At 47.1% G+C, this 143,364-nt stretch overlaps 2 protein-coding genes across 4 annotated transcripts in view; one reads left to right on the top strand and one right to left on the bottom strand.

Annotated features, from left to right (window-relative positions):
* The window catches only part of KDM4B (lysine (K)-specific demethylase 4B), an 80,019-nt gene extending 73,032 nt beyond the window's left edge, over positions 1-6,987 (top strand). For all 3 annotated transcript variants that reach the window (XM_010562235.1, XM_010562234.1, XM_010562232.1), the window contains 3 exons: positions 598-717; positions 3,544-3,636; positions 5,520-6,987. In XM_010562235.1, coding sequence (XP_010560537.1) covers positions 598-717; positions 3,544-3,636; positions 5,520-5,705 — 399 coding nt within the window. In that variant the 3' untranslated portion in view covers positions 5,706-6,987. The remainder of the gene's footprint in view (positions 1-597; positions 718-3,543; positions 3,637-5,519) is intronic.
* A 22,954-nt stretch (positions 6,988-29,941) lies between these two features.
* PTPRS (protein tyrosine phosphatase, receptor type, S) lies at positions 29,942-128,484 on the bottom strand. Its single transcript, XM_010562231.1, has 28 exons — positions 128,314-128,484; positions 109,105-109,250; positions 108,005-108,146; positions 99,755-99,943; positions 89,921-90,031; positions 76,795-77,064; positions 74,034-74,615; positions 72,968-73,101; positions 72,653-72,797; positions 57,334-57,431; positions 56,618-56,871; positions 56,107-56,200; positions 55,661-55,876; positions 53,711-53,868; positions 52,650-52,661; positions 50,751-50,863; positions 43,999-44,096; positions 41,111-41,234; positions 38,139-38,314; positions 37,443-37,562; positions 37,158-37,312; positions 34,851-35,136; positions 34,181-34,359; positions 33,125-33,251; positions 32,920-33,045; positions 31,724-31,878; positions 30,879-31,014; positions 29,942-30,310 (listed from the first exon to the last, which is right to left on the bottom strand). Exons 1-28 carry the CDS (start codon positions 128,399-128,401, stop codon positions 30,242-30,244), a joined length of 4,503 nt encoding a protein of 1,500 aa, XP_010560533.1. The 5' UTR covers positions 128,402-128,484; the 3' UTR covers positions 29,942-30,241.
* Between the last annotated feature and the right edge of the window lie 14,880 nt (positions 128,485-143,364).

The following is a 143,364-nucleotide window of genomic DNA, read 5'->3' as shown; positions in this document are numbered from 1 at the left end:
TGTTTATGATATTATCTCATTTCAATTTTTTTGTTCCTTTACAAAGATGTGATTTTGCTATGCAGATGACTTAACAGAAAGCAATGTTTGTTTTAAGTTGCATCCTATTTGTTTTGTGGTTGAATAATCTCTTATTTTTCAACTGACAAGTGTGATTCATGGGGGAAGCAGATTGTCTGTAAGCACTTCTGGTTCAAAATAGGGAATTCACTTAATAGAAGGAATGTCTAGAAGTGGCTGACTTGTCAGCTCATGCATTCTCTTCCTGATTGTGCCATTGGTTCACTGTGTGAAACAGACCAGGTCACCCAGCTTGTTTTTGTTGATACAGGAGATCTGATGTTTTGGGATTTATAATGAGAAATTTCTTAGAACTGCATACTGTCACCAGAAGGAGGTGGAAGTGTTTATTTCTGGTCTCTCAATGGTTAATGGTTTTGTTTGAGATGACTGCAATTAATCACAAGTGCAGAAGCTTTCTTAACTATAGTGTTATGTAGCCACTTCCTTGAGCAGTGATTTTAACAGACCTCTTTACCTAGTTCTTGAGCTTTGTTGCTGTTGGGTTGTCTGACCTCTTTCGCTCTATGTCTTCAGAGCAGAGACTGCATCCAAATGGGACCCCCTCCAGAGGGTGAGTTGGTTCAACTGCAGTGGACAGATGGAATCATCTATAAGGCCAAGTTTATTGCAGCCCAGATCAGTCAAATTTACCAGGTGAGTATGGAAGAGTACCCACGTACTTCATGTCAACGTGTCTTGATTGTTGCTCAAATTGTATAGCTCACTAGCATTGAATGCTTGCTCTGGTCACGAAAGGAGAATTTGCCTTCTGAAATTAATATCGCTGGTAGTCTAAAGAGAAATAGAGTGTTAAAATAGGATTAGGGTAAAGGTTTTCTGTGGCAGAATGTGGATGTATGGATACACATACGTCTAGACTGTATCTGCTTTTAAAATATAAAATGAATTTGCCCTTTTCCTTATAGCTCAGATCTGACTCAGGTCAAAAGTGACCTACTCAAACTACTCTCTGATGGCTGTCCTATGGCTGGAGCTGAGCTCATCGTCCGTAGTTCCCCATGAGTTGATATCTACATAATTACAACTTTCCCTGGTGCTTTGAGAGGAAGTAAGGGACACGATGGGTCAGGAGACTATTTCAAGGGGGGTGGAATAATCCTCTTGTCATGGGAAGGTACTTTGTGGAGCGGCAGCCGCATGTGGGAATAATGTCATGCTGCTGTTGTGTGAGGAATTGAAAGCCTTCAATCTCTAGTCTTGTACGCTCTCAGCATCTCTATTTTTAAGGTGAGAAAAACAGCAGACAGGTTTTTTTGTCTTTGAGTCTGTTCCACGTATGGGATTTCTGTTCATGGAAGGTTGTAGTAGTCAGTAAAGGAGGATTTAACCTGGTACACACTATTGGTATTTCAGCACAGAAGGTTTTATAAAATGCAATGCAGTCCATTCATTTGATTAAATCCTTTTTAAATGGTACCAAGAAGTTAAAAATTATACTGATTTGGAAAGTATACTTTGTGCACATCCTTTTGAAAAATACATGCTGAAATTTGCAAATAATTGTTATTTTTAAGAGATTAATGCTTCTGGAAAAAAGGCAAAGGAAGTCCCATATCTTATATTTGTTTGAAATGGGGTTCTGGTTTCTATCCTTTCTACGCAGAGTTTCATATCTCTGTGCGAAGAGCACAATAATCCACCTTGTCAGTTAACAGTCTTTTTTCGTGTGTATAATGGATGTTAACTGCTTCAGAGAAGATGTGATCAGAGGTGACCCTGGTTATGAATAAGTACAATATATAGTTTCATAAAGATCTATTGTTATGCATGCTTTCCAGTTTAATCACGGTATAGGAAATTGTCATTGATTTCTTGAAGGTACAATAATTTGAAATAGGCTATTCCACTGATAGTGCCAGATGACAAAAATATGCATGAGGAGTCTGTGTTTTTCAAATCATGCAGTTACTGTAAGTAAAGCTCTTCTCTGTGGGGAAAATAGCCTGACTAGCTTTCCACATTGCTTCCCTATGTAGAAACTTTTTCAGTACTTATGGTGCATCTCTTTTATCTGTTTCGGAATAGGATTATATTTAAAAACAGAGAAACAGTTTTGTTATGAAATAAGTGTGTTTATAGGAAGACAGCATGGATTAGCTTTTGCATTTTAAACTTGTCTTATTTTGCAGTAGCTTCCCAGTTCTCATTTCTAGGGTGTATTTTGTGTGCTAAGATTGGATGTGTATATTTTTAAAAAAATTGAGCCCAAATCACTGTCTTGTAACTTGCTCTAATGTGTGTTCGTAACAGGGCTCTAACCCATATCAGTAATTTGGAACTTAAAACAACAAGGTCCAGCCACTCTGTGGTAGTTTAAGATGGCACTGCCCTCACTTGCAAATCCTGCCTTTCTACTCGAAGTTGAGCTCATGTAGTGGAAATGGCAGACAGCAATCTGCTTGTGCCTCGGCTGTTAAACTTCCTAATTCGTGTTCCCTTCTGACTCTGTTACGGTAGTGGTGCTCTGTAAAACCAGAGAGTAAATGGGACCAGTAGCATCTTAAACCACCTCAGCAGGGCTCAGCAGAGCTCATCTTTCAAAGCCTGTTCTCCCACCTGCATAGTTATTCCGGCTGATGTATGCTGCTCAGTTAAGGGACCTCAGCAGGCATCACTGAGCTTGCATAACTGATGAGCTGCAAGACCTGGGCAGCGCAGGAGGAGTTGTTCAGAGCACAGATGCTTTCTTCCTTCTGTGGTGTGTGTCCTTCTGCATTATCCGGAAAAGCATAATAAGTCTTGAGCAAAGGAAATCAGAGTCTCTTAAAAACTTTTAATAGTTTTAACATTTTTATATGCACGTTTCCGTGAATAAACATTCCTGTAACATCTGATGCATAATTCATTATATAATCAGCGCTTAGCAAAAAAGGTTTGATGTGAGGAGTTACCGTTTTTGTACCTGGCTGACTATTTCTGCTTGTTAAAATACAAATGTATTTTAGTAGCTGGAGCTGTTTCCTTATGATGTGTGAAAGTGCTTTGTTTAAGATGAAAGAAATTCTTATTACCATATTGGCCTGAATACAGGGCTGCCTTTTATTATAAGTGAAAAAGCTTCTTTTTTTAGGATTTGAATCCAAAATCAGTAGAAATCTTTAGTGCTCTGACTGGGAGGGGGGAGCAGAGGAGCTGGTCCAGCTGTAGTATAGACATTTTAGGATCCACAGGAGCACTGAGTGAAACCACCTGGGCTGAATAAGACAACGGTGCCTGAGCAGCATTGAAACCAGCACTTTTGGGGTTCAGCATCCTTAACACAGCTTAAGGATGCTCATTCTACAGCAATCATAGAGACATGCAGTGCCACAAACAGGGCATCATCCGTGGGAGCTGGCCCCTGACGCTTCCTTGGTATTCCCATGAAGGGACCATATGTGGCATAGTCTGGGAATGGACTGTTCAAGTACTGTAAATGCAGGGGCCAAGTTCTTATTTCATCTTCTGCCTACTCTGCAGGTCGAGTTTGAAGATGGTTCTCAACTAATGGTAAAGCGTGGTGATATTTATACCTTGGAGGAAGAGCTTCCCAAGAGAGTGAAGTCTCGCCTGGTGGGTGTCAAAAGTAACAAACAGTAAAATGGCTGTGGCTTGCAGTACTCATTCACATTTTCTTAGCATATTGTTTAGACATTAGGTGAATTCAGCCTCGAATTTCTGTGGCTGTAAAACCACTTGTCATGCGCAAAATACGTAGAGTAGAAGAAATCCATGATAAAAATGCTTGAGAAGCTTTTAAATCATTTTCCCTTTCACATGTTCAGATCTGATTTTTGTTTTCTCTGGTTAAAAGATTATGTTCATATTATTTTACACCATATGAATTTAGTTATACAGAATGCCTTTCTGTCTCAATACTGGCTTTCATCAGAAGTGAGGTGAATTGGTCTACAGCTAAGTGGTTTCTGGAGAACTGATTAGCAACATGGGACCAAACCCCCCGTTTCTCACCAAAGAGGAGATTTAGAATGTAGCTCTTACCTATAAAGCTCTTAATCTAAAAGATCAGGCTGTCTTTAACTGCATACAATGGAATTATTGAGCCTAGAAAATGAGGGATTTATTTCATGGCTTTTTTGGTTCCAGACTTACTGGATGTTTTCAAACCTGGTGCTTTAACCTTTAAGGCCATCTCATTAAAACAAATGATGAGACTGGTTTCTCTGCAAATGGGGAATATACAGTTTTCTTCTTCATTCTAAATGTCTGTTAGGTCAGCCGCTGCAGGACAGGGATGGATCCACAAAGTTAACCTGTGATAAGGTTCTGGGCTTCTGTCTCTTTTACAAGTCAAAAAGGATGGTCCAACCTTCCCTTAAGAATATATGAATTGCTGTGCCAAGTTAAACCAGCGGTTCACTGACCCTGTGAATCTGTGGCCACTAGCAGAAGCGAGAGATGCCTATCGTCAAAAATGGCCTGTTGACAGGCAATTCTGTGGAAGAACTGATGACAATTGTTTGCTTATGTATGAAATCTTCAAGGGTTTTACCCAAAAAACACTTGTAAAATTATTTCTGTAATGTAGCTCTGGATGGCTTCTCTATCTTGTTTGAGGTTGTTTATCCCAATAAGACGTCATGGCATAAATTTTAGGGGTTAATAATAATTTACCTTACTATCCTTGAAAGATTTCTGGTGGCAAAGAAGCACCTTAGAATTAATTTCTAAGATGTGCACAATAATCCACTCGTCTTTATTATTAGATAAGCTTAAGTAAACATATTGGAGCCCTGAAATACAGGATTTGGAAAGAAATTTCTCTGCAGTGGAGACATCAGGCTTTATAGCAGTTCCAGAGAAAGGAATGCAACCTGGAAAGTTTCAAGTCTGGTTGAAAGCTAAGGCTTTTCTTATGCACTTTCTGCTGTCAGAAGTGTTAGACTGTGCTCTGTGGAAGTGATGCTTACAGTGCTTTAATGTAGTACAGCAGAACAAAGGAACAAAGCGATAGGAGATGATAATTTCCTTGTTTGTACAGTGATCCCCAAATGCTTTCTTTGGGTTTTTGGGGTTTTTTGGGGGTTTTTTTTGGTTTTTTTTTGGTGTTTTTGGTTTTTTTTTAGGACATTAGAGAAGCTCTAATGTCCTCTGTGCCGCCTTCTAGGAATGAATAACCTGAAGAGGCAGAGGAGGATAGGAGTAAACAGAGAATTGGCAAGGCAGGAGCTGAAGTGAAAGATATTCTGAAACAGAAAGAAGGCAACTCGAGGATCTTTCTTTCCAGTTTGGTTTCAGAAGCCTAGAATTTTTAGTTTCAGCCATGTGCTTTGCATGTTCCGGAGTTCACTTTTTCTACAGAAATAGTCTGAACCAAATTGTTCATTTGCTCTCCCTGCTGTCTTGTTACGCAGGCATGCTCCACGGTTTGCACCCGTGTCTCTCCCTGTTTTCCTGCTGTGCCTCTAATGATTGTACTTTCGTGTCTCCTGCAGTCCCTCAGCACTGGGGCCCCTCAGGAAGATGTATTTTCGGGAGATGAAGTGAGAGCAGCCAAGCGTCCCCGGCTGGGGAATTCAAGAAATCCCGAAGAATATGGACAAAACCCAGATTACTTGGCCTTTATGGAGAGCCTGTTGCAGACACAGTACCAGCCTGGAACTCAGAGCAACATGTTTTAACTAGGATTAATAAAAAATATTAAATTAACCCTTTTCAAGCCTGCGGAAAAATAACCAGGAAGCTGTGGATAAGATGACCAGCCTTGTGCAATAGCCTGCTGTGAATTTCTTTCATCTACTCTTGGTTTGGACTGCAAGAAAATCCTGTCTGGCTGCACGCTACCTCTACTTGTCCAGACGTTGCTGACCAATAGAGTAGGGAGCTTGAAAAACCTTCAGACAGCATTTCACACGGAGACTTTGGGAGAGTTTGTACTAATGGAGCTTTGTGACTGGCTTTTTTTTTTTTTTTAAATGAGGCTTGGAAAGGGTTAAAATTAAAAAAATGACTTTTTAAAATATGTCAAACTCTTTTGTCTTTAAAGGTGCTATTACATTGACTACTGAAGCAGCCTTTGGATTTGTGTTTTCTGTACATAGACGTCACCTTTGTGAAGTTTTCTATAAATGAGCATTATTAAAAAAAAAAGCAAACAAAAATAGGAAAACAAAAGTTTCCACAAAACATTTTTCTAGATTATGGCTTTAAAACAGAAAATAAACAAAATCCTCCCCCCTCCTCCCCAAATGAAATGTGACTAATATTACAGTGGGGAGAGAGAGAGAGCAAGAGCAGATGTCCTGGAAAGTTCTGGGTTCTTTTTTGTAAAGAAACACTATCTTCTTTGTAAGCTGGGGAAGATGGGGAAAGAAATGTTTCATAGCTGGGATGTTTCTTACCGTTAATTCTCTTAAAGACATGTGATAGATGTGTGCTTTTCTGCCATGTCACCAGGAAGGGACTTAGGGAAGACATGGCCGGGTTTTGGTCATTCTTGTCATCTTCCTTCCCCATCTTTGCCATCACAGTTGCTTTCTAGTTAAAAATCAGCATGGCTTTCAGTTACAATATGCCACTCCGTTTTGGTAAGTGTTCTGTTGCTGTTTCTTGTGTTAGTTCCTTTACGAGCCATCCCCCTTCCCCACTGCAGACTAGAGCATTGAGGGAATGCTCTAGCTCTCTGGTAGGCATGTCTCCCATAGGAACCTTTTTCTTTTCTTTGTCTTTTTTTTTTTTTTTTTTTGAGTTGTGCTCCTTACAGTTGTGAGAATCATTCCATGACAGAAGCCTGGGAGGTGTTTGTATGTTTTTCTTTTATCCTATTAAAGAAGAAATTCCCCAAACGTCTTTGATTGTTGTGACATCCTTTACTTAAGTAAAGACTGAGCCTTTGAGATACTCCTGGGGAAGAGGAATGCAAGCCCTTCATTCGATTGGACTCAGTTCACTGAGAATTGAATGAGCATTAAAAGCAAAACCAAATCCTAAAGTATTGAGCGGGCAGCTCCCACTTGAACACTTGAAAATCACCTCCGGTCGAAGAGCTGTTATGGAGCAGTGTTTTGTAAAAGAGCCTGATCCAAAACCCTGCTGAAGTCACTGGAAAGTCTTCCACTCTCTTTGGAGGACCTCTGTCAATTCTGAGGGAAAGAAAAAGGCAGCCCTAGTACCAGGTTGGAAAGGGGACGTGGCTTCCACAGTGTCTGGGTGAAGGGGGGCAAGGGCACGTCTTACCACTCACCTCAATGCCTTGGCCTGGCAGAAGCCACTGTGAGATAGCAGAGCTATCCAGAACGCTGTGCAGCAATCTTTTCCCCTTAATTCCCTGAAATTACTAGACAGAAAGAGACAAATTTTTTCTCTTTTTTTTTTTAAGCCCCTTTGCAAGGTGGTCATTGTTCTGTGGAGAGGTTTTTAAGCAACGCTATAGCTGGATCTTTAAGGGAATAAGTGGGAAGGATTTGTGGGCTAGCAGATGGTAGATTAGCATCTTAAGAGACTCGATGGGTATTAAACTGTCCTAGTGAAAGAGTGGAGATAGAATAAAGCAATTTTTTTTTAAATTTTGTTTTTTGTTCTCCTTTGAGAGAATTAGAGTTCCTTTTATTTCTTACTGCCTCTGCTACGGGTTATTTTCTTTGTGTGTGTGTGTCTGCGCGTGTGCACGCGTGCGTGTTTGTAAGACGTTTGAAACAGGGTTTTTTTATTTCTGAGTTTTTGACGTTTTCAATAGATGTCTCCAAGAATAAAACCAAACTGAGACTAATAAAAGTTTTAAAAATTGGCAAGGTTCTTAGAAGCCTCGGTTGTTACTCCTACATAGCTGTCTCCTGTCGGTTAAGACAGGATTTAGTAGAAAACTTGCTTGTATAAAAAAAATAAGAATGTTGCCAGGCCACAAGAGAAATATTCAAAACAATTGAAAGAGAATTTAAACAGCAGAGGATTTTTTTTGGAGGTGGGAGGGGAAGGGTGGGATGGGATGAGTGGTTGTGAGCAATGGGGAATTTCCTCTGCATGTTCAAGTCCTGACTGAAATAGCACCATTACTGTATTCATATGTAGTACCTTTTTAAAATACTATTTATATTGTAAAAACAAAGTGTGTTTCTTCACCCCATATTCAGATGCTGAGTTATGTTTAAACGTGAACCTGGAACTGTAGAATGCCCTTCCTTGCCGCAAGGGTTTTGCCTTTTTGTTTATTTTTAAATCCTTCTTTTTGGTTTAGGAATGACTTGTGCAGATTATCTATAATGACCATATTGATGGCCTCTGTGCATCAGACTATTGAAAAGGAAATAGGAAATGCACATTCCTACCCTCCCCTTCCTCCAGTGAAATATATTTGTAAGTGTCTGATTATGTGCTATAAAAATAATGATTTTTTTTTTTCCCCCTTCCCCCTAGATTAAGGATGTGATGTATTTTTTGCATATTTTTTTCTCTGCCTCTAGGTTCATAATGAATTAAAGGCTGTTGAGCACTTCAGAATTACAATTTTTGGGGGGTTGAAGTCTCTTCATTTCTAAGTTTAAAGTCTTTTGTACTGCAGGAGAAGATGGTTCCCAGATCTGATTGGTAAAGCTGATTGATAAAACTGAGCCAAGAGAAGCTGAGACTATTGAAGAAGAACATGGTCTTTTCCTTCCTTTCTGTAAACCGTGCAGGAGAAGAGGTCTGTCGTTGCACCCTTCCCAAAATTAAGAACCAAGCTTGCAATGCATTTTTGTCCAAGGTCCAGGATTTGCTCTGGCTGGCTCGTTCACGAGAACCGTGGTTGCTAAATAGCCAGAGGTGGTTCTAAAATCCTTAATCTTTTAAATCACCAGTTTGCTACTTCCTTTTTGGAGTCTGCTTTATAGCCTTCCAGTAGCCTTTCTTTCTAGCCCTTGGAGGTCATGCTGACATTGAACCTCTTAAAATAGCATCTTCCTGAACCTTCATTTAAACACCTTCATTTCCCATCCTAAGCCCTGATACTTTTCTACAGATTCCTCTCCAGTTGTTGCAGTATGAGGCTAATGCTGCAGATTATGCGAAAGAAAAGAAATCTCCAACTTCCAGTCTTTTGCAGCTTAATAGTTTTTCTTGAGATAATCTGAGGAATCATACTAGTGGGAAGAAGCTGCTGATACGAAGTCAGTTGGAATTTACACCCACACAAAGCTTACCTTTGAATTTAAGGTCTGCTATGTTGCTGTAATAAGAACTAATATAATTTTAAAGATGTCTTAAGCAGCAGTATGTACTTCCAAGTAACTGCCTGGATCAGTGATCAAAAGGCAAGGATCAAACCTTTCTGTCACTCTGTCACAGCCTTGCAGGGTGGAATAGACATTTCCACACAACCCCCCCTAAGTCACTGTGGCTTTCTGTTACTTGCTGAGATTGCTACACTAAAACATAGATGATGTAGGGTTATAGGAAAGCATGCTGTGCCCAGGGAGTCCTCAGGGAGATAATGTGAATACTACAGCTGCAGTAGTGAAGAGCTTTGCTTCCTACACTTTCCTCTGTCTACTGTTTGGGGCTGGATGAAAGAGTGTGGATGAGCACAACTCATTAGCCTCTTCTTCTAACCTCTACATCTTTCTTATCCCTGGAGAAAGTGTATTTGTGTGTATCTTTTAAACCTATGCAGCTGAGCTGCATCCTTACTAAAGCATGTTTTGGTTTCTTCCTTTTGCTTTTTCACGTTCTCCGTTTGTGCCAGCTCCATCCTCTGGAGGTCCTGCAGGTTTGTCCTCCTCCAGCCCTGGCCAGCATGTTCATGCACTGGTACCTGCAGTGCAGCTCCCTCCTGCCAGCCGCTTGCCTCTGGTCCTGCCCTGCAGAGTGCTTTGCTTAGGACTTGGCCATTAATGGACCTGGGTTGCCGAGGTAGGGACGAGATGCCCATATGCGATGCTTTGTCTTGCACAAAAGACTGCTGTTTCTTCTCGCTGCTTTGCAGAAGTCCAGCTCACTTGGGCTGGTGATCAGCGGGGTGCCTTTACACAAGCAGATGTTTTGAAACCTGGAGCATAGAAACTGATAAAACTCCCTGAGTTAGTGTCACCAACTGTCACATGCGCAATGAAGTTGTTCCATGATAATTGCTGGCAGCAATGAGAAGATGGGGATCAACAGGCTGCTTGCTTATTCCTACTCTGAGGCCAGCAGAGACTTTTGCCTTATGCCTGGAGAGTGGAACAGTGGATGGAGATTCATTAACTCCTTGTCTGGTTGGAGAAAGTGAGAAGAAGTGGAGGAGAGAATTCTTTTTTTTTTTTTTTTTTTCCCTTTTAAAGGACAGCATTATTTAGAAAACTAAAAATAGCAGTGTTGATTGGGGTGAGGCTATTTAGTGGTGAGGCTGAATGGGCAGCCCCAACTTCCGTAAAGCTTGATTAGATGTCTACCACTTTGTCCTTTGCTGTGTCATGGTTCTCTCACTCTGGACTACTTGTGATAACATCTAATCCTATTGAAACGATTCTTGCAAATGTGTTTCTGCAAATCTTCAGTGAGCAGATCTATGTGAGCATGTTCACACAGGGTATTTTGTGGCTTTCCCATTCACGGCCTCTCCTGGTTTCCAGCTTCACTGCTTGTGCATGAGAGGACATCACGGGCTTTCAGGCACTCCCTCTTTGGCATACTTGCTCCTTGCCTTTTTGCTTTATTTTTGTGACTGTTCAGTTCAGGGAAACAGCACATGATGGAAAAACCTTGTCACATGCTGTAGACATCTGTGCTTTGACCAGTTTTGCAGAACTTCTATTTTTTTGAGGTTATTCTGGGGGGATTTTTCTCTGTTCCTCTTCCCTTGCTGTTCATATTAGTTCTTCATCAGTAGTTCTCCTTCAGCTTGAACAAATTGCACTGGTTTAATAAAACTACTCATTAAGCAGGTGCAGTTCCCTTCTGGAAGAATGCCGTTGTTTTGGTTGGAGTGGTTTACTCGGGGAGTTTTAGCTGAAGGTACTCGGGAGCCGTTTTAAACTAAACTTTGCTTTGAATCTGGGCATGCTATTTTAGTTTAATAGTAATTTGAGTTAAACTAGTGGTATTTCTTATGAGGGCATGTCTTCTGTGGTGGTGGGCATCATTCATCTGAGGCCTCGGAGGAAGATGGTGGTAGAACAGCACATTGCTTATGTCAGTTCTCTCTCTGGCTTGAATTTCTTCACTAAGTTGAAGCCTTTCCTGCAATAGGTTCCTTTGCTAGTGTCGCAGTAGGCAAGTCCTTGTTAGTTTTCTTGTTTGGGCTTCTTTTCCCTGCCCTAGGTATAGCTAAAGGTGGTCTAATAAACTTATTACACCCTTTTTGAAATAATTAAATGATTGCAAAGTCATGACCTGCAAATAGACCAAGTTGGAAAGAGTGCAGGTTTGTAGAAGAGCATTTTCAGGCATGCGATGGTATGACAGATTAAAGCAAGGAGCAACACTGCATGGAACCTGCCAAGTGCCAGAGCTGTCCCTCTCACCAGGTAGGTGTGAGAACAGCTACATACAGCTATTTCCACGCTCTCCTGTCATCTGACACGTTGCTGCTGCTTCCCGGGGCGCTCGCCTGCGTGTCTGTCCACGGGATGCATGGATGAGCCACGTGACGAGCACCTCTGTGACCCTTGTTATCTCCTGTGACATTAGTTACATGTTTCTTGGGTTAGAAGGACAATTTGTCCCTTTATCTCATTACAGGTTAATGAGGCGACCCCGTGAATGAGTTTAACCCAGTGAAATTTAAATGGTGTCTGCTTCAGAGTACCTAATACAGGTGATACCTGCCGGTGCTCCTTGAGCTTGCCAACTGAAATAAAGGTTGAACAAATTATGTGAGACTCCAGCAGAAAAACTCTGAATGAGTTCCTGTGGGTTCCTGATTTCCAGCCCCACGTTCAGGTCATCTCTCTTGCTTCTCGTCCCATGAACAACTGTACTGGCGTGCACACACACATACAAAACAAAAAAAGCAAACCAACTTTGGCAAAATACCAAGACTCAAATGAGTTGGAAATGTTGAGCTAGAATTATTTGGCAGCTTTGATAGCAGAAAAAGGCAGCTAGTTGGTTTACTTGCACACCAATAGAAAATTACTGGGAGTTAGTTATTCTGCATTAGAGGAGCAAAACAATTAAATTTTTTGTTTCCAAGAGGGGAAACGTAAAGGTCACTGTGCGAATATTGTTTGGAATTATATAGCGACCACAGCTTAACCACTTTTCCTGTGGAATAAATAAGAATTTGGCTGTGTTTCAGCACAGTTGACTTTGGCTTACCTCTGTACCCTAGCCTTGCCATTTCAGATGCCAGCTGCTAATATCCCCCAGCAAATGAGCTCGTAGCCAAGCTGTCTCTGAAACAGGAGTGATATCCTCCCCTGTGCCCCAGATCATGGTTTAAAAATAAATAAATGGACAGATCCACTGCTCATCTGCTTCATTTAATGGAGCCATCTCTCAAAAACACAGCAAATTTTCTTTGATTAGGAATGAATGGTCAGTTATCCATGATACAAGCCAAGACGTTGCTGCCGTTTAGAATAGCTGGGATTCATCTGCCTGACTAAAAAGATCAAATCCGAGTTGATTGTAGGTACAGAAGGGTCACTGGACAATTTTCTACGTGGAGAAGCAATGAGACTGGGAGAAGGACTGTTGTGCAAGTCTGATTTCCTCATGTCTCCACTTGGAGCTGAGGTTTATTTCTTTTTGTTATTTTAATAGCTCGGAGCCACTAGAGAATATCTGGGCTGAAGAAGTGGTGCATCTGATTAATCTGGGATTCAGATATAACATGGAATTAACACTGCAATCCAGCTGCAATCCAGTAGCTTTGTGTCCTGTGTTGGGTGATTAGCGTGAGATTTTTGTCAGCATGTAGTGAAAAATCTGCCTGAGTGCAACTGTTTCCGTGAGATCCCACTGCTTAGGGATGTTTCTGTTTTACAGGAACAATTTATCATAACATTTTTTTATTCCTTCAGTGTATAGACAATTGGCAGCTTATTAAACGCTATGATTTCTCTCACTTCTGTGATATTTTCAAATCAAGGACCTGGTCCATTTTGTCCAAATTAATTTCTCTGCAGTTTTTCTCAGCAGGAAGAGATGTCCTCATTTGTTTTTCTACCTGGGATTGAGATGTTCATGCTCAGACCTGAGTGGCTGAGTACCTGCAGATGACGTGGTCTTTGTGCAGCTCTGCAATGAGCAGCAGCACAACTGCCTTATTACAGTGCCCATATTGCAGCTCCTTTTTTTGAAAATTGCCCAGGGATTTCCCAACAATTATGTGATGAAGCTGGGAAGGGAACCCCAACATGGAGCCTCCCGACCGTACTGTGGTTTACGCTTGTGGGTGCTTCCCTCGACTTCAGACATCGTTTTATGTTTTTAAAAGATAGACTCTTAAAGCGCTAAGACCAAACTTCATGTCAAGTTACAGCACTGATAGAATCACTGCAATATTTCATTCTCAGCGGGTGAATGACTGCAAAGAGGGGAAACAACTTGGCACACTGGGTTTTTCCTTACCCCCTTTCCCTCACAGCCTGGGCTCTCTCGGCTGCTCCTGGTCCTAGACTGGAGTATTTTTAACTTCATGGTCCCACCTCTCCCCCTCACCAAAAGCCCAATAAAAGCGAATGTCCCTTGGGTTTCTTTTGTCAAGACCACAGTGTGATTGGGCCTTTCCAGTCCCCTGATGCAACGTGAATACAGCCTGTCAGTGTCTTGTCACCTCTCTAATGTTCTTCTATTTACTGCCAGAATCGGCACTCCTGAAAGGCCAGGCTGAACCGCCGCTATTAAGTATAATTGTCATTGTGACAGGTCCATTGTGGGGGAGAAAATTTGTGCCTTTCAGAGTTGTCTCTCCCATAAAGAGCAGCAGTAAAATTGGAAATTAATCCCCCGGCAGAAGACTGACGGGGGGGATGGGAGGGTGGGGGCTGCGCTCCCCTCGCCTTGAGCTGGGGTCTGCGGAGCCACGGCCGCTCCCCGCAGCCCCCGGGCTGCAGACAAGTTTTCTTCCCTTATCCCCTGTTCAGCTCAAGAAAGGCAAAGCATTAACTGTTCCGTTGTTTGCTCCTCTCCACAGATTTGTCCACCTTGGATGTGTTGTGTTCCCGTTGGAGGAGACCCCCATGGGGAGGGACCACTTCTGGCTGAGCCCAGGTCTGCCGGGAAGGTGAGTTAGACCCACAGAGAAGGTGAACTTGCCCAGCTCCGGTCACAGGTAAGTTAATTCTCTCCAGCCACTGAGTCCTTGGGAGGATCCCCAAGATCATATCTGATGGATGTTCCTCGCTCAAGAAGAGGAGGAACCCATCCTCCTCTGGGGACCTGGACTGAGGCTCTTCCCTCCCAGCACGGCTGTCCGATCTCAAACGAAGGCACTTAAATTAAAGGCCAATGGCCACAAGCTCTTGGTAGCGCTGGTGCTGCCAGAGCACTGATTATAGTTCCCTTACAACCCTCATTTCAAGCTGTTTATTGCTACATGAGGAAAGTCGTATTGAAGTGTCTTGTGATCTCAGGCATCAGATGTATTTTGGAGACAAAGTTCGATGAAATTCAATTTCTCTGTTGGTTTTCCTCTCCCAACTTCTGTCCGGATACAGCTGAGCACAAAAAACCCTCAGCTGAGAAGTTTTTATAGTCGTACCAAGATCTCTAAAACAGTTTCTCCTAAAATATTCAGGCTTAGTCACCAGTGTGAAGGAATAGCGAACTTTTGACGATTTGGGAGCTGCGCGCCGACACAAATGCGCAAAACTCCTCCAGCATCGCACCTGGGACCCGAAGCCGCTGTCAGCGCAGGGGTGAAAACGAGAACAAAATTAGCTCCTGGGAGGCCCAGCCGAGCTCCGGAGCAAGCCGGGCTGTCTGCCCCGAGAGCTGCCGTGTCCCGATGTAGTTTCCTGATGCCGATGTTCGTCCTGCCGTTGCCTTCTGCCTTAGGTACAGCATCTCGCTCTTCTGTGCCTCAGTTCCTAAATCTGTATGGTGATGGTTATAATCCTGCCAGCCTTTTCCTTCTTATTTTTATGTCAGTTCTCAGTAGGGGAAGTTTCTTCTTTTGAACAGCCTTGCTTTCAATTTAGCAACTTTCTGCTTTCCTGTAGAAAATTGCAAATAGGTTATTCTAGCTGCTTTATTCCTACACCAGGTTAATTTCTTTCCTTGGGACTTCACTGCACCATGTTGGGCGAGGAGGAGGAAAATGCCTGCCATGAGCAGGCTTTTGGTGCTGAGGAGCTGCTCCGAGCTCCTGGTATTTCCCTTAGGTCTTCCTCCAGTCCAGAGCAAGGAAAAAATTTAAAATCAAGGTAGTGGAACCCAACACAATATTTTACACTTGTTTTTTATTTCAGTGGTTTTGTGATTTAACAGCTCTGAAGTAGATCAGGGAAATCTATTGCATTGCGTTTTTGTACTGCAGTAGCATCCTGCATACACAATTGGGATTAAGACTATATGATACAGGAATAATAAAACACGGTTAAGACAGGCTTGTGCCCTGGAAATGGTTTGCAGACGTTGTCGGGGAGATACCACAGCTCTGTCTAGGACACAGTGAAAAAGGATGACGATGAAAATAATAGGAACGTGTGGTTTGCTGTGCGTATGACAGCGTGTGTAATTACGAGCCTTCTGGATGTTTTATTTTAGTGATGCAGTAGACAAAGAAATAATAAAGCATCAATGAAAACTTGAGGCACTTGGCCGCTGCTAATGTGGTAGTGGTTACTCTTACAGAAGGATTTGAAGTTTACAGTTTCAGGGTAAATTTGGGGTAAGAAGAAAGAGTATTACATGGTATTTCTGCCACCCTTTGCAGCTGCCTTCTCGTAGTGACATGCATCCAGCAGTAGAGTGGAATGAGATTATGAATGGATAAACTTATTCGGAATGCTTAATTTCTTTAAAGTGATTATTTGTTTCCAAATCATCTCTGCTGTGCTCTGAATGTACACTGCGCTTCCAAAGAGGTGGATAAGCTCAGAAGAAAACAAAATAAAACAGTGAGGGTTTTTGGCATCGTAAATGTTTCGCGAGTTGGATGCCGTCTCAGATGTTATGAGCCGAGGTGTAAAACCAGCTTTGGCGCAGATCCAGCCTCCCCCCCTAGGAAAGGCATGAGAATTACCCGTGAGAGAGACATCAAATGCACAGTCAAGGCTGTGGATCCTGCTGCCACCAGAATTCTCCAAGAGAGAAACCATTTTAGTTCTTTGGTTTTTTTTTTTTAAAAAAAAAGTAAAATCCCTGCAAATTATGTAAGGCTCCTTTGAAGCCTCGGAGGGAGCTGACATTCATTCTGCATCCCTTGTCAGAAAGGGACTGGGGGTGAGAGCCAGCTCCCGCCGATGGCAGCGAGAGGACAAGGACTCAGCCCGGAGCAGGGTCCTCGGCGATTTCTGCATGGCAGGAGCCTTGCGTCTGGGAGCTTCACCCGCGGACCCCCAGCCAGGGCTTGGGGGAGTCGCTGCCTTCCCCCTGCGAACAGGGGAGCAGACAAAAGCTGCCAAGATCTGATAATAAAATCTGTTTGGAACAGCTGTCTGCTGACAAGTATAATAAACTGTATTAATGGTGTCATTATTATTCCCTAATTAAAAGCTAATAACTAAGAGTTAATTGCCTTTAAAAGATGAAGCAGTGCTATGGCAGGGATTTATCTCTGTTTTTCTTTGCTTGCCTGGCTATGCTGATATTTTCAGGCTAATTAATTGAATGAAATCTTACTGAAAACTAATAATCTCTCTGTGTCGATTCAACCAATTGAATTAAAAGGTGTTCGCTGTGTGCTTGGTTTAAAAAAATATATGTGTGCTCTTTGCAACTGGTTGCCTCGGGTGATGATCATCAGCAGGGCTTAGCGTGGCACAGAGTACAGAGGCACTTGGTGGAAAAATGTTTTGGTGGGGCAAACTTTCTCCTGATGTTAAGAGGAGGGAACTGGAGCATCTTAGTTGCTGGAGGAATCCCACTGCCTCCAGCTCGGTTGTTGCTGAATGACTGTTCTAGTACAGGTGGACACAAAGCACCTGTAGCCTTAATAAAAGGATTTTATCCAGAGACAGCAAAAAAATAAAATATAGCTATCCCGAGCTTTTCTCTTCAGATGTTAATTAAGATTTTTGCGGTCAGTGCGGGATGAAGTGTTGTGTTAGGATCTGATTTTTTTTCATCTGATGGGTGAGAAGTCATTCGCAAGCCTTCGAGTCTTACAAGGGCTGGGACCATTTGCAGGCATGGGTGCTGGTTTCTGCTGTCCCCCCTTTCCCCTCCGTCGCTGCTGTCCTGCATAGGGCTGGGTTTTGGGGTGTAGGTACAGCCGCAGACATGGAGCTGTGCGTGAACCTCCCATCCCTGCCCCAAAAAGTAACACTTCAGCATCCCCCCTTATAAGCTCCTGACAATTGTGAAGGTAATTGAAAGGAACCAAATGTTCTCTTTGGAAGTTCACTTTATCAGTGTTAATCTTCTATGTGGAGTAATTTAATAAAGTTCCCCAAAGAGCAAACTGTAAATTCATTAGTGCCCATTTTGGACCGCACCCTCCCTCATTTTGGGTAAAAAAGAGATTAGAAGTCATCTGGGCTCTGTGATAATTAAAAAGAAGATGCTCAAACATAATTCTTAATTAAACAGTAATGAGATAAGAACTTGTGTAGTCTGCTTTTAGTCTGTTGGAAAGATGCAGAGGTTCCCATTGTAATTATGTGATTTATGATCTTCCACACAAAGATGTAATTAGTTTTTTTTCCCCCCTTTTTAAAATTTAAACATTATTTAGATAAAAAATTGCACAGCAATTTGAATCTGCTTTTCCTGGTGGAATAGTAATTTGTTTGGACTTATTTGTAGGTTTCAACCTAAAAAATTCCTCCATAGTTAAGAGATGATACCCTAAAATACAAGACCCCCCCTGTGTGTCTGAGAGCCCTAAGGAGAGGGAGGCAGGTTGTTGGATGTGATGGGATGGTAGTGGGAGATGGGGAGTGAGACATCTGAGGCTGAGAAATTGTGAAAGCATTTCTTCCTGCTTAAAGAGGTGAAATTTGTGTTTCCAGATGACACCTGTAGAACCCTTCCCCCTCTGATGCCAATCTGCTGTACTAATTAGACCCGCAGATGGTTTGTTTCTGCCTGCCTCATCTTCTGCAAAGAGATGGACTGAGCCCTCAGTGAGCTTTTGCAAATCATCGCCAGGGAGTTTGAACACATCTACCTTAGTGGAGTTACATAAATATTACAAACGTGTGTATAGCCGTGCATTAAATGGCATTCTGCTCTGCAGGAAAGCACGCCAAAGGTGAGTTATTTACGATTTCTTTGTTTAAACACCTGTTTGAGTCTGCTTTTGAAGCTCTGCTCTGTTGGACACACATTGCCCCGTAGCTCATCTTTTTGTCCTGAAGTCACCTAACCCCATTTCATCGCAGGATAGGCCGTGCATACTAACCACGGTGGAAAATCCACCTCACTGGCACAGGAAAAAAGGGCACCGGTGGTTTAAGATCAGACTGGTGCCTGAAGGGAGAGTCTGTGTGGAAAACAGTGATAAGAGCTTGAGGTCTCACCTGTGGAATAATGTCCAGGTTAGAGGAATATGATTCCTAGACCTTGCTGCTTCACCAGACTAATGCTAAACTGACCTCAGTAAAAATAAAATAACTAAGACTAACTCTCCAGACACTGTGCTTTGCATGGCTTTTGCAGAGCTCTAGCTCGAAAGGACAAGGATTGGGGCAGAGGTGTTTGTCATGGAAACGAAGAACGGGATTTGGTCAAAGGCCTGTTGCTGGTATAAGACTATTTTAAAGAAGGAATTTCTCATATATTGCATCATCTGATGGGTCCTGAGGTCCCACAGATTGTTTATATTGTGCCCTTCCCAGCTTAACCTGGCTGACCAGACTGCTGACCCAAAGATCCCCCCCTCCCTTCTCCTGGCACTTTATTCACTCTTCAGGGGGAACAGGGACAGAACAGATGTCCCTCCTTTCCTCATAAACAGCAGAACATCTTCACCTGCCAGACAAACAGTTTTCTAAATGTTGTTAAAGTATCTGGGAGTTTGAGCAGCATCTTCTGAATATAACAGCCTCCAAAGCTGAGAACATGAGGGTCAACAACCAGTTTTCTTTTAATTTTGGAAGTGCGGTTTTCTGGGAATTGTATTCCTACACATTTTTAATATCCTTTCTTTTGTGTGACAGGTGTAGCAGATTTGCTCTTTGCTTCCCTTTCAGATAAAGAAGCAGAGAAGAACATGAATTCTTTTGTTGGTGGCCAGGAAGGGGTCGTTAGTGCTGCCCAGCTGCTTTGCTGCCCAAATCACACACCTGATGCCACTTTGCAGGAATTGGGGGTCTGAATCATTTCTAGTCCTGCTTCTCTCCAGTTTGCTGCTTTGTTCTGCGCTTGCTTGTCCCAGGGCAGCCTGGCAGGTCCGTGAGCTCGGCATCACTGAGAGGCTTCGTTTCACTTCCCTCGTGGATGGAGGTTAGCTGGGATGGGTGAAGGTTAGTCGGGTTTGTGTTGCAAGAGGTGGTGGATCTGCAGCTACGGCTACTATCAGTTTCTTAGTAATTGTCCTCCCAACTTGTTCTGCTTTCATGTTATTCCCTTGTCCCACCTCCATCTTCTCCCGAGATGTTTTAGTCTTCCCACTGTTTGTCCCACTGGCGCAGGAGGGCTGGGGATCAAAATGCCTGTGTCTTGCCCTCCAAATCGATGTTGTTTGCTGGTATGAAGTGCCTGGGCACCAGCTGCTTCAGCAGGCTGTACAGGGGGGTTGGTGCTGGTGTGGAAAAGCTCATGTAGATCCAGCTCTGTCCCAGAGGTGCTGGTGACCACATGGCAGCTGGGGATACCCCCCCAGTACCCCCCAGGGCAAACTCAAGTCAAAGGGAGCTGCCAGGAGATGGAGAAGCACGGCACCGCTCACCCTGCCTGCTTCGGGTGGCTCAGTGAAAGCTGGCATCACTTTTCTGGAGGTAACTCTTCAGCATCCCCTCCCCAGCCCCTAAAAATATCCCGTGGGTGGTATCTGCAGGGCCCACGGCAGTTTTTTTTAATAATTTGCATTTTTTTGTCATTTGCATTGTATTTATGGCTGTGTGATTCAGCGAGGTGCCGTATGCCTCGACTGTCATCTCTAGGCCAGTCTGTAGGAAGGATTTGCACCTCACCCCCAAGGCAAATGCTCCGTGAGCTTCATTTCATTGTAGTGTTTTGGAGGAAGTGAAGATGGATGCATATTATACTGAAATCTCACCATCTCTTCCTCCCCCACATTTTAGGAGAATATGTATGAATCTCTGCTGTGTCCTCTTCTGTCTGTTAAATGTAGCAGTATGGAAAATGTTATTTCAGTTTTATCTATTTAAAAGTGATTGTATGGATTAACAAACCAAGCAGAAGGTCTCTGCTGCTGTTTAACTTGGTATCACTGTGTCCTTTTGGAAGACTTGTGGCTGCAGGTCACTGGCGAGCACTCAAGCGCTTTGCTTGTATTTCTGCTTCCCTAGATGTTGACAGTAATGCTGGAGGTGCCAGTCCTGTCCTGTTTGAAATAACAGCTTGGTGGGGTTTGGAACGTAGTGGAGATGCCTTCAAAAAAGTCTGGCCTTGTTGAAGTGTCTTGATAAGATTGTGCCGTCATGAGTTGTGTTAGAAAGCCATGGTCAAGTTTTATTAAGAAAAGCCCCTTTGGTGTCTGGCAGAAATGAATTAGGTCGCTGTAAGGGACTGAATTAAAAACAGGAACCACAGATGCACTTTTCCACAGGATTGCTTTTGTCTGTCCCTTGTTGTTGCCTGGGTTTGGCCAAGGAAAGTGAAGGAAGTTTCTCTGGTCTAGTCCTGGTGTTGCCATGAGGGTGAGGAACAAAACCAGGAGCTCGTCAGCAAAACCAGACCCAAAGCATTTGAGAGGGGTTAAATAAACTGCGCAGTAAAGGTCTCACAATTCCCCTTTACCCACCCCTGCCTTTAAAAGCTGGACATCTACTTATTTTAATGGTGAATCCTGGAAATGCAGGACCTGAAGTGGAGCCTGGGGGCTCTGTGGTCCCCAGGCTGTGCAGCTGGGAGCCGTCAGCGTTGATCCCCTTGCAGCTGCCTCCTCCGGGCACCTCTGCAGACCAGGGGAAGGCACCAGAACCCTCCACCTTCCTTCTCCTGAGGCTTAGCACGTAGGTAGACACCTCCTGAGCCTTAAGCAGGGCATTTATTGCCCTAAAAAGAAATATATATTTAATATATATAAATATATATCTATCTTTATCTATAGAATGAGGCTGGGTTGTTTGCTGTTCACAGAAATACCAGTGTGCCGTCCCCATCCGTGCCGTGGGGCTGTTGGTTATTTTGCTGGGAATTGTTTGACTCTCCCAGCTAGAAAGATGGGAGGAAGGTCCAGTGGAAGTGGAACCTGAATTAGCAATGTTTAGCAATTTCCTGAACAACACCTTACATGCAGCTCAGGCAGAATGTTATGTATTTAAAGAAGAGATTTTTTTTTTTTAATCATTTGGACACAATATTTTTTTTAGAGGGGTTTATTATCCTCAGTAAGCCTGGGATAAAACCCTTGTGTAACCTATTAATCTAGAATGGCCATCTGCATGTATGCGTGTGCTTGTATGTATGCATCGCCGTATACATACACAGATGGATGGAGCCCCACACTCTCTTAATCAGGCATCTTTCTCTTTAATGACTGGAAGGGAATTGTGCGTGTCGGTCTTTCGAGAGATAAAGGCATGATGAGATAGCAACATCAGGGGTTGATCTCTGTACAAATTGCAAAGGGATCTAGAGTTATCGCTCTAGCGTATAGATGGATGGATAGATAAGTAGACAATAGAAAAATAGGCAGATTAAAGATGGACTGGGATGAATATGTTAAATGGCTGGAGAGAGCACACTGTTAATAAACAGAAATATAGCGCTGCTGTTCAGGCTTCAGCCATCTTGGTTTGAAACAATCTAGTAATTTGATTTTATTGTAAATAGTTAATGCAAGTGCAAGAAGCAGACGCAGAGGTATGCATGGTGAGGTTTAAAGCAATCACCTTCTTGTTTGTGGCTGCATGGTTATGCCCTGCTTAGTCACCAGGACGGTGTTTTCTTCGACTTCTTCATAATTCTCTATTCTTTATCTGCTGTATCCTAAATGTGGCTTTAAAATACACACTCCCCCTTCCACCCTAGAGATGTTTCAAAGAACAGTAAAAGCAGAGGGGCTGTGCCTTACCCCTCCTCCCTGGCCTTTCTCACGTGCTGATCAGGAGGTGAAGCTGTCTCCGTTCCGAGGCTGTTTAATACCTCCTGTATCATCTTGACTGAGAAATCACAGGTCAAGCAAAAGCAACACTTGGGATTCAAACTTAGATTTGTCTTTTGGATCTCAGCTGCTGGCAGAGCTGAGTCCCAATCCTGCTGTTAGCCGAGAGGTCAGTGTGTGCAGACTGAGCCAAATGTTACCGTCTCTGCTTCCCTGGGATAGATGGATTTGGTGATGGGGACATGGGGATGTGCAGTGGCTCCATCCTTACTGAACTCAGCCCGATTCAGCCAGCACAGCACCATCGATGCCTGTCAGCCCAAGAGGGGAATGCCCAGGGCATCTCACTTCTGCACCCTTGGGGTGGCAAGCCAGGGTCCGAGGACCATCCGTGGAGTCAAAGGTGTCGGGGTCATGCTTTCAGCATGCCAATGTAAGAAGGTTTTCACCAGTGAACAAGGCTTCTCTCCAGGCTGGTGGTGTGTTTGGCTTTATAGGAGGAGCAACAGCTGCCACATGGATCTGGGATGGCTCTGGTTGTGCCGAGAGTTGGTGTTGGATGAGCTGAGGCTGGTGCCGAGAGCAGGAGGGTGGTGAGCAGTTGGCGGCAAGAAAGCGGTAGCCAGGGGTGGGCTTTTCCTTCAGCCCCTGCAGAAGTGACTGAAGCTCAGATGCGAGGAGGGAAAGCTCTGATGGTTCTTGGCCTGCAGCTTCTGTCATGCTCCAACATGGGATTTGCTCCTGAAAGGGGAGAGAGGGTTTCCGTGCAGCTGTGGGTGCAGAGAGGGAGCGCTGGCATGTCTGTTCAGGTGCCTGTTGTGACACTGCAATAGAAATGACTGAACTTGTTGTGGTTTCCTTCTTAGGAAATTTGGGAGCAGTCTCCCTGTATCCCTTTCCCAGTGGATGAACTTGTTGAGATAGTAAGACAATTTTCTCAGTGCCTGTGAGGGTATTTACTTTTTCCATTTCAGTTCTACATCTGTTCACTTACTGACTTGGAATTTGCAACCATCTTATTTAGGAGAAAGAATTGATTTCTCATTCTCTTACTGCTTCTCTTGGTATAATTAAAGCATATTGCAACATGAAGAATTTCTCCTGGCCTGGGAACTAGTTTGCCACTTGGGTAATTCTGTAAACCAAGAAAGGCTTTTCCTTTTCCTCTGGAATGTAAATTACAGTTACATCTGCTTTAAAGTCTTTGTTCTGCTGCAGGGGACTGAAGGGGCTCTTGGTTTAGGTTTCTGCAGAGGCGTAGGGGCTTTTGCAAATCAATCCCTTAGTGATTTGGCATCCAGGCCGTTGCAAATTAAGACTGATGCGCGAGCTGGTTTTGCCCAGCATATTGTAGATGAGAACTGGGACAAGCCTGCTCCCTCCGAGCCCCCGAGAAGGGCTCTCTTCTGCTGAACACCGTCTCTGCTGCTCTGAGCTGACCCGCCGGCCCGTCGCCGCGGGGAGCTCCAGCTTCTTGTGGCAGCACCAGGTTGGCTGTGGGGGTCCGGGTGCCCCTCACGGCCCCGGCAGGACGTCCCACGGCAGACGGAGGGACAGACGTGCAGGGTCTCTGCTTCCTGGGGCTGGGGATGGACCAAGCAGGTTGGGGTTGCCACGTGCCAGACCCGTGGTCTGGGGTCCGCAGGAGGCCCTGGCAAGGGGGGCTCAGGGCTTGGTGGTCTTCCAGCAGCTGCGCTTGAGGAGAGAAAGAGTAATTTGGGATTGACCTTTGGATCTAGCATAAATAGTTATGGTAGAGGGAGAGGAGGGCTTGAGGAGACATTCCTTAAACCGTGAAAAGAATCGGTTCAGGGTTTACATGTAAATGGTGTCAGAAATGCCTTGAGATCCACCTGCTGCTGGAGAGGGCAGCGCAGGGCTGGGTGCTGGCTGCAAGGTTACAGCGAGGGGCTGGCGGGGAGCGGGGGGAGCACCATCTCAGGCAAAGTGGGTGTTTGCCCTGGGGGTCCCTGGCGAGGGGACCTGCTTTGGCCAGGGCCAGGGTCGGCTCTGAATCCTGCCGGGGCTGCTCCTGGCTGAATCTCCTGCTGTGGGATACTGTTCCTCGGAGCAAACTCTGAACTATGCTCTGGACACTCTCTCCATGACGAAAATCTGTGCTGTAGCCTGTTCTGGAGGGGTGGATTAGGCTCTGTTCTCGATGTTTACCTCGCCTTTAATAAGAGAGGGCTCTGCAGCTGAGATTCCCTTGTAAAACCACCATCTGTGCTTTAACCCTGATCCTCTGTAAGGAATCGTATTGGTGTAGATCCAGAGCCCTGCTGACAGTCCTTTCCTGTAAAAATATTACCTGCAATGATTTACTCCTTCCACCATGTGCTAGCATCGCTAATAAACTTGCTGTCAAAGCTGTCTGTCGCAGCTCATGTTAAAGAAAGAGTGTGACAGATTAAAAAAAGACCCTTGGATCAATAAAAAACAAGAGCCTTCCCTATTTCCTTGCTGAAAATGGGCATTAATGGACCATCACTTAGTGTGTAATTAAAATAAAAGGAAAGTCAGCTCTGTGCCAGGTTTCAGGCTGGTGCTGTCTGGCAGAGCAAGCCCTGAAAGACTGAGCTTGTAGCAAGAACTCTGATTTAATTTGCTCTTTGCAGTGAGGACCGGCGCCGTGGCACAGGCGAGGTGTACCACGCACATCCTGGAGCCCGGAATCATTTATGCTTAATCACACCACTAGCAAATCGGTCTGTCGCATTCAGAAACCGCAAGTTAGAATGTAATTTCAGCAGTTTATGAGCATCAGTGAAAGGCTGCGTCAATGGGACTATTACGTGCAGGTTTTCTGAATGTCTTCGTGGTGCCTCTGCTGAGGCTGAGGGTGTCCTGGTCTAAAGCAGAGATGGAGAGCATAAAAACCTGCTGGTTATCTTCTGTGATAAAACAAATCTGTGAAAAGCTTTGCAGTATGAATTACACTGAGCCAAGTCAAAGTAGCAAGTGTTCCAGCTAGGAGGTTTTTGTGGAGCCGAGATCAGGTCTCTGCAGGTCCTCTGTTATCCCTCTTTGTCCTTAGGAGCTTGTACGTGGTATCTGCTCTTTGCTTATGGTCCTTTATGGCTTTTCTGCTGTGATCTTTAGGTATCTAAAAGCGCAGTTTGGCTCTGATGGTCTGAGTCAGCCCTTGCCTGGCCCTGAGCGATGTGGTGTTTTCCTCCCAGGCCACCGAGCATCTTGTTTTAGTTACCTGTGGTACATCTAAACCAGATGTCCCCGACCTGTTCTGGCTGCAGGGAACCACAGAGGTATTTATTGGCCGTGGACATCTTGGCTCTCTTCCTTGTCAGCGGGGGTTTCTCTGGATGGCCAAATCAGGATGCCTCCGATGGGTTTTTCTGTGCCAGAATCATTGTCCGGAGCATCCCGCTGCGTCCATCAGCTAAGGAGGGAGGGCTCTGCTGCCTCTTCCCCCCCATGTGTTCTTCCTGATCTTGTGCTATGAGGAGCAGGAAGGAGCCAAGTTTGTTACCGCTGCTACAGACTTGGCTTAAATATCTTCTAAGTTTTGCGTGGAGTGATGCAATGGAAATCAGAAGGCAAAGATGGTAATGGGGTTTTCCTAGCAATGATGCTTGTGTTTCTTGACCTTCCACGAGGAGCTGTTGTAGGACCATCATGACTGCTGTAGTGTGAAGGCGGACTCAGTGTCATTTTAAGTCTTTGCAGCTTTTGTAAGCTTTACTCTCGTGCTGCGAAGACTTCATTTTATGTTTGCTTCTCTAACTGGCTTCCTACTGTATTGGTTGGGGTTTTTTTTCTGAAAGATTTACTTAGTTCCCAGCTGTTGTTCCAATTCTCTTTGTCACTCACCTTCCTGTAGTCCATGTGGAATTTTTGTTCTGTAAGGGTTTTGCATCTCAACATGGGGGATGGTCACACCAGCTCAAAAAAGAATAGAACAAAAATAAGAGACTGGAGAGCGGAGATGAGAGTGATTAGCATCACAGAGACAGGAATAGCATTGCTGAGAATGCAGGAGACCAGGTAGGCACAGGGTGGAGGTAGGGAGGAGGCTGATCAACAGAGCTTAGAAGAAAAATCAGTTTTTCCTTTCTAATCTTCAATGATAAAATAAAGGGATCATCAAAATCAACACATTGATTGATGCAAGGTTGATGAAAGGTGTCTGTCCTGTGTTGTACTGCTGATCTGTAGAGTTCAGTACTACAAATTATGAATCCAGGAGATTATGAAAAGTCAAAAGTCATTACTATTCATGTAACTGCCTGGAGGTACTCACATACATAATTATAAACCAGGGGATTTTTTTTTCCTTCTCCTTTTTTCCTGTGCCATCAGGGTTGTTGCTGTTTGATGTTTGTTTGGCTCCCTACCTGCTCCATCTATCATGTGGAGTAGCAACATTTTGAAGGTGATGTAATTCCCTGGGTTTGCAGCTCACCTGATGTTCGATCACAGTTCTATGCTAACTTGCTCATTTTTTATTCCCCCTTCCCCCCGCCCCCCTTTAAGCTTAAGCCAAAAAGCTGGTGGTGGCACAGCCCATCTGTAAGTGGGAGGGAAAAAATACCTGATACAGAATATTCCCATCATCCTCCTGCTGCTGCTTCCAAAAACCTGTGTCCTCACCAGCCTTTCCCTGCTCAGCTCTTATTTGTCTTCATGTGGATGGAGTGGGAACCTCAGTCTGGTGAGCCTACATGTGAGTAGGAGCCACTGTTAGCACAGACCTGCTGAAGAAAGACTATGGTTTGGCTTATTAGGCTCTGGTTCAGGGTGGACAAAGATTTTAAAGCAGCTCATGTTGGCATTGAGAAGGCAGCTAAGTTTTCTGCTTTCAGCATTGCCACCCTGTTGCGCCGTAGGTTATGGCAGCGCGAGGCACGGGCTTTTCCAGGCAGCGGAGGAGCTGAGCTGCTCTCTCTTCCTGGACTATTCCCTTCAACGCAGACGTGGGAACCTCCGGCAGCGTAACAAGGCAGACCTCAATCTGCTGTGGCCATGAGCTTCAAATGGGACTTTTGGCTTTAGCTGCCTTCTGCTTTGAGTAAGTCTGTTTCTTCACTGAGTTTGTTGGTTTTTGTTTTGGTTTTGTTTTTTTTTTTTTTTTTTTACTGCTTGCCTGCAGGCTTGGAGCTGTCATCCTGAGCCAGGATGGCACCTGGACTCCAGACTGAGCAGGGAAGGGGATGAGATCTGCTCCTTTCAAAGCTACTGCCCCACATACAGGAAACACAGAGAAGTCAGCAGAAATGGAGGTCACCAAAGGTTTTAAACCTCAAGGTAGGCATAACCCACACACCCGTGGCCATGGTCCTGGCTACGCTCATGCCAAAGTCCACATTGCTCTAGCTGAACTAGTGGCAGCAAGTTTATGCCTGTGTCAGCTGCAGCTATTTGGCCAAAAGCTCTCCAAATGAGCTTGTTTCTTTGCAACCACATGTTTGGCTTGTAAAGGTGGCCTATTTTTAGAAGGAGCATAAGCACAGCAGAGGGAGAGCAACCTGCTACCTGGCCCTGGGCACCAGCGAAAAAGGTTTTTGCAGTCACTGTGTTACACAGAGCAACTGCTTCGTTCGTTGCCCGCTCCTACCAACAAACAGGTTTGCAGTCAGGCCTTTCAGACAATCTTCCTTTAATACAAAGTCAATATATCTACATACACAGTGGTATGAAAACCACTTACTGTTTCAGTTTGAAATAACAGTGTGAAAGCAACAGCACTTTGCTCTCATACAAAGAAAAAAACCTCCCCCCTCCCCCCAACTTGTCCAGTAAGATTTTGCTGCAACATACTTAGAAATTTGGGCAACTTTCACACAAATAAGTAAAATCTCGAAGAAGCCTTTTGTTTCTTTGTTGGTTTGTTTTTTTTTTTCAGTTAAAGACAGGAAATAGATTGTTGTGGGGTCTTCTGGGTAGCACTTGATGGCCATGATTACCCCTTCTAGAAAAATAAAAAAAGGAAAAGTCACAGGCAAGCAGTGTTCAGGGCAGTGCATCTTTTCCAAGACATGCTGTCCTCTGTGCACTTCTGCAAGAAAACTCCTTGTCACGTACACTTGCAAGAGCGTTATATCTACAACCCAGCACACGGACAGACTTGGGCCGTTACCTACAATACACCTTTGATGTTAGAATACCTGTGTGCGCGCTGATGTGTGTCATGGCTCCAAAATCCGCTATCTTTCTGTCTTCAGTCATCGTAAGACACTGGTATTGTTTAGTCTCCCAGTTCACCCCTGGCCCTGTTAAGACTGAGCAACATGGCCACAGCTGAAGGGGAGTGGGTTGGCACTGCCACCATGTCTAGGCCTGCCTGCTAATCTCACACCCTTCCAGAGACATGTGATATGTCTGCGATTTAAAACAAAAGAACCCAAAAAAAAAAAATCCAGAAAGGACATTTTGTTCTTACATGAGCAAGTTAAACCTTTTAAATGGTAGAAAAGCAATATGTAGAAGTAGCAATTTGCACTGCATTTTTATATATCACAGCCATTACACGTAACATTTCTACAGTGAAAAAATAGACTGTCTTTGAACATAATATGAACAAATAAGCAAATTTTTCTTTTAAATTCATTGACTGATATTCTTTGTCTTTTTTTTTTAAAAAAAAGGAAAAAAATACACTATTTAAAAAAAAGGTAATGTCACTTGTTACAGTTACATCGATACTTTAAAGAAAGCCACTCACAGTATATGCCATTGAATGCATCTTACTTGATCTTTCCCCGTTATTTATACAGCTAGGGCATGTTCATAGCTGTGCCAACGAGCTTGGTGGAACGTGGTACCGGGGCAGTCCTGAGAGTCTCTCTGCATCGCTCCCGGAGAGCCGCTGTGTTCAGAGGTGAGGGGTTGGCAGCAAGAAGCAGTTGGCTATTGGAAATAAATTTCTTAAGGGTGCTTCTTGGGCTCCTTTCAGAGAGATGCTCCTGGCCTTCTGCGGCAGGAACTGGTGGGGTGGCACAGCTGCTTGCAGCAGAAGTGGGGTTGTGTGAATGTGCAAAGAGAATGGGAAAGGGAGCGCTTGCTTTTTTTTTTTTAGAGGGTGTCCCACCACTGCTCAAATTAATGCCTTTGTGTTAGCTGGATGTGCTGAAAAGGGGGAACAGAACCAGCAGTCAGCAAACCCAGCCCAGGGGAGCTGCCACCTCTGCCTGTCCCACCGGTGTGCGAGGGGAGGGGGCCACATCGCACAGCCAGGTCTGGGTTTTCTATCTCTCTCTCTTTCTCTATAATTTTAAATATCCTAAAAAATAAAGTTTTGGAATTAGAAGAAATGAGGAATGTTCCAAGTATTCAAAATGTGAGCTATAAAACCTCTCGCGTGGCAGGGGCATTCAGTGAATGCTCTTTGCAAGGTGCCTGTCAGCCCAGAATCATCCCAATGTTGATACTGAGGTTATTAAGACTCCAGCTAGAAGAACTCCTGACCCTAAGTTTGCCTAAGTGTTGAGATTTAGTTCCTTTTCTTATCTTTTACAGAACACCTTCAATTCTGCAAGTGACTTCCTTTAAAGACTGCCAACTATATTAGTAAATAAACTGAACTCTAATGATGTAACCAAAGTCGGTTTCCTTCCCTTCTCCAGCAGTAACATTTCGCAAGGTGTGTTTTAGCTTTTGGATCTGTTTCATGATGTCCATACGTCCTCCACAGCGAACACCACTTGAGGTAACAAGAGCAGTTCACCACTTAAAGCAGTCCTTCAGCAATCTCCTGAGCTGCCTCTTCACGGTCCAGGTTACAACACGGAGTTCCTGAAGGGGTGTTCCTTTCAATCCTTCCCCCTGCTCCCCAATGCATTGTCCAGATGAAAAGGTACTTCTTCTGATTCAGTTTTGTAAGTTCAAGCACTCCTCCTGGGTCAAAAGAGGCCTTCCAGGACTTAAGTGGTTGGTAGAGTCTGCACAACGGATGGCTTTTTATGTTGCATAGTGATCAAAACTTCCCAGATACTCCAGAGCTGCCTGGTAACAGAACTGGTATTCATCCTGCAAACAGTAAAGAGAACCAGCTTCAGAGGTTTTAAATAGCTCTTCAGGATCCCTGCCCTGCTTTCCAGCTAGCACATACTTGGGCAGGAACCATGCGCAGACTCTTATTCTCAAAGAGCTGCAAACTACTGAGAAAGGAAATCCATTCCCTTTATTGTTTGTGCATCTCGTTGATACCAGTCATCCCACCACTAACTCTTCTGGCTCTGCAGCCAGCGTGGGCCATGTTTAGAGGCAGGTGAGTGAGTCCCCCTTACCTCAGACAACGATGAGATAAGAACTGAGGCTAGCAGACCAGGATGAAGTCTTTAAGAGACTTTATAATAATGTTTTTGTTTTTTGGGGTTTTTTTTGTTTTTTTTTAAATGACTGACTGACTGAGGTAAAATCAGCAGTGAAGCCTGGGCTTGCTGAGTAATCTTCAGGTAAGGTTTTGCTAGTGGTTAGAAAGGCAAAAAGCACGCTGTACTCAGCCAGGGCAGCTGAGGGATTGGTTGTAGCCGTGGTGCTTTGCTACTCAGCCCTCTAAACTGCGACAGAAGATGGGTTCCCCGTTCCACCTTACCTCTGTTTGCACCATAGCAGGTCGTTGTGTTCGCAGCATCTTTACTGTCTGGAAAATATCTACAACACCCTCATAACGCATTCTTTCCAGGACGATACTCAATGTGATAAACACTCCAGTCCTACCCACGCCAGCACTGCAGGAATGGGAGAAAAAAAACCAAACTGTATGTTACAATGTTCAACTGCTTCTCTAAATGCTTGAGGTTAAGGTATGGTAGAGCTATGTGTTATGAACACGTTACAACTGGAGAACCTCTGTCAGTCCTGCAGGAGGTAGGAAACAGTAAAACTGCCAGAGTGTGTGACCCAAACAAATATCTGAGAAAGTGAAATAAATAAAAAAAAAGCTTTGGGTAGTGGTAAACAGCATTCAGTGTGAAAATTATTACCAATATGTGACATTAGGTGCTTTTAAAATTAAATCATTTTAAGAATGCATTATCCTCTCCTGCCCAGGGCTAGGGAGGTACAATTCATACTACCAGCAAACACAAAGCAGCAGTGTTTGAGGTGAGGAACTGGGCTAAGGCTGGTAACAAATACTTCTAATTCTGCAGGTCAAATATTAACACTGTGGTTCCCATCTCCTTCAGAGTAGCAGCATTTCATACCTCTCCCCTAGATACAAAGGGTCAGGGGCCTTGTGGGCAGCACCCAGGGCTGAAGGGAGGTAAGTGTGGTTGGCAGAAGCAACGGTGTTTAGCACCCCCCCCTTCAGATACCCCCAAGAAATCTGCCTGCAAAAAAAGGGTGGGAAAGGAGGGAGGTAGCTGTAGGATTTTAATTCCTTCTGCTCTTTTGCATCCTCAGCTGAATTAGGTGTTTCCATTTGCACGTGCCTACCTGCAGTGGACAGAGATGGGGCCATCCTGGCCAAACTGTTCCTTGGTCTTATGTACCTGTCCAATGAAATCGATAAACCCTTCTCCTGATTTTGGCACACCTTGTTCTGGCCAGTCAGTGAACTGGAACTGACGAACAGTTCGTGACTGACCGTCCTGGGGGAGAAAATAAATAGTAATACTGAAAACAGCCTGTATTTGTGGTACTGAATACAAAAGGTAACCCCCCCCCCCCCTTATTTTGTTGCTAGTTCATTAAGGAGCACAAAAAGTTGAACCAACTTTGTTATAATCAAGTGAAAATAGGTATAATTTATATATATATAATGATGAAGCTGCTCATGTTGCAGTTGAGATTTCTGGAGTCAGCTTGTCAGTACCCATCTATACTCCTGGCAGGTGTGCTGAAAGCCCTGACCACTGCAAAGACTGCACAGATGGAGTCTTCAGCAAAGGAACATTGAAGGTGAGGTTATGGCCTCTCTATCAATCTTGAAAAAGAGTTGCTGTAGTGTCAGAATTACAGCTGACAGGAAGATAAATCTTGTTCTACCAGGACTGATGAGGCAATCCTCCTTCTCAACCTTGCAAATAGAATTATCAGGTTCTGTAATACCAGCAACCTCAAAAGCCAGAGAGACTACTTTGAGAATGAGGGTTACATTTGCTAAACAAATTTCAGAAGGTACTGAAATGTTCCTTCAGATGAGAAATCTGACACTGAATCTAGGATTATTTGAGTGAATGTGCCCCTTTGACTATGAGTAACAGTGGCTCCTCTTAAAGCCAGAGGAGAAGTGTACATTTTCTGTAGGGTGCAGAGTATCCTTTGCAAGTCCGTGTTTTTATTAGCTGTGGGGAGATACTATTTTTTCCTTTCATCTCAAATAAGCTGCAAGTAAAACCAAGAGCTGGGTACATCTCTAACAAAGGAACTCACTACTGTGATTAGTGAGCAGAGGTTAGAAAACTACTTTCAATTTGTAAGATATATTCAAGTACAATCTGTGTTTGTGTGTTCTGTTCCTCATCACAAGTAAGCTCTCCTCCAATGATGCTAATCCCAGACTTTCACAGAGAAAGTGTTTACACCTCAGTCTTTCTTAGGGAGCCAAAACACACCAAACTCCCTTGTTTTTGGTAAGCCACCCAGCTATAACCCTCGCAAGCACACACTGCACATTGTGCAGCACTTACCCTGGCATCGGTGACCTTGAATTCTCGCAGGATGTATTGAGGCATGTTGTATTCAGCCATGGGATCTACTACAAAGTACTGGTACCGGGCAGAGCGCTCTGCTGGCCAGTACTGATGGCACTTTTCCTGCCAAGGGGAAAGAAAGGTCTCTGTTAGCCCTTGTGCTGCAGGCTTCTCCTCATGCTTCTCTTTAGCACAGACTTACCCGACCCATCTCGCGAAGCTTAGTCAACATCACGACAATGGTGGAGTTGTTCTCCCATAGCATCCGCCAGAAATCTTCAGTGGTCTCTGCCAGTGGCCCTTGAGTAGCAATGTACGCCTTCTGTTGTCTGAAAGAGAACCCAAACACAAGGGGTGGGTCAAGACGGGGTGGAGAATTCCTTGGGCAGAAGCTTTGGGAAATGCACACAAAGGCTAGAGCATAGGAGAACAAATGGAAATGCTGCAGAAGAACTAGAACAGTACAAGGTCTAAAGGGGCAGGAGGTGGCTTTGGTGCTAATGACAAAAAAAAAAGCCACTGGTGAAGCTTTCTGTAAATATTGTTTCCAAGGGGTAAATCTAGATTACTCTAGCATGATGCCCTATATGGAAAGGTGTAACATGCTGCATGCTGGATTCCTGGAACTAGAATCCATCTTTTCTGGGCCTGAGTAGCACCAAGAATTCAACTGCCAGGCATGGAGATGCCCTAACCCCAGTGCCAGGACTGCTGCACACATCTGGAAGTGAGGAAATGTGCACATGGGGTTGCTTTGTTCCCTCAGTTAGGGCTCAGATTTAGCTGGTGGACTCAGAGCACACCAGTGGAGGGCTGCAACTCCTAGGGCTGGAACACATGGCATGTATTGCCTGTGGGAAGCTGTCAGAATTGCAACATCCCCAAATCACAAAAGTAATAAAAAGGCTAATCTGTTTTTAGAAACCTCCCAACAGCAAAATCCACCCCTCACTGACACCCTATGTTTAGGACCTGCAGCTGGCAAAGGGTTTGGTTTGCTTTAGGGAATAAGTAATTTTAAGACCACAGAGAATAAAGCTTATCAGAAGGGCCATATTTGAGCCTATGTGGGTTGCTGGCCGTCAGTAAGAGGGAATTTACCTCTAGCACTGCACCACTGCGTGTGGGTATACCTAGGTGTTGGGACAGAACAAGACTACTCATGTTAAGACTTAGTCCAGCCCTTAGTACTTCTGCATCCTTGGGCTTATACACAGAAAACTCCCTGACCGCAGCAGGACAGCAAGGTGCCATTTACCTGTAGCCATCAATAAAGCTGGCATTGATGTAGTCTGACCCTTCCACTCCTCTGATGGGCTGAAGGCAGACTCGCGTGGTCTCATATGGCATGATGTTGACAAGGCGATTCTTGAATTTGTTGCATGGGAGGTTGGCGCTGATGAACCTGGAGGTGTGGGCTTTGGAGTTGGCAAGTCGCTGAAGGCAAAAGCAGAGTCACAACCATTTGTTCAGCTTGTTTTTTGTTTGTTTTTTTTGTTTGAGCCCTATGCCAGCCCACTTAACTTGCCCTCCATGTGCCACTGTTCCACCACATTGTTCTGGTTGGTAAGCCCTCTTTTTTTTTTCGTTTGGGGTGGGGACAGAATCTGAGACCCTTCCCTAAGCAAAACTTTTGGGGGTGGGGGTGGGGGGAAGTGTTTAAAAACCCAATCTAAGGAGGGAGCAAATTCAATCTCTATTTGAAATGACCAGGCAAGCCTCCTGCAGTGAAGGTAGGTCTCCCCTGGGAACGGCTGCAGCCTAAGTCAGAAAAGTAATTACTTCTCTAACATGGAACCAAAAAGTTCCCATCAGCCTTATAAAGGCTCCCTGTCTGCTATGCATGAGTGCCAGCAGAACAAAGCTCCTGTGAGGAATACAGAGCCTTCCCCAGTGACTACTGTCCCCATTGAAGCATCTAGCATTACCTTGAACTCCAGCTCCATGCCTGTCACGTGCTCTCCGACTTCAATCTGTGCCAGTTTCTGGATGTAGGTGTAGAGGTTCCTAGCTGGGACCTCTGTGTTGCCACAAGCAACAGCCTCAAGCAAGGCATCGTGTATAAAGCTGTACTGGTCTTCTGTCTGTACCATGTAGTTGCGCTGTGACCTCATGAGGGTGACGTGCCCATAAATGTCCACTGTCTTCTCATGTTTTATCCTCTCTAGCATGGCGTCGATCACAATGAAGCAGCCGGTCCGTCCAACGCCCGCACTGGAAAGAAAAGGGAAAAAATGAAGCAATGGACTATTCTGCCACTGAAGAAAGACATTCCAGAAGGCCACCCACGAGTGAGGATCTTTCCACTGCCACAAACAGCAGTGAACACAAGGTAGAAACAGACGCACAAGGCAGAGAGAGAACAACAAATGCACTCAGGGAAGGAACCGTGGCCTTGTGAACACAGCTTTTGGACTGAGGCAAAGGAAACCCTGGCAAACCAGCCAAATGTGTGGGTCCAGCCGTTCCATGAATTTTGTTGTATTAAAGGAACTTGCCTAATGGAACTGGTGCTGGTGATTGCTCCTGCCCACTCACCTCAGTGTGTTGCTCTTGACATAGTTTAAAAATACTGTGTTGGAGGGTTTGGACAGTTGTACAGCATGTAGTGGAGGACAGTGGTGACACCAAAGTCACGGCTGCTCCGAGTCACTCTAGTGCACAAGCACAGTGCTGCACTGGGGCCAGTAAAGCCTGCACTGGAACCTAAAAAAAAAAGCTGTTTATCTGAACCCCACCTGGGCCAGTGCTGCCGCAAGAGCAGGGAGAGGCTGCCAGATCAGAGCCAGCAGAGGGAAAGGTCCTCTCATCTTCTGTGCTGGTCCGTACAGGGAAGTACTCAGGCTTAGCCCCAAAGAGTTTGCAACATGCAGAGGTTTGCTTTGTTCAGCTCAGTTTAACAAAAACTTCCCAAACCCAAGTTTGGTCTTATGTCGCCTGAGGACAGGATGGAAGATGAAAACTTGCCTCTGGTGACATGCCTATTGCCCCTCCATACCGATCTGCCCCATTTCTCCTGCCTCTTCATCTGTGACATCCCCAGGACGGGAGCTCTCCTGGCAGACACGCCATTATGACAATTGTAGGTAGGGGGGTCTAGGCTTGAACAAAAGGCTGGCACGATCTAAGGGCTTAAAAAGCATGTTTAATCGCTCAGATCTTTCAGCAGCTGAGAAACTACTGATGTTGTAATGAGTAACATGCGTCACCTCTTTTCCTAAATGTTTTTGTGCGTCAAGGTAACATCAAACTTGTGTGTAATGGCATTTGTGAATCAGCAGGGCTCTGTGGGTCTATGCATTTGCCACTGCTAATAAAGGTTTCCTTTTACTATTCCAGTGCAGCCCCTTTTTTCATAAAGCCCCTTGATCTCTGTTAATTAGACTGCCTAACACCTGAACCAAGCAGGTGACTCGAGCTTTGGCAAGAATTGAGCAGCTGATCTGGGAGCCAGTTCCTGCACATTGTGAGCTGACAGCTCTCTTTATTCATTTTCTGAGAGGTGCACAACAATTGCCATCTGCAAGGTTAGCGATAAGTTGCCCGCTTACAAAGACTGTTTAAATGGCATCCTCTACGAGAGGCAGGAGTAGCTTCCCCCAGCAGCCTGTAAAATTCAGATGTCTTTCCTCAGTCCCGAGTAACCTGCAGGCTCCTCCACTCCCTCCGGAGGAACACAGGGATTTATCTAAGTTGAGGCTGTGAGCGTTCCTCCTTGGGTTGTAAATTGAATTAGGGAACACTACCTGCCTATAGGGGCCTTCAGTTTGTCATTATCAGAATGGCTGCAGCACTCAAAAAAACCCTCCCCTTTCAATCACTGTCAGCTCTCCCTTTGACAGCTGAGGCAGCTCTGTCTCCCAAACACCCGATGCAGCAACACCAAGCAGCTTCCTAGGTCGCACTCGATCTTCCTCCTTTCCCACTGTGACAAGAAACAACCTCTACACACAGAACCAGACACCAGTGCAGCACGGGGCACTTCCCATCGCTAACAAGATCTGAGTGATTTGGTGCAAACTAAACCACTCGCCTCAGGAAATTCTGCGCTTAATGAAAACCCCAAGTATCCTCCTCAGATGCTGTCTGGGAATCCACTTCACAGGACAGCTTTCCCCTGCTAGGTACTCGCTAGGAGACTGTACATGTCTCCTAGGTGCAAATCAACATCCTTCTGAACTTCTGCCTCCCTTACGGATGGCCCCATGCAAGAGTTAGGTGAAGCAGACCAGTACCTGCAGTGCACCACAATCGGACCAGCATCAGGGGGGTTGCAGGTTTTCACCCGTCTCAGAAAAGCCAGGAATGGGGTGGGGTACTCGGGTACACCGTGGTCAGGCCATGCTGTGAACTGGAACTGGCGGACCTCTCGCTTCTCACTGGAGCCATTCTGCAAAGACAAAAGAGCACCAAGAGTAATGTAAGGTACCAGCACACCGCCATACCCTGCCAGTGCTGTGTACGGAGACTGTGCCGTAGCCCATCTCTGGGGGAAAAACAGGAGTGGGAAAAAAACTTACCTTATGAAGGGAGAACGTTCGAACGCAGAATGTGGCCAATTCAATTGTATCGAGTAACGTCACTTGAATCATTCCATAGGTGTCTGTACCTCGGCCCGGCCAGTACTGGTCACACTTTATCTGGAAGACAGGAGGTATTGCTCAATGCTGGAACAAACCCTACGCTGCAGGGGAAGCTCATTCCAGAACTGCCGTGATGTTACAGGTGAAACTGGCCAGGTCGCAAAGGGGAGGGAAGGTGCAAGAAACATCCTTCCAGAGCACCACAACAGGGACGGACCCGGCCTGAAAAGCTCCTACTGACTAAGCACAGGCTTTGATGCACCGCATCAATCATGTAGACAATAGACTGGAATGATACTGAAGATTAGAGTGAATGTACTGGGGCTTGTTAAACAAGAGAACTGAATGTGAAACTTGCCACGTGATTAACTCTGAGACAGACCTACAAAGCATGGAATGGGATTGAGTGTCCTCTTCTCTTGGAGCTGCAAAGGAGGCTCCACTTTCCAGGGCGAGTGGTTTGTTTTTTTAAAAGCAATGAATCACTGAACTTTCAGGGTGCTGGCAAAGCAGGCAGAAATCCCCCACTGACATAAATGTGGGCTGCAGATCAAAGGGATTTGCTGTTCCCCAACCCTACCCTCCAATCCCCCAGGATTATGACTAACTAGTCATCCTTCTCATGCATCTTACCCGTGATTTCTCCTCCAGCTTAGTCATCATAACAATAGTAGCTGAACGCTGCTCCCACACCATCCTCCAAAAGTCTCCAAAGGTCTCTGGCAGAGGCCCCTGCGTGGCAATGTAGGCATTCTGCTTCCGATAGCCATCAATGTAGTTGGCATTAATGTAATCACTGCCCACAATTCCTGTATTAAATCAGCAAAAGCAAGTTAGTGAATTGCGCAGGACTTTATATAGTTGGAAGCATGAGGACATCTTTGCAGGAATGTTGTTAGAAATAATTCCCCTGAAAAACACCAGAGCCTTCATGGCTTGGTGGGTTAGAATCACAGCTGGGAGTAACAGGCTCTTTGCAAGTTTTTCCCAGCTGAAGTTCCTGCCTCGAAGGTCTGCATTGCAGGGAGACAAATAACTTCTTGCAAAAGATATTAAAGAGACCGAATATCAAGCCTTGAAACCATGGTCTTCCTACTGGTGTTGGTACCAGGAGAAAAAGTCCTGGCCTAGGGTTCTTGCTTCGCTGGTCTCAAACAGGACAAAACCAAGTCCTTGTCTCAGAACACCCAGAGTCTGGGCAGCAAATGCACCTGGTCAATGCACTGCACAGTCCATAGTCTAATCCCAGGCAGTGAGCTACAGCTGGACAAAGTAAGGAATAAAACCAGGCTTGATTCAGCCAGTAAAGGCTTTGAAATTACAGGCTTTGACTTGCTTTAAATTGTCCACTGTCATTTTTACGAGTGGGGTTTTTTTCTGTTCGCATGAGTTACAGGCTATTGAGTTACAGCTGCTCGCCTGTATCTTTGCTTGAGGGGTTTCGTATGAGTGGCAGGACGTACTGCCAGAGTGAAGAGGGTGACTGGGACATGGCAGGAGAAAACTGCTCTGAAGTTAAAATGGACATTGGCAAGCACTGATGTTCAGGTTCAGCTTTAGAGAGCCTCAGATTGGCACGGAGGATCTGCACTGTTTGGCGATTTGGCCCATTCCTAATTACAGCAGAGCGGCTGGCAAGGTTGGCAGGTTTCTGCTAACCTATGATTAACTCTGTACAGAACGCTTAACTCCTGTCTCGAGGGGGAGCCAAGGGTGGGGAGCAGTACCAATATGAAATTGGGTTGCTAGTCCTCATCCTGCTGTAGCAATAGACATTGCTTCTTCTGTTGGCGAGGTGCAATCCACACTGAATTGCCTGCCAGTCCTCAAGGGTACTTGGTAATTTCAGCTGCTGGTAGAAATGCCTTTTGATTAAATTTCTGGAGGGTTCCCTGCCCCCATTCCTTCCCAATCTGAAATTTCAGGAGGGAAGGTGGCTGTGCAGCAGCAGCAGGAACATGATCAAGGCTGAGCTTCCGGAATTAATCTCCTCTCCAGCCCCCTCGGGTCCACTCTGTAATTTAAAATGGTGGCCATGAGCTCCTGCAATGTTTCGCTGTGTGACAGGCCCAGTTACAGAGAAGTCACGGAATTAAAGCCACTACTTCTTCCTGACCAAGCAGACGATGACAATTTGCAGCCTTGACAAATCCAGATTTAAAACAAAGAGAAAGCAACAATTAATTCCTCCAACTCCTTTCATCTTCCAGCCCTCAGCATAAAATACAGCCTGGTAAAAAGGAACACGCCAGCCAAGACATGTCAGAACCTCTCGGGTGCTTGAAAATTAAACCTCAGCCTGTCGTACTTGCACCGTCGGTCCCTCACGATGCCACCTGGGCAGAGTTAGGACTGCTGCCGGCATCCAGCCCCGTGCTTCTGTTTTCCTGAAAGCCGATACCAACCCAAAGTGTCCTTCATTTCTACACTTGTGCTCTGCTCTTTTCCCTTGAATGACAAAGCAACTTTTTAAAGACTTTGCTTTCCTTGGCTCATACAATATTAATCCCAGAAGAAAAACAAGCCAGGACACAGTCATCTTTACAATGAGAAATGTTTAAAATCCTCTAATGGCAGACAAGACCAATCCAGATTTGTGCAGCTTTTTGGCAAATCACCGTGATCTGTTGTTACCTCAGGAACAGCTCTTCCACTTCCCCATGTCCCTCAGAGTTACCTCAGCAGACGGAGATTATTCTAGCAATTGCCCTGTCATGAGGGCTTCTGAATTAACCTTTACATTCACCTGCGGGTTACCAGGACATCCCGTATCCTCTCTGTTCAGATGAGCAGCTCTTGGCAATGCAAGAACTGGCCTTAAATGCTTTATCCATACAGCACAGCCACACACAACCTGAGACAACAAAACTCGAGTATTATCTCGGCAGCAGCAACCAAAGCAGGTGCCCTGCTAAACTCCATCTCCTCTCCACTAAAAGCTTCTCTTATCCTAGCATGCACCAGAGCAACTCTGTCAAGAGCCCCGAGTTGTGAAATTTAACGTAAATTTTCTGACTGTACCATGACTCACGTAAGAAGCTCAGGGAACAATTTATGACCTACCAGGCTAACACTAACCCCTTCTCATTCTTAGCCTTTTAGGGGCCAGGACTGCAGCAGGAGCTGCATATCAAGTGATCTTTACATCTGTACAACTCAGCAGCCACATCTTTGCTATGTTGCTGACACTCACATTTGTACAATTAGCCCCACGCTTACTTCTCATTCATCCGCCGTACAGATACACTCCACATCCACTGCCACCCACTGCCCCGTTCCTGATCTCTCTAAAGCACTATGTGGTCTGAATTCTTCCTGTTAGTCAAAAACGTATCAAGTAGGGATCTCCAAGTAAAGGGAAGACAGTTTCTCAATAAACCAGCCCTTGAAATGAGAGATTGCAGCTCCAGGGAATATGTCAGTCACCAGAATTTAACAAATGCCTGGTTTACAGAGGTATCTCCTGCTTGCTAAACTCCTAGGGAGAAGCTAAGAGAAGAATGTAAATAGAGGGTGACAGGGAATGGAGAAGAGCATGTGCAACATGTTTCCCTGCAGCAACTTCAGCCTAGCACTAACGTGTAGGAGTAGAGATGCTACAGTACCTTCAATGGGCAGCAGGATGACACGCGAGTGGTCATAGGCAATCACGTTCGCGTAACGGTTTTTGGGCTTGTTCACTTCGAGGTTGGAGTGCTCCCAGGTGAACTGCTGGCCAGGGTCAATGGACTGGAGGAATTGGGAAAGAAAATGGAAGAGTCAGAGAGGAGAAAAACAGCAAATCAAGATCTAAATACCTTGTTCCGTGTGGGACAGATCACAGCTCTGAAGATCTAGCTGAGGAACGCAGCATTCACCGTTTGCTTCCCTCAAGAACCGATCTTTGCTGTGGAATAGCCCCAGCCCAGTGGCACAGCGTGCTCATGTCCCACCTCCCATGGCCCCAAGCACACCCAGAGCGATACCTGAGATAATTCCCCCTCTGGCATGATGCAGTGCAACCCGGCGGCAAAAGCATCAGTGCAATTTCAAGCTGCAATACAGAGGCCTTGGATCGTACTTCTGCCGAGGCTGCACTGGATTAGTTACAGCCCTGCGTTACCGACACTGATAAATGGCCGGCAATTGGGAGAGAACAACAGGAACAATCACATCAGGATGTATTTATGAAATGATGAAGAGGCTAAATCTGTGCATGCTTAAACTAAACAACAAATAAGAGGGCATAAATATACCAGTGTCTTGGTGAGTACTAATACCTGGGGAAGAAGATATTTAAGCTAGGACAAGGTTTATAACCACGTGTGCAAGCAGGATATGAAACATCAGGGAAAAAACTTGCTGTCGTGGGCAGCAGAAAGGGATAGAGCTGCTCCATATAGAGCAGAGACAGCATTACTTGGGACCACAAAGACTGAGTGCCGAAGGTCTCCCAGGTGCAGAGAGGGGAGAAAGCACCACGGGAGTCTGGCAAGGGCAGGTACCTGCCTGCTCAGCAGGGTGGAAGGAGTGCATCTCCCCGGACAGAGAAGGGGTAAGGACCCTGGCCCTAAGAACCTGAATCAACATGGCTTTTTCCTAGAAGGGATGAAGGAGTAAACAATGAAATGCACTGGAGAGAAAAATTCTCTCTGCCTGTCCCGGTGATTTATGCCAGGTTTGGTGGTTGTTTTTTTTTTCCTGAAGTCCAGCTGTCCCAGATATGGAAATTAGGTTAATTACGTTTACCTCTAAATCCTCAGCCAGAGAATTAAATAAAACAAGGGCTTAATTCCTTCATCATTTTGCAGAGCCCTAGGGGTTTGCCTCAATTGGAGGCTTGGCAGGAGCGTGCCGAGTCGTGTTTCCTGCTGTTCGCTCTCCCTCTCCCTGCCTGCCATTCCCAGCTGGTGGGGACAGGGTCCCGCACACACCTGCCTGGATTTGTCCCTTTGAGCTCCCAGAGGTCGGTCCTTGCCAGGCACCCGCTCCTGCTGCCGTCCCCTGCCTGTGCCAACCCCAGAGACCCCCAGGCACAGCTCCGCTCCGGTGGTTGTGGCAACGCTGGTGCAAAACCACCCAACACAAACTTCCTCTTGCACTCTCACTGCGGAGCATTTCTAACTAATGGGTATTTATACTGTTGTAATGTGTCTGTTTGCTCTCTATCCCTCTAATCTCGCCTCACATTCATTTCATTAGCGATGTTTGTTTAGCTCTGGCTCTCCCACTAGAGGAGGTTGTGCTGGAACAAAGCCAGGGCACTTGGGATATTGCATTATGCAAATCAGCCTTTGAAATCTGGATAAAGCATATTAACAGGCTGCTGCTCCCCCTGCACCCCAATGTGGGGTGAAAGACCCCAGCAGAACAAATGTGCCTTCTCCAACGCACAACCCCCTCCGCGGGTGTGGAGCTGTGAGTACAGAGCTGCTTCACGCATGCCGATGTTTGCAAGCCAGACCGGGGAGAAAGCATCCCAGAACCAGTCCTTTGTTCAGAAAATATCCCTTCGCTCTCTCCCTGCAAACAGAACTAGGCAGTCTAGACTAGTTATTAGTCTAAAAATATCGGGGCATTTTAAGTCTTTGAACAACAATAAAAAAAATTCAGTCATATGTTCAATGTGCAATGAAAGCAACCCGCATACCGACGGCCCTGGCAGCACCGGGCATTCGCACTGGGATTTAACCAGTGCTGATGCAGCCACAATACCGCGAGCAGACAGGAGCAGGTTTGTGCAAGCACACAGCCCTTCTCCGTCTGGCGACAAGGATGCCGTGCTATGTAGTGACAGTGGTAACGTGGGGGCTACGACACTCTTCGCCTTCCCCCCTCAGTCTGCCTTGGGACTGGCTTGACCCATCAGCCCCGGCAAGGTGGGAATTTTACAGTCCAGGATAGTCATTTGAAATGCAAGTCCAGCAGCAACTGCTCTGCCTGGCCGGTTGCCTGCAGGAGCCCATCTGAGTAACCAAACATTAGCAGGAAGGAGAAGAAAGAGCACAAAAACCCCAGACAAGACAAGAGAGGCACAAATCACCCTGTTTTCTCAGCTTTAGCTCTGTGACTGCTGATCATGCCAGCTACAGAGGACTCACTGTTCATTTCATCTAACTTCAGCTATCTAAAACTGGGTATCACATTCCTTGGCTTGGTCCTCTCCATGTTCAGCAGCAAGAAACAGGTACCCCCAAGGACAACTCCCCATCCCATCTGTCTGGCAGTTATCTTCCAGAAATGCGTTCCCCTTCATGAAGGGAGCTCAGACCCTGCCCAAGATGCCCACTCTTTGGACAGAAATGGCTCATGAACCAAGCCTCTATTTTATGATCTGGAACTGAACCTAGCAGAGCACTGAGCAAGTACTTAATTTTCAATACATAAATAGCTTTTTTATTTCAACTAACCAGATCCTTAAAATGAAGCTATGTTTATTTGGATGAGGGCCTGTCTGAATTTCCTAATTCCCTGGCTCTGCAAACCCATGCACAGCACTCACTCTTGCTCATACCTCATACTCTTGGGACAATTTCAGGTTATCATTAGCTTTGAGATGCTCTGTGTGTTCAGCCAGCTCGGAAACGGGGATTGGTGGGTGGCTGAGCATACCTAAAAGACAAGACAGCAGGAAAAGAATCTCATTTAATAATAACTAAAATTCACAACCATTGCAACACTTTACAGGAAAGAAGAAACAAGGAAAGAAAAAAAATTACAATGTAAGATCTGCAATGAAAGTAGGGAGGTTAGAAGAGAAGAATTCAGGGCTCGAAATTGTGTCCTTGGAAGTAAAAAATAAAAATCAAGGAAATAAAAAAAAAAAACCAAAACAGTAAAATGAGAGTGTTTCCATGATGGCCCCATTTTCAATGTATAAATCAGAGCAAAACCAAAAGGAAAATCCAAAGAGCAGATGCATGTTAGCGATTCCAATAGTGGACTTAAAATGAGCAAACGCTGCCAGAGGAACCTACGCAGCAAATGTTACAGCACCCGCAATGATCATAAACAAACTCCAACACAAAACAAGGGAAGGGGCAGGGATCCAGCCAACCATGGTGATGTGGGGCAGGGGGAGGGAATGCAGATGGGGGGAAGCAGGGGAGGCTTTTCAGGAATTGTCCTTTGCACAACACTGGCTCTGTAAGCTTCTTGGTGAGCTCATGGACGCAGCGGTCTAGCCTTCACCGCTCCAAGAGTGCGACCAGGTATGGAAACGTCAAGCACTGGCTCCTCGTCCTCTCATGGCCGGTGGATGATGTTCCTTCTACAGCACAGCCCGCACATGGCCAGCGCGGCTCGGTCCTCGCCCTCCCTTTCCCACCTATGGGGCAGGCTGTACCGACCTCGTCGCAGTCTCTGCTGGGGAGGTCATTACCTCTTGTGATGGAGAGGCAAAAGATCCTCTTGCACCCTCTCAGTCTGGGGGATGGGAAACAATTTGCTGAGGAGACCGATGCCTCACGACCCTGGTTTACCTGCTGCCCTTGCAATTCTCACCAACACTTAGTTGTGCTCATATTGAGGCAGACAGAACTGCTAGGGAACAGACTCGATCTTCTCTGAGATGTACTGGTAGTGGGAGGGCCACGCTGCATCAGACTGAAGGCACATCTCAGCCTCGAATGGGGCTGAGCAGTGAAGGCAGACTGGGTTTTCAGTCTGAAGTGCGATTTGCACATCCTGCTCCGAAAGGGGCAGCTGGAGCTCTGGAAAAAGCAGGGATCCTTCCTGTCCTATCATCTCAAATAGCTACGCTACAAATCAAGGTGGAAAAGCGCTCCGTGCTTTGCTCATCTGCATTGGATCATGTTTTTCCAAAGGCTTCCCATGCTGTCTGCCAGCCGATCCCGCTACGAATGACAGCGGAGAGGCAAGGACAGCAGCATGCTGAGAAGCCCTGGGCAGTGCCCCCAATGAGAAGGACAGGAGTGGAGAAGAAATGGAAGCCAGGGAGAATTTCGAGCCCCGTGGGTGTTGGTGTGTGACAAAGCAGCAGCGGTGGCAGCAGCATGGTCAGATACTCGGAAAACTCAGCACAGAGATGGCAAAGCAAGCATGACATCCTCAGTTTTACAGTGACTTCTGGAGAGATGCTGCCTCCCCCAGGCCTGGGGACGGGACGAGTCTGCCACAGAGTGGGGACTTGAGCCACCACTCAAACAGGTTTCTCCTAAGCTAACTAGACATCTATTTTCAGCACAAGTAAGTCTGGCTGAAAATAGAAGTGGGGGTGGGAATAGACCAGAATAGCTCACAAAAATAACCCCCAAGTATTCTGGAGGGTGTGCTGGCTCCATTCTACTCTGTGAAGTATCAGGGCAGAAAGTCTCTCCCAGCTTACAGAGGAGAAGCTCTTTTGCTGTCCTGTAGCCCACTGCACCTGAAGAAGGATTTTTCCTTTGCTTCCCATCCTGGACTGGAAGGAGGCTGCTGTCCACCCCAGTACCACAGCAACAAATGCAGACTGGGGGCATTTGGAGGAACTAGTCCCCTCTGATCGCATGGAATGGGAAGGCCACACTGGCTGAGATGCCAGAGATCAGAGACCAAACCAAGTTAATATTATAAACACCCTTCTCAGTGTCTGTCCTTCTGCCTCTGAAAGTAAGGGCTGAAGAGGGCAGCAAACATACCTTGAGCTGTAGCATTAGAGCAAAGCCAAACCCTACTCAGAACAACTTCTGGCAACTCAGTAAACCATCTCCATCCAGATCTCTGTAGGTCACCTCCTCACTGACTTCTTCCCCCCTGGGCTGGGAGGCAGCCGGGCAGCTTTCAGCCCAGCTGCCACCACCTGACTCTGCTGCAAAAAGCTAAAGATTATTTACTGAAGCGTGCTTAGAAACACAGTGCCGTAAATGAAATCCCAAATGATGAACACATAGGTTAAAAGGAAAAAAAAGCCACAATCAGAAACCCTGGTAATAATGAGCAAGCAAGAAAAAAAACCCAAAAACAACCCCCAAAAAAACAGATTCTCTTTGGCTTAGAAGTCACAGAGCAGTACGTGTCATTCCCTCGGAGCAAGTGGGCTGCATGGGAAAGGCCCACTGTGCCAATCTGGAATGAGAAGTCACATTCCCCTTGAAGGCATTTCACAAGTTTCCTTCACAAAAGCTCCGAGAAAAATCCTCAGTGTGACTGCCTCCTGAAAACCAGCTCTGTCTCTTTGCTGGGGAACATCCTGCCCCCACCTCCAACCCACTGTAAACAGACACTGGCTGAGAGCACATGGGAACTTGCCTTGTTTTGCTGCTGTTAAAGACAGGAATCTCCTTGTCGGATCGATTTCTAGGGCTCTTTATAATAAAAGAAGACCGGAAACCTCTGCAGCGATAAACACTTTCCTGGTCAAAATGCCAAGTGCATCAGGGTTCCCATTAAGATCCAGGAGGAGTTTGATATTAAACGAGCCAGGAGTGGTACTTCCTGGTGGTACCAGCCAGCACTGCTGTGTCAGCTGCAGCAGCTTCTCTTTCGTCTGCTTTAATTCAATAACTTATTTAGACATGAAGAGAAAAGGCTCGCAGGTTCCTCTGCTTAGCGGCCTCCTGGCTACCTGCGGGGCTGCCACCCAGGGAGACCTGCCGCAGCGGTGAGGGTGGCAGAGGGAGCGCTGCCGTGAGCTGAGGTTCAGCCAGGGATCAGTGTGGCTTGGAAAAATACACAAAACCCCTCTGTTACAACAAGGGGGGGGTGAGGGAAGGTGGCAGGTGGACTGGGACAGTATTGACAGGAGCGTTCAATACCAAAGAGACCAATATTTCGATTAAACTATTCAGAAAAATGTCCCAGCCCTCACATCTCTGAGCACAAGCAGCATCTGTGATTTTTCACGTCAGCTGAAACCTCACATCTACTTCCCTGCCCAGCATTTAAAAAAAAAAAAAAAAAAAAAAAAAAAAAAAAAGAAAAAAAAAAAAAAACCCACCCAGCAAAGCTGGGATCTTGGCTTCTAATGGGGATGAAGTCTTTTAGAGCCAGTCTCATCTAACATTTCAATCACTTGAATCTCTCTAATCTTATCACAAAAGACTTGATTCTCTGTGCACCAGCCAACTCGCCAGAAACGTCACCCTAACATCTGTTACATGGGCCAGAGCCCATTTATCCTTGCAAAATCACCACGGCTGGATGGCACTCCGCATGAAACGCAGGGGGTGTGGAGGACCGTGGAGAGGCCTCTGGTCTTTGTGCTCCTGGAACAAGTTGATGCCAAGGAACAGACACCTGCCACAGATGGGAAACGGCCCTTTTCCTCGTCTGACATGAAAAGGTGCCTGTGCAGCTCTTTCCAAAGAGAGGGGATCGTCAGCTGCAGCTCCGGTTTTCTCTTCCCCCACGTTACGAAGCAATGAACACAAAAACACAGGCACGCACACATACAATGCTCACACACCGGTGCACAAAAGATTGCTTTCTGCCCATGAATAAGTACGAGGGACATTGAGCCAAGCTTCAGAAATGAAACATCTTCGACAATAGGGAGAAAAGGAAGCCTTGAAACCCAGGTCTTTCTCCTGGGACAGCAAAAGAGACACAGAAGGACGGACAGTGTCCCACGCTGCTACCAGGGGCTCTATTCTTCTGCTGCTGCTACTACCCTCGTCTTGCAAAAGGCCTGTTATTTGATACTGTAAAACTGGAAGCGCAGTTCAGACAAACAGATGGCACAGAAAAGGGATGAGATGGGCAAACACCGCAGGAATACAGAGAATTCGGCAAAAAGAAATAATAATAACAGGAACGAAACAGAATTGGAAAGGAAAGCGACAGAAGAGAAAAAAATTATAATGGGGGGAAAAATGAAACCAACAGGAACAAAAACACACAGGAACTAACTTTCAAAGTCAAACTCAGGGTCACTGAGAGGGCTGCTCAGACCAGAATCTGCAGAAAACAGTAAAAAATAAATAAATAAAATATACACTTTTTTAAAAATTTCATGCTAATAAAAAAACCAAAAAACAACAAAAATCTAAAGAGGAAAAGAAAGTTATTTTTGTGCTGATTAGGCTAGGACAGGATATCTAAGATGTGCTACACTTTCCCCTCTCCGAGCTGCACAGATGCTCATGTACTCCCATTCCCACATCCTCCCTCTGTTTTGCTGCTGCGGACAGGATAGAGACTCTCTGCTTGCTGGACCCCAGGTCATCTGGCTGGAGAAGAGCCTACAGGCCCCCTTCTAAACCACAATATATTTAATTCAAATGGCTTTAATTCAGACAACACTTATGGAGTCTTCCCCTGCAAATTGCACCACAATCTCTCCATCATCACCAACGCACTCCAAGCTCTGATTTTCCATCCATTTCCATTTTCACCCAACTGTCTGCAAAATTCTATGGGAGGCAGGTGACCAACTCTCCCAAATCCTTTAAAACCTTTTACTGCTTTACAAACTACATAGAATAAAGTAGCTAGATAAATACTTTGGCTAGATAAACTTAAAAAGAAAAGGTGACAGCATTTTTCTAAAGCTAGACTGGACAAAGCCAGGCAGTCTTTTGAGATCTGCAGACCTTTGCCTAGTAGAGCCTTAACGGCAGGTTTGCATGTCTTAGCTACCTTTTACAAGCTTCTTAGACCAGAATTCAGAGGTACAGCATGACCAGAACAGCAGCGTTATCGGAAGACAGACTCACTCATCTATTGATCACATTAACTGAAGCTTGGAAGTGCCCTTAGCTGACTCTGCTGTCCTGTGGGGACAGGGAGAAATACCCAGTAAGGGAACCACATGAAACAGCACTTCCAGCTGCTTCTTAGCACCCAGGCTAAGCTGGATGGCCACAACCTTTTATCTTTATTTTTATCTCAGCATAGGTTTCACGTGGGGGAGTGCAACTCTTTCTCTTGGGTCTCACACCACCACCTGGACCACCCAGAAGCCAACCTGAACACTCCCAAAGGGAGCTCCTGTTTGCAGCCAGTATGTAACACTGAGCCCAGAAAAATGCAAAGTGCTGCTGAGCTGCAGCTGGGGACACTCAAAAGATCTCAAACACCTTCAGACTCTACTGCAAGAGCACCACTAAGTAAGAGCTGATTTAGGGACCTAACTGCTGCTGAACTGCTCTACATTCAGTCCCTGCATGCTGGATTGAACCCACTTCCACTCCTCAGCTGAGACTCTAATGTTCCTAAGCATGGGCTGATACTAACAGGTTGTTCCTAACTCTTTTTGATATGAAACCCTCAGCTGAATGCTGCCTTTATGCTTCCCCAAAGATCCCTGCCCTCTGGGTACTTACTGACTTGCCAACCTCACCCTAAGAAAACTCAGACAACGCTAAGGACAGGACTGGGATGGGAAGGGGAAACAGGAGCTACAGAAACATTACTAACAAGCACAAAACAGCAAAAAAATACAAACAAACTGAAAACAACAGCCAGCCCCCCAAAAGCACAATAAATTCCCTTCCAAATCCTCAAGCACCAGGAACTCGGAGGCAGAGGTGCCTACCAGTGCGCAGGCACTGTTCGGCATCGCCAAGTGTCTGTCTGCGTGAGGACATGCCCGAGCCGGGCCGTGTCAGTGGTGGCTTGCAGAGGGGCCATGCAGGCAGCTTAGACATGCATGTGCATGGGGACACACGTGTACAGAAAAGAGGGTGCATCGAGCCTCTCTGCCCAGGAGTTAAGTGCAGTTACGCACTAGCTCAGTGGCTGTTTGCAGCGATGGCGTCTGCACTAAGCGAGGAGACGCTGCCTCGTCTGCACGAAGCAACCAGCTGCCTTTCTCTCTCTGCACAACCCACAGGGCAGGCCTGGCTCCTAACTGGAGTGTTTTGGCATGTATGCAGAAAATGCCAGCTACAGATGTGGCTGGAGCACCACGTGCTGGGAAGCCTGCCACGCTTCATCTCCACCGCCCCTGGGGATCTCCCAGCGCGAGGCATGGTGCTGCGCAGCAGCACTGGTGGTCTGGCAAGCTCGGCACGGCCACGGCACTTGCAGCTGTGTACTTAGCCCAGAATGCACCAATTTAGCTGGGTATCCAGGAAAGACATTCTTCCTGCCTTGCTAGCGCTGGGTAGAGCCTGTGCAAGGTCCTTGAGGTTTCCCAACAAAGATTTCTTTCAGCAGTCTTGCTTAGCATAGACAAGGCTTGAGGTTCCTTGCTGCATCCTAGGTTAGCACTGGGTCTCAAAGGCAGCACTGCAGCAGCCTTCACGCAGGCAGGAAGGGGTAAGGGAAGGGCAGTTGCTCCACTGCTGCCTTCCCAGTGAGAAAGTCTGGTTAGCAGCCGGTTACCTGGAGTCTGGAAGTTGATGCGCCTCATTTCCACAGGGTCCTTAGGGTGGTGAGGGGTGATTTCAGCATTGTTCAGGAGGCATTTTGTCCGTGGCTCTGAATCTTTCCGTTTGCTTTAAAAAAAACAACAAAAAAACAAACGAAAAAAACAAAAAGACAAAGCAGCTTAGCTTATGGGCCTTTTAGTCTTTTCAGCTACTCAGGCCATGTTCAGACCTGAACATAGCTACCACCAAAATCAGGGTCAGATGCAGCCAAGGATGCAAGTTACATAAAATGTGTTGGAAAAGGGATAAGGTTTGGAAGGTTTTGTCAGTGCTATATTTGATAGGTTTACAACAGCCCAGCAGCCCCTCAGCAGCTTTCCAACAAGTCTGGAAGTTCCCCCTTCGCACGGCAGAAGTACAGACAGGCAGCAAGGAGCAGCTGAGGTGCTGTGAACTTACACCTCAGCCTCCCTGCACAGACAAGCCTCCCCTGAACTCTGCAGAGCTCTGCAAGCAGAAACCTTCCAATTCTGGCCAAGCCATTTTCAGCCTGAAAGAACCAGAGCCAACATAATCATTTGGAAAAGTACAGAATCTCTTGGCTGTGACCTTGGATGTAAAGTACTGATATTGCTCTGTTGGCTTGTTTAGGAGATCTCAGTGCCTTGCTGCAGATAGGGAAGTCAGAGCAATGGTTTTCAACCTTTTTTGATCTGCAGAACCCTAAAAATCTGGGTTCAAAAAACAGCGTAGACACATCCTCTCCCACCACAGCTGTGCCTGCTGAGATCTGTCTCACCTTCTTGCCAGAAGCTGAAGCCCACTCCAACCTGCCAGCTGAGCTGCACATGTAAGTGCTTCCTAATATACTTTGCTCAAAATGGGTTAGGTTAGCTGAGGCAGTTGAAAAGTCTTTGCTGACCTGGCTCATTCTCACTGGAAAGAATTTGGAAGCAAAGCCCAGTGCTGATCTGAAGATGTGATAACCTCTGGCGAGGGAACAGTGACAAGCTGGTGGGAGCAGAACTTCTCCAGCAGGCAGAGAATGTGTACCCACACCCTGAGGCTTGCAAATATTGCCCTAGCCCTTCTAGCAAGATGGCAGTAGAACTCCTCGCCTCTCCTGCTTGGGTTGCACAGAAGCCTCCAATAATATGCTTGCAGCAATAATGGCAATTACTTAGGCAGAGAGGAGGTTATTCAGTACATTTTTAGCTGTCTCTTAATGTCATTAATAGCTAGAAGAAGTGGCATGAGCCCTGCCAGCACTGCATGGGGCAGTATTTTGGAGTTACACCACTTTGCAATTTGGGAGTAGTTTATTTTTGCTGCAGTTCTGAAACTGCTGTTAATAGTTCATTGCCTAAACCCATCAGTTACTTCCAATGAAAGCTCTCCCAGCCTTGGAAATGGCTTGAAATAAGTCTGATTTTTGCAGTCGTAAACAAACTCTGTTAGAAGTCCCTGGCTGATGGGGCAAGAACAGCTTTTGCAATGGGGCGAGGACAGCTCAGCTGGTGAGATTCTGCTTCCAGTATGCCAGCGGCTCAGGGACAGCCTGTATGGAGCAGTCAGACATGGAGAAAACCCGCTTTTACCTCTGACTGCAACACAAATGGGTGTTTCTCTGCTCCATTAACCCAACATTTTATGAGCCGTTTACTGTCACTGCTGCTCAGCTTGAGAAAGGGCCATTATATTTAGGAATGGACAATCAGGAAAAAGCTGGGCTTTCTTTGCTTTTTCTACCCCAGCTCAAACATGGTCCCATGCTAATCTGACACAGGGTTTCTGTTAGGACAGATCTAACGGTAGGAACTGTACCAACAAAGCCCCATCACCACAGACAGTAAACACTACCTAACACACAGCAAGAAAGAACCTAAGTAAATGGCAAATCTGGTGCTCTTACCTGTCTGGCTTGCTGTCCAGGAAAGCAGTAAGTGGAGAGAAGACAAGACAAATGTCCAGGTTAGAAAGGACTTGCAGAGGAAAGGGGAAGCATTTGCTCAGCTCTAACCCTGGTAACACAGGTGGGAGGTAGGACCAGCAAAGATTACCCATTTAGATCAGTGCTAATGAACACCAACAAGGACCACCTGAGTCCCTGACCCCAGAGCACCTGTGTGTCTAGCAGCTTCACACATGCTGGGATGCAACAGACATGCCCATGTGCATAAGCAAACACACCTGTGCAGATGAAAGATGGAGCAGGGTTAAGAGAGCTCCTCCATCCTGGGTACTAGATGTCCCAGCTAAGGACACCCCTGCGCTGGCCATAGTTGCCATCCTGCCCCTTTTCTTGATCTGTTTTGCTCAGCATCTGCTTCCCCTCCTGTCCTCTTTCACTGCACAGTGTGGCCTGTGTGTGCTCAAAGGGCCCCCATTCCCATGCATGTGCCATGAGCTGCTCAGAAAGCCAAGGAAAAGGGAGAGATTTCCAGGGGTTGTTCCCTCCTCTCTCCTGCAGACTCACATTACACCCTTACTGCTGCTGCTCTTGTGCCCCAACTCCAGCTGAAAACTAGTTTGGGAACAATGGAGGTCTCTGCTGATCCACAGCACAAAGGTGCTTTCTCTGCATCACCCCTGCTGTGCACAGACACACACACAGAGAACACAGGAAGGCGAGCCCGAGGCTGCGAGCAGCTCTTCTCGGGGAGACAGGCAAGAGACCTGACAAACTCATTGCACACATGCCACAACAGACTGTCTACAGACAAGCACAGCTTTACTGAGAGTGCTATGGGGTAGACTCTGAAGCAGCAAGTCCCTGCAACCCACTGCTAATCTCTCCTGTGCCTGTCAGACCCTTCCACTTCAGCATTTGTGCCTTGGGACTCCTCTCTGTGGTGCTGGTGAAAGGATTTGCCCATAGCTGACAACTATAGGACCAAGGAGGAAATTCCCTTTAGGGGCTAGAGCTGGGGTCATTCAGAATGGTCACAGATCTGGGCAAGAAGCATCTCTTACTTTTTGTAGAGTAGAATGGCAATGACAATGCAGATGATGAACACCACGGCCAGGACGGGACCGATGACCCAGATCAGCCCTTCCTCTCCATCAATGATAGGCTGTGGATCAGGATTGTCCAGCTGGATGGGGTCGGAGAACGGGCTAGCAGCAAAAGTCTGGAAGACATGAAAGATTGTGGAACGCAGTTCAGAGATGGAACGGGGACTGAAAACAATGGGCAAGTACACAGTATTCCACAAGAGAAATTGCTAGAGAGGATGTGAGCTCTCCGCAGCACAAACCAAATAGTAACAGAGAAAATGCCGTCTTCAACCTATAGAAAAAACTCTTGTCTGTGAGCATCCACGTGACAGGTATCTTCGTCCTCCCATGCTCCAGGCAAGACAGACCATTGAAAGATCACATTCACATGAAGTTGTAGACTGCCTTGTGCCTATGGTTCACCTAATCTTGGAGCCGGCAAGGTGCTTTTAGAAAATCAATTGACTATGCCTCTGTTCCACCACATCCCTGAGCCCTCTCCACTGCCACAAACACACAAACACTTTCCAAGCTCTCATGTAAGCATCTGGATTTTGACAGTCAGATGGGATTACAGAGAAAGAGGGAAAGGATTGAAACAAGAATTAACGCTTAGAAACAGTCTGGTCTGGTGACTGGAAAAACCCAACCCTTACAATTAAATATAAATTAATAAAATGCAGTATGTCTCCTCTGCTCCCTCTGCAGTGGGCTGGGCTCTTGAGGAGAATCAGAAGCACATTCAAACCCATCAGAGTCCTAACTAATGGGCTTTGCCTGCTTGTTCTCATGAGTGCTACAATCTACCTACCCGAGGAAGGATGCATTCCCATCTTACGTAGAAACAACAGAAACTAAAATACCCAGAGGAGAACCGGCACGGCATGTTTCGAGTGAAAAGTCTGGGACAGAACAAGAACAGGAGATCTGGGCTCTGGTCCTTGAACTCTACCAGCTCTCAGCAAGACTGAAATACCACTACATACTTGGGAGCTGCTGTGAATCCAGGCTGTTGTGAGTGAGTATGCAGTACCTTGTTCTAAAGCAGAAATTACCACAAGCTGCAGTAATCCGATTGAGAAACCCATTCAGAAGCGTGTCAGCCTAATCCTTTAATATCAAATACACAACTAAATATTTATTTGGGAAAAAACCCTCTGAAAACCCTTAATTTCAAATAGCTCCCTGCTACAACTCCATAGGGGGATTTAAAAACAACAAAGTATTAGACTGCTTCCTATTGTGCATGAGGGAGGAGGCAGGTAAATATTAAAACAGTTGTTTTCATAAAGCCAAACACAGCACCACTGAAATCAGCAGAGGTGCTGAAGTGGTAGAAAGCACATGTAGTTTTCCATAAAAAAAATGCTCCCCTCTCTGCTTGGTCCTTAGTAATCACCAGGGTGTGTGACATGCTGCTCTCAAAGCAGGATGTCTAGGGTCATTGCTCTAAGGAATGAAAGGACAGCCTTTACAAGAAATTACTCTTTGTAAAGGGGTTTGACCTAAGGAACTCTGAACTCGAGTGTAGTCCTGAGCGGATAGTTCAGTACTCCCTATTCTAGACTCAAATCTGGAGCAACAAGTGTAGCAAGTCCTGCCTAGGAAGACTGGCAAAATGCAGAAGCAGTGCACAAATGCTTGCATCATTAGCCTGTCTGCTTGGAAGAGCACATTTGCTGCATGCAGACACAAGCATAAACAGCTCCAATAGCCACATGCAAAAGTTCCAGAGCTGGACTGGAAGGTCTTTACAAATTAAAAACCTCAAGCTCTGGCATCTGGTGGGAGAGAGTTACGGAGAATGCCAGGAGGGCACCAGGATTGCTGGCAGCTCACAAGGGAGCAGTTGCTGTCTCTGGTCTGTAATGGGGACAGAGGGGCACAAGCATCTGAAGAAGGCAAGAGAAAGCAGGCAGCACTTACAGCCTCGGGTTCCTGGAGCACTGCCAGGATGAAGATGACGTATTTCTGCCCTGGCTCTAGGGCTCTGTTCTCGAAGTTGTCGTAGTGCTTCATGTCCCCCAAGATGAAGTGGGAGGGGAGGGAGCGAAAACGGGCAGCAATGTAGGGCTTGGGGAAGTCCAGCTGTCGGGAGTGACGCAGACTTCGGCGTCGGAGCCTGGCAATGTCCTGAACGAGCTGGAGGAAGCAAAGGAACACTCTTCAGCCCTGATGCCTTCAGCACCATCAAGGAAGCAGGAAGGAAGGAGAGCCAAACCATCCCACTCAGACTGGCCACACCTTAGCTACTCAGAACGTGGAGCACAGATATCCCAAAACCACCCTTCCCAGGCTCTCACATCACCATCCCATCCATTACAGCTGTTTGCTCTCTCCCTACAGCTGGCTTCAGTTTCACCCACACTCACCTCCTCTAGGTCCATCTCCTCGGGGCTGCCCAAGGGGTTGAGGAACTGTCCTCCTCGGGACTTCCTTAGAGGCACCACCACAATGTAGTAAGCCCTAAGAGTTGGGAATAATCAGAATAAATAGAAGGAATTAATCTCCTTCTATAAGCCGCAGAAGAGAGTGCACAAACTGATGCAGAAGGCTAGGTTTGCCCAAACAGCCCCACTGGCCCAACCCAGCAAACCCCTTACTTTTAATTTAGCACAGTTGTTATTGCTGCTCCTGGAGCAAGCTTGGATTCAGTGGCAACCCCGTATGACATGTTTCTTTATTTACTCCCTTTGCATTTTGGCATCCCCTGTTAGCTCTGGGAAGTGGCTCCAAAAGACAACAGTCAGGCAAGGCTGAAAATGCAGGGAACACAGCCCCTGCCACTGCCCCTGCGGGTTTCTACTGTGGACTCCAGCCATCAGGGCTGACCCCTGCAACATAAACTGAGCACCCCGCATCTGCAGTTTAACAGAAACCTACTGGACAGGCACAGAGCTCTTCACATCTGGGAGAATCACCACCACGTTGCCATCAGCATCAGGCTTATGGGTCACCTCTGGCTTCTTTGATAACATGTCAGCAGCGGTCCAGGCAGCGACGTTCTGCTGCAAGCCACCCATGCTATTGCCCCGGTTCATAAGAACAAAATTGTAGAACGTGCGGGGCTTCAGGTTGGTGATGAGTTTCTTGGTGGTGCGGCCGTCCACATCGACATTCAGCCCGTTGTACTGGATCTGTGGGAGGCGAAGAGGCAGCAAAGTTGGAGAGAACATGGGGCACTCAGTTCTGCCATGCTCCGCCCAGCTCTGCCAGAGCTGGAGCAAACACAGGAATAGGAGGCATTTGAGTGGGAAGCTGTCTGTATCTCGTGCTCACTGCACAAGAGGGTCCCCAAGCATAAGGCAAATGCAAGACAAAGCCTTGAGACTTCTCTGGGAAGAGAAATTTTTATCTGGAAATGGGAAAACTGTAGTAACTTGCCTAGGGAGGCAGTGATTTGGTAACAGAGGTGGGAATGCAATCGAACAGCCCTGATTTTCAGCCCACCTCCTTGATGTAGTGATTAATCATTAGCTGCCCATATCTGAGGAAAGAATCCAGAATTCCTGCCTCTTACAACCTCTTATTCAAACCAACAGACAAGACTCCCAGGAAACCAGGAAGAAACACAGTTCTGACTCCTCCATTCCACTTGCCTTGTATGGGGTGGGAGAGTTGTAATTCTCAGGAAACTCCCAGCTCAAAAGGACAGATGTCTTTGTCACCATCTTCACCTTGAAGTTTTTGGGCAAAACTGCTGAGAGAAAAGTGAGGAGGAAGGGGAGAAAGGAGAAGAAAAGGCAGCAGAGGGAAGGAAGAGCAAGAAAGAGAAGGAAGAGAACGTCAGGCACTGGGAAAAGGGCCTGCCAGTCTGGGTCTGGCTGCCGCTGCAGGAATGTTCCCTCCTCCACACTTTGCTTGAGTTTTGCTAAGGTCCATCTCCCAGTGCTCCCTGTCCCCAAGCCTAACCCCAGGGAGGGGTGAAGGAGGGTGCGTGGCTTTGCCCACACACTCATGGGTCTGGGTGGCTGCTGCAGGAACGAGGTGCTGGCTTTCTGAGCATGCTCAGGTGAGGAAACCCATCCCAGGTCACGTTTTGAGGTTTTTTCATTTTTCTGTTTTCTTTTGGCTGTTTGCAAAAGCTGAAGAAAATGCTCTTCCCACCTGTATAGCGACTGGCCCCCCACTTCAGGTGCCAGTGAAAGAAGGGTGTCCGGACTTAACTTAGAAGAAAGTGGTAAAAGGGACTTACCTGGCACAAGGCAGAGAGGAGCTGAGGGACTGAGTGTGAAACCAGAGTGCTTTGCATTTACTCACGAGCCTGGCTGAGCCTGGCTTGACCTCTCCAGCTCTCTGCCTCCTGGCACCAGCCCCGGTTACAAGGAGAGAGAGGGAGGAGAAACCGGTAAGTCCTACCTTGATCCAGCTGGAACGTCCGATACTGGACGGTTGGGCTGTACGGCCCAGGGCCTTTACTGGTGTGAGCACGGATTTTAACATCATAGGCGGTGTTGGGTTTGAGGCCGTTGAGGGTGTAAGAGTTCTCTGGGGAGGGGGGCAGGTCTTTTTCCAGTGGGTTGCCGGGAGAACCGGCTTCCCGGTAGGCCACGGTGTATTTGACGATGGCTCCATTCCTCTCAGCCAGCACGGGGGGGAGCCAGCCAAACTGGACCGACATGGAAGTGATGTTGCTCGCCTCGAGGATTTGGGGGTAACCCTTGGGGATGTCTTCAGGGGTGGTGAGTTCCTGCACAGCTTCCTCCCCAAAGCCAGCCCGGCTTTTCACGGCCAGCTTGAAAACATACGTGGCGCCCTTGTGGATGCTGGGAGCGGTGTACTTATCCTCCAGGGCCGTGAACTCCAAGGTAGCCAGGGGGTCGACATCCTTGCGGCCAAACTGGAGCCGGTAGCCCATCACCTGGCCTTCCGCATCCAATGGAGGCTCCCATTTCACCAGAAGAGTGTTCTCCTCTGTCTGGTGCACAGACAGGATGGGCTTCCCTGGGACTGGGAGAGAAGAGAGACACCTTCAGTCAAATGTGGGACAGGGTGGCTGGTGAGGAGATGCAGAGACTCTAAAGCTGCAGCAACAGGTTCCTCAAAGCAGCGGCAAGGTTTCAGCTCGACTCTGTGTACTTTAGTGTATCCCCTTGTAAACCAAGCTGCTGCTACCCACCCGCAGTGCAAGTGGATGGTCTCTATCAAGTTTAGGAAATGAAGTGCATTGCCAGCGTGCCAGCTGCGAGGTACTGACACGTTTCTGGATTTCTTTTTTTCCCTTTCCTCAGGATGGAAAGGTGTGCACAGCTCCTCCCTTATCACTGGACCACATACCCTCCCACAGCTGGGAAGAACAAACTCAGGAGTCCTGACTCCCAGCCTCCTGTCCTAATCACCTGAGCAGATTGCTTCCCAGGGCAGGGAAGAACAAACGCTGGAGTCCCCCAAACTCCCGTCCCCTCTCTCTCTCCATTACACAGCACAACTCATGCAGAAAGAGACTGGAACAGATTGGCTCAGGCTGGGAAGTCCAGAGCAGCTGAGGGTGAAGTAATGAAGGATGGGAAAGGAAGTCTGGGCAGCCCGAGGTCCTGAGCAGCAGGCACAAGGCCAGCTAAGCGAGTCTGGCAGGCATCTGATCACCCAGTTGGGTACAGAAAGAAGGAAGCACACAGAGAGTGGAAACAGAGCCCAAAATCTGTGCGAGGCAGAGGGTAGGGAGAATTGCTGCTTACTCTGTGCAGTTTCTCTCCTCTGGAGGAAGGGAAAAGACAGCTGAATGTCGGTGTGTTTCCAGTTAGCTCCCTCCTTAACACGTCAGTTAGTTCCTCCACATTTGGGGGGATATTGCAGGAGCTCAGCAATGCTGTGCCTCTGTCTAATGAGCCCTGGCACTGCCCGACTGCTAAGCAAGCCCACAGCCACAGTTAAATGACACATGTAGGCCCAGAGGTTCCTGAAGCTGGAGAAACCAGAGCATTAATTCCAGCAGCTCACGCGTCATTTACACTCAACTCCACTATTACAGATCTAATTTCCTTCTCTCCGCCTTGGTATTTCTTCTGGTTGAACAGGAGGAGGAGAGAGAATGGAGTTTGGAGAGATCCCGGCCCACTCTCGCAGCATGAGTCTGACCGAGGGTCGGCAGGTTGGAAAGCTGTAGTGCGGCTAACGAAGCGAGCAGGAGGGAGCCTGCAAGGAAGGATGCTGCCTGTATCAGGGATCCTGGCAGAGCCAAACTGGGGAAACCACTCTGCCTGCTGCATCGACTGACAACTGAACATGGGGATGAGGGGTTGTCTCTGAAACAAATGCTTTATTCATTTCAAATTGCCAAAGAATGGCTAGGGAACAGTGTTGGGAAAGCCTCCCTTGGAAATGCCTAAGAAACACATTAAAGAGAAAAACAATGCCATTACCTTTATGTTTCGTTTTTTGTCACAAATGTTACTATAATCAGCTGAGCTTGAAAATATTACATTTGCACAACAAATATTGTTTAGAACAAAGGTGAGAAGAAAGTGTGGGGTGGGGGGAAGTGTTTTATTTTGCAATCGGTTTGGACAGTAAAGGAGAAAATTGGATGTATTACCGTATTTAAATTCAGCCCCTAGCCCTGAATGATAAAGAAAGAAATCTCTCCTCTCAGAAGGTATATTGACTCAACACTGCAAGGAAGATAAGAATGTTACAGAGCCATTTGAAAGATTTTTTTTAAAAAAATAGCTATTTCAAGTTGGGGGAAATTGAGTTTTGGGTAATAGCTGCTGTGCTGGAGAAAACATCCCTCTGTGACTGATCACCTGCACTGCAAATCCTAATGGGGAGAGATGAGGGAGGGTGACAAGAGAGAGTGACAAGGGAGGGAGGCAGAGAGAAAGGCTCCAGGAGAGAAATCAAAAGGGTAGAGAGCCTCGGGAAGAAGGAAATGAGAGGAGAGAACCAGGGAGCTAGTGAGAAGAAACATGGGCAAAGCCGGAGCGGGAAGGAGAAGAGGGCGAGTGAAGGAAAAGGCTTCTGACAGCGCACTGACACTACAAGGTGTGAGGACAGCAGCCTGGATGCTGACATCCAAATGTACCCTGCTGTAACATCTGCAAGAGTTGATGTCCTGGAAAGCAACCTTGTTCTCTTGTGTACTGTTCTCTTAACTAGGCAGGAGAAGCAAGAGAGGATAGAAAGGCTCAAATCCCATTCACTTGTCTGAACACAAGAACATAAAATGAGATGAAGATGTGAGTTAGGGCAGGGAAAAGGCAAGGGCATGGAGGTCAGCTGCAGCTCCAGCCCTATATGTTCCAGGCCAGGGCTCCTGAGCCCTCTCTGTCCTATACACTCAGTTGAGTGTCTGTGCTGCCTCCAGAGCCCGAGCAGAGGTTTCCAGGTTAATTACGCAGTGCTGACCGAAGGCCTTCAATCCCTGCAGAAGCAGAGAGCAATGTCCTTCCAGAAAGAAGGGATGATGTCAGTTTATGCAGCTGCTACAAGCAGAGTGAAGATGACTGCCTCAAAACTAGGAAGAAAATAAACAGCCAGGGTTGGGAGGTTAGTAGACAAAGAAAAGAAATGAAAAGGGGAGAAAGCCATCATCTGACAGCAGGAACAAAAGAAAGAGCATGAGCAAAATGGGGTGAGAGAAGGTAATCACAGTCCAACAAGAGACGGGCTGGATGAGGGACAACTCCAGGTCTAGGCACCGTAGTCTCCCCCCACTGCACAAACCCCTTCCCATACTGCAGAGCAGTGGTTTAGCCGTGAGAGCAGAAACCACAGGAATGCAGATGCTGAGAGGACAGGTGGAGTGTGTACCTCTCCTTTCTGCCTGCAGCACAACTGTTTGGAGGAGCAAAGGATACCCTGTTGCCCTTTGTCATCCCTCTGTTTAGGCCCTGCCATCCTAGCTTGGCACCACATCCTCTGTTCTGAGGCTGACAGATACTTTGCCATAAAGAATAGGTCAAAAGGAGGAATGAATCTGGGTGGTATGTGCAGACAGAGCCCAGGTCCCAGAAATACTAGAGAGGAAAGGTCAATACTGTCAGTACTTTTCCCTCTGCTACTCCTAAGCAAAGAGGGGTCATATATTCAGAGACGATACTGGAAGAAGAGTAGGCAGTATAAGCCACCACTGCCTTCCTGCTGCTTTTCAGAACTTTGCAAGTCAACACCATGACAGCAGACCTCTGGCTCTCCCGTTCCCAAGGGTACCTGTGTGCGCCAACCACCAGAGCTACACAGTCTCTCCAGAGTGTCAGATCAGGCAGAGATTCTCTTTACTTCTGGTGCACTGGAGTTTATAGCACAAGAGATTACAAGCAATGAACTCATCCTCTGTTGTATTTCTGGGTGTGTCTGGGCTTTCTGCAGCACTGGACAGAAAAATATGTCATTTAGTGAGAGGTACACGTGAGGAATGAAGGGGTTTCTGCCTCCCTAGAAATAATTTTGTCTTCAGGGCAGCATGGTATTTGTTGCGAGTCTGTCCTTCATGAAGGGAGTGGGATGAAAGAAGCTGCGTCTGGAGAAAACGCTTCTTGGCTTTAGGAAACTGGTGAATCCCAACAGTTCAGGAGAAGACTCTTACCTGCACCCTTTGTGGTGACCACTTTCGGTTTGCTGCGAGCGCCATCTCCCTTCATGGTGTAGGCGGCTACGGTAATGGAATATGCAGTCTCAGGCTGGAGCCCAGCAATGATCATTTCCTGTTTGTGAGATTCCAAAGGAAAATCATGTAAGTATTCAGGTACATACACACGGGTAGATCTCTCCTTGCAGGAGTCTCAGCCCTTTTCTAGCATGCAGGAACATTCACTGAATCTGAAATCACAAGACACTCTGGGGCAACTGGGTAGATGTGGCAATTGGCAGGAGGATGAGAGCCACGTTCCCTTAGCGAGACGCACGCACACTCCGGCTACAAACAGTCTCTCTGTAAACACACCATGTCTCTGCAGGGCCCTGGTTCAGTGCGTTCTCTTCCAGATCTACCTCTCACACATTCCCTATCTCAACACAAACTGCTTCAGCCATCAAAACGCTGTTGTGCTCTTCAAAGTGTTCCTCTTCACTATGCAGTCTCAGAGGAGGTCTCAGCGGTTTCAGGGAGATTACATTTTTTCACCATTACCCCCCTCCCTTCTCTCCTCAGAGATATTTTTTAATGCCTTCATAATATTAAAGGGATTGCATTAACGCAAAGTGCAAGACGACATTTTCTGCTTGCACGCTAAAGCTCTCTGCTAAATCCCCAACACCTTCCTTCCTCCATCCTCTATCAGCCTCACCACACCTGGCTCCCAAGAGCTTTTGTTAGAAGACTGGCCGCAAGGATAGCCCTTCCCCATGAAGTATTCAGCCCTTCAGAGGGCTGTGTTGTAAAAGGAATACCCGTGCTAAATCAAACAGGATGAGAGCATATGCAGCAGGGTTTTCTCCAAGGCCCTGAAAAGGAGGGAGATGTGAATGTTGTGCATGTTTTATGGCCTTTCTTTCCCCTCACCCCCACTGACCTTTTGTGCTTTCAATATTAAATCTCAGGGCAGCACTTGGGAAGAATTTGCTGGTCCTGAAAACATCTGTATTGCCCCCAGAGCTGAGCAGGGAGTGGAACAGCCGAACTTCAAGACAGTGGGATTCTGATCAATAAGTTTGGAAGCCACTAGCTACAGAGACAGGTCTGTCTTCTAGAAGTCAAGAAACCTGTTCTGCTTTCACACTTGCCACTGAGTTTTAAGATTTTAGGCAAGAGACTTTACCTTTCATGTGACTCAGTTTCTCCATCTGTAAAAGAGAGGCCCCTCACTTTTGTAGGGCACTTGGCAATCTCTAGGAGCCATGAATACATTCAATTTAGTAGTGCATTATCTTGGGACCCTGCCATTCCAAGAAGGAAATGTGTTCTCCTACTGCTTTGTAGCTGTAAGATCATGGAAAACATTTAGCATTTTAGCAGAAGTAGCAAATGTGAAATAGCCAAGCTGATTTTAAGGTCTACTTAAAAGGTAAAAGCGCCAATAGCGATTCAGTGCTTTGTATCAACGAGTATCTAAGGATCTTGGCCCTTTAAGGGCACAAAGCATTTGTTCATGTCCTGATAGCTTAGGAGTTATGGGGCTTTGATTACCCAATGCTTTTCAGCCTAACCATGTTTTTCAGACACAAGCCAGAGGTGCTTGCAGACCAGCCCATCTTTAAGCATATGTTCAAGGTAGTCCCAAATTCAACATCCCATCTGCTTCCCTATGGAGGAGCAGCAGACACATCCTTCCTTCAAAGCCGAGGGAAAAACCCTGTAGCATTGCTGCGTGCTGACAAGCTACACAATCACACAGGGTTGCAGAGCAAAGCGAACAGGGTGGGGACAGTGCATGGGAACACCAACAACAGGCTTTAAAACAGGCACACTGGCACTGCAAAAAAATAAAGGAAAAGGAAAGTATCACACCACAACAGGAAGTGGGAGAAGGGAAGGGACAGAACCAGGATGGGAGGATTTTTACTTTTTTACTTACGTATTCAGCAGTGTCATCTGTTTCCCACTGGGCAGAGAACAAGAGAGGTTTTGCACATGAGAATACAAGAGGGGAAAGAAGGGAAAGACAGAGACACAGCATGAGGAAGGAGTCCCTGAGCAAGCAGCCACACAAGATCAGAAGTTACCAGGCCAGCATGAAGGAAGAAGTAGAGTGGGAGAAATTAGTAGATTCCACTGTGGCCTTTGCCTGTCTTAAAAGACTTCCCAGACACAGGGAGGATGGATGGTATTTAGTTCAGTGCTGGGACAGCAGTTCATACTCTTCCACAATAGCTACTGTCTGGGAGTGCAAATGAACTGCAGAAAGACAACATATACCTGGTCATAGAGATACTCATCTACTTTCTCCAGCATTATGTTGCTTGGGATGAGACAAGGAGGTTGGAGCACCCACCCCCCGAAACCTTCCACGAGAGGAGATTGGAGCAGGAGGTGAGTCCTTACCTGGGCATCAGCCAGCATGATATCCTTGATCTGGGGCAGCCCCCTGGCCTCTCCGTTCTCCATGCGTACATAGTGGACCTGGTAGCCGCGAATCTGGCCATGCTGGCGGTTCTGGACTGGAGAGCGCCAGAACACTTGGATTGCAGTGGAGTTCAGGACCTCCACCTCCACTTTCCGAGGCGGAGCACTGGGCACTGCGAGGAAGGGAAAAAAGGCATTAAGAGTCACTTGGCGATTTCTATCTGGAGCCTGTCCACTTACGGGACATACTCACTTTGCCTATGGGACATACTCACTTCGCCTATGGGACATATGCACACTGAATCTACAGCCCTGAAAGGTGGCGGAGACTTAACAGTCAAACTAGACATCCCATCATCTGCCATTGCTCTTACTCAGTGAAGCAGGGAAGCAGTTCTGGGGCATCTAATCTGCACGGCTCAGAGATATGCATGGAAATAGGTCCATCTCATAGTCCAGCCAATATTCCATGGGCTCCTTTGTCCCCAGTTAGCTCAGATGGAAGAAACCATATAGTTCCCCATCACATTCTGAGGGCAATGCCAATTTCTAATGAGCCAGAAAAGCTCTGGTCCTGCCTGCGGGATGTTAGGGTGAAGAGGATATGGAGGGGGACTTTCCCTTAGAGTTCCCTTGTCTCTCAGGCAGGGCAGGTGGGTTGGTGGTTACCGCCGCTGCATAATCTCAGGGCAGGAAACAAGAGATGTCTTGGATGGAATTTGGGCTGAATTTTTGGAAATAATAATAATAATAATAATAATAATAATACAGTGCATGACAGCTTAATCTGCAAGAAAACCGTACTTTCTCTGAGCAAGGTATTCCATCCATATGGATGTGAGCAGATACTCAGGGAAACAGAACCCACACTGGGGACAAACCTGTTGCTTTTTAAAAAATGCTTTTTATTTGGGATGGAGGAAGAAAGTCTGAGAAGTTTGGAATTTACGTTTGACCTATATTATTTGTGGGTCTTACCCTCACAGTGAGGATGCTCTCCCTTCATGCACACATGCACATTTTTTCCCGGTTTTATTTTACTGTAGAGATACCAGGAAAGTTCAGGTCTCGTTATCTGTGTTTGTGCTAAAAGTCTCTGAGCTGGGCCACTGAACTGGAGTTTAAACTGCTCACCACTGAAGGTTTTTTCTTCCTTTCTACCACTAACCAAAACTTTGACTTAGAGAGGAGCTAGTAACAAGGAATGTGTGGGAAGAACTCTTAATATTTTAAAACAGTTTCTGGCAGCAATCGTCTCCTCTTCTCTGATTTCATTTCCTTGCTGCCTCGGCTGCTTCCCTGCTCAGTAAGAGCATCTCTTCAGGAAAAGCGGTGCAGTCAAGGCTCAGAGACTTGATATTAAAAAAACCCCAGAAATCCCCCCCCCCCCCCCCGATGGTAAAGCAGGGAAGGACAACCCTACAGACTCCAATTCTCAGAGGGGCTTGGGGAGATGGCAGCAAAGGACGCTGCCCGTCTCGGACCGGAGGCTGTGTTGAGGCCCCGTTCAGGCTTTGGTCTTGCACCACACAAGCCATGAGAAGGGACACGACGCGTCCTCCCCAGTGGGGGAAAAAGCCCACTCCAGGGACACGTATTCATCAGGGGACTCGGGAGAAAACCAGAAAAAGTGCAATTACCATCTTCATCTGTCCGGACGATAACCGGCGAGCTCTCCGGGCCCGGCCCCACCTCCGTATGAGCCACGACAGTGATGCGATACTCTGTCCACTTCTCCAGGGACTCCAGTAGGATCTGACTGGTGGTTGGGGGGATATCATTCACCTCCTTAAGCTCCGTGTCCTCAGAGTCCAGCGCTCGATAGTAGACGCTGTATCCAGCCAGGACGCCATTTTGGCTTTCAGCCGGAGGCGGCCGCCAACTTACCAGAATGGCGGTGGATCTGGTGCTGACGCATTTTACGTCTTGAGGGGGGGCAGACGGTTCTACGAGGGGGGAAAATTCAGGAGGGAAAGGGAAGAAGGGGGAAAAAACAAAAGATGGGAAAGATAAAAGAAAAAAAAAGGAAAATGATAACAAAAAAATCTAAAATAAAACGTACAAAAATTTGGTTTAGGAAGATAAAATTAAAAAAGAAGAGAGCTTTTTGTTGTTGTCTTTTTTTTTTTTTTAAATGAAAAGAAAAAAAAGCCAACGGAAATGAAATGGGGCATCGAAACTGAAATTTATAAAGCAAAGGACTAAAACAGCAAGCGGGCTAGCCAAGTGGGGTCCTGCTGCCTCTAGTAAGTGTGGCTGGCACAAAACTAAGCACCCAGCTTTACTCTACAGAAGTCTTTTCCTTTAGCTCCCTGTTTTACGGCAGTCTGGCAAACCCTGCCCTGGCTGGTAAAGCACTTGTTTCCAAACTGCAGTCTCTGGAATCTTGAATTTCTTTGAAGGGATCTGTGAAAAGTAAGAAAAGCAACTCTTTTGCCAGGAGGCTTAAATTTAAGAGTCTGTACCTCCAGATGGGAGTTTTTAGCTGTCCACAGACTGAAGGAGGTGAAAAACCATGGGGGTCATGTCCAGGATATTCCCAAGCAATCAGCCCACAATATATGTTTAGATAGGAGGGTTTTAGAGAAAAAAGCCTTGCAAAGGAGCGAGGCAGCGTGTTTGACAAGGTATTCAGGTACCCAGTGCGGCTTTCAGAAGTGGCAGCACATCTAAGTCCCATTGCACTCTCTGCCTAAACTACATCAAGGTATTTCTGGAAGTCCCAGGAGGAAACCTTTGGAAGTGAGGCCCTACACAGCCACATGTTCTCATGGTGGCAGCAGTCAACTGTCTCAGGGCTGATTTTCAGGAGATGAGGAAGGTGTAAACCACAGCTTTCTAGTGCAGGCCTGCTCACTTTGGTGTTTACTGAACTGCAGTAGGTAATTTTTAGCATGGTCTGCTCAGTAGGAAGCAGGACACTGACACCAGCTCTGTCAGACACTATGTGCCGCGGTGCACGCTGCTATGCCACAGCCGTGCCTTGAGATACATGGAAAACTGAAGAAATACAGGTTTGCTGAGGGAGATGCCATGGGTCTGAGACCTTGGCGAAGTCCAGACAAAGAGTCTGCCACTTCTGTATCCCAACTGTAACGTGGTCATTTTGGGAAATCTTAGACCAGACTTCTTTCAATCACTAACTACAATCAATCAGCCCAGGTAAGCAGAGAGAGTGATACATTTTCAAGGCAACTCTGCAAATCTAATCTCACCCGATACAGTCAAACTGCAATAAATAGCTCTTAAGTCTCTACAGACACTGCCAGAAACTGGGCTGTCCTTATAAGCCCCCAAAGCATCACCTGCAAGAAGCACAGGAGTAGATAAATGCTGGTCACCATTTCTCATTTCTCTGTTGCTTTTTAATCAACAAAAAGCTCTTTTACTGAGGAATGATTTTTTCAAACCTCTTACTCCCATCCCTGAGTCACAAACAGATGTTTAGGCCCAGCTTGCCTTGAGGACTCTGCTAAATCAAGTCACGCTTTGCCTAGTTTGCACTGGACAGAAAGCCACATGCTTTGCATGTGCCTCCATTAAACAGAAGTAAGTGGGTTTTGCAGAAAGGGTAAAGATAGTCCTTATGCTGCAGTGCTGAGCACTCTGTCCAGTAGGACATTTTGAGTGTTGTCCTCCTACTTTCATGCCTTACTGCTACATTTTGGCTGTATTTAAAATGGCAGAATGAAACCCTTATCCTCAGAAATCCCACTGCAGAGGGTGACGATCCCCGGCCATGGCTAGCCACGCAAAATAATACAAATATGTCAAACAAACAAAACCAAAAGGAACAAACTGGAAAATAAAACATAAATCAAGCCAGTAATTTGAAACAAAAAAACATCAGAAAGGAAATCATAATAATAAAATAATACTGATATAAAAAGTGACTCCTTCCAGAACATTCCCAGTCTGTTTACCTACCTTCCACGCTTCAACTGCTAACTTATAAGACTTTCTTACGAGAGAACAAGAGAATCTGAGCTACGAGGCCAGACCAAGCTCCTGGTGGGTTTCTGCACATGACTGGCTTTTAAAATGCCACCCTGCCCCACTGCTAGCTCCCCCGACTGAGTTACTCCCCCCCTGCCAGCAGAACCCTAGCTATGGGAGTAATGGCAATTTTGGAGCCCAAACTGTTCTCTTTTGCTAAGCTACCTGTACAGAGACCAGAGAGCAGGGCGGCAGATTCCCGCTGATGGATTTCCTTCCCCCTATAGCTCTCTCCATCTGCTGTGACTGATGCAGCACCGACATCTCCAGAATGGAGGTGCACTGCTCCTTCCCACACCCCAGAAGCAACTCAAGTCCCTTTCAGGATATGGAGAAAAAGATTCAACCCTTTTCCAGTGCCTGCCATGATGCTGTTTGCTTCTTTTTTTCTCCCTATCAGGGGCCGGTAGTATTAAAAGCCACCTTTCCTGCTTAGCAGTCCAGCCAAAGCCACCACGGCTGAGAAACCCACTGCAGAGAGGGTCTGACCTGACCTACCCTTTCCATCCTGAAACTCATTATGAAAGCCCCAGTAAGCAGAGCGGGAGCTCCAGCTGGCACTTGGGTTCACTGTTTGCACTGGCAGCTGCTGCGCGTGGTCACACTCGCTTGCTCACTCACCCTCTACGCTCCAGCACAGGGACCTACCGAGAGGCCCTGGAGCGAGGCCTCCTTTTGGGATGGTTTGCGCTTTCTCTGGTCAAAAAGGCAGGGTGGGTGGGTGGGTGATGGGGGAGAAGGCCCAGATCCCACCCAGACCCCCTCCCCGTCACTCTCATTGACTACAGCACCTGGATGAAAACAGCCACCAAGTGCTGGCTGGCCATACCGGAGATGCATCTGGGGAGTTCATGGCACTGTGAGTTTCCTTCACAATCCAGCCCAACCTGTGCGACCCTGGAGACGTGCATGCGTGCGTGGGGACAGCATCGAGAAGGCGGGAGCTGTGTGCAGGAGGCAAAGCACCCCAGCCCAAAACGGAGGCTGCGAGCTCACCTCTGCAACAAGCCCCTTTGCTGGAAAGGGAGCCACAGCACAGGCGAGAGCCCTCCAGCCAGGAGATCGTCACCTTTTGTCTGCTGGCCTCTGTTTTTACCAGGCAGACAGATCTTTGGGAACCCCTCCCTGCCCTCCCATGGGCTCCAGGACATACAGGAGTGTGTGCAGATCCACACACGGGTGTGTAAGCCTGCGGTGACAGGGTGGACTGTATTTGTGAATCCGCTTGAGACCAGCCAGTACTCACCTGAACTGCATCTTTTACATGCTTTAAAGTTGACTGTCCAAGCCACAAGAATGACCCTTACTGACCTTGTACAATACAATGTTTTTTAACCCTTTAGGTACCATAGACTTTGTATAAGTTTCGTTCACTTCATATACTGTGAGGAAGGGGGAAGGGAAGGAGAGCAGAGCTAATGGGTGGGGGAAACATCCTTTCTTAGGAAGGAACAGAGGGTAAGAAAGCCCCATCGTTCCTCTACACCTGCACATGCAGCCTCACAGCACCCACCCTGCCACCCCTGTCTGTTGATGTATGCTTTGCGCTCTGAAATTCCGAGTAGGAGAGTTGCCAAGGAGCCCTGGGAAGGTCATGGCTAGTTAGAAAGGGCAAACCAGCTTCCTCCAACCACGAGATTCTGTTATTTTTACCATCTACGTCTCTGGTACTTGAAGAGTTAAAACCCAGCTACTTCAAGAAGAAAAAGATACTTTACCTTTAGTTTAATGGATTTTACTTTGGTTATGATGCTCAGGAGGAGCCACCCTGACAGGGAGGTGGAGGGTGTTGTGCAGAAAGGTGTGCAATGCAGGGAGGGCTGCGGCATGCAGGCACATGCTTGCCAGCTGAGCTAGGAGGGGAAGAGCACCGAACGCCTCGGCAGGCTGCGGGAGGACGAAGGAGGCTTTGCCGTTGCAGAGACAAGATGCCATCGTGGTGTGAAACCGCCCAGCAAGAGACAGACAGACAGAGAGCAGGGAGCTGGTTTCATCAGGCTGCTAGAGCATGCAGGCAGGCAAGCAGACAGCAGAAGAGAAAAGAAAGAAGAGCCATGGAGCGGGCCAAGGAGGAGCTGAACGGAAAAGGAGCTGCAGAGGGAAGACACAAAAGCCTGTCCCGAGCCAGAAGGTCTGTGAGCCGAAGGATGTCACCCGGACCAGGGAGAATTGACTCGTTCCTCCAACAGCCAGCCAGGAAAAAATGTTTCACCGTGTTACAGGACACTGACAGTTCCCAGCTGATGTTCTTAAGAGTGTTAAATTAATGAAACTATCCCTATGAAAGCTGAGCTACACAGAAATAAACCAGGCCTCATTCTGGGCAGGTGCCAAGTTAGAAAAAGCCCCAAAGCCTTCCCCTTTCCCAGATCCCCTTCTCTTCACCCTTTAGGGAAAAATTTTCAGCATCGCTAAGCCCTACTGCCGTCAGCTCCCACACCCCTCTTTCAGCCTGTTTTTATTGAACCAGAAAGCACAAATCCCAGACCCTCTTTTCCTCCCATCCCCATGAATCTCAAGAAGGGAAACCCCTTGGAAAACAGAAGCAGAGTGTGAGTAAGTTTGACACTTATTTTTCAGTTCCTTTCAGTTCATTTTCCCCCACCCCACAGTGATGCTCCCTCTGACAGTACCATACTGGGATCAGAACCAGCAGATTTGCAGCAGAGTCAGGAAAGGATTTTCTTTCGATACATGGAGAGAATAAGAAAAAAAAATACAAGGAAAAAAGGGGAAAAACATTTGAAGGAAAGAAGAAAACAAAATATCTTTGAACGGACTGGAGGCCTGAGAAAGCCCCAGTAAGGAATTCTGCCTATGCAGAAACAGACTCCCCTTTCCTCCCACTCCTGGGGGGGAGAGAAAGAGAAGGAGAGAGACAGGGGAAGAGACAGAGAGACAGCAGGATGTGACAATTAAAACGAAAAGATGGGGCAGGTGCCCAGCCGAGAGCCCACTGCTCTCCCTTGTTAAGGACTCTGAGAGATGGGAGCAGGCGCTCTCTCTCCTCACACTGGTGACCAGAGCCATTTCTGAGTTAGTTCTGCTCCCAGCTACTCCAAACTGCAGCGGAGTGATTTAGTAGAGATGAGAGGAGACAGAAAACACAAAGAACAGCTGCCACAGCCACTCATGCAGTGAAAAAACACCTCATTTAAAAGCAAAGATCTGTGAAAAGCCCAGGTTGAAATATTGCCATCCAGGGTTATTGTCCCCAGGGCAACAGCAAAGGGAGACAATCCATTAAACTAAAACCAGCACATTTTGGTTGCGTACGCTCCATCCTGGTGTCATTAATATCCCCCCCACAGCCTCCACATGACTCCTCTCTCTCCCGCTCTGCCGGAGCCCAAACGGGACTCTTCCCAGCGCTCGCTGGGCCAGCAAGCCTTCCTCCCCGAGGCTACGAAGTTGCTCATGGAAAAGAGCATGAGGACCGCTTTCCCAAAGGCTGGTGAAAACGCTGGACTTTTGATTAATCACCTTCCCTTCTCCTCTTCCTCCCAATTCCCCCACTGTCTCCCTGCTCCATTGCTTGTGCCCCCCTTCCGGACAGCTGCTGCTCAGTTTCTGCTGGTGGACAGGCGAGCTGCGGCATGACGGTGGGGTGCTGTCCTCCCTGAGCATGCTCAGCACCAAGGGCCAGCGTGGCCCATCAACAAGCTCTTCACTGCTCCCCACCCCATCAAGTGGATGGTGCTAACTGGCCTCCCATCACTGCCCCCCCCCCAACTCCAAAAGCATGCATCAGCCCCACTCTTCATTCACGTCTCAGCTATCTGGGGCAGCAAAGGGAGAAGGCAGCAGGTCCCAGAGGTGCCCCCCGCCACCGCCCACCTCCCTGCAGAGGAACCCCAGACGTGGGATAAGCCGCAGCACCGCGAACGTCCGCCCCACAGCTCCGTACCCCTGTGCCCACCATCTCTGGCTCCCTCACTGTCTTCCCCTCAGAGAAGGGTGGGAAAAGGAGAGACACCTACTAGACTGCAAGGTGCGCTCTCTGACCTCCGGGGTGAAGGCCCCCAGGCCCAGAGCCGAGCGGGCAGCCAGTCGGAAGACATACTCAGTGTTGGGCTTCAGGCCTTCCACAGTGAAGGAGGTCGTTGGCTCGAAGTTCTTCGGCACCTGAGATGGGCGAGGGGGGAAGAAAAAAATAAAAACAAACAAAAAGGAGCAGAGGCGAGCCCTGCCTGGAGACACCTGCCCTACTCCCCTCTCTCAGCCACCTCAGGGACCAGAGGGCCGGGATGCTCCTCGGGGCCCCAACCCTTTGCGCTGCTCCTCTCCGGACTCACCTCCCTGCCGTGGTCTCCTTCCTTATAGAGGAGCTCATACTTCACTATGATCTCCTGGCGGGGAGGGCTCCACGACAAAACGATGCTCGTCTCCGTCTTGGCTTCTGCTCGGAAGTTCATTGGCTGCCCAGGAACTGACACAGACAAGGAGCCGATGGGGCAGAGAAGGCAAGATGAGAGACAGGAGAAACCACATTAAGTTGGCTATTTGGAAGACTCCTACCCTGTTTTCTTCAAAGCCTGTGTGTGAAGAGCATGTCAGCAGCAAAACGCCATGCTGTAGACTGGGCGGGCCCTTCTTCTAAAGCAGGGCAGGGTTAAATCCCACTGCAGGACTCAAGCATGTCCAGAGCTGCTGGAGATGGAAGAGTCCTACTGGATCACATGCCTCTTTCTTAGTGCAGGATACAGCCCTTCCCACTAATCGCCAGTATTAAAGGATTCTGGAAGTGGGAAGCCCATGAACAGCCCATTGAGGATGCAGAGTTTCCTCACCAGCACCCCATGCCATAAGCAGAGCATCCAAAAGCATGCTGGGTGACAACCTGTGATAAAACATCTTTTGTTTTCAGCTCAACACATCTGCTGTGACAATTAAGGCTTTGGTTTGCTCCCCTTTTAGAAAAAGGCAAAATAAGGCTCATTCCCCACATGTCTCTGAGAAGGTAGTTTCTGGGTACTTTAAGAAGAGTTAAGCTTCACCATTGCCTGGGCAGTGAGTGCTTTTAGGTCTATTATAGACATTTAGGAACTGGAAGCAATAAGATACCTCACTTTGAAACAGGGCACAGCAGAAATGGATTCTCTTTACATAATTGCTTGCCACACCCATTTAAGCAACCACCTTTCCGAGAAAAAACAGATCAGAAATCATGCACCAGGCAGGCTCCCCGGCTCCAGTCACTGGACTGAGCTTCCTCACATAAGATTTCTATTTTAACCAAACTGAACCAATAAAGAAATAAATGCTCTGGTGACATGGCAGCCACAGCTGGATAATTCTATAAACCAACACCTCTCCCTCCTGCAGCCCAGTGCATCCAATCTTAGTAACACAGGTGCTCACCTCCTTGCTGTGTCTTAACCTGGATGGGGTCAGAAAGAGGCCCGTCTCCCACGGAGGTGAAGGCCAGGACCCGGACCGTGTAGGTTTCATCCTCGAGAAGGCTGCCCACCGTGGTCAGGAGGCTGTCGTCCACGTTGTGCTTCTGCCAGTTGCTGACAGGTTGATCAGGCTCCATGGTATAATATACACGATAGCCACGGATCTGCCCGTTGGGCTCCACCGGTTCCTCCCACTGGATGATCATGGTGGTGCTGCTCAGCATTCGTCCCTGCACATTACGGGGAGCACTGGCAGGAGCTTGTTCCCCTGTGCGAGTGACCACAGACTCACTGGGAGGCCCCTGCCCGATGCTGTTGACTGCAGAGACCCAGATCTCGTACTCAGAGTTGGGGCTGAGCCCCCCAATACTGTAGCGTGTGGTGGTGATGTCCTCTTTGATCTGATATGGTCCATCCTGGCTTTTAGACTTGTATTCAATGACATAGTAGGACACAGGGTCTGGATTTCCAGAGTCCCAGGTGATGGTGATACTTGTCGCTGTCGTCTCTGTCACCACTGGCGTCCCAGGAGCCTTGGGGAGTGCTGAGAATCAGGAAGAACAGACATTAAAAAAAACCCCATATGCTGAAATGGTGCCTAATTGGGCTAGTTAGGGCTATAGGAGCCAGAGGCACAGTACCAATCACAGTGCGGCAGTTCAGTAAAGTGCTGCTGAAATATTATGAACCTAGTTATGCACTCTATTATCCTCCTTAAACTGCTCCATCAAAAGGAAAGCGTTCAGCTAAACATCTGGAATCATTAGCACAGACTTCAGCTGCACATCCGCCGGCTCACATGGCAGTAAGGAAAAGCAGTTTCGCAGGAGCTCCTTCCGAGCATGTAATCAGATCTTCCGAAACAGCGCTGGCAGCCTGGCTCTGGCACTGCTGAATCTCTCCATGTTTAGTGTGCAGGTAACAGTATAGTGTGGGCTGCAGTCTCCAGAACTAGAAAACTATAAAAACTTGGAGTGCTTCCTCTCGAGCCACAAACATGTGTTAATACTCATCTCCCCTGTCCCTCATCCAGAAGACTACCTTTGGAGCTTGCTAGACACTGCACGCTAAATGTCGGACACCTTTAACAGCAAGCTTTACGTGTTTTCCTCACTACAGGCTTTAGACTCTTTCCAGCCTCATCTTCTCTAGACTTGAGCACCTCAAAGCTCTAACTTCTCCTTTCATCTTCTGACTGGGAAAGATTGCAGATGCTTACACGCAGGAACATAAGGGGGAACAGAATACAAGTGAAATGACAAAAGGCAGAAGGTACCAGCAGGGCAAGATTCCCCATCTGAGGAGACAGGATAGATGGAAGCAGAAGCAATGTTATCTTACACAGCAGCTTTTCAAATTGATAGTGTAAGACAGGGAAAGAGGGGAAGGAAGAAAATACTCAGGAAAATAAAGAGCACCTCAGTCCAGCCCCAGGCATCCTTCTGCTAGCACGAGCCCACTCCCTGTGCAAAAGCTCAGGATGAGTGTCATGTCAAGATTCACTAGTCCCTACTCATTTCTACTGTCAGACCTTCCTTAGTCAGATGCGCTGATACAACAGGCTTGTTTTTCTTTAGCCCTCCCCTTCTCCAAAGTATTTTTCCTCCTCTCCCCCACCCGCGCGCATTCTTTCCCACGCGTTTTCTCCCCAGATCCCTCATGGGCAATGCCATCACTCAGAGCAGACACCAGCTCATACAAAGAGCTCTACACTCACCCAACCACAGGGGCATCCCGCTTGGGTTTTAATACACCCCTGCCGAGGACAGAATAGATTGAAGATTGCACCCGTGCTCCTCTTGGGAATTGCTAGCTGGAAGCTGGGGTTATTCCCCCTCTTGCTGAGGCAACAAAGGCCACTAAGATGCTGGAACTAGGCTCTACTGCAGGGGCATACATGCCAGAGATCCTCAGGGCCTTGGCTGAATCTCTAACCTTGGAACAGGATGGCATGCAGGCTTCAAGCCATCCAAAGCTCCTTGCAAACTGCCCAGCCAGCCTCATACCCCAGGACAGAAACAAGCATGCAGGGGTTCGAATCACATTTTTCTTCATAACAAACAGCTCAGTTGTCCTAAAGCAAGGAAAGATCTCAAGCCACCAGCTTCCTCTTCGCTGTGGATTTCTTTGTGTGTGGGATCCCCAAAGATGCATGCACAGATCCCAGCACATGGCACACATGGTGCACGAGTTTGTCTTCCTGCTCATGCTCACATACCTACGCAGGTACCTACAGGCTTGTAACAACACGGACTTACACACATGCGGTCAGGCGCCCACATGCCCATACAGCCACGTTGCTCCTTCTCCCGTGCACACACACACACACCCATGCACGACTACCTTTTTACATGCATAATTGTGTCCCCACGCTCCTCATGTGCAGATCAGACAGTCACAGGCTCACCCCATGCAGACAGACAAAGACATGAGCAGGAACAGGTACCCACACAGTCACACAGTGACATTCCCACTCATGCACCGGTGAAGGCTGACAGGCACGACCACGTATCTACAAATGCTCACATGCATGAACGTGACACGTGCCCACATTTGCTTTGCACACATGCTCAGACACTCTGTTACGACTGTGCACCCAACACGTGCCTTGCACATATATACACCCATGCAGCAGCTCGCACGCTTGTGCATGCACGCTCCTACAAACATGCAGTCGGGGAACCCACGCACTCACTCACGCAGGCGTGCTCACACTCTCTTACATTTCACCGTGATCTGAGCAACGGCTTCTATGACTCCCAGACTGGACATGGCCACACACGTGTAGTTGGCTGAGTCCTTGACATCCGTGAGCTCCAAGACATTACGGCCCACAGGCATGTCATCTTCAGGCGTCAGGTCCTCTGCTCCCTGCATCCACTTCACGTATGGCATGGGCGAACCCACGGCCACGCAGGTGATGTTGACGTTGCCACCGGGCATGATTTCATGGCTGACGGGTAAGATGGAGAAGCGAGGGGCCACACGGCGAACTGTGGATGAGACGCACAGAGGTAACAAAAAACAAAACAAAACAAAACAAAAAAAAAACCAAACAAAAAAAGAAAGAAAGAAAAGAAAAAGAAGAAAAGGGAGAAAAAGAAAAAAGAGCAAAAGATAATTTAAATATAGATGGGGTTTGTCATCATTTATTTTCTTCCTTCATTAAAAACAAAACAAAAACCAAATAAATTAAAAAATCAAAAACCAAAAACCAAAAAAATTAAACTTCAAATAAATTTTTACTTCACAAACAATATATAGAATATAGACATAAAAGCGATATTTCATAGCAACAGGGTTCCATTGATCAAGATTAGACCCATCACAGCACAGATAAATACACAAAAATTTATTAGTAATTTCTCATCTTTACTGGCAAGAGCTGGCATGGCGAGCGTCGAAAAATCTCCTCCACAGCCGCTGGGGCCCCCAGCTCCCCACTCCGCGCCCCGGGAAACCTGCTCCTCCCCTTTTCCAGTGGAGTCTGACTCCCATATCACCTTCTCCCACATCAAAACAAAACAGCCCCTCCACCACCACGGCCTGAAATGGTCCAGGTCCCTCCTCCATCTCCGGAGAGGGGCCCTCTCCCACCGGCCGCTCCGTGCCCGAAGGATGCTGCAGAGGTGGGGTGGTGGCGAGGAGAAGGCTGGGATGGAGATGGAAACTTCTCAAGATTTTGCCTTGTTGGACCCAGAGAATTCAACAAAGAGAGAAGTATCACATCCCCAAATGCCAGAGAGACACCACTTGAAAAGTAAAGAGGCAAAAATATAAAAACTGGGAGGAGAGGGAGTCCCCGGAGCGGGACAGAATTTAGTTAGTGTCTGCGTGTGAGAACCGTCCAGAGGGAGGCAGTCCCCCTGGAGCGAGAAAGAGTGTGGAAAAGATGAGAAACTCTAATGAAATTTTTGTGGTTTTCGGGTATAGAAACCCTAACGAAGCCTCTTTAAGATCTGACACGGTTCCATCGATAGATGCAGCTCTCAGAGTCACAAACATCATGCAAAATAGGTAAAAAAGAGAGAGAGGAAAAGATAGAAAGAGAAAGAGAGAGGAAATGCAGAGAAATATACTTTATGGGCGGCTAGCAAATGCCCACATGGATACTGAATAGAAAGTGAGCGACAGAGAAAGAAAGGAAGACAAGGAGAAGGAGAACAAGGAGGGGAAGGGAGAAAGAAGAGAGAGAAAGAGAGGGAGGGGAGGGGGAAACCCACTTTAATGCTGCATACTTTTTCTAGCTGATGTGACCCAATGTGGTGGCTCACATTGTCACATCTCAGCCCTGGCGGAATAATAAATAGAATAGAATTAATAAGAAAAACAAGGTAATGAAACTTTAACGTTGAGAAAACAGTGACATGTTCTGTGCATCTCCTTAGCAGAGAGGTGGATGCAGCTTCCAGACCTTACACAGTAAGAACATGGACGCAAAGGGGAGGGTGCGGTTTCCTTGGCTCCATTTTCTGAACTAACTGGGCTGGCTGGGTGGCCGAGGTGGGTGCTCTTCCTTAGGGGTGAAAGCAGGAGAACAGACAAAGGAGAAACGTTAAGTGGATCAGAGGGGCCTTAGGGAGAGAGCTGAGGGCAAGGTCCCATCCCGCAAGCAAAGACAAAAGGATACAGACCCCGAGAAGATGCAGGCACAGCAGCAGACTAAGGAGAAAAGGAGTGCAGGATTCCTCCAGCTTCAGAGACAGCCATGCAGTCAACTCCCCTCAGGTAGGGTGAGCGAGGGGGCAGGAGAGTTAGGAGTGCTGGGGGCCTGAAAAATATCTGTCCCTGCTGTCCTGTTCCCAGATAACCCCTCTGAACAACCTCTCTAACAAATCAGTGGCAACTGCATCCATGCAAAAGCAATGCAAAGGACATCAGAGCTTAGCCTGCCATTGCTCTTCCCAAGTCCTAGTGCCTTCAGATGTCCCCTGGAACTGATGTCTTGGGTTTTTCCAGCATTTATCTTCCAGCCCACTTCCCTGGCTCCTGCTCAACATTATGATCTTTTCAGATGGGAAGGGCGCTGCCAGGGGAGGTAGTAGCCGTTTTCCATTTACTGGGGCTTTGTTAAACAAAAGCCAAATATAGCCCCTGCCTCTTCCTGCAAGCTGGCAAGGAGGTGTCTTCATAGAAAGGTGTGCTCTTCCCATCATGTTATCAGATCCTTTCCTGCATGGTTACCAGAACCCAGGAACCAGTACTGAGAGGCAAGGAATAGAAGACTTCCAGATTTGCGGCATTAGGAGCTCAGAGATGTCAAAGGAGAATTCCTGCATGCATGATTTGCAAAGAGAATGGATAGCATGCTCTCACCTCCAATGTAGCTGGGGAGGGGACTGGACTGGGGAGGGAGAGACTGCAAACTCACCTGGACACTAAGACTAGAAGATGGCTTTCTGCTTAGAGAAAGGTGTAAGGAGAGTACCACGGTATTCGCACAACCTCAGACACCAGCACTGGCTCAAGAGACCAAGCAACATGCTCCTTTCTCCCTCCTGTCACACCACTATGGAAGACTTTTAGCCCTAGACATGAGGGTACGTCCCTGTTGCCTACTCCGTCTTTCTGTCCACTGTCTGCTTCAGGAGGTACCGCATTTCAGAAAATGGAGCCATGTGAAGACCACACCAGTCACAATCTGAGACAACATGGAGAGAACTCGAAAAGAAACAAGTGGGGTCAACATGCAGACAGATCTGGGGTGGGGATGACTCTTTTGAGGAGGGGCTGATATGTAACCTTCTGGAGAGGGGAGGCAAGGTGGGAAGAGGTGAGGAGAAATGGGGAGACATATGCCGGACAAGATCCGGTCAGCAAACAGCATCAACAGCAACAAACAACGGCAGGTGGGATGCAAACACTGAGTTGTCATGGAAACAGAACAAGACAATTAATTCAAACCGAGGCTAATCACAAAGAAATAAAACCGAACAAAAAGAAAAAGTAAAAAAAAAAAAAAAAAAAAAGAGAAAGGAAGAACAAACCAGAATTTAATAACTGAAAAGCATCATTTGATGTATGTGGAGTGCTGAGAATCGGAGTCTGAAGGGAACAGACTGCTGCTGTCTGTGTGGTTTTGGGCAGGGAAGGGAAGAGATCCACTCACAAAACACAAGCTCAGGGCCAGGGAGCCGGAGCCGTGCAGAGCACGCTCACGAACAACTGCAAAGCAATTCTCCCCACCCTCCTCACAGTACCCCGGGGTTTAGGTCAGCTTCATGGGGTCTCAGGGCAGCATTACTTTTTGGCTCTTTTAACGGCATTTGTCACACTTAACTAATGGGAAGCAACCAGCACATCTGGATGCCAGCCCAAAACAATGCGCATTCTGCGAAAAGGGAGAATTTGGATCAGGGTTAGCAGCAGGCTAATGCAAGACCAAAACAGGCAGTAGCACTTCTGTTGTGCATCCTGGTTTAAAAAAAGCTACGCACTCCTGTGTGTGCACAAATATACAAACATCCACACACCAGTCTAGGATGTGAAAATAACTCCAACGTTAAATGGTGGAGACCTCGGAGAGTCCCTAGATACATCCCTGCTATGGCTCAGGGCTGTGACAACCTCATTTACTGTAACAGGAAATACTTATAGGGCTCATCTCTGGATACCAAGAACCATCATGCTGCTGTTCATTTTAATTGCAGTACCACTCTGATTTGGCTCTTGACATGAGATTTGTCAAGCTGAGAATCTCTGGGTCAGCGTTTAGGTCAGGGCCTAGGAGGAGGAAAGCGGTGGTGGGAAGAAAGCTTGAAGTGCCGCTAGAGATTGAATCAAGAACAATTTCACCTCTGGATCCAGCTGGGTTTCACACACAGCAGCTGTAAGAGTGAAATTTTACATGTAAAAAATGCGGTGAAGAGATTCCTTCCATTTTGCTATCCAGCACATTCAAAGGACCAGAAAGAAAAGAACAACAACGCTCTCTGGAAAGGAAAAGCTGGGATGGGGCAGTCAGGGCTCTACTTTATAGACATTTATCTAATAATTTTACCAATTTCTGGTTTCAAGAAGCACCCTCCCTGAGCTTCAGGGATGTTTGGTTTCCATGACAGCTTTGTCAGACCTGTTTTACGAAGCCAACCTTGCATGCATACACGTATGTGCATGCTCCATGTGCATGTGCAACATCTCCCAATATACACACACAAGCAGGCACACACAAACACACATTTTCAATGGCCAAAAAATTCTCAGGAGCTTTTTTTCAAACAAGGATACAGCTTGTTACTGATAGAACCAGATTTTAGAACTGGAGCTGGACATTTGTGATGCAAGTCAAACTATTTCAATGCAGAGAAGCCATTTCTGAGACACAGAAAGATTTCTTAAGTGCAGTTAGTTATGAGTCTGTTTAATATTGTCTGTTGGATAAGTATTTCACACAGGCAAACCTGCACCCCAAATTCTGCATAACATAACCTTCACTAGAAACAGAACAGATCCGTAACTTTTCACACCCTTGTAAAGCCAATTGGTTTTGTTGCTGCTCACGGATGCAGAGAGGTTAACCCAGTTTGTGTTCTGTGAGTGGCGTTTTCGGTGCATTATTCTTTCCAACAAGAAGGTACCGATCAACATTGCTAAGGTTCCCCACCACCACCACTCAGTTAAAAAGAGAGCTGGGGTCCACAAGGTGAGAGATGTTTTTGAAAGGGACAGATTTACAGACCTGATCGGAAGAGACACTGGGAGATCCAGGGTTGACTTTTGCAACACCAGAATCCATCCTTAAAATGAGTTCCCAGGACGCTGCTAGTGAGAGAAATCTGAGGACCAACCAACCAGTTTGTGCTGAGGAAACCCACCGGTTCCACTTTTTAAGCCCCTTCCAGATTAGCTCAGGGAGAAAAATGTTGGAGGAGGAGCGAGGTGGGGAAAGGAGAACGTACTGGACAAGAACCCGTCACTTCAAACCCCGATTCACATTAAACCAACTAAAAGATAAACAGATTTTACATCTTAAAGAAGAAATTAATTGAAAAAGGAAACAAAAGAAAGTGAAGTGACTGGTTGAAAGCACCAAACAAAACCAAATGGTATTAAACATTTTGACACTCAGCAAGCTGCTGCTCCAAATGAGGTGAGAAGGCGGACATTATTGGCCATTTTGGTGAGACAGGAGTCATTCCGTCTTGCTCCAAAATGAGGAGGGGGTAGGGGAAAGGGTGCCAAAATAATGTGCAGCCTCTACATTATTAGTGAAGCTTAGATTACACCTGTCCTCCCCTCCCAAAAGGTGGTCCGTCCCTGCCCCTGTGCTGTCCGTGCAGCCGCCTCTGCCTTCTCCCTCTCCCATTCCAATTGCAAGTTCATTCCGCTGGGGCGAGACGCTGTTCGGGTTTGGATTTCCGACCTCCGTCCCTCCAGAGGACGAGATACTTCCCTCCTCATGCCCATCTCCTTCCTAATTTCCTTCACGGTAAATAAAAATAAATAAGTAAATAGGTAGATAAATAAAGAATGAGACCAAGGCTTGGATTTGGTCTGGAGGAAATCCATTACCTTCCCAATCATCGTTACTTTTCCACTTAAAAAAACACATTAGTTGAGTGACAGGCTGGCTGAACATCTCTGGTCTTTTGTAATTCTTTTTTTTTTCTGTTGCTTTTTACAGGATTGAGTATAAAATAATCTGAACCCAATTGTTTTTCAAGCAGCTCTAACATTAAACACAGACTTTACTATTTTATTTTTGTTATTTTAATTTGACAAGGTGTAATCTAATTTTTTCCCCTAAAACAAAGAGAACAGCGATGCAAAAGGTGTAAGAGACACAGGCAGGCAGAGATTTCGAGATCAGTACAGCACAGTGTTCCTGCAAAGTGCCCTCTATAGAGAGATATCCATATATATCCATATATATACAGTTTTGATTTTTTCGTTTTGTTTTTTTTTGGGGGGGTGGCTTTTTGTATCCATTTCCATTTCCTGATACCCTTGAGAAATCCTTCTGCAGAAACACAGCAAAGTTGTTTGTTTGCTTTGTTTGCTTTTGAACTAGAATTTCAGAGCTGAGGACACCCCAAACACGGACAGGGCGCTCCCCCACCCATGGAAGTGCTAACATAATGCTTAAAAATTGTCACAGAACTCTCCCTCCCTAAACTCCAGCACCTGGAAGATGGCACTACAGGGGCACCTGTACAAACTAGCAGTAGTTCTGCCTCCCTCCTTTTCCATTAAAGAATTTACCAATGCTTGTCTAAAAAGTTATTAAAATTCCTATATTTTAAAATATCATTGTTTTGACCTCGCGGCTATTTGTTAAATCTATAGTGCAAGTGAAATTATTTGCTTCTAACCTCTAAACAGTATTGAAAGCGAAAAGCTTACAACCATTCCACTTGTCTATTGAGGGACGGGCTGAGCAACCAGCAGCTCTGGTTTGATGGTCAAATTACATATGAGCCAAACTTAATCCAGGAGCAGGCTACTGGCTAAATTATTTGTTAAATTAGTCACATTTTAATATATTTTGAAGCTTTATTTCCTGAGGTCCTAGGCACACTATTTCTGCATTTTCTAAGGTTTTTATTTTAATGGATTTCAACTAGTTTTGCTATTATACGTTTAGCCCTAGCCTGTTTTCATCTGCGGTCTCTCAATGAGTTGAGGTTTTCCAGAGAGCCTTGAAAAATATTTGAAATGTTCTCAGCAGGACCTGGGCTGCAGAACCTGATTCTGGGTGACTAAGCACTGTACTTGACTCCTGCAGCAGAAGAGGCAAGGCCTAAGCAGGCACAGCAAGTGCACTGTGCTGTTTTAAATGCCTGCTGAACCATTTAAAACTCCCTGAGCTTGAAAAGCGCAGAGCAACAAGAAGCTCAAGCGAAGGGGAAAAAGGATTATCCCTGCAGCACCACAACTGCTGCCTTTTGTGACTCCTGACAGGGCACCACTGTGTGAAAGAGGGGAAAATTTTTAATTCTGGTAAATTCAACCATGACAATTTGTCCTGTACCAACAGCAGCAGCTCTGCATACTCAGAAGTTGCTAAAGCACAGCCCACACAGCTCTACGGTGCATTGTTCATTCCTCCTTTCCCTTTGTAATATGGAAGAGCATGCAGAGACGCTCCGTCCTTACATACAGGGCTCTATCTTGAGCCAAGCAGCTGGCTATTTGGATCAAAACAGAGCAATCAAGGTGGAAGTCTGAAGCTTTCAAAATTAGGAGGAGAGCTACAAATTGCTCCGTTTCAAGGGGGCGAAACAGCTGTGGCCATAGATGCTGGACAAGCAGACATATGCCCTCTCTGGGGCAAAGCCTGGACCCTGCATGTGTTGACTCACTGATGCTTGGGGAGAAAAATACCGTCAGGTATGAGCGATTCAACCTGGGTTTATCCACCGAAGTGGAGTAAGCATCTCAGCCCTTTTGGGCAAGATTCAAAGCCTCTTAAAAAGGCCAAAAATGTTTCCCTTCCATCCCAGCTGAAAGAAGGCCATGCAGCTCTCTGCATGGAAACTATACACAGACATTTGCCTTCTGATTAGCTATGAGAACTGCCAGGCTCTCAAAACGGCCTCCCCTGTGCTAAGCAAGTCCCTGTCGCTGTGCAAGGAGAGGCATGAAGCTCTCAAACACCAGCAGTGAGACAGACATCTCTTGATACACAGGACTTTGAATCTGTCCTTTCCTGCAGTCACTATGGGCCAGAAGTTTGATAGCATTTGTGGCCCTAGGGACACAGAGAAGCATCCAATGAGACTTTTGAAAGCCAGGTGAGTTGTATAGCTCCCATAAATATCAGCATCCCCGTCTTAAGGCGTGCTGACTTGCCCGCTAGAACCGTGTCTTTCTTTTCACTGACTTCAGGTGAAATCTGGACAACTGGCTCAGACTAGAAACTGTCATACACCCTAGGCTGGTGGCACAATTCATCTTGCCTACTTCTGATTTGCTTTTGTGGGTCTCCATAAAGATGCTTCTGCATTCGACCTTGGAAATTCCCTGTTAGCAGACTCTTTCTTATTTTGGACCATGGCATGATCTGATCTGTAATAACACACAAGGCAAACCCTTAACCAATAATTTCAAGACCATGCCCAGAACTTCTAGCAAACCATATGAGCTCTTTCAGCCAAGTATCAAGTCTCTATTTCCTCGCCCAGTGTCATTCCAGTCTATCATGACTATATTCAATTTAGCTTTAGTTTATTGTTGTTGATGTTATTATTATTTTTATTGGCTCTTAAGGAAGAATTTAATCTTAAAACCTTCTCAGATCACAAGAGATTCTAGCAGCAGCAGTGCAGTTTGGACATGTTAGAAATACTTTATAAAATATAAAAGAAACAAATAAAAAACAATGGTGTATAAATCCCTTTTTAATTGCATCTAAATCCTGAAACTCAAACTCCTATTCATGAAGGAAAATCCTGTAATTAGTAGTGATTATCACCTTTTAGTCCTAGGCAGGAGGGAGGTGGGATGGGAACACCTCATTTCAAATACTATTCCTTCTCTCTTGCTCTTTTTAAATAGAACAAGCCTTTTTTTCTTCTTCTTTTTTTTTCTCCTCTTTTTCTTTAAATAGAGCATTGGGGCTGGGGGATATCTTTTGGCTATTGTTGTCATCAAAGTTAGAAGAGCCACAGCTGGCCACTTCAGAAAGACAATATCAACAGTGCAGCATTTCGGAGTGGTACCCTTGTATCTAAGGGGAGAGGGGGAGAGACTTGAAAGGGGGAGGGGAGAATACCAGCACTGAGGGTCCGAGCACTGAAATCTCAGCATTTTAAGAAAAAGAGAAGGACAGACAGAGAGAAAGAGAGAGATAGAGAAAGAGAGAGACAGATACTGTGTCAATACTGCACTGGATTTCTCAAAAATCACACAGCTTTAATACCTGTACACTAGGAAAGCCACTCCTTTGGTAGATTATTGAGTAGTGAGGACTGATGGGCAGAGGGAAATGCATAAACAGGGAAAGGAAGGGCATTCAATTCTGCAAAGGGCAAAAGCACCAAGCATCAATGGTACAACTAACACACTGCAAAAAACCCACCTGTTTACTATCCCATGTGGCTCACCCACTCAGGATGCACACATGGGAAGCAACAGAAGCTTAATGGGGATAAACAGGGAGATGAGAAGAGGGAAAAGAGGCATTTTCAGCTAGAATGTAACTTGTCAGATTTCTTGTTGCTGTTTACAATAGAGATGCAGCTGCCAGATGCGTCCCAGCAGCCTCTTTGTATCTACCACTGCTGCATTTCTCTTCCCACGCTCCTTTAGAAAGGAGGGCTCTACCTTCTCTGGACCTGGCTGGTTTTCAAGGTGCCTGTAGCCAGGCAACAATGGTTAAATGGCAGGGAAGAAAGAAGGTAAATGGGGAGAGGCAGAGCCATGAGATCCAGCTACCCTTCCGCAGAAGGCGGCTGGCTGGCTGCCCTTCGTTTCCAACACTGCAAGGACGAGGCATCACCCTCCTACAAGGGAATCTGCCAAGCTCTGCTGGTGAGACAAGGCGCTGCCTGACGATGGGGCTCTCCATGCACACGTGGGTGCTAAAGGAAGGACAACTGCGTGTGATTGAGTAACACAGCAGGAAGCTTTCTGTCTGTACCCATCCTGGGCTGACAGCAAATGAGCTCCCGTACGCAGTGTCTTTGGTATTACTGGAGGGAAATGGCCAGTTCTGCATCGCTGGGGTAGCCCTTCAGAGCAGGGATCAGGGTTTTTCTTTGTGTGCAGGATGTGGAACAAGAGCCACACCTCCAAGAAATACGTAAGTAATAATGTGACCCAGGGTCTGCTCTAACTCTTGGAACGACACCCTGGCTTCTTACCATCTTTTCCACTTCCCAGATCCCTCCCTCCCCCCAAAACAAAGGCTTGTCCCAAACAGCAGGGCTTCCATGGACAGGCGTTAGAGCTGTGTGACTCCTTTCCTCCTGGAGGGATTGAGGAGTTCAGTTACCACCGGGTGGGCAGGAACACTGGCTTCTCACAATGCGTTTGGAATAAACTACAGCACAGCATAACCAATCAAAACTGAAATAGGAAATCAAGAGAAAGCAAAAAACCCAACGGAACAAAAAATTTGGAAAGTAAGAGTAAATCCACTTCAAATAAACCAGAATTGTAAAAAAAAACTATACATATTTATATATAGAAAAAATAATTCATAATTAATTTAAAAAGTGGCATGCAAAGAAGATTGTTACATTCTCCTATCATGCATCAGGCCCAATGTCCAAACGGCAAGGTAACCATGACGACAAAAAAGTGCAAGAACTCAGCAACATTACCAAAGGATGCATAGAGAGGCCCACAATGCAACTCAACTCATCTCTGCGAGACCCGGGAACGGGCGGGTCTCGCTCATCTTAAAGATTTCTTGCTTTTTCTCTTTTTTTTTTATTTTATTTTTTTATTTTTTTCTCTTAAGAATGTAAAAATGTGGGTAAAGAAAGTAAAAAAGAAAAAAACCACACCAACCTTCTCGTAGCTCTGAGGGATGTTAAGGGGGTTTGATGCGGAACACAATGACATGAGGAGAAGAGAAAAATAGGGGAAACACAGAGAGAGTAAAAAAAGGCCTTCTCAAGGCTGTCAGCTGCAAATTGATTGTTTTTTTCTCTTAACCAAAATAAAAAGAAAGGAAAAAAAATGAAGATAGTAACGACCCTCTTTCCTGCCTTCCTAACTTTCCCCCTCCCATCCAGCTAGGCACCTTCTGTTTAAGAACCACCAAGCTCTTTACAGAGGTCAGACTGTGAGCAATCCTAATTCAGAATCAGCACCCGACAGAGGTGCCAACCCCAGAAAGGAGTTCTCAGTTCTTTAAGTCCATCTGCTCTTTAGCGAAGGGGGAGCGGAACCTGTACCAGGCAGAGAAGACCCGGTACAAAGGAGATCCCAAGCTGGAAATCCGCTCCCCCAGCCCGTGCTCCCACCAGCCCCCACACCCGGCCCTGCTTGCACTAACTCCACAATGGGACTGAATAAGGAAAAAGAAATAATTAGAAGAAGAAAAGAAAAGCAAAACAAAACAAAAACATTTCCTTGCAATGTTAAAACTTACAACTCCTATCCCAGGTGTTCTATAGAGACAAGCATGTTATGGGAGAAACAAGTCAATTGGAAACACAAGAGTGTTCAAGACTCTTTTAAAACAAAAAACGGGAAGAAAAATGTGCATGAACTTTCCCTCCCACCAAAGCAAATCCATTTCAGAAATTTGTTACCTTTCCACGATATTAACACACAAGAAACAAGGAATTAAACAGCATGAAAAACACCCAAACCACAGGCCGAGCTTGCTTACACGGTGTTTTCTGCACTCTCTCGGCCGGCTAATGCTGGCTTTGTTTTTCAGGCAGGCCTCAGGTACACACAGGCTAACTTGGATAGAAAGAGGGCTATCCACCTGGAGCAGACTCTTATCCAGGTGCGGAGACAAGCAACTCCATGGTTACAACCTTTGTCTCCTGGGTAGTTTCCGAGTGGCCAGAAAGATAGCAGATATTTATAAATAAAAGAATAATGAAAAATCCCCACGTTTTTTCCTGTTGTTTTGTTTTTGTTTTTTGTTTTTTTTTAAAAAAAAGAACCCAAAACATTCCAGCTAAGCTGTCTGCAAAGGCTTTAGCCCTGAATTAGTGTCAGATCCAGATTTACACTCCCAAAAGAAGAATTTTGGGGCCCAGGCAACAGGGCAAATTTCAAACGCAATTTTCCAGCTGGCCACAAAAGGCTATTTAAAAATTTAGCTTGGAAACATTAAATTATTAAAAGCCTTCTCTCCATGTGCATGTGATTTAGTGAGCGTGAGACACGAGAGAGAGAGAAAGAGAGAGAGAAAGGAGTGCACACAGGAGCATGGCTCTGCATTTGACTGCAGAGTTAACGTGAGTGTAGGTGGGAGGCGCTTCCTCTGTCGATGGGATGGAAATGGGAACAGTTTGCTGGGATGTAACTTTTCTTTTTCCTCCCAATGGTATTTTTCTTTTTTTAAAAAAGTGAGAAGGACCAGCCCTGCTCTCTCATTATCAAAAGGGTTTTGCTGTGGAAAGATATTAAACCAAAGCTACACACAAAATATTACAGGTCAGAGATTAAAATAAAATAACAAAGAAAGGCAGAAAGGCTATTGCCCCGCTGGGTGTGAGAACATCGAGGGGGCATCAAGCAGAAGCCAATCCCCCTGTCATCTGTTCCCCATGCTACATGGGTGAAGGAATCTGTCACTGCAGCAGAGACGTCTGCTGGCCGTCTCCAGCTTTCTGTGAGTCTGTGCCCATGGCCAGCGTTCGTGCCCAAGGAACCAGTGACAAATTACTGCTAGTGAAGGGAAAACCAGCTGGGACTTAGGTGAGAAGTGAGAATGCACCCTCCTGTTGCAATCTGGTGAGATCTGGGGAACAGAGAGCTCAGTGGAGGGGGCTGAGAGGGTCCTCCCCTCCTCTCATACCCACACCAGTAGAACTGAAACCTTCCCACTTCCAGAGAGCAGGGATCCTTTGGGAGAAAAGGGCATTATGGCCTCTTTGCAGCCAAAGCTGTTCACTTCCCTTCTGGGCTCTGCAGGCTGATGCTGGCAGATTCTTGGGCACACTATTTTGAGTCACACTTGACTTCGCTGTGGGTGACACAGCCTTGTATTGCTGCTCTGCAACTCTGGCATGGTAGCTGGAGCCACCAGCAATGGTGAGGAAGTCGGGGTGCACCAGGATCCCCCTGCAAGCTGAGCAGCGCACGGTAAGGATCCAACCGATTAACACCAGTGCTTCCCCTGTGCTCAGGGACAGGATCGAATCAAACAGCTGGGGACAAAAGAAGGCCACGGGGAGGGAGATATTTGCCAGTGTTGTGAGCCGATGCGCTCCCTACCTCTCACGTAAAGGTTAGCAGGGGAGGAGTAGCGCACTCCGGCGCTGTTGCTGGCGACGCATTCATACTTCCCCTGGTCTGTCTCCTCGCTGCTTTCAATCTGCAGGCCACCTGGGAGGAGAGAAGAAGACCGCAGCAAAGACACGATCATCACCATTTTGTTTTGTTTTTAAGAGAGAGCAATAGCGTCAATGTTTTGCTTTTTCCTCCCCTTGGGCTAATACATACTGGGACAGTGCCTGGGGGGGCTTGGGCTAAGAGATCTGGGAGCACCGAGCCCTCTGCTGACATCAGCTAACCCCTGTGCTCAGCGTTACGGCTTGACATGTACGCAACACATACCCAAGAGAAAATTTAATACCCCCGTCTATACTAAATGTTACTCTCTGTACTGAAATGATCAGCAAAAGTACCAACTTTTGTGGCTTCTGCAATGCAGGCATTCTGCACCAGAACTCATGAAATCAACTTCAATAATCCATATTACTGTCATCCCCAGAAATCTATCAGAAGGCAGTTGACTTTCCTTTGCTTGATTTGAAGCAGTGACCATAAAAGCGAAAGGCTTTGTCACCCACTGCCTAGGATCCCTGGAGCATTTTTATCACTGCTGCCTTTGTTTTGTACCTAAATGCCCGATTCACAGGAAGCCTACAGGAGATAAGAGTCAGTGTGAAAAGCACCTTACTGATAGTGAATATTCCCAAGGGAAAACCCTGTAAATACTGCATTGGAACTTCAAAATTGCCTGTGTGGTTTACACCAACTGGGTCAAAAGGATTAAGGTTTTTTTTTTAAACCTGTACATTATTGCAGCCTACAAGAATATACCCAGAGCCCATACTAAACACTCCTGTAAGCAAACATGCAGAGATATGCAGCATGTAACTACATGGAAGAAAACTGCCTCATTTACCTCAGAAGGCTTCATCCCTGCAAAACTCCAGTTAAAATACATACTACATAAATAATTCAACAGGCTATCAAATGTTTTATGTATTAGGAGTACATGATTATACTACAGATATGGACAGAGCTCACATGTGATAAGACTCTTAACTCCCATCTCTGGAAAAAAACCTAAATATGAAAACCAAACAATTCCAGCTCAGCATAATATTACTGATAAAATCTTAAGTAAGAAAAGTGCAAATGATATCATTGTTAGTTGCAGATACAGCCTCTTCAGGAAGGAAAAACCAATGTGTTCAAATGAGAAGGACACGGAGCTCATGTTCCTCTGTGTGTGCATGGGTGAAAAAGGATGCTGCGTGGGAAGACGTGAGGCTGTGTGAGTATTTATGACAGGGATGGGGTGTGATAGTGTGACTCCCGCCAGCATCCACTGTGCCTGGTAGCTCCCAAAGGCAGAACAGATAGGATTAAAAAACCAAAAAAACCCCACCCAAACCACTAAACCAAAGTAAATTCATTTCAAAAGAATCTGTAGGTATTTCAGCATAACAGGAGTTAGAAACCAAACAGACTGAAGCTTCACACTGAGACACCAGCTGAGCATATTTCATACTGAATTACAGCTTGAGCATGCTCTGTTATTGGAAAGTTCCACTTTGGTGGAGAGCTGGTCAGTGAGTTTTCCTTGAAATTTCTGTTAATTTGGACAAATCTGTGGGTTGCTTCCACTGGTTCCAGACAATTTTTTTGTGTGGCCCACAAGCATTGCTTGTCTGAGCGTACACAAGGGGAGATGAAGCCACATTGCAGAGCAGGAACAGAACCATGAACTGCAGGCAGGCAGCTTCGTCAGGGGAATACGGACTCACCCCTTTCATCTTGACCACTGCAGCTTTGCTGGTGAATGCAGTGGTGGAAATTATGCTGAGAGAGGTCAGTCAGTTTTCAGCACTTGTCAGGAGCCAATAGAGATGATGTGTGAAAAAGTAAATCTCACCTACAGCACCTCCTGTTGCTTTTACCAGCAGAGAATTATGGACTTTTAAATTTGCCAGCATAGATAAAACCAAAGCAGGGTCTTCTAAGGGTTGCACACCCAATTCCTGCTGATTTTCCATGACAGCTTGAGGTCTAGTATCTTTTTGGCTCCATTAAAGAGACAGTGCAGAAGCTACTTACCACTGGTATCTTTCCCAGAGAAACCTAAAGGTAAGAGAGTGAGGAGGAAGGGGAAAGAAGGCTCTGAAGCCAAACAAATGAGTATGCTGAGATGGTAAGTGCTGAAGTTCTGACTGAGCAAGGATTGGAAAACTTTCACCACCACCAGTGGCTCAGGAGCACTTTGCACCAATCAAGAGAAGGTCCTAAGTATTTACCAAGCTTTGATAGCATTTAATGCTCAAGATAAACTTCAGTCTTTCACAGTCCTGGAGAGATTAGCTCTTAAAACTCCACCATAAATCTGAGGCAGTGCAGCCTGAGACGTTATTAGAGTAACAGTATCGGTATTACTAAGTGCACCCAGCAAACAAAAAAGGACATTATAACCATACATAAAATAAAGACAGGTATAAAAAAGAAATATCCAGAGGTAAAGCAGGACAAGAAAACATAACAACAACAACAATCTGTATTGAGCACAGGTCAATGAAACAGGAACTGAGTGAAGAGAAGTGTTTGGAGAGTGGGTGAGTGAGTGAGCTGGGGGTGTCTTACCTCGGATCGGTGTACCTTCTGCAAAGAAAACAAAGAAAATAAGTGAAAAGACTGTAAAACCCCAAACACCTGGACTGCCCGTGGGAAAAGGACCTGAGTCAAGGAAGACAGTTCCCAGTAGGAAACTTCCTGTTCTACCTCATCTTAAATTACAGGGACAGACTGAAGATGGCTCGGGGTACTTAAGGTGGGGATGCCCTTTTTAAAGCAGTCCAATTCAGCTGGCTGTTTACAGAGCCTCCGTGGCACTTGGCTTGAAAAGTCTTAAGACTGGCTCCATTTTGTTGCTAAGAATGCCAAGAAAATCTTCAAGCTCTCAGCTAACATTACTGTTTGCTACCTGCAGAACATATGATGAACCTGCATTTATCTTCATCACTCCTGGGGAAAAGGGTTGGCATTATGGCCATGTTAGCCAGGGACATCCTGGTACCCTGCGTCACATTAAGAGTTGCAGGTTTGAGCCCACCTTTGCTAGCAAATTCCTAGTTCCAAACTTTAGTTATTGGCACAGATGTGCAAGGAATTCAATGCATGTCCTTATCGGGACCTTCAGTTATCCTTCAGTGGCTCTGCACAGAGACTGAAGCCAGATGCTCTGCACTAAAGAAGGCCATGCTACTACTGTACAAGTGAAAGGGCTACCTCTTGCAACTGCTCTGGAAGCCTCGCTAATGCCAGCGCAAGAGGGAGTTGTATGGAGAGAGAAGAGTCCTGCTACACTTGCCTGTTGACTGCATCTCCCTTGAGTTATTTTTACTCAACCCCCCTCCAGTTGTCCCTAAGTGCCTAACATAAGTCTTCTGCCTAGGCAGGTCTCACAGATGAGAGGAAGTGACGTTGTGGCTGGTGAACCATGCCACTGGCAATGGTAAAATCACTGTCCCCCCGTCTGACCTCCTGAGGTTGCAACCATCTTCCTTTGAAAACACGGCAGGTCCTTTTGCTCACAGCGGCATTCAAACTTGTCACACAGCTTATCAAAGAAGGGGTTTTAGTTGGTTGGTTTTTACCCCAATCCTGAGAACAGGGCAGATTCCGCAATTACAAGTATTGCCTCTTACTAGGGAGAAATGCAAGAGCTTCTCTGCAATGGTAACAATGCTGTCATTCTGCAGCACCTCCCAGCCAGGGCTCATATAGCATGCTGCATGATAAGTAGCAGCCTTACACTCTGTCCTCTCCCCCAGTGAGGTACAGCAGCATTATCACCCCCGCTTTACAGATGGGGAAACTGAGGTAGAGGTGAAGCAACTTGCCCAAGGTCACAGAGGGAAGTCTGTGGCAGAGGCAAGAACAGGAGTCAAAGCCTCCTGTGTGCCAATCTTCTGCCTTAACCACCAGAAAACCCCTTCCCTCCTTATCCTTCAGCCCTGCTCATTCTTGTGCTGCGGTTCAATCCTCCATTTTCAGGATAGAAGGTAAAAATATATAGATACTGATTACAGTTCACCTTTATTTTTCAAAGGAGATGAGGGAAGAGAGGTATTATAGTGTTAGGATATTAGATTCTAGTTATACTCAGCTTCTAGTTAAAAGGTTAGGTTATTTGCTAGAGAAAAGTTAGCATCTAGTTAGGGTTAGGAACTAGCTAAGGTTAATAAAGCAGGCTGGTTAGCTATCAGGACAAAGGTTGGAGAGACAGCGCTTGAAAGAGAAAGAGGTGGGGGGAGCGTGTACTTGGGCAGATCTCCACACAGGAGACAGCAGGAAGGGTTTAAAAAGCGAGCGAGAGAGAGAGACTAAGCAGCAGAGGGTTATAGTTCAATTCAGTGGAAATAAAAACAGCCTCTGATACATCCTTCTGTCTCGAAACTGGAGTGAAAATCTGCCATCTGTGGCACAAATCTGGAACAAGGCTAATGGGAAGAGGGTAGAGGAGGGGAAGAGACCCCAACGTCACCCACTGCTATAAAGCTTCATTGGCCTTGGCTAAGCCTGGCAATTTCCTGCAAAGGTTCACTCTAATTGACAGGAGAAACATGCTGGAAGTTAGAGCTATGTAAGCATACATACAACAGCATACGCTACCTTCTTGGGTCATTGTAGGTTAGTTATTCCCCGTTCCCTCTAAGCATCAGCACTGCCCCTGGAAATAGGCTGTCAGCAGCTCTCGGAGACAGACTGTCTTGGAGACAGTGCTCTTGGAGAGCAAGATAAGCCAAGCAATGCCACCTTGGTCTTTCCAGTTCTAACTTTGGCACACAGAACACAGAGGTGAAGAGCAAAACATGTTTTGCAAGATGCCCCACACCAGGGATGGAGGGAGCAGAATTTGAATCAGAATGAGATCAGGTAACTTGTGAGGAAAGAACAGCAGTTCGAATGGTGGCAGAGACACAGATGGTAGATTTTCACTATTGGAGTTTCACATCTAACCAGCTTCATATTCAACACAGGGGCAGCAGGATGGTGCTAGAAGAGGATATGAAATAGATTAATTATTCTGAAGAATTCTGACAGGTCCTGTAAGATTTGATATAGGGTCGTGGTGGTGGAAGGGAGGCACCTGTGTTCAATAGCTGGCTTGCCTGGTGTCCTAAACAGTGCACGAACAAGTGCACAAGGCTAACCACTGCTCAGGGCAGAATAAGGGCACCAGCTCTGCAGGAAAAGTAAAGGAGGAAGAACTCACACTGGATGCTGACTTTCTGAGTGAAAAGTTGGTTTGGAGATGCCACGTGCTAACTATTCATATGGCCTTCCACAGCCTCCTAGGATCTGGAGATCTGCCTATTTAGGCCAAATTTTGAGGCTGCATAAGCCCAGATGGCCAGCCTAGTGTTTAGCAGCAGAGGCAAAAGGCAGCTTAAAGGACTTGCCTCTGGATTATAAAGGACCAAGATGGTGCCAGGCAGAATACCACATGCGGGTGTCCCCCTCTCTCACAGAGGATGGGATCTGCTCTTCCACCACCCCTTCCTCTGACTTCCCACATATCAAAGCTGCCTACGGATTCTCCAAGCCTTGAAAACAGGGAGAGGAGGACAGTCACCATTGCCATAGTAATGACAGAAAACACATCCCCACCTTCTGTCAGGCCACGTGTGAGAACATGTGTGTGCTATGCTCTTCTCCCGAGGGCTGGAGGGAGCTTTCTATTCTAAACAAGCAAGCAATCATCAAGGGTCTTCTGCAATTTTAAAATGCCGGATCCTGGCTGACAGCTGCAATTGCTACATCTCTATAACAAAAGGGGACTTGGCACATGGAGGAAATGTGACGTGAGTTCTGCAGACAGGCTCCTGGCTTCTCAAGGGACAGAGATGATCTGGAGCAGGGGGAGGGCTTTTCCTTTGCTCAACCCTTTCCCATAGCTGATGACCTGTGATTTACAGCTTCAATTTGAAAATGCTGCACCCCCACCTCTCCCTTCTGAAAATGCCAATAACCCTGTTAGATGTGAAACTCCAAGACCTCCTGCAGGTGTGAACACAATTATCACAGTTCCAGGGTACAAGCTATTGTGTAATTGGGGAATTCCAGGACAACTGTTGCTAAGATACAAAAATCTATCCAATGTTAGGAGGTTAATATTTAGGTGTTATCTTTTTATACAGATATATTAATTATTATTATTATTATTGTTCTTTTTGTAGCCTGCAATACCCCTGCAGAAATTTATTAAGAGGGCAGAATATCCCTACTTGAAAGAGTTAGTAGAAGAAATGCATAGCATGCCTCTTAAGAAGCTGTTACAAAGGAATTAGTTTAAAGGGCAAGGGTTACAAGTCTGGACATTAGCAGGTTTGGGATTTTTTGGTTTGATTTTTTTTTTTTTTAATTGAACAAACTTACCAAAGGTCTCTGAATGTTAAAAAAAGGGGGGAAAAAAAAAAAAAAGAAAAAAGAAGTTTGTTATAGCCAGTTATTTACAAAACAAAAGACACACACAAGACACAAAAGGTTTTAGTGTTTCTATGATGTAAGAAGGTGGCTGCAGGCTGCCTCCCATTATCCCCCCTAGGTGGCACGGCTGAGCAAAGGACATTGGCTTCTTCTTTAAATGTCCTGAGACTGTTTGCATCGGGGTTAAGCAGAAATATCTGTTTCTTTTCCACCACCAAGACCACTTAAACTCTTAGACAACCTGGGTCTCTAAGGCTGAGATGTTCATGTATGCCTAAGGGAAGCAGGAGCCTAGACAGAGGTTCTTCCCATTTGCTTTTGACTAACAATTCAGCTTTTCATTCAGTCAAAACCCCCGAGCATTATAAGATTCCCAATGGCTTGGAAAGTTTATCTGGAGATGGAAAGGAGAAGAAGAAATACTGGATAGAGAAAAGCCACTATGGTTAATGACGTATCACCTGTTTCTCAATTATATTGAAGACCCGTAACATAAATCAGTCCCCGGGATCATGTGAATATAATGACCATGGTCTCGGAGGTCCATTTATATTGCCAGCAAAACGCTCAGTTTTAATATAAATGAGAACCAAATCTGGACAGGGCTACCCAGTTTTGCAGAGCTCTGTGTATGACATTTCACTTGTACCTTTTAATGAGCTAATTTGCATGTTTGCCACTAACTCATACATTGATATAAATTCAGTTCTTAACAGCCTCTGTAATAAAGCAGCACGGATGACATCCTGACGCCTTCGCCTCCAGGGCAGAATCTGGGTGACTGTCCTGTCCTGCTGCTCTCCCAGCCTGTCCCAGTCTCCATCAGGGAGCAATGCACAGATAAGTCTTCAGAGGCAACACAGTCTCTGGCTTCTGCGCTAAATCTGTTAGCACAATGTGCAGCAATGAAGTTGTGACTTACTACCAGGGTCACTCCTCCTCCCTGCACTCCTATTCACAGAGGGCTTGTCAAACACCCGTTAGTTGGGTGTAATTGTTAATCCCCAAGAAGCTGGGCTGGAGTCATACTGACGACCTGTGGGTGAAAGACACTGAAGCTCATCAGCAGTGTCCTGAAGCATCCAATGCCCTAATGTGTGCTAGTGCCGCACTTCTGGCAGCAAAGTTTGTTTTCTGGAAAGATAAATGTATTAAATTAAGTTCTGACTTTAGCAGCACTCACATCGTCAGCGCTCAAACAGGCATTGCCTTGCACATCACACTCAGGTTACAAATACAGGCTTGAATCTGCTCTGCCTTGGTCTTAAAACAACTCCTTTCCACTGACCAAAATATTAACACAGTACAGACGACCCTAGTGTTAATATGTTTTGCACTTTCACAGGCCTTTGCATCACAGAACCATGCAAGTTTTGAAAGGCCATAAAAGTAGATGAAATAGGGGAACTCAGACGTCCTGACAGTCCAGGAATCTGCACTCCCTTTCACACAACCAACAGGTTTCTGCCCCTAAGGACAACAGGGATGCTTCAGGGTTTCACCAGCTTACTAATTCAAAGCAGCTGTAAATGAGATTAATTCTCAGCAGGTATCCTCTGATTTATCAGAAAGGCCAAGGGTTCACTCTGAGGCTAACCAATTCACTGGAATAAAAATGCAGCACTCAGGTGGTTTTAAGGAAAACACCAGATCAAACCCAGTTAAAGAGTGTAAAGGCATTCCAGCAAGATGATAAATGTATTAAAAATAATCTGCCTGTGCATTACTCACACTTCAGATCATGGTCACAGAGCATGATATAATTCTAGTTTACCTCTCATTATTTATGCTGAGTGATTTTTTGCATTTGCATTTGCCTCAGCTGTTAGGATAAAACAGGGAGGTCAATCTCATCTGTGTTTGTGGGATTCAACAATCCATTCTAATTCAACAAAGCAGTTTAAGTATCTGCTTGTAAGTTTGCTTCACTGAATAAGGATGCATTTATGGAGGTGTAGAAAAACTACACTGAATTGGAACTATATGGAATCTTTTCCACTGGTGGCCCACAGAACTAAAACTCTTTATGTAGAATCTTTACTGAACAGGGCAACAGGAAAAACATTCTCTGATGTTCAGATCCAGCATTACAGTAGTCAGAACTGATTCTTCAGAGCCAGCAGAGGTCTAGGCAGAAGTAGTCAGGTATCACTTGACTGGCTGACTTGTAAAACATCTAATATGAACACAGCAACCTCACTTGCTTCACTGAAGCTCCTGCTTTCCCTTTACCTACAACAATGCCATTCTTTTGCCAAAAAAGACTCTTCAAAATGCTCCATCTCGCTTGGCCAGAGGAACGTTTTGAGTAGCTGAAGTGACACTAGTGCTTGCTAGGTCCAACCACACAGATATCTTTTCTCTAGGCTGGGTCAAAGCAGTCAGTCCAAGAAAAAGATTATTTCTCAGGTTAGTTTTTGTCAAAAGGTAAAACTTCCAAAGCTTATTTCATTTTTGCAGCTATCAATGGAAGTGCTTTATCAGTGGCATTCAAAAATAAATACACCTGTGCCCTCCTTGCACACATACACACATTCTCACGCAGTGAACTGGCAGATTTAACAAGTATAAAAACAGCTCCTGAAATGTGAATATTAAGAGATGTCACCTTAACACACACACAAAACAACAAACATAAAAGAAACAAAAGAGACAGATGGACAAGCAGATGGGGAAAGACAGAAAACTGACAAGAGCCACAGAGCTGGGGTACATCTGTTCATGGAGATCCACTCCACGGGCAGTGCCACTGAGCACCAAGGGGTCACTCCAGAATGCTCACAACTGCTCTCCAGCGATGACTGCAGGGACTTGATGCCAGAGAGATCCTGCAAGAGCTGTTCTTCAACACCAGCTTTCAGAGGCTCAATTTACACAAACAGGATCATGTTTCGACAGTAAGAGGTTGCCTGAGCTGTGGACCCTATACCAGGTGTGTGTGGCCTAAAAAGCCATGTCTGCTGTAGCGGTTCTTTCTTCCTCACCCAGTTCTTGGTCTGAGGAGTAAACCCTCAGCCCCAATCCAGTCCTCAGTTTCCCCTCAGCCACAAGAGCACTGTTATCCAGTGAACTAGTTACAGTGTCCCCCGGATGGGAACCACCTTCCCTGCTGGGATTCCCATTATGTCAGCTAGGCAGTAGGGAAGGCCAGGAGGATGGGTTGGAGGGGAAAATACTCCAACCACTCCCTGGGTAAGAACTTCAAGTCCCAAAACCAAAGAAAAGCTAATGCCCCAATCCACACCAGTGGTGCCCATGTCTATCAGCTCTCTCTTCTGCTTCAGAAACCTCTGAGCAGTCTCTTCACATCTCTATCTAGGTCTCAATTCCTCTAGTCTCACACAGAGACCTTACCTGATCTCAGTTGTTTTATCCTCCCATTGCTTGCGCTGGGGTCAACAGGCAGGAAATCTTTAAACCAAGTGATCTCTGGGTCTGGGTTCCCACTGGCTGCACAGAGCATTGTGGCTGTTCGTGTCCGCTCCACCACTTTCAGCTGGGGCCCCATATCAATGTTTGGGAAGCCGGGAGGTAATTGGTCCTCTGGTGGTAGAGAACAAAGGAAGAGTGGTTAAACACGTACGAGGAACCGGGGCAGCTGGTGGAGCTGTTCAACGGAATACACCGAAGAAAGCATCAGGCAGACTTGCTGCCCAGTACTCTGTGCAATGCAATTTAAAACAAGGCTATGGTAAATGGTCCAATAGATGGTTTGTGAAAACACATTATACAGTAAAATTTACCAGCTTGTCCATTTCATGTGACTATTCTAATGTCCCACAAGAAGATTCTACATTTAAATGCAATCTATTAAAACCCTTTGGGGCATGGGAGTAGTCATTTCAAAATTTCTCCAGGTCTTGCACTGAATCCCTCTGTCAGGTAAGTGACTCGCACTTATTTGTTTTTACAGCAGAAGCTGTGCACACATATGGCAAAGATCCCTGCACTGCCGAGTACAGTCTATACACTCACATTTAAAAGGAGCGGTTCATCTTCCCCCTCCAAACCCCACAGTATGAAACAAACTGCACAAGAGAAATAATGAAAGCGACTATGTGAAAAGGCCTGTCAAAGACACAGTGGAAACTAGGAGAGAAAGGAGAGGGAAATATCATCCAGCTGTAGTTACCGGAGGGGACATACATAACAACAGTAAGCCAAGTGCTGTCAGACAGGGTGTGATTTTTAGATTTATTAATTCAGAGTGCTGCTGCCCTAGAAGAAGAGGGACGTGGCACCAGCACCTAAAAGACAGGCTCAGCTGAGCTTCCTGCTTCCTCTCAATCTTGCCTTTGCTTTCACTAATGAGGGTGAGGAGGAGGGCAATCCTAACCAATGCTGACTAATTTGTGATAACTAATACAAAACCCCAGTGCTTCCCCCATAATCTTTGTCACGACCTCCTAACTCGTGTGGAAGAGAGCTGTCTTGTGCTGGCTGATACAGCTCAGGAACATGCCATTTTTTCCCCCCCTGAAAATCAGTCTCTGGGGGAGGGCAGCCTGGAAGGAGGATGCAGGCACCAGGGTGAGACTTCATAGGGATTCTCCATCATTTCAAATGAGGCATGTTGAGGAATCACAGCCTCGGGAATCTAGGGCATTGAATCCATCCCAAAAGCAGGTGAGGGAACAGAAGGAAAATAACAAAGGATTTTAAAAAGGTGGGATTTTTAAAAAAGTAACACACATCACAATCAGCCCCCCACTGAAACCAATGGGAGCTCTCACAGCGGCAGCAGAGATGGGCTGGAAACCCTCGCCTTGGTTGGGAAACATTCCTGCCAACTGCAAACACAACAAGAGCTCATTTCCTACTACTGGCACATTATGTACCAGAAGGAATGGAGCCAAACTACGTATGGCTGAACCCAGAGACGGTGGAACAAGAGAGAAACCCAGTGGCCTTGCTATGGTGGGTGCCTTTTCCTGTACGAGCAAAGCAGAATTGCCAGATCCCAGTACTGCTCTACACAAGCTCCAAACACACGTGATTTGGGTAAGAGCTATTCCACACTGCTGTGCCTCACACTCTATGAAATCTATGAAATCATGAAGGCAGAGCTAAAGGTTTGTGCAATGCTCTGATACCCAAGGCCAAGAAACTCTTGTCTAATACTGTCATTAGCAGTGCACAGCTACTGCAGAGAAGAAAAGGGTTTAAATGCCTCAATTGCGTGTTTAAAAATGCATTGTTTCCTTCCTCTAACCATTGTTGGAGAGTTATAAAGGATCTATTGTGACTCACTGGAGAGTGAAATGTATTAACCACACCTCTCCTCACATATCAAAGGAATGTGACCACAAACAAAAACACATACCATTTTATAACTGCTAAAGTAATACAGATCTCCTAGTATGGACACAGTTGTATAAAGGTGTAGTCATTTCGGTGCACCTGAAGCACCTCTAAACCAGGATATTGCCTTCTAAGTTAGAAACATAAACATCTTTAACTAGGGACTGAACCAAACCTTTGAGTTCTCGGTTCACCCGGCTGTGCTTGGGCATTGTAGGAGTCTCCAAACAGTGTGCGCTCTTGCAGATCACATCTGCTGCAAAACCCCAGCCCCCCAAGAGTAAGCTCAGGACAGAGGGGCCCTGGGAATTGCTTCGCCTTTGCACAGCTTTCAGCCAGGCTTTTACTGTCTTCTCTTCCCTTCTGCTATTTAACCAGGCGGTGGTGTGTTGTTAAGGAGCCGCTGAGCTGCTGCCGCATTGGCTGCAGATGACATCATTATTGATTACTGCTTTTATCCTGCTCCCTGGTGATGCTACTCCACCTGGCTCAAACCCGTGTCCGTTAATTTCATGAGCCAATTCATCCACAGAGATAATAACCCTCTTGACTGGCAGGGGGTGTGTGTGAGTGTGTGTGCGTGTGCACGTGTGTGTGTGTGTTGGGGGAGGCCCGGTACAACTATTATTACTGAGTGTTTCTAATTAAACAAAAATGTTAATCTTGCAGCACAATGTGCAGAATTCCTCTGAGTTTAATTAAAACAACTGCGACTAGAGGCGTGATCAGATTTGAGGATCAGATCAGCGGAGGAAGCATCTCTGAACATCACATATTTCACCGATTCAAGTGCTCAGATTTCCTTCCTGCCAGGAGAGTGAAACTGCCTTCATCCCCTAACAATTGGATTCCCTGTAATAATGCAATTACAACCTCAACTCAATCCCCACAAGACATGCACACACACTCCCTGCCACCCTCCCCATCAATCCCCAAACATCACTCCAAACCTGTTACCAAATAAATAAAAAAGGAATGGTTTGGATTGTGAATTCTCTTTCTAAAAGCAGCCCAGGCAACTGCAAGAACAAAAGAACCAAGACGCAAGCTGAAGATGCTTCAAGGGCACATCTGGGCAGCTGCCTGCTGCTGAAAATCATACCAGCTTACGCAGGCAAATGTTTTCACGTGTTGCACTTGCCACATTAACAGAGCATCCCAAACACCTTGTTCATACTTGCTCTTAGACTGAGTTGTTTAAAGGCCCCCCTGATGAAAATCTGGTGAATTATCTCAAGGCCACTGAACAAAGTAGGGTGAGAAAAAATAGGGGAGGAGGGACAGAGGGAGGCAGGGAGAGAAGAGCACTTCAATGTTCATTTATAATAAATCCTACCAGAGGACTTGCTCTATGCTGGGGGACATGCCTTGAACCAACCTGGGCGCATGCGCTGACACACACGGTCATACTGAAAAAGCAAGGGTCACCAGCTACAGCGAAGGGAGACACCGGTGCTCACTGTCTCCTTGTCGCTCTAGAAGGTGGCAGCTCTGTGTTTAGATAATTAGCTGTGCTGGAAATGAAGATGATAAAGAAAGATAAAGCGGGTGTTGCTGCTGCTCTTTTCCCCGCAGGGTGTGCACAGTTGTTTAATAATTTAGAGAAGAAGGAGGGTGTGAGCATGTACAGACGCGCTATGGATTGAATGCAGAAAGCCACAATGAGGATGCTGCTGAAGTGAAGAAGAGGAGTAATTTTTCACTCTTCTCTGGAGATATGTGGCTCAGCTCAAGGATGCTGGCTGGTCTCTAAGCAGTCAACCATCCTCACTTCAGGGTGGAAGAACCAAGAACACAGAGATGAAGCAGCTTGAGTGACACCAGTTTTAAGCAGAATCAGGATCAAAATCCAGCACTCCTGAAACTTATCCCTGTTCTTTTCATCAAGTTTATGAACACTTACAGCTGTCCCCTCCCCAACAGGTATCCTGGCATTATGCACCTTGTGAAATTACATCAAGTTACTTCCATCAATGTGTATGTACCTGTGTCTTAGTTAACTGTTATTTCACAGCCAAAGACAATTTTAATACAGGGAGGAGTCTCAGTAACATGCTCTGTCTGTTGCTTCCATTTATTTTGATCTGAAAGCTTTACTATGAAAATAGGAATAGCCTAACAATGTTACTAAAAATTTGCAGGCTTATAGACAATAAATACACACTTAAGATATGTGTGTTGGACCCTGTAACAGTGCAGATAATAACGCTGTCTTCCCTACACTAATGTATCCTTATGTACCCTCCTTATAAAGGCATCTGAGTTAAAATCTCTCTGACGTTGTTCACAAGCTACAGAACTAATCTGTTTTCAATGTTGCCTGATTTTCAGGTCACTACAAGAAAAGCAAAACAAGTCAAGTTTGAAGAAAGACTGCCAAGAAGTTTTCAAGTGGCAAGGTTAACATTTCAGAGGGGCCAGCTTCTCTTTAAGATATGCTCCTGGGGGACTCAATGCTGAGCATCTAGAACTGATTTTTGTTTACCTTTTGCTGATCGAAAGCCAACAATTACAAAAAACAACAAAACAGCAGGGATCTTGCTAGAACTTTACACATGCCCACACCAGATGTCCTCTTGGAGTAGGAAATGTGTGAGGAAAATTTCAGGCCAGAATTGTTCGAGAAACGTATGAACACTTCATAAAAAGAAATCAACAGGGAATCACCACAAAAAGAATTTCTAAAAGTCTGTCCATAGCAGCCTGAATCATACTCTGATAGTAAGTACCACAGACCTTATATGTCTAATAGTCAGTTCTCCTCAATTTTCCCGAGTGCAGTAATCATCAGGAAAAGACAGCATTGGCCACTATGCGGCGAGCAATGTATCAGGGCACCGTAAATTCTGTTCCATTACATTTAACTGGACCAAGCACTGTTTTTTATGGGATCATGTTGCATTTACTAACGACTCACAAAGGGTAACCTCCACGGAACTCTATCAGCTTCAACAGAGCAAAGAACTACGCCAGTCTGGCCCCTGCTTGAAATCCAGCTTGTGCCTCCCAGCAGCGGAGGCAATGCAGGCAGAAAGTTGCAGCAAGGCTCCGCTGTACTCTCAGCCCACTCAGCTGCGGACAATCCTTCGCAGCATGAGAATCTCTGTCTCAGGCTGCTGAAGAAGTGGAGGGAAAGTATAATCTGTATACAAGAAGCAATAATAATAATAAAAATAAAAAAATATGTTTATCTTTCCTGGGAGCGTGGAGCTTAGAGAAACTATACCAACTGGGAGCTGGGGTGCCTGTACGAACTAGCTTTCTTTCTGCCTAAGTTATAATGAAAAATGACAGCAGCTGGAGTCAACAATAACTGGAAAATGCTTCCCAAACCCACTTTTTCCTTTTCTTCAGGCTCTGCAGGCATCAGGTTTGCAGGCACTATGTCTAGCCAGCTGTGGAAAGAACAACAAATCTCCACAGCCCTATCAAAACTCACATCCCTTGAGAAGAAGAGCAGGAAGGACAAACAAGCCAGTAGAGCTGGTGTTAAGAGACCTGTGTAAGTTGAACAGTGTCCATCACAAGCTCTGCTTCTCAGAAGCTCCCAAACGCTTCCTCTCCTGCAGCTTCCTGTTTTTAAGTGAATGCATGTGGATTTCTATCAGGGTCTGATCCAGGAGTAGTCACGTGCATAAGCAAAAAGGGGTTTACTCTCAATCCCTTCAGCAGCTGCATCTAGTAGGGAAGAATGTATTTTTTTTCCCCTTCTGTTCATGAGACTGTCTGCACTGCTGTTGAGGAAATCCTGTAACTGTTCATGCATGTGTATAGCATGAAGGTACACACATATATGTCTCACTGTGATTACAACAGCAGAGCCAACAGGCTGCAGAATGACTACAAAGCCCATCCTGCAGAGTTTGTAACAGCTGGGGCCCAGGTTTCCACACTCCACAGTATGCCAAGGTAACAGCTTCTGCAAATGACAGCTCACATTCATCTCCAAGCTGTGGAACAGCCTCCATCTTTATGCTAAGCATTAGTTCTGAAAGTGAGAGAAGAAGATGGAAAGGAGGAGGAGGCCTTGCAAGGAAAGATAGAGAAAAGACAAACAGGAGAGTGGGTGAATGCAGAAGCAGGGAGGAAAAAGAGAGGAATAGATGTCAGCATGCTAACTTTGTCAGTGTGGAGATTAGTGGATTTGTACTTGGTCCTTTTAACTTTCCCAGCACTTAAAAATGCGGATAAAGAGGAGACAATCTTTGCTGCATGAAACCTAAGGAAAGACTAAGGATGGAATAACTCCAACTGAGCAGGGAAGGGGAGGGTATGCTATCAAAACTGCTTCCTTGATGCTCTTCAACAATGTCTTGGCCCAGGCCTGCAGCTAATCACTGCCCCCCCAAATTTCATGAACTGAGTACCCCAGCTGCTCTTGCACAGTCAGTTAACAAAGCTACCGAACAAGGTCCTATTAGGCAAACAGAATAGGAGTGCTTGTGAAAGCAGCACAACACGGGAGCAAAGCACACAGTAATAATGTTCTGGTGGGATCAGCAAAGTGCGTAATTAGTCAGGCAGTGGGGAGATGTAGCTCCTGCTCTGTCATCTGTCTCTCTAGCGGATGTGTATGATGTCGATACTGGAAGGAAGAGCTGCAAAAAGACATGTACAAAGAACTTTGGTCCTTAAGGACAGTCACTGAGCTCAGCTCGTCATTTCCCATACACTGCAGCTTTCTTTTGGTGAAGAGTGCCTTAAAAATGCTGTGAGAATCCAGGGGATTTGTGAGGGCAGCAGCTGGAGGACAGCCTTCTCTCTTGCCACTGCTTGTAGCTAAATTCAAGGGGTAGAAACTTTGAATATGATTGCAAGGGCAATCTCCTGACAGGTACATCCCACCACGTACCGCTAACAGAAGGTTAAATGCCATGCCAGGCAAAGGAGCTACACAAAGATTTAAGTGCACCTACACAAATCTGTCAGGCATGACTGGACCATGGGCCTGCATGCTCCAAGGCAGCCAGCATCTTGACAAGACAGAGCTGCCAGGTGGGAAGCAGAAGGGATATTCCCTGCTACAAGGGGTGGTCAAGGGCTTTGCCATGTGCCCTTTATGTCTGGTTTTTATTTACTGCTTTATGTTGGGGATTTGCACACAAATTTCACTCTGCACTATTCAGGATGCACTCACTGTCTGTTTAAACAAAAGGGTTTAAGATGCTCTTGGAGAGAACACTGAAATTGCTGAAGAAAAAGCAACGGGCATACAGGCAGAGCTACCACTTGGCCTTACAAGGATCACACACTGCCTGGAGCACCTAAAACTGTTAGCCATGCTCACTGCAGAAATAATGGCTCTCACTGCAAGTACCCCTATTCAAAAGCCCATGGCTTTTCTATAGCACCTCCTGCTGATGGCTTCAATAGCCAATGCTCCCAAGCTGAACTCCCTTCAGGAGCTCTCAGGCAGTTATCCGCCATACCCTTTCTGCCAGGATCACTTGCATTGCCCTGTGGTTTGAACAGAGAACACCACGTATCTTTTCCCATAAAATGGGTCAGTATTAGTGAGCCACCTAGCTTAGTGTTTCGCACAGTGATTTTACAGATCTCCAGGGCAGTAACAGTAACCATCCAGAGGCACCCATAGCAATGGCATATTGGTCCCTCCCCCACACCAAGTTTACGGAGCATATTTCAAACAGATGACATGAAGGAGGCATCCATGTAAACATCCTCTACAGGAGGGACAAGTGAAAAAAAGAACCAGAACAAAATGGAGAGGGGAACTGTTTTCTGGCAGAGTGCTTGGAGCAAAGGACCTCTGGAAAGAGGGAAGATGCCCAGAAGGGCAAAATAGATATCCTGCACAAGGTAAGAGACTGGCATTGCTGCCAACTGTGTGAAAGCCAATGCAGATGCATAATCATCTTAACCTCAGTCCCTTAAGTGATTCCTCAATGAAGAAGGTTTTCTTGGGTGTCTAGATGAATGGTGCCACATTTCTGAGGAGAATGATGAGATTCTGGTGCTGCTCATAAACCTGGGGAAGGAATTTTTATTGGAGGGGAGGGAAGATCATAGCGTCATAGGATAATTCAGGTTGGAAGGAACCTCAGCACATTATCCCATCAAACTTCCTAAAGTGGTCCAGTTTTAGCCTTGTTTCTTCTTACATCACAATTTTATGACTCTCTGGGGTAGTAACAGCAAACAGATCTGACAGGTCAGAACAAACCAAAAAAAAGGAGGACTTTGTGCCTTGGCCATGCATTTTTTAACAGCCTTCCCACTTCTCTGAAGGAAGGGAGAAGCTGAAGGGTCCCTTCTCTCCTGTGACACTGGCATGCTCTTTACCTCGGAGGACAGTGAGCTTGGCATGGACGGTGACCTCCCCATGAGGGTTTTGAGCAACACACTCGTAAATGTTCTCATCCCGGGGAGTCCGGAGGGGCTGGATCCTCAAAACAGCGCCTGCACTTTCATCAAATTCAATTGTCTGGGGGATAAAGGAAAAGAGAGACACACACATAGTAAGCCTCCTTGGGTTGCAAGTAGAAGGTTCATTCCTGCTTCTAAAGGAGGCACCAGCATGTATACAAGCACGCACACTCACAAACACACTTCAGCAGCTGCCCCACAATCCCCTACACATAACCGACATGGTCAACTTGTGTCTCCACTGACCTCAAGGTGACAGAACTGTTGCATGCCAAACCCCATCTCTGACCACTGACCCACCAAAACTGCTATGTACACCTCAAACGCTCTGAAAGAATGAGCCATGGTGACGGTGTGTGTGGGGTGGGTGTTCAGAGTACAACTGTGATGAAGGAGGAGGAAACAGACCAAGTGAAAACAAAATAAAAATGAACCCCTGCCTTGTTCCTCCATCTGCATGGGCAGCTGACACCACAAAGCTCCTCTCAGCACGCAGCTGCCTGGCAGGGCTGAGTCCCACAGCAAATTCCACAGGATGACCTCCTAGTCCTTGTTCCTCCACTCTCATTTCTATCTAAACAATGCCAATTGCTTGGGTCTGGTTGCCAGCAACTGTAATGTTTACTCCAGGCTGTCTCAGGGTTAAAATAATGAGCCATGGATGGGTATGAAAGGTGCATTTACAGAGCTGAAGAAGTACCAGCTTAGTTGGGGTTTCTTAGGGAAGGAAGAAGGCAGCTTTATATTTTATCCCAGGAGGGGGAAAAAACCAACAGAACAAAAGAAACAACTCCAATAACCTAAGTGAGCCAAGTTCCCTCTTGCTTTGGAACAAACCCAGCTGTTGACATGGCCAAGAGCTTGCATTTCACTCCTTCTGCTGTTAAAACTCCTCCCCTTCCAAACCTCCCTTTATTATTGGGTCTAAGAATGGCCAAAGAAGAGCACTAGCTGCTTTGTGTCAGTCTCTCTCTCTTTATACATACACAGACACAGATTTCAAGGACATCTCTTACCTCAAACCTCTGAGAGTTCACTTTCTTCCCTTTCTTGTTCCAGGTGACCCGTGGCTTTGGGTCTCCAGTCGCTTGGCATACGAAGGAGGCCACCCCTCCCGACACACCGATTTGGTCCACAGGTTTTTTAATGAACACAGGGGGACCTTTAAGAAAAAAAGAAATATCATCATTGGCACAAGGAAAGACAAACTCTAACAAACACTGCTTGTAATTAATGGTAGCATTATCACTGCTATTCTCTAATGATCCCAGATGAAATTAAACCTCTTGGCCTCTTAGGAACAAACAGTCTTTACCTTCATTTTACATATGGAGAAGCTACAGCACAAAATGATTAAGAGCCTGATCCTACAAAGAGATTTCAATGCAATGATGTTGCAAGGCCTCTTTTACTTCTGAAAAGAGGACTTTTAAACTGTTTTGCACAGGGAAAATTGCCCTTGCAAAGCCCATCTAATTACCAAAAGCTGGTAGAGCTGAAAACAACATCTAGAAACCCTGAATTGCACTCCCCAGATCCTAGCAGATGACCACCAAGGAATGGGGGATATTTATACGAACATACCCAAGGCAGGGGTAAAAAGTGGGAGATGGATCCTGAAACAAATGGAGCAGGAACTTGGCACACAAGAGATCTTGAGGATGATGGTGTGAAACAGGCTGATGCCAGTGGCTTTAGGATGTGAAACCTCCTTGGCTTTTAGTACCTCTGTTTTCATCTGCAAATCTTTCCTCTGGCCCTCACTGGTACATTTACACAGCACCAGGCATGCCATCCTTTAGAACAGGCAAGTTGATAGGAAACAGCCCAACAAACTAAAGTTGTGATCATTTCAAAACAACCTAGTTGTCAAGACCAAGAACATGGCCAGCCAAGTCTGCAGTCTGCTCCTGCAGCTCCCCCTTCTCCTCTTCTCCCCCTTCTCATCATGAGACATCTGAGAAAACCAAGGAATTCACACTGCTGAAGGAAGAAGCCAAAAGCTCCTCAAACTCCTCTCATAACCAGATGCTCAAAGGTGCAGTGATGCCTGAACAAACACACTCAAAGAGCCTGGGGCTGCATTTTAGCCTGACTGCACCCGAAGGAACAACGCTTGAGGTCGCAGCACCTCTCCATCACCCCTGTCACTGATTTCCATCCATGTCTGACTGCCTTCAAGGGCACCTCTGCAAGGAGGGGAGAGGATGCTGGGATGGGCTTTCTGACCACAGAAGGTGTCAAGGGCCTTCTCATGAGAGGAAGACGAGGCCAGGAGTGTTTGTGCAAAGCCCATATTGCCTCTGCCCTCAGGGAATCCTCCTTCGTGCTCTAACCTGTTTTCCCTGCACAGTTTCCTCTCATCTAGTTAGTTTAAAATTTATTGAAATATTTAAATCACAAGGCCACAGCTGTGTTCAAATAAAATCACTCAGATCATAAAGTTCCCGTCTGTTATTCTTGAGAAAAGCAGACCACATGACTCTGAAATGTGTATATTTATATGTACATACTCAGAGTCTATAAAATAAGATGTAAACAGCCTACCAAAGAGCTTAAGAAGAGGGCAAATGGTAGCTAGAGAGAAGTCTCCAGGGTCTTTTAGGGGTCGAAAGACAAAAGGAAGCATTCTCCCCTTCCCTGCCTGGTGTGGCCAGCAGTATATAAATAAAAGCCACTCAGCAAGCTCATGTGATGCAATCAAGCATTTGTTTCCATGCTGGAGGTAAATACAATTTGCTGGAGCTGTTTACGTCCCACCGAATGCTGTGTGTACAAAGCATCGGATTTATAAATATCCAAATCTATATTTAGAGGTCAGAGTCGTCTTTGCAATGTTACAGCTAAAGGTTACCAAGCAAGTGCCACTGGAGGTACTGGCACTGGGGAATCTTTCTTCCATCTGAGAAAGGCAAAACCAAAACTTTGCTTCAGGCTAAAATATACATGCTCACTCTGCCCACAATCTGACTTCCTTCCTCTCTTCTCCTCAGTTCAATACCTGAAGAGTTTGCAGAAGTCAATTCAGAAGGTACAGCCAAAACCATCTAGGGCTTTTAAGAACACCGTATTGATGTAAGTTCATTTCCTAAAATAAAAGCCCCTAATAATCCTTAATGTCACATATACATTTAAATGGGCGCAAGCAGTACAGTGAGAGCACAGATGAGGAGAAAAATAAGGTTCTCTTTCTGTCCTGAAGAAAGGGACGGTGCTCCAAAAAATAGTGAACTTGGAGTGATTGCTCAGCATCCCTTTTTGGGGACCTCTGTTGACTCAGTGTGTGGTAGCGTGTGGTAATAGGGAAGCTGAGCTGCTTTGTGAACGCTGCTTTCCTGAGCTCACTGCAATGCTTAACTGCCTATGATAAACTCACTCGTAGACAGCGAGAGACAAAAGAAAAGAAACCAAACTGAAATCCCTATCAAACAATCTATTAGATTTTGCTACTCACTTGGAAAATCGGTGAAAATCAAAGCTAAATTGTTGATTTAAAAATTGCCCAGGCCTCTGAGCTCCAGACTTTGATTCTTCCCCCCCTGCCAGATCACCCATTGTGCTCTCCACCTATGCACCCCTAGTCACTGCAGCACTTGTCACTTCAGCCCACGCCAATCACAGAACAACCCTCTCCCCTCTGGGAAAGAGAAAGCCAGCGCTATCGCAGGCAAGGTGGTGATGACACAAAGCTGAAACAAATTCCTACGTGCTGCGTAGGACTGCCACAGCTCTGCCGTGCCAGGTCTAGCTTGCAGCGAAACATGCAGTTAGAATTCAGTTTTCAGCTCTGCAAATTGCTTTGAAAGCCTCCAAAGGCAGGAACAAGGTGCCATGTGAAAGTGAAACACTGTCAGCCCACTCAGAGGGGCTTATGTGTTTCCCCTCATTTGCCAAGATTGCAGGACCTCTGTTTTAAATAAATAAATAAAAAAACAGAGACAGGCGTTTTCCAGATGACATACTTGCAATCCAGGAGATTTTATATCTCTTCACCAATCTTCCCTCACGGAGAGTTGAGAACAGGTCAGTCTTGGAAAGACAGTTTGAGTTCCACCTAGGTCCAGTGGTCACAAGAGATTTTTCTTTTTCCCCTTTCTCTGCTTGCAAAATAGCAGAACCTGTTTTTTTGCACTATCAAAACTGGAATGGAAAAACCTGGAGCTTAAAAGAATTTTCCTACTACGAGAGGCTTCCTGCGGAGTCTGGGTCTCTGGAGAGAAGGTTGAAAAGACCGGATGGCTGCTGTGTACCTGTGATTCTTCTCTACAGCTTAATGGAAAGCCATCAAGTCAAACTGAACCCTTCACTCCTGCCCACCACCTACGCACTTCCCAAAAGCAACAGCCAGGGCAAGTGACATGCTGGATAGTTGCCACAGACTGCAAGGAAGAGACGCATATTCACCGTCCATCCCGTGCTCTGTAATTGCATCCGCAAAGACTATCAGCACGCACATTGTGTGCCCTCCGACCTAACCTCTGCCACCCCTTCCAGATAGCTCTGCTCCTGCCCTGCGTCCCTGATTGCTGTCGAGGGCAGCTGATGGGACCACGCGCTCAGCCTCCCCGTCACCCCTATGCAGACAACCTCCAGTTGGCTTCACTTTCCAAAGCACAGACCTAGAGAAACATAGGCGGTGCCGGCATCTGTTCAGAAGGGACATGACGCACATTTGCTGCTAGGATTTTGTGAATTCTAACGCAGACTTTGAGAAGAAGCTGCGAGGTGATAAGGGTGGGGTCTCCTACTCATCCCCGAGGCACACGCACTAGAGGAGCACGGTACAACATCAGCCCACATACAAGGGCTGCACACCAAGGCAGCTTTCCTCATAGAAAAGGAAAATGCTGCTGCCTCACCTCTCCTTCCTTCCTTCTTTCACATGACACCAAAGCAGAAAAAGTTCTTCAAATGCAGTCATGTAAAAAAAAACCCCAATGTCTCCCTGCTAATGATACACAGATGACAAAACAGCCTGAGAAGCTTTACAGCAAGGAAGCTTGAAAGATGTAGGAGTAGGGAAAAGGAAGGGACATCTCACCCTTTAAACCCAAATGTCCCTCAGGAACTGCTGCCATGGTGAATAGTGGGTGATGGACGAGAAGCAAGGGAGACAGGCTGGCCACCATATGCCTGTCTGAAACATCAAAAGCCAAAGACAGAAAGGGATGGAGAACCCAGAGGTGGTTTGAGGGGTGGGAGAGAGGCAGGAGCACAAATGGGCTTAACATATCTGAGCTGACAGCTGGAGGGGAGCAGAGCACAGGGGGGGTGAAAAAAAAAAGCACAGTTATGAACTTGCACAACAGATCCTTCTCCCTTGCCTCATCTCCAGACTGAGCTGGCTGCCCCTCCTGCCAGCACTGCAGGTGGGTTTATGGAGGAACAAGGAGGTCGGGGATGCATTTAGCCTCGCAGACCACACCGCACGGTAGGAGCAGCTTTCTCCACACTACCCCAGTATGCTCCAGCCACAAAATGGGAGAGGCAGCCTGAAAAGCTGAGGGGAAAACTCGCACCGGCTCAGCTAAGGCAGTCGAATGAAGCTCTGGTGGTGCAGAGGGCTGTGTAAAACCAGTATGGCAGCTGCCAGCTCATTTCCCAGCTCTCTGGGTAGTTTCAGGGCAGGCCAACCAGAGTTAGCCTGAACCGGGGGAAGGAGAGAGGCAGCTCCCAGTGGGGAAACACTGACTTCCCCGGGCCTTTCTGAGACAAAATGGATTCTCAAAACGTTTTTTGTGCCAGCCTGCCAGACCAGTACCCTGTCATCCTCCCAGCTACCCTCAGCCACAACGGCTTGGTGCTGGCTCGGGAATACAGGACAATTTGGGAAATGTGGGGTTGGCCAACAGGAGCAGACTGAAGACAGCCCATTGCCCCTCCAGCCTGGGCTGCACGAGCGCACGCATATGGCCAGAACCTGCCCTACACCGTGAAGCTCTTGAGGAAAAACCCTCAGTCCCGACAGGCACGGGACCAGCCAGCGGCACACTGCCCTCCACCTCTCCGCCATGGGGGAAGAGAAGACCCCACACACTTTGCTGCCAAAATGGCCGGAGACCCAACTGTGACCTAAATTGCTCCTCCCTCCTGAGCTACAGCCCACCAGCTGTAGGGCAGGTCTGAGGCAGAAAGTTGCTCCCACAGGGTGAGAGACAACATGTCCACCATGTCCCCTTCCACCCGCTCCCCACAGGGGAGGCCTGGAGGCACCACCGCCATAGTAACAGGCCTGTCTCACCCCACAGGCACCAAGGAAAAGGCCAGAGGATGGTCCCTGACCGCATTACTGTATTAGTTGCCCTTGCTTTGGGAGGGAATGGGCAGTGTGTGTGTAAGCTGTCCCTCTGCCCCGCAGGCTCTCCCTGAGGGGGTTGCAGAGAGTCGTCTCCACATCTCCCCCAGCTCTCTCCCCTCATCTCCAGCCCCACAGCAGGGACCTGGTGCTGGTTTTAGATGGCAAAATTCACCTCCATGCTTAACATCCCTCCCTTCCGCAGCCCCCTCCCGCCACCCCCAGGAAAGCACCTTGACAATGGACCACAAATAAAGACAAACCACTTGTTCTTTCATCTGGCCCCAGCACAGAGAGCAGCGTGAGCGTGGCTGAAAGGGCCCCTCGCCCACAGCGGCAGCAATCCATGGAGACAAAAGAAAGCCAGTGACAAAACGCGTATTTTTGCTTCCATTTTTGGTGGCTCTGGTCTCCGCTGTCAGCGCTCTGGTGGAGGCCCACGCACTGGTCCCACTGACCCACGGTGCCGACACACGAAGCGCCACGTTTCAGCTCCTCCTTCTCCTCCTTCGCTGGTGAATAAACACTCATTATCCCCAGCCTGGGAAATGGAGAGGGCTCACTGCTGTACCTGAGATCCACCACAGAAACTAAAGTAAAAGGAAGAGCACAGCAGGCAGGCCATTTTCTTGCCATTTGGCTGGCTTATCATAGCCTTCCTAAACGCTTACAGCAGCCATTCTTTTGCCCACCATTCCCAGTCGACCTTCAACAAACGGCCCTGTGGGTGCTGAGCCACACATTTCCCTGCGGAGCTGCCCACCGTGAGAGCATGCCCATGCTACAAGAGAAATTCAGAACATGTTAGCCAATGACAACCTTTATCCTACCTCAAAAAACACTGAACAGATCAAATTTCACCCTTTTTTATGCATATATATACACCTCTACCTTTCAAGAACAAAGGTAATGAGACCATTAAGACATTCATGGTCAATGTTATTTTGTTGTTAGCGTTAGCACACCCCAATCTGCTCTTCCAAGCTCCAGATGATTCCCATAATCGGGATTCAGATCTCTGGCTCTGACGCAAATTCGGCTGACCTTGGGCACTCACCCTTCCCCGTACCTCAGTCTGCCACATGTAGCACAGAGGTGACAATCCTCATTTCTCACACCTGCCTGCCTGCCTGCCTTGGTCTAGACACTACAAATAATTTGGAGCAAAGGATGGTCTCCAAACAGATCTGTTCAGCACTCAACACCCTAGGTGGTATTGCACACAGCTACAGCCTCTAAATACTGTAATACAAAGGAAAATGACCACCGAAAAAAATCACTAGAGACAGAACTCAGAGACCTTCTTCCACATGTACTTCTTGGTGGGAGAAGAAGATAAAAAACAAAAGCGAGACAAAAGCTTTGCAATCTCCCAACAACCAGGTCACGTTAGCTCGAACAGGGACATCTCTCTTCCTTATTTCTCACCCCTTGCTAACTTTGAGAGCAACCAGGAAGGAATCCAACGGCATTCTCACTGGCATGTAAAGGGTTAAACCCCCCTCTTCTCCTCTTCCTCCTCCCCCTTCCCTTTGGTTTTTGGGCTGAAACTTTCTGCTGATCTAGTGAAACCCCATCTCCGTTTTCCACAACTGCTGACAGGCTCACGATTGGAAAAGGAGCACAAGGTACTCCCCCAACTACAGCCCTGAGCAGTAGTGCTTTCATCTCCCCTCCTAAAAACCCCTCCAGGAACGTGAGATCTGGGTCCAGCCATGCACCGAGTGTTTGTTTGCTGGTTTATTTAGGAAACGTGTTTTACACATGCATGCTGCTGCAGTCTGCTTGCATGCAGCAGATGCATGCCCTGCATTTGAGGGATCGGGATGGGAGTGCTGAGCAGCTGGGGACAGCCTGGGAGGGACGGCCAGAGGAGCAAAGGAACAGCTTTGTCACACCGACAAACGGGGTAGCTAAAGAGGGGAGCAGAGGGTAGAAAGGATAGGAAAATCAGGGGCGATAAGGAGAGGTGAACAGGGAAAATGCAAGAGAACTGGAGCAAGATGGAGAGGAGGGAGGTGTTCAGAGCCAGAGCAAGGAAGTGAAGATTAGATAGAGGAGACAAACCACGGAGCAGATGAAAACAGGAGAGAGCAGCCAAATTTGAGACAGATGGAGAGTGGGGAGCAAGAATGTGATGTTTGGAATGGGTACGTATTTCAAAGCAGCAGCATTAGGGAGCGGGGGAACTTGCAAGAGGGGTAGAGGCAAGAAAGATGGCTCCATAATTTACATTTTTCTTCAAGAAAGGAGTGAGAGCTGCAAACTGGGAGCAGGACTGATGCAGGCTGCGGGGAGGGTCTCCGTGGAGACACTCAACAAGATTGAAAACACCCCTTGGAGAGGTCCTGCAGAGACTCTGGTCCCCTTGAAATCCAGGGGTTTACTGACAGATTTTGCACTTTTTTTCCCGAGGGCTGTTTCTCAGTGCCTTACAAATAAAATTAAAATGAGGGTTTTCTGACAGAACAAACAAACAGGGAGTGAATTATATTCCATTTCCCCGTCAATAACTTCTCCCCAACCCAGTCGTCTTATCACCATAAAAAGTCCATTAAGCAGTAATTGGGGAGGCAGTAGAACGCAGGGCTGGTCCATGAAACAGAAGCACGCTCGCTCCCCAACTGGCCTTTTCTGGGAAGGCAGACAGGATAATTATAGGCTTCAGACAGAGACTTCCTCTTACTGTCAGCAGCTCTTGGCTCCCTTCAGGGAGATGGGACTGGCAAGGTTGGGGAAAGGAGGGTAAAAAAAGATCCGAGGACGTTTTCTTAGAAGTGAAATACTTCCACCTTGCTACTCCCCTGCTGCTGATCCACCAAAGCCCTTACCTGACTCAGAAAAGCTGGGTTATACACAGGTGCACACAGGCTTTTCCCCTGTTGGACACTGGGGAATATCACTTGAAAGATTACCCCCTCTCCTTTCTTGCAAGGCTCCAGAGAAGGAAGGACAGCAGTGAAGGACAAGACCCAGCACAGGATTCAACATAAGCAGAAAATGGCTGAGAAGGATCAAGAACTCATTTTGTACACCTTTACTACACTGGCTGTCCAACAACCCCAACACCCGCTCCTTTCTGAACGCCTGCCTGTGCTGCCAGCTCCCACCTTTCCCTTCAGCCAGGATGAGGCAGCAGACCTTTCATAGCTAGCACCATGCCAAGCTGTTCTTGCCATGAGGCTTGTAATTTTGGGGATCTGGCACATCCACACAGCCTTCAGGCTCCTATTTGCAATGCACTCAGATACAGACCCTTTGGAAGAGGAGGTACGAGCTTGCAGCAGTGGAGGCAGGATGAAACTGAGGCTACCAAAGATCTATTCCTAGTTCTGACACCCAAGGTGAGAAAAACCACATTATCCTGCCTGCTGGAAGGGAAGCATAATCCTTCCTTCTGGTCTATTTAAACTGCTAGTTTTCAGGGATGGGACGGTGCCTTATCACATGGGAACAGCAGCTAGTATGAAGTCATCCAGTTTCGGTAGGACTTCTCCAGGCTACCATCGTACATCTGTATGTATGGAAAGGATCCACCTCTCTCCATAGCACAAAGGATATTTGTCACTGCCACAGATCAGTCCCAGCCCCAGTGACTGGCACCCTAATACAGCCAAGGAAAACATTCTTCTAACTGTGACTTATGGAAGTGTATAGGGCACACTGCAGTGATACAGGATGCAAACTGCTCTACAGGACAGGACAGAGAGCTGTCCCTGTTCTACAGGGAGTGGGATGGTATTCTGGACCTTCTTCTTCCCTCCCTCCCTCCCACTGGAAAACTGGTATCTGATACCTCATACCACGTAGCCTGCACACACTAGAGACTACCCATCCTGTGAGAGCTGTGGCATGGTGGAAGCCTGGAGCACCATGTGGGCTTCAGTTTTATGAATGAGAAATAGAGGATTAACACTGGGGGTGAAGAGATCTGTATTTGGCAGTAAAGGACAGCAAACGTGTCAGGCAGCTGGTGCCCAGCATCAGAACGGGACTCTGTACATAACACAAGAAAGGATGGAAAAGAGGCAGCACTTAGCAGCATATGGAGTATGCGCATGAGGGAACGTGATCTAGAAGATACAAGACTGAGTTTGCTTTTCAATGCATTCTGTGGCCTCACCGCACAAATATCCTCCCCCCGTGCTTCAGTTTCCCAATCTCCCTTCTCTAACCAATTCAGATGGAGAGCGTTTCAGGTATACTAACCACTTCTCTCTCCGCTTACTGCCTGCACCCAGCACAGGGTGCTTCCACCCTCCCGCCCTGGTACTAATCAAACTGAGGGGCAAAGGAACAAGAAGGTGGTAATGCAGATGGACCTCTGGCCAGGATTCACATTCACCTTTTGGCACTACAACACACTGCCAGAAAGGAAGTTCCTCCTTATGACCAGCAAGAGCTGAAGCAGACAAGCAAATGCTGTCATGTAAGATGGCAGCCCTGGGATCAGTCACTGAAGGGCCAGCAAGCACAGGAGCACATGCAGCCTCAGCAACGTAGCAGGCCAGGACCCTGGGGGTACACAAGTGCTTTCAATCAACTGTAACAACATCTCATTCCATATTTGTCCACGAGTCCTGTAACAAGGCATAATAACCCAGAGCAGAGCAAGAGCAAGAAACCCAGGGAGCTATCCTGGCAACTTAATGAGGGCCCCCTGTCCATCAATGTCATGACAGCAATCCCAGATTGTTTGCAATCAGAGGCTTAAGGCAGGGAGCTCTCCCTTCCCTAGCCACGTTGCTAGGACAGCTTCTACTCCAGCCATGTCATTGATATTGGCATCCTGGAGAAGCTCGATTCACCCCCTACCTAGAAAAGACACAGCTAGAAAGGACTTGGCTCTTTACTCAACTTCCGCTGCTCTGTTTGAGTCACTAAAGAATCAGAGTCTGTGGGGGATACCAGAATATGAAAAACCACTCCTATGGGACAAGCCTGAAAGAAGAAAAAGCTTAATGAGCAAGGATCCTAACTCCCAGGGGGCCATGCCATCTTAATATAGCCCAGCAGAGGTCCTGAGCCACTGAAAAGTGACAGTGGAGTCAGCAGCAATGGGGAAAACAAACTGCTACAAGCTTCTGCATCTCATGGTCTTTCAGAGAAAGCGCAGTGCTAGAGGCCCCAAGGATGTGATCAGGGAGATCAGTTCTGATCCTTGGTTTAGTGATATGACAAAGACTTTTGCAAAATATAAACGCATAGCTACGTCCCCTGCCTTGCACTGCCAGCTCAGAAGGGGCTGCAGCACTATGGTAGATGAATGATCCCAATCAAGATTTGCTAGCTAATACATGCATGTAGGGATCATTTGGGGATGAAAGGCAGACCAGATAAATAAAATATTGTCTGATAAAACTCTGCTATTTTACTCCTGTAAATAAAACCTCTATTACTTCCACTTACTATCTGTTGTCTATTTCCTTCCTTCAGGCAAGAAAGGAAGTCTCCTGGTCTACAGGAAAAGGGCAAGGTAGAATTCCTAGCGCATAGAATTTTGGGTATTTTCAAAAGCTTGTAACATCATTCCTATCTGACCTCTGGTAAAGAGACTTCAGCCCACATTTTCCATGGAACAAAAGGAGATTCTGGCCGTAAAAGCTTGAAACGTCTTACCCTGAGTCTTAACAATATATTGTGAGCTTGTAGTGCTTAACAGTATTGGGACTGGGATGTCAAGGGAGATCAGGATGGGAGATTTTGAAAACAAGAAACCAAAACCTAATAAAGCCATGACTAATGCATGAATGTAACCTTTAACAATCATGAACTTCGACTCCTACCACACAAGTCATTACAATTTCTGTCTCTGAACCACAATACTCATCATTCAGATCTGCAGTGGGCACATCAACACAAAAGAAGAAAAAAAGGGAGAATCCAACAACTGTGCTGAGAACTGACAGCAGTGGGAACCTAACAAATTCAGCTTTGGGGTAACTAGAAATTCAGTGAGGCAGAAAAACGGTGCAACACACGGGCGAGAGAGAAATGGAAACATGGAAAAGCAGCAGCAAGGACCCCTTAAGTTCTTCTATCAAAGACAGTAATTAAGGAAGGTGAGCTTTTTTTTAGTAGGACAGGTTTCTCTTCGTGTTTGACTCCTGCCAAGAGATACAAGGGATAGCTTCTTATCAGAAGGCTGTAATGGAGCCCCTCCAGGCACCAGGGCAGAAGAAGCCTTCCCCTTTCAGGTGAAGGCAGTCCCTCAAGTGGCAGCTACTGGAATTAACCACAATTAGCAGATGTTATAAGGAAAGGAGAGTATCATAGCATTCATAAAGAAAAAAAACCAACCCTACACACAGAAAGCCCTCAAAGCCAAACAGATCCTACCCACGCAGACAGTCATAGAAAAATGAGAGCTGAAGGATCTTCCTGGCTCACTGGGTGATCACATGAGAGCCAGTCTCAAGGTGATCTCTAATAGCTGAACTGAAAAAAACCTACATCATCTTTTCAGAAATTCATTCAAACAAATCAAAGTCCAGGCTAAAGATTTGTAAGTGTCGGCACTCTTAACAGCAAGCTCAGACTAATTTATGAATAAATCCACGAATTCTAACGGAGGTGAGGGAGGAAGAGGACATAGCCAGATTAATATGACTTTATTAATTAAAAAAACCACCAAGTTTCATCACCCCACCACTCTTCAGAGATTGTGTGAGAGTGGGGGGGAGTTATGCTCATTAATTATGCAGAAAATGCAAAACTATCATCCTCTGAATGAGTTTAAAATAAGGAGAAACCCTTTCAGAATGGGGAGAAATTACTCCCCAAGGCAGCTGAAATTTCTCTTGCAACTTCAAAGGACAATAAATTATTCAAATCGCTCGCGCCACTCTGCACGCTCTCTCCCCTTCTCAATTTTATGCTCCTGAGTCAATTAGAGGTTTGGAGGACTCAGAGAAACTTTGTAGAATGCTAAACCAGTTGCAGCTCCTTCTATTTATTTTTTTCTTTTTTAAAGCTTTGTTTTTCCTCTTGGCCTCAAAAGGAAACAGAAATGATTCTGCGCATTACAGATGAAACTAGCGGCATTGGTTTTAACCAAGCTCATATGAAACAGCAGTGTTTCATGTCTGCAACAAGCAAGATGGGGCATGCTAACTCTACGCAATGATACTGTGAAAACAGGTCAATCCATATTCCTTCATGTCAACTGTTTAAATCATTCATTGCAATATCCCCTTTCAAAGTCTTAGCAGTAGACATCCAAAATATATTTATAATGCTCTCTCCCGGCAATCTTCAGGTCTAGGTTAGCTGTGATCTCTTCCATAGTCACGCTGTTATCTGCTGTGCCCTTGGACGGAACAGGCAGCTCCTCTGCCAAACCCTAACATGACTATTTAGTGTTTGCCGTATGAGAACCCCAAACCAGGACTGAGACTAATTACACCGGACAACAACATGGCAAGAGAAGTCCTTGCTCAAAAAAGCAAATCTAGACAAGCAAAAGGAGGGAAGGAGGGTTGAGAAGGTGCAGTCACAGAGCGAGGATGCTCCTGACTCCTGTTTCAGTACCCAGCCCACAGCCCATACGATGGTTAACTCCACCACATGCAGCAGATGGCATAAAACGTGACTATTTTCATGAACTTTAACAATCCCCCAAAATTAAAGGCAGCTGCAGTGCAGGGAACATCACAGCTTTCTAAGGTGGGAACTGGGACCAATTATGTTGCAAGAGAACATCCTTGACTGGAGGGGAAGAGTGGCACAGAGTAAATAAAACTGTTCCTTCAGAGATTGTGTCTCACAGGCCAATTTAAGCCCAGATTCCATCCCACGCACACTGAAGAACGACATTCCTCTGGTCAGGCGTCCTTGAAAACCACTCTGCTTGCCTTCTAAGAATAATATTGGGCTTGCCAGGCCACAAAACGGGTGGGAATACCCTCACAGATTCCCTTCAGTAATCCAGGAAATTCATATCTAGTTGGTCTTGAAAAGACACAACCACATAGACCTTGCCAGACAGATGAAAAGCTGATGAAAAGCTATCTCACCAGGGTCTTGGTGAGATATCAGGAAGATCCTATCCTGTCCTTCCTGGCAGCATGTGCGAGAACTGTCTGGGTGAAAAGGACACCCAAAGGGGAAAGTCACAAAGAAGTAAGTACTGGCTTTCTGGTAAAGTCTGACAATGTAAAAGCCCTAGTTTTGGCATCCAGGTGTAGTGAGGACATGCATTTTCTCTATCACAAATACTGTGTAGATGACATTTTCACACAAGTCGCTTGTTTACACAACAAACAGATGCTCTTTTCCCCTAACTTAGCCATCTAATGAAGCTGAGCAGCAAGAACCTCTGGATGAGAAAAGATCCTTTACCAGGAGACACCCACGACTGGGTCCCAAACACCCATGGCTGCTGCTGTCCCCAGGTGCTCCTCAGCAGAGATTAATCTAATAAGCATTCACAGTGTGGGGCACAGCTGAGACCTGGGAGGTGACAGCCCACCCTGCCCCCAAGGAAGCCCTTTCAAAAGATGATTTATTTCCTCTCCAGTCCTACAGAAGACAAAAACTTTCCAATCTGAGTTATCTTAAAAAAAAAAAAAAAGAGAGAGAGAGAAAAAGAAGAAAAAAAACCAGAGATACATCACTTGATCCAGGCAGGCAAGGTTTAATTTAATCAGGCACTTAAACAAGGTGACACAGAAACTTAATTCGGTGTCCTTGAGCGAGACAACAACTAGTCCAGAACCCTCAGCAACCACAGGCTGGATCACAGCTGGCAGACAGAGAAGGTAGTAAAGGAAAGGACAATTCAGAAACAAGGACAGCAAGGTGTCTCCTTGCCCACAAAGGCAACTGGTGCATGGGAAACACAAGCAGCAAGTGGATCTGGGGGAGGGAAGCAGGGATCTCTGCCTTCTGGGAGGATGCAATTCAGATGCTGCCTCCTCTTGCACAGTTAGACTCTACTCACTGAAGGAACAATGTGCAACACCAAGTAGAAACTCCACCACCCTCCAACCGACCAACCAACCTCCTCTATGTCCCCATCTTTAACACCTGCTACACCTCCAGCCCATACCCACCAAGGGGAATAAGCCTTTCTCCAGCACCCCCCCAGCTCCTCAGCCCCCAGCAGGTACACTGTCATGTACCTCAATTGCTTGTGGGGGAATCCAGCCTCACCACATTTCAACATCTACCTTCTCTCAGGACAGCGCTGTTGCACTGTCACAAATAAGTCTCAAACACTTATAAACGGAGCAGCTTTCTCCCACAGTGGAGAAAGATTCACTTCCCACTGATGTCGTCTTAACATGTCTATCAAGTCCTAAGATGGAGCCTCCTTGATTTTTACTACCATCTTATCTGACAACTGCTGTCTTGGCCAACAACAGATCAAAGCTAGGACCTCCAGAGCTAAAAGCTGTAAGCTCTGCTGCAGAGGCTAATCCTCCGTGGATAACAGCACAGGAGGGACCATTCCAAGGAGAGGAGTCAGATACACCTGTAAGTCGCTGTGATCTGGATCTCAGCAAGACAAGCTGGGCAGCCAGCCACCAGCTCCTACATCTAGCAGCATGGAGCCCACAAATTCCACACACCTTTTTTCATTGCGCTAGCTCCCGAAACGCAGGGCCGCTTTGTCAGCCTGAACGTGGACCTACACGAGGTCCTCTCCCAACCCACATCTTTTCCATCCTCTCCACAAGCCCTGCACGGCTGGTGCAACTCTTGCTGCCATCTGCTGCCAGCCTCCACGGATGCACCGCAGCTCACGGAGTGTGAGAGCCCCCCGCACGCATGCACCCGGCATGAATTACTGTGTTCTGCAAATTAACGATGGAGCAAGGGCAATTAAAAGGGAAGAAAGCCAGGGTAATGCATCATAAAAGGGGCTTTATTCTTTTATTTTGTCAATTGCAATTTAGATTTAATTATTTATGGTAATACTTCAGAGTGTGCTAGTAAGCATTCTATAATGTGATTTATAGAAGGAAGGAAACCTAAGCAATAAGTAATGTTCGCTATTGCATCTGCTATTAAATCTTTGCTGGGGCGGAGAGTGCCACACACCAGCCTTCTGTGTATGCAAAGTACCAATTAGCAAAGCACTATTGTAAAACGCAAAGGTTTAATCAATGGGAAAAATCCACTTGAAAACAGTGAGCATGCTGATTTCAGTTATAGAAATTACCACATTTCTATACAGTAAATGGCTTTTTATCTGCAACTGAGGAGCACTTAAAAGTGGGCACGTTGTTCCTTCGGGTAGCACAGGAGGGCAGGAGTACCTGACCACTGCCCTAAGCCCCAGTCAAACGAAGCTGCACTCTGCACAGTGCGGGCAGGAAAACATCCTGTCCAGCTACTGCCAGCGAGACGAGACTGATTTTGCGTATGCACAAAATGACATGTTTTAAGGTGCTCGCTGCAGAGGTTTTATGACTCGGGCTGGGTGCACGACCAGGAAACAGCAAGGCTTGGTTCTGTGCCCAGGTTCGTCAGCAATTTGGGAAACTATTCCCCTCCCCGGACCCATATCCAGCCCTCATCTGTCTGTGCTGTCTGGTTTTCTATCACCCCTAAGGGGCACGAGACCTGCCTCTTTGGCTGTGCAGCCCATCAGGGCGCAGCCCTTGGGGAAGGCCTCCCCTAACTCACTGCAGTAATGCCAATTAATGTTACTCATACAACCAGCTATATCCTTAACAAAATGGTAATATGTTCCATTTAATGACACGCCATTGAAAATAATCATGGAGTTAGCAATTTCCAGTTCTATGGCTGCCCTTGACCATACAGAAGAAACAAAGAAAGTGTCCATACGCAACCAAAGAAAAAGAGAAGAAACAGGTCTGCTTTATACCTTTCAATTATTATCCTCTTCAGCTTCACAAGGAAGAACAGCAGGCAGAAAGCAGTGTGGTGCTTTGGTTTTTTAATTTAAATAGCAGTTTCCTTTAAATAGAACGTTCCTGCCATAGAAAGATTTAAATCACTGACTAAGATCAATTAGCCTAGGAAACAAGGGAAGTATTTTAATGGTCCTTTGATTGCAGAGGCCGCAGCTCCTCCAGCGCTGCACTGGAAGAGGAGGCAAGTTCAAGCTTTCAGCCCCACGCTTTGCTGCAAGGGGATCCATTCCTCCGTGACGCTGGGAAGATGGTGTCTCCAAGGGCCGCCGTCGTCGTTGTCGTCCCAGGGGTTTCCTACCTGCGACGTGGGCTTCCCACCCCGGCATCGCCTGGCATCGCTCGCCCTGGGGGCTGCAAGGCCTTGGCAGCCCCTCTGGTGAATTAGGGCAGGAAATCGGGTCAGCGTCGTGGCAAGCGCCAGCCAAATGGAAGCCGGCCAAGGGATTACGCGAGAGGCAGTGTGACAGAGCCCAGGGCCATCTGATGGGAGAGGACATTGTCAGAACAGAGTGACAGCTCTTCACACAGTCTCTGCAGTTGTGACAGACAAAGCTGTTTGCTGTTTGCATGCCTCAGCGGGGAGCACTGCGGACCAGCTGGGATGCTACTGACTGGCCTGGCATGGGCCAGGCCTCTCCAGGCAGAATTCAGCAGCCCCTCCAAAAGCAGGAGCTATCAACTCATCATCACCAGGAAGACAGAAACAGCCGCAGAGCAGTTCAAACAACTGGCATGTAACGGGGAGTGTCCCCAAGGGCAGACAGGTCAGGGAGATGCCGGCATGCTCTACAGGTTAGGAGAAGAGACAACGCCTGGCCCAACTTCATCTGCACATCAAGCAGGTAAGAGCAGCCCCAGCTCGGACACCGAGTCCTGCAACCTGCTAAGTTCCCGTATGTGCATCTGCAAGCAGCAAGAGGAAAAAAAGCACAAAACCTCACAGTTCAGGATCCAAGGACACTGCAGAACTACAGGAGAGAGAAACTTGGCTGCTAGCAGCAAGGTGTCTGCTGAGCAGTGACAGATTTCAGCAGGGCTTGGGCCACACAACTGGTGCCTTCTGTGTCTCATCAGCATCAGCCCTTCCTGAGGGCACATTTCCACCAGAAGTACTTCGTAGCAGTCAGACGCATGGGGGATCTCCCAGCTCTGCTGCAATCTCTGAGCAAATCTTGCCCCACAGAAGACAGGGACAGACAAGATGCTCGTTCCTTCCCAGGAAAACCAAAACCACAGAAAAACTGAAGTCACACAGCCATGATTTTGAGAAGCCTTGGTTCTGCAGAGTGCCCACTCCCAGCAGTGAGCACACAGGGTTTGGTGTACACTTAAAAGAAAAAAGGACCCCAGTTTTCACAGGCACTCAGACATCACAGTAGATGAATCATGGCTCTACTTATACAGAGAAGCACTTGCACACACATGAACTCTCCATCTGCACCTGCAAAGCTGAATTGCTGGCTTTGAAAAGAAGAGGACAAAGTGATTTGGCCAGGAGTGTTACAGCAAACCAGTGGCAAGAACGGGACCATGGAGCCCTGACACTGGATTTTCCACTGTAAACATCCTCTCCCCTCCTGACTCTACTGCACAAAGAGCCAGGAACGGAGATTTCTGCTTGCAGTCTCCTGCTTTTGCAGGAGCCAATGCAGGTAGCAGCCCACCTACCACCAGTGCCCACTTTCACAAGCCAACAAGGCCACCCTGAGCCCAGGTGGAACACAGCAGCTAGCTTTAACCATCCATCCTGGGTGCTCATAAAGAACCTACAAGAGCATTGGCTGCAACATCCAAGTGGGACCCTGGATAAATACTTGGGCAAAAGGCTTGTGCCAGGTTCCTTGCTGCCAAACACCTCACTGTTCCTGCTACTCAAGACAGGCAGCTCAAACTGAAGTTTGGGGTATGTCTTTATGAATACTAGTGGCACTGTCTGAAGCACAGACTGACCCACAGCTACACATCAAAAAAGTGGCCCTGTAGTGAACCTCTTGGAGCCCAGCTCACTTCCCGGGCTTATTAAATGAAAAAGAACAAAAGGAAACATTACCTTTCTGCACATGAACGTTTCTCCCTGCAAAGAGGGGCTAAATATGAACTGAACAAAACGCAGGAGTGAGGCAAGGGCAAATATATCCCCACTTGCCTACTGCAGAGAAGAGAGAAAGCACTGTTCAAAAAAAATCTCCCAGCAACAAAAGGTCGAGGATCCATTCAATCCCCTGTGACCACATCATCTTAATAAACCCTGATAACGAAGTGATTACGTTAAAAGCTGTCAAGGGCTACGCTGACCAGAGCAGCCCTCTCACCAGCTTCAAGCGGCTTTGCTGGGGAGGAAAAAAAAAAAGTCATAATTCAATAAGCTTGGAAGACTCTATTCCCCACTGATCTGAAGTGATCAGCCTTCATGTCGAAGGAACATTACATTCAAGTCACTGAAGATTTTAACTTTTTTTTTTCCTTCCCCTTTTCATTTTTTAGAGCAGGAATTGAAAGGCAGCAAAGATAAAAACTGTGTTAAACTGGAACTGGTTCACTCAGGGGAAGGAGAAACATAATACTCTTTCTTCGGATGCTGTTTTGAATCCAGCCCCGGCAAGTAACATGACAACGGTCACTAGTGTCTGACAGATGCCTGAAAGGCAAGAGCAGGAGAGGACAATATGGGCGAACTGGGTGGAGATGGGGCCGGGAGAAGGGGGAGGAAGGCTCCGGCAAGAGCTGTCAGGCAGTTCCCTCCCCTTCTCTCCAGCTCCTTGGCAGTCTTAGGGGCAACCTGAGATTCAAAGCAGGCTGCGAGGACCTACCTGCCTTATGTCCCTCTTAGGTGGGACTGGGAACAACAGGAAGGCACTGGTGGAACGCTAAAGATGTTGGAAAATTAAGATACATGATAAGGTACTGAGCACTTCTTTAATGCTAAAAAGGAGAGGGGGATACTTTGCTGGCTCTAAGCACTAAAGCCTGCTCCTGCCGGCCTTCTCCAAGGGAGGTGAAGCACGGGTGGAAAAAAGGAGCAGGGGAACAGCAGAGTCACTTACTTTCAGCTACGCAGCCTATCAGCAGCACAGAGAGGAGGTTCACGAGGGAGACCAGCGAAGGCATCCCAGGGCTGGGAAGGATCCTCATCCTCTGCAATGGCCTTCAGCCCCAGCCAGGAAGGCTCCGGGTCAGCAGGACTCACAGCGTCTCCCCAGCGTTGTCAGCACCTGTGGAGGCACAAAGGTGAAGGGGAGAGCACTTAGAGAGAGGAAGGAGGGCAGCCAACATTGCAGAGGGAGGGGGCAGCCGAACAGAGCCCGGAAAGGCAGCGGAGTCCCAAGAAAGCAATTACTGCGCGCAGTCCCTGCGGGGAGGCCAGGCAGCCCTTCGCCTTGATGCCACAAAGGACTGGGCCAGCTCCATCACCAAGCAGGCTGGTGGGGGCACGAGGCCAGCCTGCTCCAGCCTCGGCAGGTAATGGCGAATTTTCGTGCACGCACTCACGCAAAGGGAGGGAACGGCGCAAGAAAGAGAAGCGCAATCGGGAGGCACCAACTGCAGAGAGCCCGTGTTCAAAGTTTAACACCCGTCGGCTTCTCTCCCTCCCCAACACTGGAGAAAGGCAGCACTGGCCGAGCAGCAGACGAGCAATGAGGTGTGAAGGGATCTGACCCGACAGGGCCCAGGGACCCTCTTAAAGGGCGATTTTTCCACAAAAGCGCAGGACAGGCGAAGAAAAAATGAAACCTCACACATGAAAAACCTGGGAAGGAAGAAAAAAATCCCCCACGAGGGAAGATGAAGCAGGAGATGTCTCCTCTGTGTCTCCTTTTGTTTGCTGAGGTTCCATGCAATTGGGGGAGGGATTTCTTTCCTGCCCAGGCAGGCTCTCTGCTGTGCAGAACTCACCCCAACATAGCAAGCCTGAACCTCAGTGCTGGAATCAGCATAGGTGTCCCAGAGCCCCTCTTGCAAGGCAAATGCACACTAGTGAGTCTCCCAGGCTTCTTACCATGGCTGGGATTACAGCAGCTATTCTGCACGTCTGAGAGTCCCTACCCTGCTCGGTGCCTCAGTTTTCCCACCTGCAACACACAGAGGAACCGCGTTACTGAGCTAACGCAAAACTGAAGAGACAAAACCTGGAGCAGGGGGTACCACAGTCGATCCTGACAGACCAAAAGGCACAGCAAGCAAACACAACCTCCATAGGATGCGGGACAGATTTGCATCTGACTGCTTCTGCCCTGGATGTGGCAGAATGTGGCTGCAGGACAGCACCAGCACGTTAGCATGGCTGCAACAGGGGAGAGCAAGCTCAGCACCAGTCTGCTGCCCTTGCCCTGCCGGCACATTTCCATGGAGACAACTCCTGGCTCCAAATGGAGCTGCCTGCTTACAGCTTTATCCTGATCCCTTTTTGCAAAGCTGGAATGGCATTAAGGGAGCTGTATTCTTAGCAACTACCCCAGTCCTGTGTGTCAACACTGGTAAATGCTTCCTTCAGTGACAGAGGCGAGCTTTGCCCCAGAAGGGCTGAAAATAGAGTGAAAACTGCAGCCACAACCTCCTCGTAAGGTCAGCAGCTAAGAGGTTCCTCCATCAGACAGACTCTCAGCACCAGAATAATGGGCCAGAGTTGTGTGAAGGATGCTCTCAGATCTGTACAGATTCCTTCCCGCTATCAGTTACCCCAATTAAAAATCAAAACCCGGGTTTATCACCTTTTGGAGAAAAGCCAGGTAGGAGATACTGTACAGTGATCAAAGGCTTTAAAAGGACTAAGGGGATAGTGAGGTTGCTTAAGCCTTCTGATACACATCAGGGTATGAGACCATCAGGACAGGCAGTGTGAAGGGGCATTTTAATCTTTTCCTGTCCCATTAACTCTCCAAGGCTGAACTGTACAATTAAAAGAAAAGCCAGGATAAACAAGAAGTCCCCATATGTACTCAGTCCTAAAGAGCAACTTTTCAGAGAGAAGCTTTGGACTTGCACTTTGAGGATTACAAAGCCTCTGCTGTGTGCTCTGTGCTAGTCTAGATCCATGGCACTTCAGTGCTGGCTTGTGAAAACCAAGCATAAATACCGATCCTCTCACAAAAAAAGAGAAAAAATCTGGATTATACCACTGGGAATCTCTTCAAATGTTTGTTCTAGACACACTTAGAGAAACACACAGAGGCTCCAGCCAAACTTAACGCGGGGTTCACAGGGTTCCAGGGTGCAGAACAACGCGTTGGGGTTTCTTTTGTTGTTGTCAGAGGCGAGCAGAGACCGGGAACATTATGAATAGCTGTGATAGTAACTGTTAATTAAACTGGGGATGCGGTATCAATGCCAGCACAACAAATGGAACCGAGTTGCTGTTCGCTGGCTCTCCCTTCTCCCTGCTTCAGTCATGCAGCTCCTAGTTCCCACCAGTGAGGCTGGAGGGGGAGAGGGCAGGAGTCAGGGAGAGCAAGCATCCTCCCAACCGTTTTAGTTCTCTATATTAAAAAAAACCCGCCAGGGCTAGCTCAGCCAGCATTTTAGAAACTCTTGTTTTTCTTCATCAGAGCAATATGCCCCCCACCGCAGTCCCAGTAAATGCCACCAAACATCTCCTTGAGCCTCGTCTGCTCTCCAGATGTGGCACCAGTGACCTTCCACAGCTCAGAGCAGTCAAGAGGCTCCCCAATGATGGAGCTGAATGCAGGCATGTCAGGGAAACGTTCCACCTCCTCCGAAGAGAGGAGCCTGGCAGCTCCACTCTCCCACATCTAGCACGGCTTTCCATGCCACATAATGGGCTCTGATAGAGAAGGTCTTGTCCCACATCTAGCATGGCTTTTCATGCCATATAATGGGCTCCGATAGAGAAGATCTGGTAAAGGGGATATAGCAACAGCTCCAAGATTAGAGAAGGAGATGCCAGAGGGTGACACTTCCGCTCCAGTGCTAATGTGCTTCCCGAGCCCTTGATGGAGACAGAAAGTGCTGGCAGAGATATTAGGACATGTCAACTTCAATCCAGCAACTCATCCTTCAGAGCAGGTACGTCACTGGCTGTCTCCCCCTGGATACGGGATTTTCAGGACAGCAAGATGTGCACCGACCTGGTTCCCCTGCAGATATCAAGGAGGGACTGGGACAGGAGTTTGCTCTGCTTTCTTGATAGCACCCTGGCAATTGGGAGACTGGAAACAGACTCTCATCCACTGCACGATTCCTGCCTACAATGCAGAACACGCAACATTTGGAAACCCAGCTACCACGCAACAAGGCGCTCCTGCCCTCCCAGCGGTGCTGAATTCAAGTGGGAATTGCTTTGATGAATGCTCAAATCACAAGGGTTTCATCACCCATCCTCTCCCCTTCTCTGCACGTGCACAGCTTACCTTGTCTATGCTCTTTGAAGCAGGTTTGCATCACTCCTCCTGCCTGTCCGCTGAGCACCCAGCCAAGCCCCTGGCACCATAAAAGTAAACATAATGGCAGCTTTCCTGCACTGCTCCATGGACCTGCAAACCCTCACTAAATTCTCTGGCACAGCATCTCCTGCAGCACAAGCAAACCACCTAATAGACCTCAATCCTTGCTAAAGAATGCAATTAAGTGAAGCCATGGCCCCCAATGGGGTCAGATTTGTGCTAGATACGGTCACATTTCAGGAATAAGATTAATTCTTACAGTAAAAGAGCTCCTGTAAGGCATTCATTCTTGTGCACTGCCTGATCTCTAGCTGTAAGTATGTACATGTGTGCATCTTGTAAGCACTGAACACAGGATCTTGAAGAGTATTATAAAAAAGAATAAAACTGAGAAGCGTTTCCAAGAAGCAGCTTCCCATTGTGGCTCCTCCAGCTAGTACCGAGAGCGAGGGATCTCCAGGGACCCAAGGGTGCTAGGCACAAAGGGTAAAATGCTCAGAAGCACCTACATTTCTTAAGAGCTTAAGTTCCATTGAGAGTCAAAGGGACTTAACCTAAGCCGCTAAGATGCTTTTGAAGATTTTCCTCCCAGCAACTCCCATTTCAGAGGGTGCTGGACACCTAACTCCCTTAAGCTACTTTGGGTATCAGAGGGGATATAGGAGGAGGGGGCTTTATCTACAGACCAGTTGGCTAACTTGGTCCCGGCTGCTTAAAGAGGGAGTCTGTGGGAAATGCTGCTAAAAACAAGTGTCTGCACAGTTGCAGACATGGGGATGGGTCAGAGCTACTCAGGTATTTTGCCATATGTTACTTTTTCTTAGCCCCCATGGAGCCAGTGATGGAAAAGTTTGCTCTGCATTTAAAAAAAAGTCCAGGAGGGAGGGATCATGCCTTCATTTCAGATTCATTAGAATGTAACAACTTGGAAAAAACTTCACAAAAAAGCATTTGGGCTTCTTTCTGTGCTTTCACCTGCATGTGAAAAGGAGAAGGGCAATTTTAAAGAAATTCTCTGCAAAAAGTTCCACACAGATCGAGCGGATGATTAAACATCTTCATTTTCAGTAGCTGCTGCAGGAGAATTACTCCCATTAGACGTATCAATCGAAGCAAACACCTTGCAGGCAGAGGGCTGCACTGAGGTCTCTTTTCCTTCCAGCAGCACGGGCTTAGTTTGTGCTGCATATTAACAAAGGTCAGTGGGTCACTTCATTTCCTCCCAGCAACCTCTTTAAAGAAAGAAAGAAGAGCTTTTAGCACAACCACTAGCTCATTTGTCACCTCCCCTGGGGAGGGGAGAGATGAAATTTAAATTCGCCACCCCACATTTCTATCTTGCTCCTATCACCCTGCCCTCGGCAAACTCAACCCCACCAGAGCTGGGACAGGGATACCAGCGCTGGTGGCTCGTGCAATGCGGGCAGCTGCCTGCTTGGACCTGGCCCAGGACCCCACCGTGGGACCTTCCCCGTGGGTGCTGGGGAGCAAGGAGATGCCAACGTGCAATGCTGTCCCTGGAAGCTCCCGTGGCCCATGCCTCCATACTCAGGTTGCTTTGGTGGCAAATATTAGCCTCTTTTTCTGAGGAAACAGAGCATGAAGACATGAGCTTCAAAGTATGAGTTTCTGACACTCGTTTCCCTCTCCCCACCCACTAACGTGCTGACCAGCTAAGCCCTATCTAATAGGAAGGGAGAGACCGCAGCCATCATAGTTCCCTATCAGGCACTTGAAAGCCAGCATCAAGGCAGAAAGGGAGATGCTGCCAATGCCTCTGCTCGAAAAGCAGCCACTTGACCTCAAATCTTGGTTAGACAGGAGAGCCCCCGAAAAAGCTCACCCAGACAGCCAGGTCTGCGTGCAACAGCATCATTGCTGCTGCTCACAGGGCTAGCTCAGGGGAGAGAAAAAACAAAACAAACCTGCCAGCCACAAAAGCAAAATGCTGTAAGTCCCAGCGAGACCCAGTGCCAGAACTGTGCACATCCTTCCCCCACAACAGGGAGACTCCTCATGCTCTGCAGACCTCCCTGTGCCTGCTGAATCACGCTCATTAGACCAGCAAAGCCCCCAGAATGACTTTGCCTTCCGGGCCACTTCATCTCAGCAAAGACGCCCTGGAGATGTGGGAGCCTGTTGCTGCTCAGAGGACCAGTCTCTGCTGGAGCACGGGGGACTGCCGTGCTCCCGTCTCCCACAGGACTCACCTTCCCCACACTGCTTCAGTACACCTTAATAACACAAATACAACCCCTGTGCACCAGCAAAACTCACCTCAAGACTAACTGGTGGCTTTAGGTGCCCAGCTCCAAGGGCTGTGCAGAAAGGACTGATCTCAAAAGACTATGATCCTGCCCAAAAAATGAGATGTCAGAGTATTTCCAGGTCAGCCCCTTCCCCTCCGAAGCTGCCGGACACAGTTCCTCTTCTACACTCGAATGCAGCTCCCCAGCCCACTTCAAAACGCAGGCCGTGGTCTTGGCAAACACAATTAGAGCAGCCAGTAGAGATCCTTCAGAGCTAAGCATGACTGTTTATCTATCAGGGAGTTACTTAGATCTTGTAAAAAATATTTACAAGAAAGAGGCAGAGTATTATCTTCCATGGGGAAACAAACACAGATGGAGAAAAAAGAGCTTTGATCAGGACTGTCTTGGTCCTATACGCTGCTTTTCATCCCCAGATCTCCAAGTGCTTTGATATGACAGTATTATCCTTTTTTACAACGTGGGAAACCAGAAGAAACTGCACACTAAGACAGCACTCTGAGCATGAAGTCATACTGCCTCTCGCTGCGCTTGCACGCATACACACACACACACACACACACTCTTTTTCTTTCTTCCTGCGGCATTTCTGGTCCTCCCATGCGTGCAAAGTGCCCAGCACAGTCCCCAAGCAATAGGCACAAGGGGCCTTTTGGGATGCAGCAGTGCAGGTGTCGCAAGAGATGCTAGTCCCAGCCTGGGGGCACGATGGCATGGCAAGGGTTAAGCTGTGGTCACTGCAGGAGAAATGAGACAGGAGAGCTCCGAGTTGGGTTCGAATGGTCAGGAGAAATTAATTTCCCCCCACCGTGTTCCTCGCAGCGACAGCTCTGACAAGCGGTGATGTATCTGAGGCGGCCAGGAAGCGTTCGGCAGGTGCGGCGCAGCACGGACAGGGGCAGAGGGGACATCACTGCAGCCAGAGGCAACCAGCAGCGAGGGGACGAGGAGGAGGAGGAGGAGGAAGCAGCATAGTTCCCCTGGCCGGGCTGCACCCCAGTTAAGCCCAAGCCCACATTTGCTGTGGGGTGCTGCGACCGCAGCGCAGGGAGGACCCCGAAGGACCACCCTGCTGCAGCGAAGGCAGAGCAAAAAGCCTGTGCTGGCGGCAGCACCACGGCATTGCCAGCGAGAGGGAGGCAATGCTGGAGCAACCAGAAATCCCGGGAGCATCCTCCTGGGCCCTGTGCAGAGCTGGGCTGAAGATGTGGCTTCTCTGCTTCTGTGGATGCAGGGCAGGAGCTAGACTCTCCTCCGGGATGCACAAAGGCATGAGGCAGGGAAGAATCTGACCCAGGATCACGTTCCCCCTGCCCCATCCCCTTCCTCTCGCTCACGGGCAAACACACACCATCCTTCAGCATTTACCAACAAACCATTGCAGATCTCCACCGAGAGCCTGACAGCATCATGTCGACAACTACATTTCCTTGTGGTTCAGGGTAATACTTTGCATTTCTTTTTTCAGGCCTTCGAGCTTTATTTATTTATTTAGGAAGTCATTCATCATTAGCCCCAGCTTAGCTGCCTGACAGACTGGGAGTTCCTTGGGGCACAGACCGCATCTCGTCTCTGCGCTCGGCACGCGCACGCCGACAGCGCTGGGTAAATAATCGTCCGTCAGCCTCATCTCACAGCATCCTCAGCACAGCCAGCCTCCGCATGGGGAATAAACATGATCTTCTGCGAGAAAATAATGCTAAAGAGAAAATCACCTGCATCCCCTTCCCAAGGCACCTGCACCCCAAGCCTGGGAGCCGGGCAGGTGGGTGACACTGGATTATCGCAACGTGCTCAAGACTGGTGGGGAAACAGAGGGCAGCAAAGGAGCACACACCCAGCACCAAACCACTCTGGCCTTTGGGACACTAGGCACGCTGCCAACTAAGATGATAATGATACATGATTCAAAAAATATCAAAATCTTCTTTTTCTTTGGCCCAAATGTTTTCAGCAGTTAGGGATTCCTGAACAAGTCTGAAGAAAAGGAATATATGCCCACTTCTGACCTACAGCAAAGGCACCAGGCTGCAGTTCCTTCATACACACACCATCCCTTGCAAGAGACTTGACATCATTTATAGTCATGGTGGTCACTAGCAACCTGCAGGTCTGCATCCCATTACACAAGTCCTCACTCTGAAATTCTTGCGCTGGCAGGAGCACTAACACCTCTCCCCATCACAGCCATCCCTTCTCCGACCTGGGCAACGCAACCATAATCATCATTGGACCTTTTCCAAATCAGAGATATCAAGCACCACTCAAACCAAGCAGAGGAAAAAAGAAAAAAAAACCCCAAACCTCAACAACAGCCCACCACCAGCAAAACTGCAACAGCTTTACTCATATCTGGAGTCCAAAGCTGTTTTCCACCCCAGATCAAATGAAGGTTCAGATCAGTGCTCCACCTTCCCGGGGAGGAAAGACTTCCTGGACTCCCATCCGTGTACATCAAGCTAAGAACATAAGAGAAAAACCCTCAACAATGAGGAACCAGTGCTTTTCTGACTTGCAGCATGGCATGAAGATGACCTGTACTGGGAAGAGCCCATCCAGATGGCATCTGTCCCTCTGAGCAGGCTAATCCCTCCCGCTTTGGCTTACTGCTCGCTTTCACATAGCAACGTGGATGCCGCTGCACCTTGCAACCTTCTCTCCAAACCCCTCGCTCCCTCCCTCAGGTCTGCACGGGGACTCCCTTTGCCATTAGCAGAAGGAGGGAGTGACGGCCCCCTCCTTCACCCCAAAACCCCTGTGCAAGCAGAGGGGATTAAACCTCGTTCCTGGGGCTGACAACGCTGCTCCTCACTGATGGCAGCTCAGCTGCTGATAGAAACCTGCCTGGCCTTCCTCCAGCTCCTGCATGGTTTTCTGCTACTCTCTGAGGGCAACTTAAGCCGCTTTCTCACAGAGTAGGTGGTTGTTACTGAAGAGTCTTGTGCAAACCCTCCCCTGAGGATAACCGGTGGGTTCCCAGCCCCAGCAGCTGGGCCAGAAGCACAGGAGGCCAGCCACTGCCCCACAGAGGCAACCATCACGCCGGGGCAGGACTGAGGCCAAGTGATGCAACCTGCCCACCCGTTGCTGCTGTGAGTTTGTGTCCAAGCAAAGCATCTTTCACCAGCCTTCAGCCCAAGCAGAAGACAGAAAAGAGATGAAAAATTGAAAGGAGAAAAAAAATTAAAGAAATAAAGTTAATTAGGAACATGGGGGTACTTTATCAGTTCCAGCTCAGAGTGCTGGACCGGCGTAGGGTGTCACCAGCCCTCTCGAAAGAACAAGCTTCTCATTACAGGCAATTGCTGATCGATTGCCTCCATTCGTTATCTTCATCAGGGCTCAGGCTCCTTGGAGCTCTCCATCGAACCTGACACTGAGCACCCAGGCAGCTTGATGGGCCCCGTGGGAGGGTCGTGGCGGGACCCTCCTGGTGCTCCCATGGGAGCCCACCACCCAGTGCAGGCACCCCTCTGCCACCAGCATTGCCCCAAGGAGGGGAGCGCCAACACCCTCGGCTTCATCCAGATTTTGCATGACTCCTTTTTTTCCCCAGGTAGACGCAGTCCCAAATAATATTAGCTACGATAGAAATAACCCCCAAAATCCCCAAACCACATGCACGCACACCTCAGGCCAAAACCAAAACCCAAAACTCTCCAAACACAACACCCTGGAGAATTTCAACTAACCACTACAGACCCAGGCAAGGACTCTGCTCCCTCACACCCCAGTGAACCCAGAGAGGCTCCTGTTCAGTAACACAAAGTTGGTCTGGATTTACATTAAGACAGAGGAAAACTTAAACTCCCCGCTTATCATTTTTAGTGCCCCCCATGGCCAAGAGATGCAGAGGGACTGCGCTTGATTTCTCATTCTGGAACAGGCAATTAAACCCAGAGGCTGGAACAGCTCAGACCCACATACAGGCAAGCCAAAAGCCTTGGGAAACAAAAGAGGAAAGAAATACATTTCCTTCTATGGCCTGTACGTGGCATGGCCACTCTTGTCTGCACACCCCTGGGTAGCCAGGCTGGGAGATGACACGGGAGTGCTGTGGTCCCTGTGCAAGGACAGACCCGCCTGCACACACTCTGTTTATCAGCAAAAAACAAATGACAGGACATAAAAGTAGTGAAGCAAACACGCAAAGTTTAGTGTAATTACTATTTGGTGGTAAATGAAAATCATTGTGGCAACAGTGCAGCTGATGATCTGTTTTGCTTCCTCATACCCCACGAAAAAGGTACAGTTGTGCTTCAACTGGGAAAGGTTAGAAGCAGCAGTGGGAATAGGAGGGCGAGTTTAGCTGCCCTGTGTCCCGCACAGCGCAACCGTACCAGCAAATCCCCCAGCAAGTGACGACGGGGATCCTGAGCCACAGTAAGAAGGATAGAGAGGCTCATCTTTCTTGGTCCATACCATAGGGCTGGCTTTGCCGCCACAGCTTGCATCTTGCCGATTAGCCACCAGCAAGTAAAGCTAATCAAGGTTATTAGTAAGTGCTGTCTTCCCTGGGTTTTGCGGCAGCCTGCTCAGGAGCCCTGCATGCGAGGATGTTCGCCCAACCTCTGCGTACTGGGGACGCTTCACCCTGCCACCAGGACCCACCACTGGCCAGTACACAAGGCAATGTGGCTCCCGCAGCCGCAGGCCCATCAACGCCCCCATACATGTTTTTTCCACCCCAGGATCAAGCATGCTGCAGTTACAACCAACACAAAGGCAGAGCGCACCCCTCGGGCACTGAGGGCACAGGGATGACATTCTGGGTCCTCCTCTCTCTCTAGTTCAACCTTTCTTTTCCTTCAGTACCTCTCCCCCCATCATTTCCCTGCCAGGCGCCGCATCCCTCCCAGCCAACACAGGGGGTTAAACTCCATAAAGAGGATTTGGTTTTGAGCTTGCAAGACAGAAGATGAGCAAATCCCTTCCCTTGCTCTGGCAGGAATCCTGTGTCTCAGACCCACCAGCCAGGAGAGATTAAGAAAGGAGGAGAGAAAGAAAAAAACTCATCCATTACTCGCTGCCATGATCTCATCTGAATTTAAGAGCTAAGCTGGGAGGATGCTAGGTCACTGCTTGGGCTGGTAGAGCCCTGCAGACCAGCAGACACCAGAGCAGACTGGACAGAGTCTTAGGCTGCACTGCTCAAGGTCAGCAACAGGGCTAGGAAGCTGCATCCACGCTCCTTGCTTGCTTTCCCTCTGATTTAATTCTGGCCTGTCTGTCTCAGGAAGCCTCTGGCTCTTGTCACATCCTTGCAGAGAGCCCCAGCTCTAGCGGGTGTCTTTACGAGTTACCTTAATGCATTGAATGAAGCCCCACAAAACACACCAGCGTGCAGCAACGCCCAAGTGGTGCAAGCCAGGAATGCTTCTGAGCTGAGCAGCTCGGCCAGGCAGGGCTTTGCTGCGATTTTCATCTTCCATACGAGATGCAAAATTAAGAGGCTGCTAAATAAGCAGGAATTGGGAGTAACATCATCCTCGTGATACTCCAGCTCCTGCCTGACAGCCTGATCTCGCCCTGCTGGCTTACTTCTATTAAATATGATTTTCCTCCCTTTACTGCTCTGAGCAGCTGTAGCAGCGCGGTCCTGCCAGGCTAACAGACATCCCACTCCAGAGGTAGCTGCATTTCATTGGTTAAGATAAAGCAACCCATACGCAGCCTGTCCACACCAGGGATGCATCAGAGGCAGCTTAAAACATTTATAAGCGTTCAGAGATTGATAATATCCCTCCTACAGCAGGCTGTAGGAAAGGAGCTCGCGAGAGGACCCTGGGAGAACCTACCCATTACCCAGGATTCAAAAAGACTCCACCTGGCAGGCTCGTCATTTTTTATTTTACTTTAAACCAACATAAGCATTTTTTTGACAAGCTGGTGAGATCATCTAGGTGTCTTTGTTACCAGTCAATCATCACAGAGATCAGGCAAAGAGATTTTTCTGAGTAGGCTGGCTGAGTATTCACGACAATGTTTTTGTAATACCAAAGAGCACATATGCACACTCACGCACACCCCCCGTGAGAAGCGGGCAATGAATTAAACATGCAATAATATTTACTTGGCAGGTGAAGACGATCAGCATGCAACGGGCTAAGCCTGGCCAGGGAGAAGGATGCTTTTATCCTCCATTTTCAGCAGGGCAAGGAAGAGCACTGCCTCATAAAAGCAGATTCTTTCACTCTTGATGAGTGCGGCTACAGGAAGCTTTCCAGAGCCCATGACCCCTCTCTGCCCGCCCAGCCAACACGAGCACTCGGTAATGACTTGTCCATCTTTGGAGGCACTGAGCCAAACAGGAACGTGTCCAACAACAAATCTCTCCTTCGGACGCGCAGAAGCCACCATATTGCAGAAAATGCTTTTATTCACGCTGCACCATCTGGAGTCGCCAGGAAATGCAACTTTTTTGTCCCCATCAATTACGGAAGAGAGAAATCTGCGGTCCCCTGAAAGGCAAAACTTTCTGCTTTCTCCCCACGCAATGGGAGCAGAGATGGGTGAAACAGAGCTAAGCCCCCTCTGTAACACACCGGGGTTTTATAACCCCCCAAGCCCCCACACTCTCTGCTTTTGGGAGCTGACCCACAGCCTCCCCCATCCCAGCTCAGACCTGTCTGCACCACTCAGGGGTTCCACCTTGCTGGAAAACAGAGTTTCTTGTGCTTAAATTTCTTAAAACAAGAGGAGGTGAGAATCCCCCATCCTCTCTCTTTCACCAGAAGCAGGGGACGGTGTGGCCGGTCCGGAGGGGCAATGTGGAGTATTTCCCAAGGGGAGGACATCGCCGGTGCCCTGCGGGAGAGGCTGTGTGGGGCTGAGCCGGCAGCGGGGCCACAGCCAGGCAGCCCAGGCAGACAGGGAGCACAGCCTAGGGACGGGAACACCATCACTGCAGGTTTTTAAGAAGGCCAGGCATGCATCTGCGCAAACGACTTCCAAACGCGCGATGCTGCCTTGGGCCAGCGAGAGGGACTAATTGACCTTCCAACCTCCCTTCTGTCGTTACTTTCTATGATTTTACAACCTCTCTAAATGGTTCATTTATTCTGAGTGAATCCCTGCTGCATTCGCTCATCAGCCAGTTGTGCAGCACCTTACTCTGGCCGTGCAGTGCGAGGGCAAACCTGCTGCTGGTGCATGGACAAACCCAGCATGGGGCAGCCCACAGGGAAGAAAATAAGTGGTGAGGGAACCCCGAACACCTCTTGCTGAAAGAAAAGTGTTAAGAAGCATCTTAAATCCCTCAACTTCAGGACTGTTCATTGGCCTGAATTAAAGCCCAGACCCTGAAGGAGATATGTCATGGCCAGAGTGGCTCTTGCCTTGGAGGGGTCAGTGTTTCCACCAACAAGGACACCAATTAAAGCTTGTAATGATGCAAGCCCAGGACCCTGCTAAGCCGTGAGCAGCCTTCGCCCAATGCTCTCTCTGCTAATAACCCGGTGCTGCGGCCGAATGATGGGTGCTGGGCTGCCTTAAATATTTATGACAACCGTAGATTGCTTCTTTCTTCTCCATAATGATTCCTCTGCACACACAACCCCCCGCGAGTCTGTTAGTGCCTGTCACTGCTCAGGCAGAAAGGACTGGTCTCCTCCCAGCACACCTCCAAGAGCATCGGCACGTCTCTGGAGCAGCAAGGCAGGGTGCCAGGGCGGGATTTTATTTTGTTTTTAAAGCCTCCCCCCAACCCTTTCCCACTACAGCCTCAGCTCCAGTTCTCTCGTTAATCTAATTGTTCTCCTAATGAAGATCTGCAATTCCTCAAACATTAATTACCAACGGCAGCAGCAGCAGCAGCTGTGGAACAAGAGCTCCCTGTTCCTAATAATATGCTTCACACTTTTGCCTGCCACAGCTCAATTTAGCTTTGCGTGATTTGGCTAGGGGGAGATAAATAATATTCCAGCTACGGGGCTCTGCAGACAACCCCAGGAGGAAGCAATGCTCTCCCCATGCCCAAGGTGCTCTGGAGCACTGTGGGTCCTCAGCTGGCTGCTAAAAACCCCCTTTTTTATCCCACCTGCAGCTCCAGCCCCCAGCCTGGGGCTGTGCCTGCATCACGGCACCATCTCCATCGCACGCAGCTTTCAGCAGGTGTAAAGAGCTCTGCAAACAGCTGGACCCACGCCAGCTGGAAGCAAAAGAGAGGTGCTACATCCACGGTCCCTGTCCGTACGCTAAGCACTACAGTAGTGCAAATAAACCAGCAAGAAAGTGAGAGCGTCGGTTGGGAGGAAAACAAACACGAGTAGGATGAGCTCAGGCGGTCGGGAATGAGTCAGGGGATGGAGGCAGAGAGAAGGGGGAGAGCGGTTGGAGGGAGGGCGAAGCTCAAGCCGTTATTTGTTTCACTCACAGTAAAATGGAAAAATAAATGAACGGGAAGGTTAGTGATGACGGTGAAACTGGAGTACGACTGCAGGCCTGGAGGGAAAGCTTGCGCACGCACTGTCGCCCGGTCCCAGGCAGGCTGCCAGGGCAGATGCACCGGGAGGGATGGCTCAGGGGTTGCGGCACGGCACGCTGCGATCAAGGCAGCTCCTGCAACCGGTGGGCTCGCATGGAAGCAGGGAGTGTCCTGCACCCCCCAGGACCCAGAGCATGCTCCCATCGCGCCCATAAACTGGCAACGGCTTTGGCTATGGCTATGGAGATGAAGGAAAACCAAATGCACAGGTCCAGAGCCAGCACCAATGCTGTCACTGCATTTTGGGGGGCAGCTGATCTCTTCCACACCCCTCATCCACCGTGATCCATAAGGCAGTCATGGAAAAACGCCGTCCACATTCGCAAAGGTCAACCCCTTCCAATCCCAGCACCATTGTCGCCTCCAGCCCAGGGGCGTGCGGGGACAAAGATGTGCCCAGCCAGAGGAGAGCTGCCAGCTGAGTCCCTCCTTACAAAAGAGGCTCAAAACCATGGGTTAGGAGAAGCAGCTGGAATGACTGGAGCCAGCAAAAGCTGTAGCAGCCCCTCTCGCCAGCACTGCGCAGCCAAAAATACACAAGGGGAACAAAACAACACACACAAAAAAAACCAACCCACAAGAGTTTTCAGTGATAAAAGCAAACAAATACATTTGTGAATAAATATTGATTTGACAGGAAGTCAGACAAACCCTTCCAAAAACACACGCTGGCACCGGGTCCCTCTCCCAGCAAGATGAGCAGCCGTCATCACTTTATGGGTGCCTTTGCATGGTCGGCAGTTTGAGCTGCTTTGCAGGGTTTCAGTTTCCAGGGTTATCGGTCTCCCCTGTGCCGGGCAATCGCGCACTGGCATTGTCTTGAGAGATTTCAAGAAAGAAATGCATGGGCTGGATGGCCAAGGAGCCTGCACTGGGCAAAGTGTGCAGCACAACAAGCAAAAGACCCACTGTTTGCCCTAATCTCTCTTGGGGAGGGGAGAA

This window comes from Haliaeetus leucocephalus, unplaced genomic scaffold (assembly GCF_000737465.1).
Source record: "Haliaeetus leucocephalus isolate CR32 unplaced genomic scaffold, Haliaeetus_leucocephalus-4.0 Scaffold157, whole genome shotgun sequence".
Taxonomy (NCBI): Eukaryota; Metazoa; Chordata; class Aves; order Accipitriformes; family Accipitridae; genus Haliaeetus; species Haliaeetus leucocephalus.
The sequence above is the reverse complement of the archived record's forward strand: the minus strand, read 5'-3'. Positions and strand labels throughout refer to the sequence as shown.

What these genes read in the sequence shown, in the direction of transcription:
- PTPRS (XM_010562231.1), bottom strand. Translation starts at nt 128,401, where the DNA reads ATGAGGATCCTTCCCAGCCCTGGGATGCCTTCGCTGGTCTCCCTCGTG. An exon ending in GCATGGAGCTGGAGTTCAAG is followed by an intron (nt 34,360 to 34,850) that starts GTAATGCTAGAT and finishes TTTTGCCTTCAG; the next exon opens with CGACTTGCCAACTCCAAAGC. An exon ending in AGCTTTATTGATGGCTACAG is followed by an intron (nt 33,252 to 34,180) that starts GTAAATGGCACC and finishes GTTCTCTTTCAG; the next exon opens with ACAACAGAAGGCGTACATTG.